The following is a 144179-nucleotide window of genomic DNA, read 5'->3' as shown; positions in this document are numbered from 1 at the left end:
CAGCAGAACCATGTGGCTGAGAACAGCCTGTGATTACAGACCTGCTTCCAGAAAGAGGGTGTTTTAATGTTTCAAGTGGAACCAGGGACATAAGTGATGACAGGGGACATAGTAGATCCATGAAATGATGCTTTATAACCATTGCCCAAAAGGAAATTGGAAAACAAGTGTGCATGAATCACTTCAATCTTGTAAATACATTTACTACACAAACAGGGTAAGAAATATCAGAGCAGTCTGCAATAAGTTTTGAGGACTAAGGCCCATGCAAAGGAATTTGTTTATTTTTATTTTTAAGCAGGCTTCAAGTCCCTCTTTGAACATTACAAAGTAAACATTTGTGTCAAGCCATGTTTGTAAAATGGCGTATGGAAAGGGTTGTGCCAAGAATGGTATTTTAAACAAATTCAGACTTCTCGAGTCACTTAGAAATAATTTTAAAAACTTCAGAGCCTATTATAATAACTGACAGAAAAGCAGGATCCATGTCTAATTGTCTAAGCAAATTATCTGCATATATGAGGCTTCTGTTTACTTTTTCTTTAAAAAGAAATGTCCAGCGAAACTAAGAAAGTTACGTAGGTAGAATCATTTCAGGTAGGGTCAAGAACCCCGAGGATGCCATTGTGTAAAGGATATTTGCAATTTTGACCAAGTCAGAAAAAAAGTGAGTTAAATCATATACACACAGGAAGGTGTCATAAATTTTAGAAAGAGTTCCATGCAGAATGATTAAAAATGTTATTTCCCAAAACATTAGCAAGAAGCCAATAAATGTGGATTGAATGAAGAACAATTATTTACATCAGTAAAACATTAGAAGACTAAGATACTAACATATAAATGGTTATCTTTCACCTACAACAGTAATATATTCAAATGGTCCATTTGTAGATTGGCTCTTGGAAATTTGGAGCTCATTTTCCTAATTAAATAATGCTACAAACATCAGCTATGCTCTCACAAAAGCTTAGCTAAAACATAATGTAGATAAAATGCTATGTAACTCCAGTGAAAAAATAATAGAAAACATTATTGCAATTCTAGCATCTAAGTACAAAAAGAAAACAATAAAATTGGGCTAGAAACACGATTTCATTCATTTTGAATGCCAATATTTGAGGATTAGAGGACTAATGAAAGAGATTGCTTCTGTGGAGGTTTGGAGTGAGGCATCTGGGCTTTCAAACGATTGAGGTGCTGGTGGCATCCATGTAATTTTACTTTGATATTTATGGTCTTCCCTTTTCTTGATACACTTATACCTCTGGATTATTGTTGGTCAAATCAGCCATGATTATTGTGGTTTTAAAATTCACAAATGGAATGAAGAGGTGACAGAAAACCAGTATATTTTCTAAGGTAAAAAGCAAGTGATGAAAGATAGGGGCTATTGCAGAGAGACATTTTGGGCCTGATGGTGTAACTGAATGGTAAGCAGTGATGGGCAGGAAAAGGTGGCAATGAGTACATGGTTTCCCTGGGGTGGTGAGGAAGATATCCTAGATCAGACGTGTCCTTGCAGCTTAACTCTTGGTTGCTGGTCAGAGCCTTCAGGGGTGGTGGACTGTGGGGGAGAGGGGGGTTGGGGGAGAGGAGAGAGAGGGGCAGGTTGCAACTGGATCCTGTACTTACAGAATATTCATAAATTGGGCACTTGTAATTTGAAGACTACCTCTATTGCCTATATTTCAATCTCGTCCACCCCACATTTATCCTCACATGCATTCCCAAGTTCTAACTGTGCCCCTCTGTATAAAAGCAAAAATTATTATCTATCATACCTTTTCCTGAGAAATTAGGAAAAGTGTAGCTGGAGGGCTTATAGAAAAACCAGAAGAAAACAATGCCCAGATGGTCTGTTTAGCTAGAATATGTTTCTAGAATGTGAATTAGTTCATATACACTGGTGAACAGGGGGATTACATTAGTATATAGTGAAGTCATGTTGTTTCATATATAAGTCTTCTCAGCATGTTCATGTTTTGTGCTGCTAAGCAATAGCACCTGAAAGCAAAGCACACCAACCAAGCTGAACTCAGCAAGCTGTGGGGCAGCCTGGTACAGCACACATCCCATCTCTCCTCCTCTTGGTTAAGTGGTCATGTGCTTTATTTTGGAAAGCCTTATTGGATAGTTGCCTTCAATTTTTGTGTATTTACCATGTCTCCCTAACTCAATAGCCTCAACCATTCCTCACAGCCCTCCCATCAAGCTACCATTCTCTTTATTTAAAAATTTTTTTCCAGTTTTATTGATATAATTGACATAAAACATTTTATTAGTTTTAAGGGTACAATGTAATGATAATATATATATAGTAATGATAATACATATAACATATAATATATATTACATATTGCAAAATGACAATAAGTTTAGCTAACATCCATCACCTCACAGTTACAAATGTTTTTATGATGAGAATTTTCAAGATCAATTCTTTTAGCAACTTTCATATTAAACTACGGTATTGTTAACTATAGTTACCATGCTATACATCATATCCCCAGGACTTATTTATGTTATAACTGGAAGTATAAACTTTTGAATATCTTCACCTATTTCACCCACCTCCCATTCCTCACCTCTGGCAACCACCAATGTTTTCTGTTTCTGAGTTTAATTTTTTTTTAGATTCCACATACAAGTGAGACCATACAGTGTCTATCTTTTTCTGTCTATTTCACTTAGCATAATGTCTTCAAAGACCATCCATGTTGTCGCAAATGGCAGGCTTGCTTTCTTGTGGCCGAATAATACTCATATGTATATCACATCTTCTTTCTCCATTCATCTGTGGATGGACACTTAGATTGTTTCTTGTGAATAATGCTGCAATGCTGCAACAACATGGGGTGCAGATATCTTTTTGATACAGTGTTTTCATTTCCTTCAGAATACACCCAGAAATGGAATTGAAGGATCGTATGGCAGTTTTATTTTCTCAGGACCCTCCATATTGTTTCCCATAGTGGCTGCACCAATTTATATTCCTGTCTACAGAGCATGAGGGTTCCCTTCTGTCCACATCCTCACCAGCATCTGTTATCTCTTGTTTTTTTGATGACAGCCATTCTAACAGATGTGAGGTGATACTTCATTGTGGTTTTTATTTGCATTTCCCTGATGATTAGGGATGTTGAGTATCCTTCATGTACCTGTTGGCCATCAGCATGTCTACCCTTTTATTTTTTAGTGTAAATTCCTGTGTACAGTACTTATTAGTAATACTGTTTGTGCCAACATTTAAATTAAGAATATTATTTCCTTGATGTTCTTGTTACAAAAGTACATAGTTTTGAATAGTCTGCTCCAACTCTATTAGCCTTGGTCTAATTTTGAGTGATTTTTTTAGAACATTAAATTTTTAGGAATGCATATAACATGATACTGCACAAATGTCTGTATATAAGCTTGAAGAGGAAAAAGAATACACTTGATTTAAAGCCTGAAAAGTAAAGAAATTAAAGCAGAAAGTACTCAAAGAAGAGACAAACCTTAAAAAGCAGAATAGAAACAGAATCTAAAATGAAACTGACAAAGGCAAGAAGGAAATAGTGAAAGTAGCAAAAGAGGTTTGTGCAAAGAAAAATGAAGACAATAAAAAAAGTTTCAGACACCTGTGATGATACATGAAAAAACGTGGAGTGACACTACTTGAAATCAAGTGCAGAAAGGAACACATGAGGACTTAGTACTACCAGCCACACACATTTAGGAGGGTGCTTTATACATATGACCTCATTCATTTCTCCCTATTAAATAAGTACTATTATTAACCCTCCTTTAGAAATAACGAGACAAGGAAACTGAAGGTCAGAAACGTTAAGAAAGTCATCCAAGATCACATAGCCTGTAAGTGACATTCAGATCTCTTTGCTATACTGTTTCTAGAAAACAAACCCAGTTTGTTTGTTTTTTTAGTGTTTTTTTTTTTAAGGGCAATAGTTCAAAGAATGAAACATTTGTGTTGGTTGATGTCTCTCAGGAATAAACTGGATCTCCAAAGTTTTGGAGATGCTTTCAGTCTCAAAAACTGATGATCATAAATGTATGTTTGTTTGTTTACTGCACCCCCGTTCTGATTTTAATTAAACTCCTAATTTCACTTTAAAAAAGGGGGTGGGGCCCTCCCCGGCTTGGCTTAGTGGTTAGAGCATGGGCCCTGGGACTGAAGGGTTCACAGTTGGATTCCCGCTTGGCCAGTACCTCTCCGTTGCAGGCTCAGTCCCCGGGAGGGACACAACCAATAGATATGTCTCTTGGTGAGGATTAAAAAAAAGGGGGACGAGGCCTTGGCAGGTGTGGCTCAGTTGGTTGGAGCGTCCTCCTGGCCACCAAAACGTGGCTGGTTCCATTCCCGGTCAGGGCACGTATCCATGCTGTGGGTGGGTTCTATCCCTGCGTCCTGCCGAGTGGGGCTCCACAGCGCAGAATAAACATTTATCAGAATGGTGTTGAAATGTTTATCACTCTCCTTCCAGTTCTCCCCACCTTCCCTTTGTGCTTTTGATCCAGCTCTATCTAGAATGTTCTTGGCTGGAAGAGTGTTTCCACAGGTCCAACTCCGCCCCCTCCCGCGAACATCATCCACGCCGCAGTCTTCTCCCTGGCTGTCACCGCAGCTGGTAACCTGTATGGCTCCACCTTCCTCTCGCTCAGCTCCCTCCAGAGCAACATGGGGCGGTTCCGCTCCTAGCGTGCCCGCCCGCGGGAAAGGCAGGACCCCGTCTGAATTCCCACTTGCCCTACACCTAGCCCAACGCTCGGGCGGTTATGTTGAAGAATGAAAACGGAAAGCCGAGGGATCCAGACTACTTTTTTTACTTTAACAATATGGACCTTCCCACAAGGTCTTTTCAAAAGTTATTTCCATGGACGCAGCACGGATTTGAGAGGGAGCGAGGTCGGCAGCAGGCTGGCTCCAAGGAGGCCCCAACCTCCCCGTAGTCTTTGGAAGTTCCCCACTCCCCGCCGGCTTCGGGTACCAACGGAGGGCGAGATCAAAAATGGTGGGCAGGAGGAAGGAAGCAACGACCGCAGCGGTCCTTCTCGGACCCCCGAGGCCCGGCGCTGCGGGTCTGGAAACGCAGTCGTCCGGATCCCGCCAGAGCCAGGCTCACCGCGCACCCCAGCGGCCGAGCGCGGAGCACGGCCGCCGCTCGTCCCCGCCGACACACAAAGGCCGGAAGTGCGCCCGCGTGCGCCTGGCGAGGCGCCCGCTCTAGGGCTCTGGAGGACTCACCTCTCGGTGGTTCCCCCAGGCTCGAAGGACCCCCGGGACCGGACGGCGCAAGAACCAGATTCTCAGTGCGTGTGCCTCACTCCAGCGGCAGCAAAATGAGGTTAAAAAATAAAAAATTAAAAAAAAGACATCCGGTCCAGCAACATATGTGTAAGAGAAACTCCACTTAAAATGTATGCAGGCCTATTCAGCTAAGGGGCTGGAACATGGCGGTTCTCAAGCTGACTGCCCTTACAGAGGACGAGGAGTCTGACTGGAGAAAGTTCTTGCCTGCTTCGGGTCTCCCAGTGACATCGTTGTGTCAGAACCCAGGACTAGTGCCATGCCTGCCTTTCCACTGCCAGGGACAGCCTCTTAGCATAAATGAGCACTATTAAAATGAAAGCTTAAGGTTTCAAAGTGGCAGGAAACATAACATGAATGTGCAAGAATTCAGAGGAGACCATCACATAACCACTAGGACGGCTACTGTCAAAGAAGCTAAATATCAAGTGTTTGCAAGGAGAAATTGGAACCCTGTGCATTGCTGGCAGGAATGCGAAGTGGTGCAGCCATTGTAGAAAAGAGTACGGCAGCGCCTTAAAAAATATAAAACAAAATTATCATAATTCAGCAATTCCAATTCTGGGTATATACCCGAAGAATTAAAAGCAGGGACTTGAAGAGATATTGTACACCCATGTTCATAACAGCATTATTCATTAATAGCCAGAAGGTGAAAGCAACCTAAGTGTTCATAGATGATGAACGGATCAACAACATATGGCATGTCCACGCAATGGAGTCTTATTCAGCCTTAAAACATAAGGAAATTGTGACACTTGCTACAAGATGCATGAACCTTGAAATTATGCTAAGTGAAATAAACCAGCCACTAAGGGGCAAATGCTATACGATTCCTTTCATATGAGGTACCTGGAGTGGTCAAATTCACAGAGCTGGAAAGTAGAATGGTGGTTGCCAGGGGTTAGGGGAGGGGAAAATAGGGAGTTATTGTGTAATGTGCATAACTTTTTAAATTTACAAGACAAAAGTGTTCTGGAAACGAATGGTGGTGATGGTTGCACAACAATGTGAATGTACTTCAAAGCCACTTGAACTGTATATTTAGAAATGGGTGTAAATTTTATGTTATGTGCATTTTACCACACATGCAAAAAAGGGCTCAGAGAATACACAATCCCATGTAAAAAGCATTAGATGTGTGCTAGAAAAATAGATTTCTGAAATAGTAAACAGGCTTGGCGGTAGAATATAAATAAATATTTGTAGATAATGATGTTAACCAATATTTCATGAATGAGTATGGCAATACCACCCCAATCTCAGGTTTTTCACGGCATTGGAACAAAAACTGAAACTCTATGCCAGGTACCAGGAAGGTTCTGGAAGACTTTCAGAAAAGCTTATTATAATAGCTTAGAGCAAATTACTTGATATTTATAGAAAATTAGTACCAGGGAGAGCATTAGAAAAGTCCTACCACTATCAGAAGAAAAATGATGGAATATTTTTCACTCTGCATATCATTCCTAATCTCCTGCATTTTACGTAGCTTTGGGAACTAGGAAAAGACAACATTATTAGAAAATAATTCCAAAGAATAATAAAAATACACAAAACCCGGCAGCATCAGATAAATGAATTAGTAAGAGAATGTATAAAGAGAAAGTAGGGAATATTCACAGGACACCTGGTGTGTGGGTTTGTAAGCTCAAAACCCACTTTCCCAGAGCAGGATTAAATCCAGGCAAAACAGGGGTGACCTTCCTATTCACACCTCCCTTTCTGCTCACTGTCCCCCTCCTGCAGCAGTTTCCTTAGATGCCCTAAGCTCTATATTTGGAATATATAGAAGGTAGGAATATTTGAAAGTTCTATAAATCGCTTTATTTTCCAAAATTAATCATCTTTCCTTCCCAAGTATAAGTGTCCATAGTTGGAAAGCACCAAAGCAAAATGTAAAGCTCAACCTACCAAGTCTGACATATGAAGACCAATAGTAAGTAAGGAGATTGAACCAGTACTCAAAAACCTCCCAACAGAGAAAAGCCCAGGACAAGATGGTTTTCCTGGTGAATTCTATCAAACATTTTAAGAAGAATTAATGTCCATCCTTCTCAAACTCTTCCAAAAAATTGAAGAGATGAGAAAACTCTCAAACCCATTTTACGAGGCTAGCATCACCCTGACATCAAAGCCAGATGAGGACACTACAAGAAAACAAAGCTACAGGGCCAATATCTTTGATAAATATACAGGGTGGGGCAAAAGTAGGTTTACAGTTGTGAGTACTTGAAATACAGAGTTTATTCTTGAATTATTATTTATTATTGTGTTATTTTACATACAAACAACTGTAAGCCCACTTTTGCCACACTCTGTAGATGCGAAACTTCTCAACAAAATATTATCAAACCAAGCTCAAAAATACACAAAAAGGGTCATACAACAAGATCAAGTGGGATTTATGTCTGGGATGCAAGGATGGTTCAATATACACAAGTTGAAAAAAATGTGATACACCAGAAAACAGAATGACAGATAAAAATCATATATCACCATCATTGCAGAGTAGCCACATTGGAACTGGAAGACCCAAGAGCAGCCCTGGGGCTAATTCTAGACTTAGTTTATCCTCTTAGCCACTATATTAAGATACCTCAGACAAATTTTCAGTAACCAAAGATACAAAACTTTGTTTGAAAACTGGAATGCCAGCTTTATTACTTCTTAGGTAAAGCTATTCCCAGCTACAGAATGGAGATAGAGAACTTTTCTTTCTTTAGTAGAAAAGTCTACTTGAGAAAACTAAATTCAACCCAGAAATTTTGCTTAGTTAAAAGTGGAAATTAGAGACTGGGAAAATAGCTAATTAAAGGTTTATTATAAAATAGTGTATGTTAGAAGTTGACCTCTCAGTCCCACCATTTCCCATGTGTTGGGACTTTTGTCTCAAAAGCCAGGTCTATTGATAAAAGTATGTGGGTCCAACAGCCAGTTTTGGATTAATCCAAGTTTTGCTCTCTCTTAGCATATGTCCTCAAGGTTCATCCATGTTGGAGCATGTGGCAGAATTTTCTTCCTTTTTAAGGCTGATTAATATTTCATTGTATGGATAGACCACAGTTTATCCATTTACCCTTCGATGGACATTTGGGTTGTTTCCACCTTATCTTAACATTTAAAGAGGGAAACGATGTGATCTTACCTTAGTTATCAGAGTATTGAGGCTGATTGGAAGGGAGGGAGACTTGGGAGGGGCTCCAAAATACCTGTTTGAGGCACAGTGAGAGAGGTGCAGTCTGGATGGAGAAAGGGGCCAGAGTTAAAGCATAATTTGGCTTTGGTCACATCTTGGCTGAATGGGAAGAAAGGGAGGGGACAGGAACCAATGGTCTTAGTTTGAGAATAAAGATGCACTTAACTGAGACAGAGAAGCCGGGTGGAGAGGGAGGGTGAGGTGGAGGTGGAGGGCAGGAGAGAGGACGGCGGAGTTGTTTTTGTTTTCTTTGGGGATGAGGTGGAGTGGAGAAAACCATGCTGGAACTTGGACTTGTGATACTGAAGTGTCTTCATGACGTCCATGTGGAAGTGTTGGGGACAGGTGTGAAAACAGACTGAGACGACGCCATAAATATAAAAGAGACCAACAAATATTCTTAAAGAGAAACGTTCTCCTCTCCCCTCCTCAGCAGGTGCTCCCCACTAGCCTTTCAGGTTCTTAGAGCGACTGGAAGAACCTCTTCGAAACCTTAGCAGGGTACATAGTGTCCTCTCGTGGCGATAATATGCAACTGCAACTGCGCCTGCAACCTAGGGCAGAAATGTCTTTCCTGAGTCCTGAAGGCCACAGTTTCCCCCCCATTAGCTTAAGAAGGAAATCTGATGCAGACAGACCCGCACAATGTGTTTTAAAATCCTGCACGTGGTTCATTTAGTGATGAAGTTTTTCTTGGTGATTACTCATATGGCCTCAAGAAGTATCTTTCAAATGCTTCTGAATTCCTGTCTGAAGAGTCTGTATGACTTTGAACTTGGGGGGCGCAGGTGCAGTGAATATAGCACTGACCTTGTAATCAGAAGTTTTGTATGTAAAATAATACAGTAATAAATAATAATATGAGAATGAACTCCCCCTCCCTGATGCAGAAATGGCCTTCAGTTCCCAAAGTGCCTAGGTTCTCTTTGCCTAGCTAACTTCTATCCCCCCTCTTTCCCTGACGTTAAACTCTGGGAGCTCTCCCTGCTGTAGGCTCTCACAATCTCCTGTATTTCCCTTATCAAGTGATTTATAGTTTACAGAATTTTATGGCAATTTCTTCTTTATTTGTTTGTGTCCCCTCTACAGTATTTTTTTGATTCCCTAGATGCCTCTCTTTCTATCTTCTAGAGAATTACTCTCTTTCTATTGTTATGAGGGGGGTTTAGTGGGACTGTCAGCCAATTCACCAGCCACGGAGTGAGAACACAGCCCAAACAAGGCTGATTGATCAGTCTCTCCCCCAGGACTCTGAATTTTGAGCTGAGTGACAAATGAACCTGGCTGGGGCTGATTTATCTGAGTGCCATTGAGATATGGTATGTGGCAAAACTGTAACCAGTAAGGGCTACAAGAACTGTCAAGAAGACAGTAAGACCAACCCCAGTGGATTTATGGCTTAGAACAGGCAGAAGACCAGCTTGATCCAACATGGTGACTAATTCCACCTTGTGGTAACATTTAGCCTCATTATACGCTCATTATAATATATTTGTGTGCTAAACACACACCCTCCGCCAACAGGATTGAAAACAGAAAGCCCGTATAAGGGCACAAAATGACCTAAGGTGCTCTCCCGAAAAGGCTCCATCCCTTTCCCAGAAAATTCCTGAGTATTCTTCCCCTTGTTGAGTGCCCTACCTCTCCATGAAACAAGCCTCAGCAAAAGAAGTAAATCCCACTAGCCAAGGGCTGCTCTGTTTGTGAAGAAGCCCACTCTGCGTCTCACTAATAAACTCTCTTTCACTTTAAACTCTATGCTGGCTGGCATTTGAATTCTTTCCTGAGCGAAGGCCAAAACCCACAGTGGGCCTCGGGCCTTTGGGCCCCGGGCCTCTGGACCGCCCGCACCACCATTGCGGTGAGAAGATCACCAGCTACCTCCTGCTGGTGGAATCCCTAGTGTTGGCCCCCCGAGAGACCGGTTCCTCAGCTGTTCCTTTGAATCCGCGAGCTACTTAAAATTTTACCAGTGAAGTTCTTTGTGTGTGTGGAGGGCCTGTAGTTCTGGGGTAAGGTGAGCCAGCTAGTGTCTGTTGCTTGTCATCAAACACAGTTGGTGGCCACAGTTCTGCAAGATTGCAGGTGCTGCATAGATAGCATTGTGCCCTAAGCGTCATGCCTCACCACACGTGGTAAGTTTGAAGTAACAAAAAAATGTGGTAAATAGAACACAGAGGATGAGATGAAAGCAATTTACTTAATTGGGTCAATAATAGCAATATATTTAAGCAGGTTAATTTCCAATATTAAAATCCAGATGTTCAGGACTTAATTCTTCACTCTGTGGGATGCTTAAGAAGACACACTCTTACCCCAAAAGGCCTTTACCGTTTTGCAATGTGTAGAAAAAGTACCAGCCCAGAGCCAGGAAAGCTCTTAGGAAGAGTAGCAGGAGCTTACAATATAAGAGCAACGTTATGGGCTGAATTGTGCCCCCCCCTCCAATTTATATGTTGAAGCCCTAACCCCCAGTACCTCAGAATGTGATCTCTCAAAATTAAAGACTCTCAGCATAGAGGTTTCATAACTCACGGCAGAGAGAGTGAGAGACGGGTAGTAAATGTCTATCACCACAGCTGCTGAGGCTGCTCACCTCACTCATTTGCCTGGTGGTGAGAGAACCCACCAGAAGCTGGTGTGTGGAACAAAGGCTGATCTATAAACAGCCAAGGGTCTGCAACGTGAGGATGTGTAAAAATTGGGAAAATAACTGCATAAAGAAAAACTAGCTGGGTCTTGAGTTGTCTGAGGCTGATCATATGGTGTGTACTTCCTAGTTGTGATGAACTTAATCCCCATACCTGGAGGGAGGAAAATAAAATGCAATACAATGCAGTAAAGTAAAAATGATAAGAAGGAGCAGCATATTTGGGGGAGGAGGCGTCTGGTGAGGCTGTCTAGGAGTCTTCCCCCTTCTGCATTTTGGGCAGCCAGGGGCAGGAGGGGCAGGAGGGACCATTTGCCATACCGGCTTCAGGGAAAAGTTCAGTTTAGGCCACCTGGGTTCTTTCCAATCTCTGCAGGCTTTTAGCCTGCAACTTTGCTTTTATTATTTTTTAATTTAATTTAATTTAATTTAATTATTTAATTTAATTTAATTTAATTTTTAATATGTTTTCTTGATTTCAGAGAGAGGGAGAGAGGGATAGAAACATAAGTGATGAGAGTCATTGATCAGCTACCTCCTGCGCTCCCCCTACTGGGGATCGAGCCCGCAACCCTGGCGTGTGCCCTGACTGGGAATGGAACTGTGACCTACTGGTTCATGGGTCAATGTTCAACCACTAAACTGCACTGACTGGGCTGCACCTCTTCTTTTAGACCATGAGGGGCGCCTTTCTGCAGCTACTTTCTCTGTTCATCCTCTAATCCACTGTACTCATTAGTATCTGGTCATGATCATAATTCTGATTGTGTCATCCTACTGTCAGAAAATCTTCAACTGTTAAACTCAAAAGAAATATCAGGACCTTAGCACATTATTCAAAACTCTCCCCAGCTTGACCCCAAAACACCTTTGTGACTTTATCACTGTGTGGAATGATATATTCTGGTTCATTTCTTTATTACCTAAACATCTATCTCAGTGTCTTATAACTGAGAGACATTCAATAAACATTTATTGAATAAACAAATGGGTGGATGTATTCACCAAAACTTTAATAGTGAGCAATGGAAAAAAGTCTGAATTGGGATCCAGAAATTGGCAAATTTGATTTCTGGGTCTTTCCTATCTTTTTCCACCCACCTCTACCCAGCTTTAATTTCTTCAGTTTTATTTACCTTCCCTTTCATTTGAGAAGGAACAAAAGAGTGGATCTGTTATGGGTGGTCTTGGATTGCTTGAGACATCCTTAGAGAGTATAGGGATTGACTTTATTTAAATTTCTTTCTTGAAATTTTCCTTGATATTTTTTTCTGAAAGAAGTCTCAGCATGAAAAGAGTACATATTGGAATTGGTGATCATGGCAGTGGTCATGGGAGGAGAAGATGAGATTTGAGCTGGACCTTGACAATGGGATATTGTTTCAATAAGCAGAACTGAGGTAAATTCCATTCAGGAAGGGGGTGTACCTACCTTATTTTACTGGATCTCCAGTGCTTATTGGTGTACCAAGCATAAAACAGATACTCAATATACAATTCTTCAAGGAGTCCATCAATAATTGAGCAAAGGAAATAGAAACACTATATATGTCTCATGAACAGTAAGGTTTATTGAGCTTAAACAGCAAGTTCTAGCAGGAAACAAGGTAAATTTTAAAAAATTTATTGATTTGAGAGAGAAACATTGGTTTATTGTTCCACTTATTTATGCATTCATTGGTTGATTCTTGTATGTGCCCTGGCCAGGTACTTAAACCTGTGCATTGTAGTAGGTGGCTCAGTTAAAAACAAAACACGACTCAGTTAAAAAAACAAAACAAAATAAAATAAAATGAATTTGGTAGGAGTCCAAGAACATTAGGCTGAGTCTTGCTTCCCTGGGAGTGAATTCTGGAGGGATGAAGCCTCTCAAATAACATATAGTTGCGTGTGGGCCCCAAGGGTAGCTGGAGTGGAGGGCAGTCTCACAAGGGGCAAGGAAATGCTGGGGAAACTGCGGTAACAGATTGTATTAAAGAGGTTGCAGAGTTCTATGACCGTACAACCGGAGGGAATATCAGCAGTGGGCACCTGAACAATGCTCAAGGTACCTGGTGGTCATGCCACACTACACTGGGGGTCCCAGGTCAAGATGTCCAGTAAACATTGCTTCCAGCAAATACCAAGAATTTCAGATGATTCAAATGATTGGGGGCAGGATGAATGATAACGTTTGCTGACATCTCTACAGTATTTGACCGTTTAATAATCTGGTTTATTTTGTGTATTGGCTAGTTAATTAATGTGATTAGATTTCACAGATTAGATACCAGGTTCTGAGGGGAAATGTAGCAGTGAGTCAGTTCAGTGCCCAGCATTCAAGTCCTGTGTCTCCAAATTCACCACCTGTCTACCCCCTTCACTGCTTCTCTGGGCCTCACTGATGGCGATGACAGTCATTCTAGAGCTTATCTCTCTCATGTCCTGATCAAAGGGTGCCTATTGGTCTCTAGACCTTGAGGAGCCTTTAGCCCCCAATTACTGACTGTCATTCCATGTGACATTGAGTGGCTGGGCCAGGCTGCTGTGCTGCACATGGCAGGAGTAAGGGCCTCTGTCCAAAAAGAGGGTTTTAACTATCACCCAGGACTGGTAAGTGCCATTTTCACTGAGAGGACTCTCTCCCCATGACTCAGTCTCCACTGCTTTGCCTGCTTGAGTCCAGTACATACTGATTGGTCGTGGGTAGAAGTTGTAGGCCACGCACTTGAGGATCCTGATGAGTCCTAGGTTCCTGTGGGTGGTGATTGACACAGAGGGAGGATCTGGAAAGAGAGACAGCATGGAGGGTGAGGGTCTGAAAGAGACATTTCCCTGATCACGTCTCAGGGATAAGCAGACCTCTCAGCTTTCTCCCTGACTCCTTAGGGGAACCTCTAGAAGATTAGGGAAGCTGAGGCTTTCCATGAGCCTTCCCTATTGGATAATGGAATGTCCATGGCTACTTTCTTGCCTCCCAGCACCCCCTGCTCACCCACTGTATATTGACTTCTAATAGCAAGAAACGTGAATGCCCCATGCATTGTTTTGTTTTTTCCAAAACCTCTCAGTGGGCTTTGTGGCTCCTGCCTCCCTGAGTCTGAGCCCCATCCCTTAGTTCTGCCTGCTGCTCTGTCATTGAGACCTTTCCCTCTTCCTTCCCACAAGAACTTCTTTCTGATTCATTCTTAAACCAAGGTCTCAGCTTATGTCAATCAATCCTGCTCACACTTACTCATCTTCATCCTTCCTGGGCAGACATTTTACACACCTGCCTTCTCCCCACAGCCAAGCCAGGAGGCATATCAGAGAGAGAAATGACTAGAGGATTTGCCTGAAATGTTGCTCTGAGGTCCCAGGCTGGGGTCACCTTGGTCTTTCTCAGCTCAGTGCGGGGTAGCAGGACATAGGGAGCAGTGGGTACCTTGGCGGTCCAGGAATGGCCTGCTGTATTGCAGGTAGTGCTGTAGCATCTCGGGGCACTGGTTTTCCAGGTAGTCTTTGGCTGCTTGCACAGAGCCTTCTGTCTCCCACTTCACCTTAGTGTTCACAGCTTCTGGTTGCAGGGGGATCCAGGCTGGGATTTCTGTGTTGAACTTGATGTAGTCCCGTCTATCATAGGCATACCTCCAGAATGCTCCACAGTAGCTGTTATTCCGAAGCTCACAACCGAATCTTCCCTTAAAGGTGTGATTTCCTGCATCCACCCGAAGCCCCAGAAATCAGTCAGCCTAGTGTCAACTTCATCTTAATAACTCTTATTCCTACATAGTTTGCAACCCAATAGGAAGAAAGGGGTTTTTGTTTTGTTTTAAATGTGTACTATAGCAATACACATACTTAAAAAAAAAGTTTTTCTTGATTTCAGAGAGAGGAAGGGAGAGGGAGAGAGAGATAGAAACATTAATGATGAAACTCATTGATCAGCTGTCTCCTGCACTCCCCCTACTGGGGGTTCGAGCCCACAACTGGGGCATGTGCCCTGACAGGGAATCCAATGGTGACCCCCTGGTTCATAGATCGATGCTCAATCACTGAGCAACACTTGCTGGGCAAGGGTTTTGAAATCTAAACATGTAACCCCTTCTATCTTGGCAAATGGCTTATTAGCCAGATATAGAGCAGACAGAAAATGGAAAACTTAGTATGTTTTGGTGTTTTAGGCCAGTCTGAGGTGAGATGCATTCTTCCCAGCCAGGGGATTTCACAGAGCTACAGACTGTGGATGGATCTTCTAGCCCCTTGCAGCACCTCTTTAAACTTTGGATATATTGTGAGGGTTAGGAACTGGACACAAGCACACAGAAGTGCATTGACAAGTTAAACAGAAATTATTTATAGTTTAAAATAGATTATGCAATTTGTCCTTTTTTCCAGTTATATGCAAAGTTGATGTCTTCAGTTGGGTCAGTATGATTTTATCAGTTCTCTCTTTTCAGGTTTTTGATATCTTCAGACAAACCTTTAATGCCCACCTTCCTTCCCAATTAGCAACAACTCTTGGAAAATGGCATTTGCAGGAAGGGAGTTACAACCTCTTCATTTAGCAAGTATTACTGGCTCTCCTAGGTGATGGGACTCTAGGGAAGATCAAGACAGTCTGTGTTCTATCTTTCATGGAATTCACCTAGGTAAGTCCTACCTCATGAAGGCAGGACTCAATGATCCATTTTTTGCAGGTTCAGACCAGTTAATTAAGAACACTGACTGTGAAACAGCTAGTGACTGGCAGAGCCAGCACCTGAACCCTGGTCAGAATGACCCAAGGTTAACTCACTCCCCACCCAACATCCCTGGGTGGGGGTGAGCCTGACACCTTCTGAAGTGGGACTCAGCTCAGATGGATGGGAGATGTGCAACTGAGAGGTCAGATGTGCCTTGATAAGGGCTGACACTGACATCACTTCCCGGGAGAGTTGAGGCCTGAAAGTAAGGATATGGGAAGTGGTGGGAAAGGAAGAAAAGCAGCTGTGATGTGGGGGAAGGGGGTGCAGAAATATCTGTATAATTGCATTTGTTCTTCCACTCTATTTAGGTAAAAAGTATTTCCATTTTGCAGAACCCTTTCCACTCTCAAATGCAGGCTGCCTCTTGTGCGAAGACCCTCCACCCCAGCAATCCATAGCCCACTGACCTCTGTCCCTGTAATAGTGCATGACGTCTTTTAGGGTCTCCATGAAGGTGTCCTCTCTGGCCTGCTGCAGTTGACTTTCACTCTCCCAGTCCACCATCCCATCCACCTGTTCCCACAGGCCGAGGGGCTCAGCCATTCTGCTTTCACTATCGTAGTGGAAAAAGGCCTGGTCATTGAGGTAGCCAGTGGCCTGAAAACTAGGGATGCCCTCCTTGGGTCTGGACACTCCAGTATAGACGAAGGTCAGAGAGTAAGGTCCTGCAAAAAAAGAGAAAATATTGAGCTGTGGGGTCCACACAGGGGAGTCCTAATGTGGGACAGGAGGACCAGGAAGGGAGACCTGGTCACTGGGCTTCTTCCTCTCGAGCTATCTCCACCCGCTGTCAGCCAGGTACTACTGGAAACTCACTTGAGAGTACAGGCTCTACTTCTATTCTGGGGATAATATTCAGAAACCATTTTACGTTTTCACTACATTGTTTCCTCTCTAGGTACATCAAAAGATATTTCTCAGCCTTCTTGTAGGTATATTGGGCCCATGACAGAGTTCTGTTAAAAGAGAATGTGAAGGAAAGTGATTTCTTTCTTTTGGTTGTAGACCCTGCAAACCAATTAGAAACCTCTGTCTCTCTTCTATTTAGGTGATGACTGTGGAGGCCACATGATGAAACAGAAGAGACCTAAGGTGCAAACCGCTTGAATCCCATTGAGGACAGAAAAGTTACCTGATCTGTATTCTTTTTACATGAGCAAGAAATAAACATTTGCTAGGTTAAACCACTAAAAACTGTCTTTGTTACTGGAGCACAGCCTAGTTGAACCTGACAAACACATACAGTTAGAAAGTGTAGGAAGGAGAATTGACTAGAAACCTCAGAAGATGACCCAGAATGGATCAGCATAAGGTAAGAACAGGATGGAGCTCAGAAATGCAAGGCCATCCCTGTATTTTGGTATGAGGCAGGGACTGGGAGAGGGGCAGGACATTTTTATAATTAATTTGATAATGAATTCATAATATAATTCATGAATTAGTAACACTCTCAAGGGTGTTACTAATGTTGGAGTCATATGGCAGATTCTTCATTCCAGGACTGAAGTTTTTCTCACTAATTAGTTTCTAAATGTGATTACCATTTTACTCAGAGATGTCGAATAAAGAATACCCCACATAATGTGGGTGGGCCTCCTCTAATCAGTTGAAGGTCACAAGAGAAGAGACTTAGGTCTCCAAAGGAGAAAGGAACTCTGCCTCCAGATTGCCGCTGGATCCAAGACTGCAACATCATCTCTTCTCTGGGTCTCCAGTGTGCTCACCAACTTTGCAGATTTCAGACTTCCCAGTCCCCACAATGGAGTAAGCCACACCCTTAAAATAAATCTCTCTTTCTGTGATATGCATGCCATTCATTCTGTTTCTCTTGAGAGCCCTGACAAAACTGGATTATGGTGTAGGATGTGATTAACAATCTCAATATGACCAATTGTTATAAAACACATATTCTGACAGTTTGTAAATGTAACAAATTCTAAATTTACACAGCTTAGCTTACATTTCTTCATCCTGAAATTCTGTATGCCAAAAAACCCCTTATTACTCTGTTGTAAAATGGACTCTGGTTCTGCCCAACCTCTAGCTGGCTTCTTTCCCCGTCACTAGCTTTCCAGGCTCACTGTCGGAGTGTCTCACTGTGGAGTGAGGAAATGGGCCCTTCTAGAAGCATCCCCCACTTAATATGCGTTTACAAGTGCTCTTTGGAGTTTCTGCCTTTCTCCCTGAGAGTCAGACAGGTACATGCCATTATTGGAAGGAGAGAGGAACAAAAAGTCCCCCCGTGTGGCCCCTGCTCTGTCCTGGCTATCTGACCCGGGACAGGGCACTTCACTTGTCTGGGTCTTAGTTTTGTTCATTTGCCTACTAAGAATTTTAGATTCTAATTATTTAAGGTCTTACTTAGCATGAGTCCAGAGGCTCCCTAAATGCCTCTGGAAGTGTGTGAGCTGAGTTAGCTGAGCCTTGAACACCCATTCCTACTGTACAGTAGGAACCCCGGCTTTACCTGGGGCCCTCCCCAGCCCATCTCTCTCATTCATTACCTCCCCTCCACTCTTCTTCATACCCAGCCCTTGGTTCCCAACTCACCACCTTGAGTCTCCTGGGGGACTGCAGGACCCAGAACAAGCATTAGGGACAGCAGGACAGGCACCATTGCGCTCATTGTGTCTGAGTGGAAGGTCCTGGACTTCCCGAGGTCCTGGTGCAGACTACTTGGAGAGACAACCAGTTATAATTTTAGGAATGGCTGGGATTTGAGCCCTGCCCAGTTGAGGCGAATGCACAGGCCAATGAGAGTGCCGGGCTGGGCTCCTCACTGCCTGTAAGGAAACAGGACACACAGGCCAGGCTGGGCGGATGTTTTCCTCAGGGAGTCCACAGATGGCCTGCCAATGGAGAAGTGAGACAGATGATCTGAGACTGGGACTTTTCATGGGCCCATACTGTGGCATCTGTTTCCCTGTGGGCAGCAGCATGTGATTATAGGACTAGTTCCGCGGTGTGATTTGCCTGTGCTTCTCCTGCCTAATTCTGATCTGGGTATTTCAGTCTCTCCACTGGTTCTAGAACAAACCAGTAAATAAATGTATTTTCTGCTTAAAGTCAGAATAGGAATGTTTCAGCAACTAATGATGTGACTGCTACCAGAATTGGAAAAGGATTCTTTTTAAGCAAGTCATTCATGGAAATGGAGGAAGGGCAACCAATCTTGGTTGTGGGGCCAACTGAGGCCGAAGGCAGTGAAAATACAGATATCTTGGGCATGTTTTTGCATGCCCTGATAAGCAGTGGAGGGTCAAACAGTTGACTGAGTCATCTCTTTTGGTCAACTAGAATAAAATGCTCAGCGAAGGCAAAATATTAGGTGCCAAGTAGCTTGAGAAATTCAAAGACAAAATCTGATGATTGAGTCCATAGGGCTGGAAAGCTTAAAGAAAAAGAGAATTAACTCAGAAGCAGAAAGTATTGATTCAAAGCACAATCTGAAAATCAGGTGATTTCTATGATAGTGCAGAAAAAATTCTTTTTGGCTTTTCTAGTTTTAAGGATGAAACAGATAAAAACCTAATAGTGCCTAATGATTTAAACCTAAGAACAAAAAATAAGTTTTCATAACTTAATTACAAAAGCCTAAAAAATCTAATAGCCAAGTGTGATCAAGACATTGCTACAAATCTTGTATGGTTGCTAGTAACAGTGGGTGACAAGAGCTCCATGAGAGAAGGAAGTCGAGTGTGGCATGGCGTCAGGAAAGGCTTCACGAGAGACGTGGTTGAGCAGGATATCGCACAGGGATAGAGTTTCTGCTGGCAGCAGGGGCAAATTTTATAAGGACATGATGGTGTTGGTCATGTTCACTTGTCTAAGTACAAGTGACTTTAAAATATCATTGTACTTAGCCCAGTGCCTGGCAGAAAGGAGACAATTAGTAAACACTTATAAAAGTAGATGAATGGATAAATGAGCAAAGAAGAAAAAGAGACAATACCAGACCTACCTGAGGGCCACTGAGGACAATTTGGTGGAAACAGAGGTTAGGAAGAAGGTTGAGAAGTAGGCAAGGTGGAATGATAAAATAAAAAACAAGGTTGGGGGTAGAATCTGCAGGTCCCTCATTAAGCAAGCATCCAGTGCCTTCCAATGAATAGGACACATCTCAGTATTGTGCCTTCTCTGTACACACCATCCTTCTAGGTCAATAGTTTTTAGTCTTTTGTGCATCTACTCCCTTGACAGTTATTCTCAAGATAAATTTTATTTAAAAAATTTTGGAAATTATTTATTCATTTATTTTCTTTCAAGATGATTTTAAATGCATAAATTAAAACATGCAGGATACAGAGAAAGCATGTTACATGGAAATGCAAGTGTTTTTCACACACCCTTGTGGGCCAAAGGCTGTTGGCAGCCCCGCTCCCCCCCCCCCAAACAGAGCAACATGCTATTTTAAAGTCACTGTGGAATTGTTAAGAAGGAGACAACTTGTGGCTATGAGGCCCTCCTGGGGTGGGGAATCGGAAATTGTAGTTGTAGTTGGTCCTGCCTGCAGAGGAATATGTTGGTGGTTTTAGTTGGGCAGGCAGAAGGTGACTGCGAATGGATGCACATTTCTGGACCTCTGCATCTGCCCTGATGTGACCAGTCAGTTGATGATTATGACCTGATTCCAAATTTAGGTTGCTTCCCTGCCAGGGCCTTGTGACCCTCCACTCTCAGCTGCCTCACACCCTCCTGGTCAGCAATAATCTTTCCACCTCTTCTTAAGCTTTCTGAGCCTTTCATTCCTCTGAAATCCAAATTCCTCAAGAAGTTTCTCTGGGTGTGTGAGTGCCTCTGCTCTCTTCCTTTCCCCCACATCTGGCCAGGACTCAGAATTTCTGAGGTTTCCTCCCTCTCGTCCAGTAGGGCCCCATCACTCCTGACACAGATGGGGTGCGAACTCACATTCCAATCTGCCTTGGTCCTGTCCTGTTAGGTGGACACTGGGTTTTCTCATGGATCTGAGATTTTTCTCCTGCCACGTGTTTTATTTTTTCAATGTGTCATAATGTTTTTAATATCAATTGCTACGTTGTTACTTCTTGACTATTTAAATTTCGCTCCTGGTCCTCCTGAAGTTAAGCTGGGACATTATTTTGAGCCAGAGGAGGGGAATGTGGATTTCACATAAACTAAAGAAGCTATTTCTGAGCTTTGATTTTGAAATCAGATTGAAGTATCAAAATAAAAAAGTATAGTACTTAAATTTAGGCTTTCAAGAAAGGTAAGAGTCAGCTCAGCATCCTGAAGAATGGGAATGATTTTCTTTAGAAGCTCAGCTTGTAGGGTTGAATTTGGAGTAATCTAGAGCAGGATGTGATTAATGTCCTAAATGTGATCAATGGGTATAAAAGTAACATAAAACACATATTCTAACAGTTTGTAAATGTGACCAATTCTAAACTTGTGCAGTTTAGCTTACATTTACTCACACTGAAATTTTGTGTAGAGAATAAAAGCTTCATTCCCAGCCATAGAATTGACCCTGGTTCTTCCCCAGCCCCCCATGGGCTACTTTCCCAGTCACTTGCCATCCAGGCCCACTGTTGTATTCAATGGAGAGAAGGGGTTTCCTTCCGGAATCATCCCTCCAGTTCACCTGCCTTCACATCTGCCCCTTGGGGTTGCTGTCTCTCTCCCTGAGAGTCAGACAGGTACATCCAGCCATTAGAAGGGGGGAAGGAGCAAAATGTTCCACCTGTGTGGCTCCAGCTCTGCCCCTTTGCAGCTCTGGGCCATGATTTTGTTCACGTGTATACTAAGATTTTTAAAATAATGATTCTTTAAGGTCTGATTTTGCATGAGTCCAGAGGCTCCCTGAATGCTTCTTGAAGAATGTGAGTTGAGTTAGTTGAAAGCCTCGAACAAACACCCATTCCTACTGTGCCCTGAATTCCAGCTTCACCAGGGGCCCTTCTCCCATTCATCATTCTTCTCCATGCCCAACACTCGCTTCCACACTTGGTGGCGTGGGTCTCCAGGGGCCTTCAGGCCTCAGAAGGAGCAGCAGGGACAGCAGGACAGGCACCACTGTGCTCATGGTTCCTGGCTGGAAGGCTCTGGACTTCCTTAAGCCCAGGAGCTTAGAGCAGGCTACTTGGGGATAGAGCCAGGTGTCATTTTGGGAATGGCTGGGCTCTGAGCCCAGGCCAGGTGAGGCAAATGCACAGGCCAGGGAGAGTGCCAGATGGGCTCCTCTCCTGACAGTGAGAAACCAGGATATGCAAGGCAGCCTGGGCAGATGTTGTGTTCAATGAGTCTGCAGAAGGCCTGCCAGGGGAGAGCCGAGCCAGGCGATCTGGGGACTGGGACCTTGTCATTGCTCCACGCTGTGGCATTCCTTGCTTCTGTTGGCAGCAGCATGTGAATACGGGACTAGTTCCAGGGTGTGATTTTCCTCTTCTCCTGCCTAATTCTGATCTGGGTTTTCCAGTCTCTCCACTGATTCTAGAATTAAGTCAATTTGTTTTCTGCTTAAAGTCAGAATAGGAATCTGTTTCAGCAGCAGATTTAGTGATGTGACTGCTACCAAAGTTGGGAAATAATTGTTTTTAAGCAATAGTGGCTCAGGAAAATGTAAGGATGGGCACCAGGCTGGGATATGGGGCCATATTGGGGCTGAAGGCAGTGAACATACAGATATCTTAAGAGGTGTTTACAGGCCTTGATATGGTATGGAGGGTCAAACAGCTGAATTACTTATGTCTTTTTGTCAACTAAAACATAATGCTTGTTGAAGGCAGAATTTCAATTCCCAAGAGGCTGCTAACATAGGAGGGTGTGAAGGACTTAAGAATTCAAGGACCACATCTGGGATGGTTGAGTCTATAAATGCTGGAAAGATTAAAGAAAAAGACAATAAACTCAAAAGCAGAAATTATTGATTCAAAGCACAGTCTGAAAACAAGGCAATTTTTATGAAAGTGCAGAAAGAATATTTTGTCTCTTCCAGTTGCAAAGACAAAACTGATGAAACTTAACAATGCCTAATAATTACAAACTAAGAACAAAAAATGTTTCATAAGTTAATCACAAAAGGCTAAACAGCTTAATAACCAAGTGCAATCAAGACCTTTCTATAAATCTTGTAATTAGTATTAAAGGTGGGTGTCAACAGGAGCTTCGTTAGAGAAGGAAGTCCAGTGTGAAGTGGCGCTGGGAAAGGCTTCAGGAGAGATGTGGTTGACCAGGATATTGAACAGGGATAGAATTTCTGTTGTCACCTAGGGGCAAATTTTATAAGAACAGGAATGATGTGTGTTATGTTCATTTCTCTGTCCTTAATACTCATCCCAGTTACTGGCAGAAAAAAGACAATGAATAAACACCAAAATGGATCTATGGCCCTGGCCTGTGCGGCTCAGTTGGCTGGAGGTCAACCCCAGCACTGATGGGTTTCTGGCTTGATTCCTGGTCACAGCACATTCTCTGGTTTGATCCCTGGTGGGGGTGCATAGGGTAGTCAACTAATTTATGTTTCTCTTTCACATCGATGTTTCTCTTTTTCTCTTTTCCTCTCCCTTCCTCTCTCTCAAATCAATAAGAACGTATAAATAAAAACTAGTTCAATGGATAAACGAGCAAAGACCAAAAGGCACTGCGCCAGACCTATCTGAGAACCACTGAGATCAATTTAGTGGAAACAGAGTTCAGGAAAAAGATTGAGGGGTTGGCAGGTGCAGTGATATTCAAAAGGGATATTGAAGAGAAATTTTTTTTTAAAAAATATATCTTTGTTGATTTCAAAGAGACGAAAGGAGAGGGAGAGGGAGAGACATAAACATCAAAGATGAGAGTCATTGATCGGCTGCCTAGCCCACAACCCGGGCATGTGCCCTGACCGGGAATCGAGCCCCGATCACCTGGATCCTAGGTCAACACTCAACCACCGAGCCACACCCGGCTGGATGAAGGGAAATTCTTGAGGCTTCTTTACCCAATGAACATCAAATGTCTTCCAATGAAAAAGGCACATTTCACTATCGTGCCTTCTTCTTGACAGCCTGTGTTCTCTGCATATCCTATCTATCTAGTTCAGCAGTCCTTAGCCTTTGATGCCATCTACTCTCTTGCCAAGAGAAAATTTTTATTTATTCTTAGTTTTTAGAAATTGTTTGTTCATTTACTTCTTTCAAGATAATTTTTCATGCGTTATATAAAACATTGAATTATGAAAAAGTCATTTATATGAAAACAGGTCTTTCCATACACCCTAGGGGCTAATGTGCTATTTGTAGAGGGTTCCTCTGATACAGAGCCACATGCTCTACCCTAAATTGATTGAAGAATTGTTAAGAAGGAGATAGTTTGTGGCAAGGGGGCCCTTCTGGTGTAGGCATCCTGAAATTTCACTTGAAATTAGTCCTGCCTGCAGAGGAAGCTGTTGGTGATCTTTGTTGGATGGGCAGGGCATGACCTTGGAAGGACACCTTTATCTTCCCTGATGTGACCAGTTTATGCCTGTAGCCAAGCCCCACCCTCAGGTCATCTGCATTCTGTGACTCTCGTTTCTCAGCTCTCTCACACCCTCCTGGTCAGGAGCAATTTTTCTACCTCTTCTTGCCAAGCTCTCCGAGCCTCTCACTCCTCCTTTGAAATCTGAATCGCTCCAGGAAGTTTCTCTGGGGTTGTGCCTCTTTGCCCTTTCCTTTTCTCTGACCTCTGGAGTGGACTCAGGTTTTTTGAGGTATCTTGCCTTTCAACCACTTGGGCCCCATCACTCCTGTCACAGGTGTGGTAGGATCTCATGTTCCAATCTGCCTTGGCCCTGGCATGTTCATATGGACTTTGGGTTTCCTCACTGATCTGAGATTTTTCTCATGTCACGTGTTTAAAAAATTTCCCCCCCAAAGTGTCATACTTTTTAATTTATTTATCACCACATTTCTCCCTCTAGAGTATTTGTATTTTGTTCCTTGCAGTCTTCCTAATGTTCAAACAGGACATTATTTTGCCCCAGGGGAGGGGAATGTGGATTTCACATAAACTTAAGAATCAGCTCAGAATTTTGAAGACTGGGAATGATTTCCTTAAGTAGCTGTGTTTAGAGGGGGCTCTGGAATGGTATGGAATGTGAGGGTTAGGATGAAAGGTGTAGGAATGTCTTGTCACATAGGAAGGAAAAATTGTCATAGGCTATTAAGGGTTAATAAAAAGTCAGATGTGAGAGTTCTGCTCTGTTTTGAGAGTAAACCTGTGAGAAAAAAAAAGTTATGTGAAAAGTATCCTCACAGGGTGAGCTGAGCTGATCATAAATTCCTGAGTGGGAATGATAGGTAGTCATGCCCCGTTTCTTAGTTATAGGTGTTTTTAAAAAATGTTCTTAAAAATTTTTTTTTAAAAATATATTTATTTCAGAGAGAGGAAGGGAGAGGGAGAAACATCAATGAGTCATTGATCAGCTGCCTCCTGCAAGCCCCCTGCTGGGGATCGAGCCCGTAACCCGGGCATGTGCCCTCATGGGGAATCAAACCTCAATCTCCTGGATCATAGGCCGATGCTCAACCACTAAGCCACACCGGCTGGGCTTAGTTATAGGTTTTAAGCCAGCCTTTAATTGTTCTTGTGCATCCAGGTGAACACACCTTTGAAATATCAGAAGTAATACCTCTCAAAAGGGGGAATGAACCCTCAAGAGAGGTTAACACATAAACTTGTTAACCATTTTGTAATCCTGTTACTGAACGGGAACTGGGCCTGAAGCAGGTCTGCCTTGGGCTGGCTGGTAACATGTGGGTTCTTGACTTCGTGCAGGACAGACTTCACAACATAAGTCCAGGTGATTTTGAGAGTATGTTTATTAAAGCTGGGGACAGTAAAACAAAGGAAAGGCTTAAGATAAAAGAAGCAACAGGAGAGAGCCTAGGTGGAGCTGCTTTGGCTCACTGAGAAATAGAAGTCACAGTAAAAGAGGTGAGCCAAGGCAGGGCTGCCGTTAGCTTACTGGAAAGTCAGAGAGAAAGGGGGACTTGGAGACAGGTTCAAGCGCTAAGCCCAGGATGAGCTGCTGCTGCCTGCTGCTTCTCTGGCTTCAAGTCTCATGGGAACCTTTAGAGTTTAGGAGAAAAAGAATAGAGATACAAGGTGTGGGCATGCTCTGGCGAGAGAGTGCCATGGGTCCTTTGTCTTGAGGCTTCTTACCTTTCTTTGGCTGGTGGGGATCCTAGGGGAGGTCTTAGAGAAAGGTCTTAACAGAATATTCATTAGTTTTCCAGGCATGTCCTTCAATATGCTGATTCATCAAAATGTATGTATAGAGGGGTCAGGGTTATTTTCTGGTTAGTTTTATTTTCAAAGAGCGTCATTGAAGAGGGACTGGGACTGAGGCCGGTCTGTTCCGGGATGATCTGGAATATGTAAATCATTTGCTCCTAAGTGTCCTTGGTTTGGGAAGATAAAACCTTGTGATTCATTAGCTGGCTGTAAATTGCTCAAATTGTTTGGCCTTAATTACTTTGTCTCAATTTCCTTTATTCCACTTGTCAATGAATTTTCCTAGCTTCTTACTATCCCGCCTCAATCCAATCCTTGCCTTGCTCTCTCTCCCTCATGTAATAATGTTCCTTACCTTTCCTCCTTAATTTCAAATGCATAAAAGAAGCTGCAAAACTGTTATTTTGGGGAGCTTTTGAGGTCTTGCTTCTTGGCATATGTCCTCAGATTGGCTCAAATAAACTTGCCTAAGAATTCTCTACAAGTTTGGCCGTTTCTTATGTTGTCATTTACTTGCCATAGTCAGCAGGATTGTGAAGCAGCCCACGCAGGTCCACCTTGTGGACCTGGACCCTGTGCTAAGTACAGAGCAAGGGAACATTGTGTCCCACCAGCTTCCCAATTTGCATTGGAGGAACTTGAGGTTTTTTTCAAAATTCTGGGCCTCCTCTGAGGTCCCTGGCAGCCCGAGTCCAAAACTCCCGTCTAGGTATGAGCAGTGGCAGAAGCAGGAACTTGGCAACCCACAAGGGGCAGGAACGCAGAAACTTGGCAACCGACCAAGCACAAAGCACCGGTGTACCTGGCTCCGGGAACAGCAGAAAGAACACGGAAAGCACAAACAAGACCGAACTCCTCCCCCAGCCCCCCCCCCAAGCCCTATGAAAAACAGTCTCTTCCTCCTCCCCCGCGGCGACTGCCCCGGAGCCTCACCCCACCTGCACCCAGGTGGTTTTCAATAAACTTGTTTTTAACTCTCCGCAAGCCTCGTACGTCTCTCCCTCAGCAAGTCCCCCCCTAACATTTTGGTGCCGAAACCTGGGAGATACCAGGAGGCCAGATCCCCCACTTAGTGGGCTGTGACCCCCTGTGGGGTCTCCCGAACCAGCCAGGGGAGAACATGGGGCTGGGCCTCGCTCCCCTTCCTCGCTGGGCCCCGCACCGCCCTCCTTTCCAGCCCCCTCCCTGCCTCCGAAGGGGGGGCCTCCTTCCAACTCCCTCGCGTCTCCCGCACCCGCGATTCACCTGGTCTGGAGCCGAGGGGACCCGCCGTGGCGGGCGGGAGGACCCTGGGACACGACGTGAGGCGGAGTGTCCTGTCCACGCCGCCCGTCCTCTCCCCGACGTCTCCTTTTCCACCGGGGGACGCCGGGGACAGTGGAAGAAGCTCCCCGCTCGCGGGGACAGCGGCGCCCCCGCTCCCCGCGCCCCGCGCGCCGGGCACGTCCCGGCCTCCGCTCCCAGAGCCGCGCCTCCCGGCGGCCTCCCCGCGACCCCGGCCGCCCGGGCCTCTCGCGAGACGCTCGGCCGGCGCTGCGGGGCCGCGACCCGAGGTACCCCGTGACTCACGCGGGCCCCCAAACGGGACGTTGGGTTTCGGCAGCCTCCGCGGTCTGACACTTTGGTCGCCGCCGCGGAAAAGGCCCGGGGTTCCCACGTCCAGGTGCTCCCCCGCCTCCGTTCCCGCCGCTCTCTCCGCCTCCGCTGCGTCGGCCCCGCTCCTCCTTCTCCCCTCGGGTCCCACCCTCCCGAGGCTGCTTCCCCGAATCCCTCCGACCTCGCCCCACCTCCGTGTGGACCCCCCTCGGCAGGCACCCTCAGCACCGGCTCCGGGTCCTCTTTCCGCCCGGGACTCAGCCCCCCCCCGTTTTCCCAGCCCCCTCACCCCCGTGGCCCCCCCCCCCCCCCGTTGCCCACTGGAGTTCGGGTCTCTACCCTGGGCGCGAGGCGGCGGGAGCCAGGGCACCACTCGCGCCCACGTTCCCGACTCCCTTCCTCACCTCTCTCAACTCGAAAAGCGCCTCTGCGCGCCCCCTGTGAGTCCGCCACCCGCACCCGGGGGCCCCAGCGTCGCGCTCAGCCCGGCGGCCTCCCCGCGTGGCCTCTGCACGTTCTGCCCTCTGCCCTTTCTCGGAGGACAGGGAGCGGGTGCGCCCTAACGCTCGGGCCCACAGACCCCCCCCCCCCGGACTCACCCTGGCCTTCAAGGTCCTTCACAATCGCGGCGAGGAACCGAGACCCCGAAAAGAGAGACGGCATCGGGCTAAACATCAAAGGCTTGCCGCCGCCACGCACAAGCCGCGGGGAGCTCAGGGGCCCTGCAGGGGGCGCAGAGCACTGGGCAAGGGGCGCAGCCTCGGCTCTCCAGGGGAGACTTCCCCCCTTCCCGCGGGGAGGCTGCACCCGACTCTCCCCCTCCAAGCATCCTTGGCCGGGCCGCTGGAGACTAGGGGTGCCCAGGCCCGACAGCCCCACGCCCATCACATCATCGGAGCCCCGGGCAACTTTGTCAGTGGCAGGTAAGCGCATTTCTTTTATTACTGACGCGGGAGCGGACGCGCTCTGCGGCTCCCGGATCTCACCGACCCGCCCGCGCCTCCCGGGTCTGGGTGGGTGGAGTCCCCGGCCTCGGCTCCACCCCCTTAGCGCCCCCTCTGACCTGCTGTGTGGACTAGACAGCTTTTGCACACCCCTTCCCCGCCCTCCCTCGCTGCCCAGCCCGTGTTAGGAAGAGCCATTCTATGGAAATTACACGCCCCGCTTCAAATCCCACCGCCAACAGGCCTCAGACTGCCCGCCACCCCCTCCCCTCCTTACAGACCCCCCTCCCTCTCGCTGCCTCGCTAGTGAACCCCGGCGTCTGGGACACTTCAACTCCCTCCATCGCCGCGCAGCACAGTCCCGTCCGCACCCTAAGTTTCCCTGCCGAGCCCAGTCCCCAATTCCACCAGGGGGACCACGGGGTTCAAAACCTACTGTAACCCGCTCACTTTCGCAAGGTCCCCTCCGACCTACTGACTCCCCCTATAACTCTCCCATTCTCCCCTCAGGAAGCCTCACGGCTCCTTTCGTCCAGCCCAGGATCTGAGACTCGTTAGCCGGGCAGTTCTTCCTGTTCACCCCGCGGTCCCCCAAATCCACACACCCTCCTTTCCCTCACCCACCCTCCACCACACACTTCACGCTCTCGGTCTCAGGGAGCCTTCTTCGGGATCCCCTTACACCCTGACTCGCAAGATCTGTTCGCCTTCGCCTGGACAGACCCTGATTCCCCAGCCTCCCAACAGCTAACCTGGACGGCCCCCCCTGCAGGGCTTAGGGGTAGTCCTCATTTCTTCCGCCAGGCCCTGGCCCACGACTTAGCTGATCTAGAGGTATCCCTCTCCCCTCTTCTCCAATATGTAGATGACCCCCTACTGTGCAGCCCCCCCCCCCATCTCTCACCTCCACACAGTCAAAGCTCCTCGACTACTTGGCAGAAAAGGGCTACCGAGGATCCCCAAGAAAAGCCCAAATATCCCAATCCCAAGTCAGTTACTGGGACTAACTCTCCCCACAAAAAAGAGAAAACTCTTATCGCCTCCCTCACCTCCCTCCATCCCAAGAGAGAGCTTCTCTCTTTCTTAGGACTGGTTGGATACTTCCACATATGGCTCCCCAACTTCGGCATCCTTGCTCGCCTCCTATACCAGGCTGCAAAAGAGGAACTCACCGAGCCCTTAGACCCAACAATAAACATCCAACACCACTTTAGGGCCTTACAACAGGGTCTCCTCTCTGCTCCTGCATTTACCCTCCCAGACCTCAACTGCCCCTTCAAATTATACGCTGATGAAAGACAGGGTGTAGCGGTAGGACTGTTAGTGCAGGACTGTGGACCCAACATCCAAGCCTACCTCACCTGTCAAAACAACCTGATAACACGGCCAAGGGGTGGTCCACCTATCTCAGAACCCTAGCTGCAGCAGCCCTTACTCACCAGAGAAAGCCAAAAATTAACTTTTGGGCAGCCCATCAGTCTACTCTCCCCACATCCTATCTGAGCTCCTCTCCTACAGAGCTCTACAAACTCTCTGCTTCCCAAACCCAGGAATTTCATTTACTCTTTATTGAATCTCCACATACCTCACTAGCAAGGAGCCCTCCCTTAAGTCCTGCCACCCTTCTACCTGTTCCCCAGGCCCAAGTGACTCACACATGCTATGAGATTCTTGACTTCAGAGTACCCTAGTTCCCAAATATCTCACAATACCCTATTCCAGACACCACACACACTTGGTTCATAGGTGGAAGCTCCTTCGCCCATGAGGGGAGGAACAGAGCTGGGTGCTCAGTCCTCTGGTGTATCCAGGTCATCGAGTCAGGCCCGCTCCCCAGAGGAACTTCTTCCCAAAAGGCAGAGCTCATAGCTCTAACCTGAGACCTGACCCTAGCTTCTGGACTCTGAGCAAACATCTACACTGACTTCAAATATGCATTTCACATCATCCACTCGCATGCTGCGATTTGGGAAGAAAGAGGGTACCTCACCACAAAGGGCTCTCAAATCACAACGGGACCCTAATCTTAAAACTCCTCCAGGCTGCCCAGTTACCTAAAGTGGCGGCAGTTACTCACTGCAAGGGACACCAGACAAACAACCATGGAATCACTCAGGGCAGTAACCTGGTAGACCAGGAGGCCAAGAGAGCTGCCCTGAGGGAAGCTCCTGCCACCCAGATGTTAATAATCCCCAATACTTCCATCTCATACTCCCCTGAGGAGAAGCAATCCTTACTAGCAGCGGGGGCTGTATTGGAGGACCCCTGGCTTTCCCTCCAGGGCAGATATGTACTCCCATGAAAACAAGAACGCTTCATGCGAGAAACCATCCACAATTCGCTACACCTAGGCTACAGACCCCTTCTACAACTCCTAAAGTCCCTAATCTCTTGTCCCAACCTCTCTTCTATTCTTCAAGACATGACTTGCAAGTGCTCCATCTGCTACTCAGTCTCTCCTCAGAGAAAGGTTAAACCACCCCCCTTCCCTATCCACCAGGCCAGGGGATATCTCCCAGGCCAGGATTGGGAAATTGACTTTACACACATGCCCCCAGTTTAGAAAACCAAATATGTTCTCACAGTAATAGACACCTTTTTGGGTTGTGTAGAGGCATTCCTGACAACATCTGAAAAATCTTCAGAGGTCACACCATGCCTAGGGCACATAATACCCTGCTTCGGAACCCCCAGCTCAATACAGTGGGCCAGTATTTATATCACAAATTACCCAAAAAATTACTCAGTCCCTCGGCATTCACTGGAACCTTCACATACCCTTCCACTCTCAATCATCCGGAAAGGTAGAAAAAATGAACTCCATTTTCAAAACACATCTAACAAAACTTTCTCTTGAGGTAAAAGAACCCTGGACTAATTTACTCCCAATTGCCCTCATGTGCATTCGGGCAACCCCCAGGCCCTGACCTTCCTCAGTCCGTTTGAACTCATGTATGGACGACCACTCACTTTAGCCCCCTTTCTGGCCTCAGAACCTACAGCCCCAGGGGGCTACATACCAACCTTAGCCCCAGTCAAAGTTACTACGAGATTACACAAATGACACCTCACCCCAACTCCAGAAGTCGGTTCCAACTGAGTGCATACTGAGACCTGGAGACTGGGTTTTATTAAAATACTTAAACCTGGAGCCCCTCAAACCTAGATGGAAAGGACCATATCTCATCCTTCTCACTGCCCCCATCATGGCAAAGCTGCAAGGAATCCCCTCCTGGGTCCGTCTCTTTCACCTAAAGCCCTCAAATGGGCAGGAGCCTACTTCCACTATTCTCCCCTACAGGTCCATCCTAACAGGACCCACGACCATCCCGCTGTCTCAGATAGTAGAAAGCCCCGAGCCGTCTCCAGAAAGAGATGAGTAACCCACACCCCGACCTCCTCACATACAGACCCAACTCCTCTTCCTGTCAACATCCAGATTCTCCAGGCCCTACCAACAGCACCGACCCCTCAAAAGCCATAGCGCTCTTCATCTCTTTGATTGCTTCCTACAGGGGGACTCGGACTACCCCTGGGAATACATCCAGTGGGTCCTAGGTTTCCAGGGGCAAATTCTTTTCCCTTTAGGGGAATCAGATAATACTAACTTATGAACAACCCTGAAATACTCAGGCAGCCCTTATACTGATATTCGAGTAGCTTACACTCATCATCTCCTGTGCCCTTAGTGATAACTGCACTCTACCAAAGGGCTGGAACCATGTCGGGAAATGTACTTATAATGACACCTCCCCATTACCATAACCTCCTATTCTACCTGTTCTTAGTTCTCCACATGCCTTCCTATACCACACCTTTGGCCACCTCAGAATTACTCCAGCCCACGGCTAAGAAGCACAATCTCACTAACTGTTTTCTATGCACTGCACCTACCCTAACAGGCCAGGCCATCCCTGCGGCATCACTTAAATTTCACATTTACCTCCACCATACACTGACACGGCTCCTTTCAAGGAGGGAGTATCCCCCAAACACAGGCCCTCAATCAGTTCTCTCAGTCTCTACAACCCCAGAAGCCTACCACCGATCTCCAGGGCATAATCCTGGATACCACCCTTTCTCCCCCTGCTTTTCTCTGTATTGAGAGCTTCTCCCAGAAACCAGGCCCATACCTACGCAACATCTCTCAAACTCTCTGCACTTATACTGTTACCATTCAACACTGTTCCTCCAGGGAGACTCAATCCACCCTCCCTCCAAATCCACTAATTTTCAATGATAACAAAAGGTACTACCTTTTCGACCAACTTCCCCCTGCCAGGGGATTTCCCCACTGCACCACAACGATGTACTGCCAAGGCCGACCATCCAGCCTCCCAACGCTCCACTCTTTCCGTGCTTCGGGAAACCAACATCCCCCACACAATGCCCTTTTTTATACAACCCCCTCAATGGCTCAGAGAAACTTCACTTTCCCCCTGCTGCGTCTGACCTTCTACTTGAACCCCATCTAGATAGACCTACTTCTCTCCTTAGAGCCATGACTATCACAACTCAACTATTCCCCATAAAGGCCTATCTAGGTAACTCACCCCCCATGGGCGCACTTTATGAGCTAGCTCTCTGGAGCAAAAGCCCTATAAATCCCAATACTCCTTATCACCTAGGAACAATTGCCATTCACCTCTCAATAAACCCAGGGTAGGGACTCTTCTTCCTCTGTAATACCCAAAGCACCCCTCCTCATGCCAATATTTTGAAACTGGATAAAATCTCTCTACAGCTCTCTCCCCCACAGGAACAGCTATACAGCGCAGCCCCGGCTCAGCAAGAAGTAGCTAGAGAGAAAGACTCGCCACCCTTAACACCCCCCTTTTCTATTATAACAAGGAGTTGGGAATATAAGGTCCCTGACAACCTTAGTCCCTGGCAACCCAAGTCCCAAACTCCCATTTTGGTAAGAGCAGTCACAGAAGCAGGAACTTAGCAACTGACACAGACAAACCACAAAGTGACCACAAGCCCCTGCCAAACCACAAATGATCCGGTGAGAACACCTGTACCTGACTCAAGGAATGATAGTCCTGAACAGAACACAGAAAGAACAAACAAGATTGAACTCTTTATCTAGCTCCCCACTCCCTCTCCCATCCGTCTAAGCCCTATAAAAAACAGTCTCTACCTCTTTGGGGGTGGTGACTGCCCATTGAGCTTCACCCCCCCCCCCCCAGGTGGTTTTCAGTAAACTTGTTTTTAACTCTCAACAAGCCTTGTGCATCTCTCCCTCGGCAAATCCCCTTAACACCTCCTTGCCTTAAGTAGCAAGCCACAACTTTATCTGAGCAGTTCTTAGAGAAACCTCGAGTGGAGAAGGGTTGCAATAACACAGGGAAAGGAAAAAAGAATGTGTTGTTTTCATTTTGGCTTTTTAATTGGATTGCTTGCTGAGGGTGTCCTGGGGTGACCCGTGACAGACGACCTCCAGAGTTTGTGTTTGAGTTTTGGAGCCTTTATTAGCTGGCCAGCGGCTACAGTTGCGGCGTCTCACCCATGTAAGAGCTGAACTGCAGCCCTGACCCTCAGTTCTTCTCTCACTTTGTGCTCGGTAACCACAAAGGCACTGCAGTAAAGGGGTTTCCAATAATTTGTCAGGCTGTCAGCTTTTGGTACAGGAAACAAGGGCGGATCTTTAGCAACACAAAAGGAACGATTTAAACACAATGTCTTACAATGAGTAATGGGGTTATGCTTGGCGGGAGTGTGACTGGTTTGTTCTTTCTGGCGGTAATTATTGGGCTAGCTTGTTGGGCCTTGTCCTGTACAGTAGGGATCTTGTTCTACCTTTACTGTTAGTTCCTTATTCTTCTCGCCATGGTGGCCAGAACAAGGGTCTGAACAAAATCTTTGCTGGGTAAATGAGAGCCTAAACCCTCTTTAGCTTCAAAAGAGAAAGGACACTTGCATTTCCACCCCGAACATCCAATGGGGTCACTATAGTTGTTCAGACCCCCGAATCTGGAATAGAAGAGATGGGTACCAGGAGTTGTTCAGGATTGTAACAGAGAAGATCCTGGAAAAGGGGTGGGAGCCCAGGGAAGAAGGGCAGGGCACCCTGGAATGGGTGCACCTTGAAAGAGGGGCCCATGCATTGGAAAGTGTTGAGGTTTGGGTGGCATCTGGCAAGCTCCCCCTGGCCCTTGTGTATTCTTAAGTGCTTGAGGAAAAATTTCCTCTAGGGCATAAATCAGCCCTATATGGATAGCCTCTGCATTTGGCTCATCTGGAGATGTGCATGTAAGGTCTGTTGTCCCTAAAAGTGTGTTCAGACTCTGCAGATCTCAAAATAAACATGAGAAATGTTCCCTCCCAGGCCAACAAGACCGTCCACAGTCAGCCTCCCATTTATAACTGTAGTAAGGCAGTTAATCGAGAGCAGAGTAGGAACATAGGCCAAGTGTGAAGGGTCACCCAGGTGCCTAGCAACTGGCAAAACTAGAAGCCCTTTGCACAGCCACTCCCTTAAGCATTAATCCTTGGAGATGACATCTAGGCCTCAGCTGTGTTTCAGCTCCAGGCCCAGACCATGACTGTGAGAATTCACGCTGGGAAAGCTGATGACTCTATTGAGATCCTCTCCTGAGACTTCGATAAAAGCCCTCAGTACAGAGGACCCAGCTGTGGCTCTCTCTATCGAGCAAGCATCGCCTTTCCCCACCCCAACCTCCCAGGCACATTTTTCTTGCCTCTCTCTTTTTCCTAGGCTCCAAGGGCCCTTCTTTTGCCTCTGTAACTTGTTTCCTGAGCCCATTGCTTCTACAGCTCACTTCTTTCACCTCTGAGACTTTCTAAATAAATTTTCTCTTATAGTTTGAGTCTTGGCTCTGAATTCTCTCTTAGCCAGGACTCAAGTACTGAGGTTGCTGAACCAAGGTCTGGTCTGACTCCACTTGTCGATAATGCCTTAGTTATGTTAGCAACCGTTTTTCTGCTGCTAACATAACTAAGATGGCTAAGATGAGGATCCTTTGATACTTCTAAATTAATCTTTTGCATGCACAATTAGAAAAAGTTGGTTATAAAATTAGGCAGAATGAAAAGCATATTTAATTGGCCTCTCAAAACTTCAAAAAGAAGATTTAGATAAATAGATCCACCTATGATATCATGTAGGTGTCAATCCAGTTCTTTGAAGTATTAAAAAATGGCTGTTCTTATTTTGAAAGGGGGAAGGTCATTTGGAATTTGACTTGTCAAGGAGAAATATAAATTGTAAATGCCTCAGGGCAAAAGTTGGATCTAATTGTTTTTTTATAAACTAGTGAGCTCTTCTCATGACTAAAAGGTCTCTGTGTCTCTCTGTATGTGTGTCTATATATATGTATACTGTAAATGTGAGATATCTTTCTGTCAACAGATGGTTTGTTAAAATTAATTTAAAGGCAAATGTTTGCTAGTAAGAAATGGATATTCTAAAATTCTTGTTAATATGAAAACTAGCCTAAATATTTTTTCAAGTTCTTGTGATCTAAGATTAAAAATAAGGCTAGCTTAAGTTTGTTGGTTTAAGTAAAATAGACATGTCTTTATTTTGCCTGGGTTTTACAAAAGTAAGTTTATGTTAATAATTGACTTATGTTTCTGGAAAATGTTTCTAGAGGTTATAAAATGTCCAAGCAAAAGTATGCTATTTGACTTCTTGGTTTTCATTAGACATTGAGGTTTTAAGGGCTAAAATCTTAATATATGTAAGAATAACTTTGTAGTGTTTCAGAAGCTCCCTGGAACACCTCAAAAGATTTGAAACTTCGTGGGAAACATTGTAAAATAAGTGATGAAAACTTCTAAGGTATATTGTGTGGATAAACAATGGTTGTAAATTAAATGAATAGTCAGGGCTGTGGAAACCCAGGCACTTGGTTCATCCTTGGTCCCTGGCTCCCCATTTTTCGGTTTTTGCATTCCTTCACACATCACAGTGCATTTGAGCTGGACTTAAATGACGAACATTATGATCCAGCATTATTGAAAGCAGGCGTCTTACACTAATGCCAAGGTTTGATGGAGTCACTTCAAGGAAATGCCAAGTTGGTAGTCACTTTCTTTCACGATCAGCTCTCAGGGGACAAAGACATTAAAAATCATTTGGCTGCCACCTGGAGATTTTATTTATTGGAAAGGATATCAAATAAGACACTCTTATTGGAAGGGACCTTATCAGGTACCTAAGAGACTGCTGGAGGATGGAAGCTGCCGACACCAGGGGTAGACAGCTATCCCGAGACATTGACAAGGCTTGTATACCTACTATCTCATATTGAATTCAGAATCTATTTTGTTTAATTATCTCTGCCTGTCTGACATTAGTTATTGTAATAGTTATATTTGTCGTTGGGTTTTTCTATATAGTCTAGCTATTTATGATTACTGAACATGTATAATATAACTATTAATACTTTTTCCATGGCTTATGTAACTAGATGCCAAATACAGAAAAATGAGACAGAAGGCAAAATTCAGATCATGATAATTCAGAATAGAAATGATCCAGAGTGTTTTATTTGTAATGAAGGCCATAAGACCCAACTACTTTCCACCTACCTGCCCTTCCTTTTTGGAAAAAATTCAACCTCAACTCAGATTCCATGATTATAGTATAGCCCCATGCCCAGTGGTCAACAAGACAATGTTGATACTGAAATTTCCTAGCCGTGAGCTTGCCTAGCGCTGTGAGACCACACTATGCAATCCAAAGGTTGGCCATCAATGCATTCTTTGGATTGATTTATCTCCAAAAGTGGGAGCTGTGGATGAAAAAAAGAGGTTCTATAGAAAGCAATTTCACAGGGTGATGTGTTGATAAATTCCTAACTGGGCAGGTCACAGTGAGTAGTCATGCCACATACCTTTAGTGAAAAGTTTTAATCCAGCCCTGTCCTTTGCTCTTAAGCATCTAGGTTAACACACCTTTGAAATACCAGAAGTAGTAACTCTCAAAGGGGGTATTAACTCTCAAGAGAGCACATATCTTTTTTAAAATTTTTATTTTATTTTTCTATTACCATTTATCCCCTCTATGCCCTCTCCCACTTCCACGTACCCTTCCTCCACCCCATCATTACCACACTGTTGTCCATGTTCATGAGTTCTCTCTCCTTTTTTTTCTTTTTTGCTCAATCCCTCCAACCCCACTACCCCCCCCCCCCTCGCCCAACACCAGAGCTGTCTGCCTTCTCTCTCTGAGTCTGTTGTGGAATTTAATAGGCAAACTGAGCTACCAAGCAAAAGAGAGCACATAATTTTGTTAAATACCCTGCAATCTAATACCCGCCTTGCTTTCTCCCACATCCTTACATTCCCTTCTTAATTTCAAATGCAAAAAGGAAGATGCAAAACTGTTATTCTCCAGTGCATATGTCATCAGTTTGGCTCAAATAAACTGTTATAAAAATTCTCTACACGTCTGAATACTTTTTTACATGGACAAACCTGTGAATGGAGGTGAGAGACTCAATTAAAAAAACCCCACTGAAATCAATTTGGGTGAGTCCAAGAATGTCGGGGTGATTCTTGCTTCCCTGGGAGGGCATCCTGAAGGGATGAAGCCTCTTAAATAAGCTACTGTTGTGTGTGACTGTAACAGTGGGGAATTGTAACCCACCCCACTATTCTTTTGACATTGCTTCTGTAAATGCTAACTCTGACTAATATGTAGTTGTAGATAAACAGCATGTTTGTATAGGAGTCCTAGGAAATAACTTCAGAAGATGCAGACTCCGACCTTCAGTCATCCCAGTTTTGGGAGATTTGCTGAGCTTCAACCATAGAACCAGGATGACAAAGACCAGGATGATGCACACTGGACCATCACTAAACCAGTTTCAAGATCCCTATTGAAATGCATTGTGCTGGTCTGTACGTAGAGAACTTTTCAACTTCTTCTCCTTGATTTCCTTTTCTGCTTTCCCTCTCCTTCCTTATAAAAACCTCTGCCTGCAATGAGATGTTGAAATGGGCTTTGTAACAAGAGCCCCCCATCTTCTCAGGTGTCTAGCACTTGAATAAACCACTTTCCTTTTTCACCAGTATCTGTCTCATGAGTTTGGATTTCATAGTAGCAGGCAGCTGAATCTGGGTTCTGGTTACATGGCCCTAAGGCCAACATGATATGGGAGAGACAGAGTAGCTGGAGTGGAGTTCAGTGTCTCAAGGGGGCAAGTAAGTGCAGGGGTAACTGAGATACAAAAGAGGCTTCCGATTGAATTAAAGAAGTTGCAGAGTTCTATGACCTCATGACCAGAGGGGACATAAACAGTGGGCACTTGAACATTGCTCAGGGTACCAGGTGGTCATACCATGCTACAGTGGGGACCCCAGGCCAAGACAGCCAATATAGCCCTGGATGGTGTTGCTGAGTAGTTAGACCATAGGTCATTGCATTGAAGAGTTTTGGGTTCAACTTCTGGTCAAGGGCACATGCCTGGGATGCAGTTTCAATTATCGTCCCTAGTCTGGGCTCATGCAGGAGGCAACCAGTTGATCTGTCTCTCTCACATCCATGTCTCTCTCTCTCTCCCCTCCTCTCCTTCCCTTCCTTCCCCGCTCTCTCAAAATCAATGGAAAAAATATCCTTGGGTGAGGATTAACAACAACAACAAAAAGAGGACCAGTACATATTGCTTTCAGTGGGTACCGAGAATTTCAGATGATACAAATGCTTGGGGGCAGGATGAGTAATAACCTCTGCTGACATCTCTACAGTATTTGACCGTTTAATAATCTGGTTTATTTTGTGTATTGGCTAGTTGATTAGATTTCACAGAATAGATAGTGGGTTTTGAGAAGGAATGTAGCAGTGAGTCACCTCAGTGCCCAGCATTCAAGTCTTGTGTCTCCAAATTCACCACCTCTCTGTCTCCTCACTGCTTCTCTGGGCCTCACTGATGGTGATGACAGTCATTCTAGAGCTCATCTCTCTCATGTCCTGCTTAATGCTTTCCAGACACCAAGGTGTCCTCAGCCCATGATTACTGCCTGTCATTCCATGGAACAGTGAGTGGCTGGGCCAGGCTGCTGTGCTGCACATGGCAGGAGTAGGGGTCTCTGTCTGAAGAGGGGATTTTCACCACCACCCAGGACTCATAAGTGCCATTTTCACTGAGAGGACCTTCTCCCCATGACTCACTCTCTACTGCCCTGTCTGCCTGAGTCCAGTACATACTGACTGGTCGTGGGTAGAAGTTGTAAGCCAGGCACTTGAGGATCCTGATGTTTCCTGGGTCCACATGGCTGGTGATTGACACAGAGGGGGTATCTGTAGAGAGATACAGCGTGTAGGTTGAGGGCCTGAAAGGGACGTTTCCCTGCTCATGTCTCTCCCACCCCTGGAGTCAGGGATGAGCTGAGCTCACAACTTTCTACCTGCCTCTTTAGGGAAACTTCCAGAAGATCAGGGAAGCAGAGGGTTTCCCTGTTGGATAATGAAATGTCCATGGCTACTTTCTTGCCTCCCAGCACCCTCTGCTCACCCACTGTATATTGACTTCTGATGGCAAAAAATGTGAATGCCTCATGCATTGTTCTGTGTTTTTAATCCAAAACCTCTCAGTGGGCTTTGTGGCTCCTGCCTCCCTGAGTCTGAGCCCCATCCCTTAGTTCTGCCTGATGCTCTGTCATTGAGACCTTTCCCTCCTCCCTCCCACAAGAACTTCTTTCTGATTAATTCTTAAACCAAGGTCTCAGCTTATGTCAATCAATCCTGCTCACACTTACTCATCTTCATCCTTCCTGGGCAGACATTTCACACACCTGCCTTCTCCCCACAGCCAAGCCAGGAGGCATATCAGAGAGAGAAATGACTAGAGGATTTGCCTGAAATGTTGCTCTGAGGTCCCAGGCTGGGGTCACCTTGGTCTTTCTCAGCTCAGTGCGGGGTAGCAGGACATAGGGAGCAGTGGGTACCTTGGCGGTCCAGGAATGGCCTGCTGTATTGCAGGTATTTTTGCAGCTTCTGGGTGCATTCTTCCTCCAGGGAGGCCTTGGCCCGCTGCACAGAGCCTTCTGTCTCCCACTTCACCTTAGTGTTCACAGCTTCTGGTTGCAGGGGGATCCAGGCTGGGATTTCTGTGTTGAACTTGATGTAGTCTCGTCCATCATAGGCAACCGTCCAGAATGCCCCACAGTAGTTGTTATTGCAGAGTTTGCAACCATACTTTTCCTGCATGGTGTGATTCCCTGCATGTAACCCGACCCCCAGGAAATCAGCCTGGCATCAACTCCGTCTTAATAACTTACTCCTGCACAGTTTGCAACCAATTAGGAAGGAAGGGTTTTGAAATCTAAACATGCAACCCCTTTATCTTGGCAAATGGGTTTGTAGCCAGACAGAGCAGACAGAGGGAGGGAAACTTAGTATGCTTTGGTGTTTTAGGCCCGTCTGAGGTGAGATACATTCTTCCCAGCCAGGGGGTTTCAGAGAGCTACAGACTGTGGACAGATCTTCTAGCCCCTTGCAGCACCTCTTTAAATGAACTTTGAATATACTGTGAGGTCTTAGGAACCAGACACAAGCATACAGAAGTGCATCGACATGTTAAATAGAAATTATTTGTAGTTTAAATAGATTGTGTAATCTGTCCTTTCCCCCCGTTCTACTTGGAATTTGATGTCTCCAATTGAGTCCACATATATTGATCAGTTCTTCCCTCTTTTCTGGTATCTGATATTTTCATTACAGATCTTTAACCTGGCCTCCTTACCCAATTAGCAACACCTCTAGGAAATTAGCCTTCTTAGGAAAAGGGGACTGGACCACTTTAATTCTTTTACGAAGGTAGGTGTTTATCCAATACTGATTAGTGCTATTGGCACAGGCCCTGATCTCAAGCTATCTGGGCTCAAATCCCAGACCTATCTCTACCCTCACCTGTCTTGTTGCGTAAATTTCAGCCAATAACCTGTTTTCTAAGAAGGCAATAGCACTATGTTAGAGGGTTGTTGTGATCACTGCATGTGTCAATACATGTGCCTAGCACATGTGGCTCAATAAATGTTAGGTCTTTTTATTTTCTAATACCCTGTTTTCATCTCCCTATCCTGTTTACTCATGATTGCTCCATCAACATCTCTATTCCAGTCAATCAAACTTTGTTTTAGTGTCCTTCCCAGGCACCTGTCCCTTACCCTCTCCTATTGCTGAGTGCAGCTCAGGCTGTTTTTTCACAAGGACTTCCAATCCACATCCTTCAGATTTTAGTAACTTTTGCCTCCTTTTGGAAACTCAGATTTCATGTAGCTTTTTGGGCATTTTCATACTCAGAAACCCATCATTTGACACCTATCCTATAATAATTAAAAATCACCAGTTCATCAAGCCCGTGACTGGTTGGCTTGTGGGGTAGGCAGTGTGGTTCAGGGGAAAGAGTGCTGGGTTGGGAGATACGAGAACTAGTCTCTGCTCTGCTCTGCACTGGCTTCTCATACCACAATTCCTGATGACCTCTCCTGCCCAAGTCTCCTCCCTATGGAAGGAGGGTTTTAAATTCTAACAGTTTGTGATTTTGAATTCGATCCCCCCTGAGCTACTAGTATGAGCCATGGTTTATACCAGGTGCTTTCTCTCAATCATTCAGCATCTTCATTGTCTGTTTTAGGTTATAGGGCTCCAAGGGAGATCAAGACAGGCTATGTTCTAGCTTTCATAAAATTTACCTAGGTAAGTTTTTCAGAATCTCTTGGAGGTCATACAGATGCTCCAATTTTTTTCAGATTCAGATCAGATAATAAAGAACACATTTACTGTGAAACAGCTAGTGACTGGCAGAGCTAGCCCCTGAACCCTGGTCAGAATGACCCAAGGTTAGCTCAGTCCCCAACCAACATCCCTGGGTGGGAGTGAGTCTGATGCTTTCTGAAGTGGGATCCACCTCAGACGGGTTGGGGTGTGTGCAGCTGAGAGGTCAAATGTGCCTGGATAAAGGCTGACCTTGACAACACTTGGTGCAAGAGGCGAGGCCTGGGAGTGAGGGTGGAGGAAGTGATTGGGAAGGAGAAAAAGCAGCTGTGATGTGGAGGAGGGGGGTGAAGAAATAGCTATGAATCTTTAAATATGCTGCTGGCTCCTCCGGCATAGAGAGTATTTCTAGCCTGCAGACCTCTTTCCACTCACAATTACAGGACTGCCTCTTGAGCTAAGACCTTCTACTCCAGCAGTCCATAGTCCACTGACCTGTGTCCTTGTAATAGCCCATGATGTCTTTCAGGTTCTTCAGGAAGAAGTCTCCTCTGGCCTTCTGAAATTTACTGAGTTGCTCCCAGTCCTCTATTTCTTTTACCTGTTTCCATGGGCCCAGTGGCTCAGCCTTTTCACTTTCACTGTCGTAGTGGAAGAAGGCCTGATCATTGAGGTAGCCAGTGGCCTGAAAACTGGGGAAGCCCTCCTTGGGCATGGATATCCCACTGGAGCTGTAGGTCAGAGAGTAAGGCCCTGCAAAAGAAGAGAAAAGATTGAGCTCTGGGATTCACGCAGGGGAGTCCCTTCATGGGACAGCAGAGGGCCAGGAAGGGAGACCTGACCACTAGGCTTCTTCCTCCCCAGCACTCTCCACCCCGCTGCCAGCCTTGCACTATTGGATGCTTGCTTGAGAGAGTGGGCTGTACTTCTATTCTGGGTATAATACTTCAGAGACCATTTTGTGTTTTACTACATTGTTTCCTCTCTAGGCACATGAAAAGATATTTCTCAGCCTTCTTGTAGGTATATTGGGACCATGACTAGGTTCTATCAAAAGGGAATGTGAATGGAAGTGATTTCTTTCTTCTGGTCTGAGGCCCTGCAAGCTGGTTTGAACCCTCTGTCTCTCTTTTATTTAGGTGATGACCATGGAGGCCACAGGATGAAACAAAAGAGTCCCAACATGCAAACTACCTGCATCCTTGAGTCATTCATGGAGGACAGAAAAGTTGCCTGATCTGTATTCATTTTTACATAAGCAAGAAATAAACATTTGTTGACTTATGCTTCTAAAAACAATCTTTGTTACTGGAGCATAGCCTAGTTGAACCTGACAAATACATATAGTTAGGAAGTGTAGGAAGGAGAATAGACTAAAAACCTCAGGAGATGACCCAGAATGGATCAGCATAAGGTAAGAACAGAATGGAGCTCAGAAATACAAGGGCTGTCCCTGCATTTTTGTGTGAGTCAGGGAGTGGTAGAGGGTTGGGATATTTTGATAATTAATTTCAATATAGATTCCTCATATAACTCTATGGGTGTTACTAATGTTAGAGGTCATATTCCAGATTTCTAGTTTCAGTACTGAAGTTTTTCTCACTAATTAGTTTCTAAATGTGATTACCATTTTACTTAGAGACGTCGAGTGAAGAAAACACCACATAATATGGGTGGGCCTCCTCTAATCAGTTGAAGGCCACAAGAGAAGAGACTTAGGTCTCCAAAGGAGAAAGGAACTCTGCCTCCAGATTGCCTCTGGATCCAAGAGTGCAACATCATCTCTTCTCTGGGTCTCCAGTGTGCTCACCAACTTTGCAGATTTCAGACTTCCCAGTCCCCACAATGGAGTAAGCCACACCCTTAAATAAATCTCTCTTTCTGTGATATGCATGCCATTCATTCTGTTTCTCTTGAGAGCCCTGACAAAACTGGATTATGGTGTAGGATGTGATTAACAATCTCAATATGACCAATTGTTATAAAACACATATTCTGACAGTTTGTAAATGTAACAAATTCTAAATTTACACAGCTTAGCTTACATTTCTTCATCCTGAAATTCTGTATGCCAAAAAACCCCTTATTACTCTGTTGTAAAATGGACTCTGGTTCTGCCCAACCTCTAGCTGGCTTCTTTCCCCGTCACTAGCTTTCCAGGCTCACTGTCGGAGTGTCTCACTGTGGAGTGAGGAAATGGGCCCTTCTAGAAGCATCCCCCACTTAATATGCGTTTACAAGTGCTCTTTGGAGTTTCTGCCTTTCTCCCTGAGAGTCAGACAGGTACATGCCATTATTGGAAGGAGAGAGGAACAAAAAGTCCCCCCGTGTGGCCCCTGCTCTGTCCTGGCTATCTGACCCGGGACAGGGCACTTCACTTGTCTGGGTCTTAGTTTTGTTCATTTGCCTACTAAGAATTTTAGATTCTAATTATTTAAGGTCTTACTTAGCATGAGTCCAGAGGCTCCCTAAATGCCTCTGGAAGTGTGTGAGCTGAGTTAGCTGAGCCTTGAACACCCATTCCTACTGTACAGTAGGAACCCCGGCTTTACCTGGGGCCCTCCCCAGCCCATCTCTCTCATCATTACCTCCCCTCCACTCTTCTTCATACCCAGCCCTTGGTTCCCAACTCACCACCTTGAGTCTCCTGGGGGACTGCAGGACCCAGAACAAGCATTAGGGACAGCAGGACAGGCACCATTGCGCTCATTGTGTCTGAGTGGAAGGTCCTGGACTTCCCGAGGTCCTGGTGCAGACTACTTGGAGAGACAACCAGTTATAATTTTAGGAATGGCTGGGATTTGAGCCCTGCCCAGTTGAGGCGAATGCACAGGCCAATGAGAGTGTCCGGCTGGGCTCCTCACTGCCTGTAAGGAAACAGGACACACAGGCCAGGCTGGGCGGGTGTTTTCCTCAGGGAGTCCACAGATGGCCTGCCAATGGAGAGCCAAGGCAGCCGTTTAGGTAAGGACTTGGTCATGGGTTCATGCTGTGGCGTTTGTTGTCCTGTTGGCAGCAGCATGTGTTTATAGTATTAGTTCCATGGTGTGATTTGCCTGTGCTTCTCCTGCCTAATTCTGAGTTTGTCCATTGATTTTGAGAACTAACTGGTAAATAAATGTATTTTCTGCTTAAAGTCAGAATAGGAATCTGTTTCAGTAATTAATAATGTGACTGTTACTGTAACTGCACAGGATGTGTTCAGGCAACAGTCACTCAGGGAAATGGAGGGAGAGGAACCAGACTGCGGCTAAAGGCAGTTAAAAAACTGATGTTGGGCGTGGTCTTGCAGGCTGTGATAAGCAGTGGAGGGTCAAACAGCCAAGTGTGTCATCTCTTTTGGTCAACTAGAATAAAATGCTCAGCGAAGGCAAAATATTAGGTGCCAAATAGCTTGAGAAATTCAAAGACAAAGTCTGATGATTGAGTCCATGGGGCTGGAAAGCTTAAAGAAAAAGAGAATTAACTCAGAAGCAGAAAGTATTGATTCAAAGCACAATCTGAAAATCAGGTGATTTCTATGATAGTGCAGAAAAAATTCTTTTTGGCTTTTCTAGTTTTAAGGATGAAACAGACAAAAACCCAATAGTGCCTAATGATTTAAACCTAAGAACAAAAAATAAGTTTTCATAACAATTACAAAAGCCTAAAAAGTCCAATAGCCAAGTGTGATCAAGACATTGCTACAAATCTTGTATGGTTGCTAGTAACAGTGGGTGACAAGAGCTCCATGAGAGAAGGAAGTCGAGTGTGGCATGGCGTCAGGAAAGGCTTCACGAGAGACGTGGTTGAGCAGGATATCGCACAGGGATAGAGTTTCTGCTGGCAGCAGGGGCAAATTTTATAAGGACAGAGATTTGTTATCCCTGGCCCTAGTGCTTAGCCCAGTTCCTGGCAGAAAGAAGACAATGAATAAACACTTAGAAAATATATCAATGGATAAATGAGCAGTGACCAACAGGGGCAGCACCAGATCTATCTGAGAGTCACTGAGGACAATTTGGTAGAAATGGAGTTCAGGAGGAAGATTGAGGGTATGTCAGGTGGGGTAATATATTCGAAAGGGAAGTTGGAGGGCCCCCATCCAAAGAACATCCAATGTCTTCCAATGAACGAGGCACATTTTACTCTTGTGTATTTTCCCTCACAGCCTGTGTTTTCTGCATACCCCAACCCTCTAGATCACCAGTTCTTAGCCTTTTGTGCCATCTACTCACTTGCTGAGACAAATTTTATTTTTTCTTAATTTTTAGAATGTATTTATTGATTTATTCCTTTCAAGATATTTTTAAATTCATTATACATAAAACGTAGAATAAAGAGGAAACCAGTTACATGGAAATGCAGATCTTTCCATGCATCTTTGTGGCCTAATGCATTCTTTGAGAGGGGTCCCCCAGATACAGAGCAACCTGCTATCCTAAAGTGAATGAGCAATGGTTAAGGAGATAATTTGTGGCAAGGAGGCTTTCCTGAGGCGAGGCTTCCTGAAATTGCACTTGAAGTTGATCCCGCCTGTAGAGGAAGTTGTTGGCGTTCTTTGTTGAGTCAGAAAAAGGTGATCTTGGAAAGACCCACATTTGGTTCTCTGGACCCCTTTATGCTCTCTGGTGTGACGAGTTGATCCCCATGACCAGGTCCCAAATTCAGGTTGCATCCCTGTCAGGACCTTGTGACCCTCCCTTCTCAGCTGTCTCATACCTTTCTGATGAGCAACAATCTTTCTACATGTTCTTGGCAAGGTATGTTAGGTTTCCATACCTCCTCTGAGATCTCAGTCCTTCCAGGAAGTTCCTGTGGGGGTGAGAGTGGCTCTGTGCCCTCTCCTTCTCCCCCACAACCTGCCAGGACTCTAGTCTTTTGAGGTTTCCTTCTTCTAGTCCAAGTCCCCCCCACTTCTCCTCTCATAAGTGGGGTGAGGTCTCACATTGTAATCTGCCTAGCCTTGGGATGTTCATGTGGGTTTCTGGTTTCCTCATTGATCTAAAAATGTTTCTCCTGTGACATGCTTTTCTTTATTTGTTCAAAGGGCTCAAAGGTTTCTGTGTGTGTGTGTGTGTGTGTGTGTGTGTGTGTGTGTGTTTTAAATACCATTGGCTGGTTTATTTCCTTCTGAGTTATTTGGCTTTTCCCCCCATTACTAAACATCAAAGACAACATTTCCTCATACTTCCCACCCAATACAGTGTAATTGAAAATACTAATGTGAGAAAGAATTAAAGGACCGAGTGCCTTACCCAGGCGACTTTCTCCCTGGAGAGCTCAGGACAAGAACAGACATTAAACTTCGGTCCCTTTCTTGAGGCTCAGGATTGGGCTGACAATACCCCTCTCTGTCTCCATTTTTGTCCTGAACCCCCTGGAGCTTTGAGAGTAGTTTTAGTGGGTTAAGTGGGATTCTGAGATATACCATTCCTCTAAACCCTCCTGTTTCTCTTCCACTAGGTCATCTACCTGCTTATATCCCCTCTCCTCAAGGTTCATTGGCCTTTCTCTTGCTCAGTGCTGGTGAGTAGAACATAAGAAGCTGTGAGCACTTAGGCCAGGTAGTAGGTGATTCTTCTGAGCATCTCAGGGCACTCCTCCTCCAGACAGGCCCCAGCCACTTCATTGAGATGCTCTCTGCTTCTCACTTCTGATTGGTGTTCAGAGCCGCTGGGTCCAAGGGGACTCAGGCTAGGATTTCTTTGTTGAATTTGGTGAATTTGTCCATTGTAGGAATACCTCCAGAACGCTATCCTGCTGTGTATGTGTGTGTGTGTGAGTGTGTGTGTGTGTCATTCAAAAGCTCTCAACCCAACAGTCCCTGGAAGATGTGAGACTGTGAGACCATGAAGGTACAGCCTCCCAGACCCCATTCACAGTAAGTTGGTCTGGCTTCATTTTCTGCCTTTTTCATGGTATTGTTTCCATCTCTGTTCTTTTTTTATTTTAATGTTTTGTTTTTAGTATTTATTTTATCCTATAAAGCTATAAAAGCAGTTGAGCCTTCAATCAATTTGTTTTGTTTGTTTTAGACAAACTTCCATATTGTTACTTCCAATTACATACATAACCTTTTTGCAGTTCCTCCCTTTTCTGTGAATCCTTTCCCACTGAAAATTCTTTGCTTAAGACAGTAAGTTTTCCCCCCCAATATCTGATTTATGCAAAGTAATGTGGTTTCCAAACCATTTTTTCTTTATTTTTCACATCTTTTAGGTAGTTATTTTGGAGCTATTTGCCTCCATGTCTCTAAATAAAATGCTTTCTTGATGTTTCAATGCTAGGCATTATCAAGCTAATATTCTGGAAGATGATTTACCGTCTTTCCTTTTCCAACCTCCACCACACATGCCCATTTTCCCTTATCCATCCCCCTAATATAAACATTATATATGAGAAATTAGATCATTGTTTTCATTATTATGACTATGTAATACTTTTACTCTGCTATGTAGTAAACTATAATTATTTTACTTTTACACATAACTTTTTGTTTTTTAAAAAATTTATCTTTATTGTTGAAAGTATTTTAGATATCCCCCTTTTCCTCATTGATCCCCTCCAACCCACATTCCTCTACCTGGGCCTTCACCACACTACTGTCTGTGTCCATGGGTTATGCATATATGCATGTAAGTTCTTTGATTAATCTCTCCCCACCCACTCCCTCACCCCCGCCTTCCCACTGAGATTCATCAGTCTGTTCCATGCTTCTATGTCTCTGGATCTATTTTGTTTTTTAGTCTATTTTGTTTATTAGATTCCACGTATGAGAGAGATTATGTAAAACTGAATCAGGAAGAATCAGAAAACCTGAATATATTAAGAACAACTGATGAAATCGAAGCAGCAATTAAAAAACTCCCAGCAAACAAAAGCCCTGGTCTGTACAGCTTCACAGGGGAGTTTTCTAATTCTTTAAGTTGTGGGGTTAGATAGTTTACTAAAAATTTTTCTTGCCTTTTGACATAGGCCTGTAGTGCTATGAACTTCCCTCTTAGGACTGCTTTCACTGTGTCCCATAGATTTTGAGTTGTTGTGTGTTCATTTTCATTTGTTTCCAGGAAGTTTTTGATTTCTTTCTTGATCTTATTGGTAACTCATTCATTGTTTAATAATATGCTATTTAGCCTCCATGTGTTTAATGTTTTTCAGTGTTTTTACTGTAGTTGATTTCTAATTTCATGCCATTGTGATCTGAGATGCTTGATATGATTTCAGTCTTCTTGAACTTGTAGACTTGTTTTGTGTCCTAACATGTGGTTTCTCTTTGAGAATGATCCATGTGCACTTGAGAGAAATGTATATTCTGCAGCTTTGGGGTGAAGTGTTCTGTAAATATCAATTAAATCCATCTGATCTAGTGTGTCATTTAGAGTCACTGTTTCCGTGCTGACTTTTTGTCTGGAAGATCTATCCAGTGAAGTCAGTGGGGTGTTAAAGTCCATGACTATGACTGTATTGCTGTTGATATCTCCCTTAAAGTCCTTAAGGGTATTATTATTATTGTTATTATTATTTTAATATATTTTTATTGCTTTCAGAGAGAGGAAGGGAGAGGGGGAGATAGAAAGAACCATCAGTGACGAGAGAGTCATTGATCGGCTGCCTCCTGCACGCTCCCTACTGGGGATCAAGCCTGCAGCCCGGGCATGTGCCCTGACTGGGAATTGAACCGCGATCTCCTAGATAATAGGTGGATGCTCAACTGCTGAGCCACAACGCTAGATTCTCCTCACACAGCTCCAGGCCACTCTGCCCTCCCTCTGCTGCAGCCCAAGGTGAGTGGCTGCACATGAAACTGTGAGTTGGCCCTTTTATAGGGTGCCTGCATTTCCAGTCCTCTCTCCCTGGCACACAGAAACCCAGCTGCTTTTCACAGCCAGATGTTATGTGGGCACCTTTCTCAGTTCTGGTGCTCTTGGCTAGGAAGCCCAGCCTGGGGTTTAGTCCCCAGAGTCCTCAGTGGGACCCCCCACAGCTGAGATCTCCCTCTGGACCTTCAGCTGCTGCCTGCGGGAGCCCAGCCAGCCCTCTCGTGTCCACACTTCCTACCAGCCTGTGTGCGGTCTCCGCTTTTCCCCCTTGGTTGTGAGGGTTCTCTCCAGCTCATCTTCAGTTGCAGTTGTTTATTCAGGATGGTTTTTCTCTATTTTAATTGCAGTTTGGTCCTGGGAGAGTGTCCGTGTAGCTTCCACTCAGTCTGCCGCCATCTTTAACCTCAACTTTGTGTTTTCAATTACTTTTTTATGTTCTTATTCAACTGCAGACTCCTCACCAATCAAGTTAATCTTATAAAAAACATTCAGAAATCTTTGGATTTAGACAGGTTGCTCTGCACACCTGGGATCTCCTTTTATTATCATCATCCTGGGAATTCCATCTCTTAGCTGTGCAGTATCTTTCATTTCCTACATCGTATTATTTATATGTGTGTGTGTGTGTATATGTATTTATAGATATAATCTTCCTCTCTTAGCTTATTTTTATTTTGCTAGAACACATGAAGAAATTTCTGGAGGTAAAATTTTTGAGTGCTTGTATACTGGAAATGTGTTTATTATACCCTCACACTTGGTTGACAGTTTCACTAAGTATAGAATTTTAGGTGAGAAATCATTTTCTTCAGAGTTTGAAGGCATCTCTCTGTTGTCTTCTAGCTTTCATGGGTACATTTGAAATGCCTAGAGCCATTCTGGCTTCTGATTCTTTTGTGAGTGATCTGTTTTGTTTTTTCTGTTCCATCCAGAAGCTTGTTAAATTTGTATTTTTTTCTCTAGCTTTTTGAAATTTCATCACAATATGCTTTGGTATGAGCCTATCCCTTTTCAATTCTTTCTTTATGGAACTTCTATTGTATAACTGTTGAACCTCCTGGACATTAATTTTCTCATGTGTTCTCTCCTGCCATCTCTTTTTCTATACTGTAATTTCAGGGAGAGTTCCTCAACTAAGGAACCCCTCCTTGGCTGAGGGGCTCCACAAACAGAATGACCCATCCCTCTACTCCCTTAACTAATGAATAACCTGGAGCTTTCCAAGACCAGGGAGAGGGGCTGGAGGGGGACGCCCAGTGACAGGAGAACTCTCCCTTCCCCTGGCAGAGAGGACCACCCACAAGAGACGGAGGGAACCTGGGGAAGAGGGAGACCTGAGCTACACCCCCACCAACTGCTCATGGCTGAGGAGGAGGAAGGCCAATGGAGGGAAGCAAGAAGGGCAGTCAATCCCCCAGTGACTTTTGCCCTGCCGGGAGAGCACTCAGTTATGGCATTAATCACTGCAAGTGAGGGTGTTCCTCTGCCTGATCCCTTTGGAAAGCCCAGATAGGAAGATAGGCACTCTCCCCTTCCTCCATGATTGATCTGAGAACCACAATGGGCATCCTGGGTGATGGTTATGAGGGCACCAGGGGGTGAAAAACACTGGCTGCCACCCTACTGCCCTTGGGTGCTGTAGATCAGATTCTCCCCACACCTCCAAGCACACACAGAGGGGTAGGGCAGTGGGCTGTTGTAGCCCAGAATCCTGAATCTTTCCTGTGTCCCACGTTCATGAGAGTCACCAACAATCAGTCTGTTAGCACCATTCTGAGGCAATCCTGCCTCATCAGTAGGAGCAATCAACTTGTGAGTAAGGGAACAACTTGGTTGATCAAGAAGAGGTGGGGGTGGGGGAAGAAGTTGGGGAGGGTGCTTTTGGGAAGGGCAGTTAGCCATCAGCCTTGAGGTTCCTGCAAATTCATACTGGGCATGTCATGTATGCAAAACCCTGTGTGATCTTTTCCCAGCCCATTTCTCAGCATAGTGTTTGCAGGGGGCATCCACAAGGGATGAGGCACTGGATCTCCTTTGGAAAAAGATCAGACTTGTGACAGCGGACTCTGAAAGCGTGCATTGCTCAAGCTCAGTGTTCCCTGGCTGCACTGCAAGTCTACTGCCTGTATAGCACCCACCTGGGTCCTTTGGAGTTACTGTCCGATGTTAGGGGCCCAGGACAACCCAAGAAGCTGCTCATGCTTCTTGCTGTGCCATGAGCACCAGTCCTTTGCCTCTATCCCAAAGGTCTCGTGTGTTCTGTCAGCATCCACGAAACAGTAACAGACTAATTTATTGGGTTGAAAGTAGGGTTAATTTCCAAACTTTGACAAGTATCTGAGTCTCCTCTATCTACATTTGGATCCTGGCTCGCAAAGGAAACTTCATGTGCTAAGCTGATCAACCAGCCATGGGGGGAAAGAGGTTGAGCAATGAAGGCCCCTCTTATATAGATGTGCTGGTGCAATTTTGGGAAATCTGATCAACCACTGCAGGGAAAACAGGATGATTCAGCTCTTGCGGACAGCCTTTTGAAACTCTGCAGCAGACACCCTACACCTAATATCCTCTCTTCCGTAAGGTCCAAACTATACATTTACATTTGTGTTGGTGTGTCTTGAGCCTAAGTGGCAATAACTTGTTTTGCCACAAGAGGGAGCCTATCAGTGGGCTGGGAGAGGAAAATCAGATCTGCTGACTCTCCCGAATCAGTTGAATAGTTTATTTCTTTGGATATCTTACGAATACAGAGGAAATAGACGCAACAACATTCATAGCAATTCCAAAAACAAATAAAAATTATTTTAAATATTTATATTATTTGCAACTTTTCTTTCCATCCAACTTAAAAATTCAACTGCCTAGTTGAGTGACTGTAGAGTGATTGCGTCTGCTCCTTTATCTTGCTCTAATTATCCCCATCCCAGATTCCTGACGTCCCATCTCCCTCACTCATTTTCCATAATTCCCCATTGTTTCCCCCTCCTGAAGACCCACTTTCTGGCATCAGCGTAATCCCTATATAGGGCTTGGACCTTTTTCTCCCTCCCCTCCCCTCCCCTCCCCTCCCCTCCCCTCCCCTCCCCTCCCCTCCCCTCCCCTCCCCTCCCCTCCCCTCCCCTCCCCTCCCCTCCCCTCCCCTCCCCTCCCCTCCCCTCCCCTCCCCTCCCCTCCCCTCCCCTCCCCTCCCTTCTTCCTTCCACCTCCCCCTTCCCCCCCCTCCTCTGCCTTCTCCCTTTCTCCCTCCCCTTCTCCTCATCATTTGAAACAGTAACTCCTAACTAGGGTTTTACCCAATATAGTGAGTGTTATGGTTAATGATCTAGGTTTTATAGACCTTGAACAAATTACTAATTCCTCTGTTCTTCAATTCCCTCATTGCTAAACGGGATATTAGAATAAGAACTTTATCACAGTTTTTAGTGTGAGAATTAAATGAGATAACACATACCTGTTACATAGTACTTGCTTGATAAATACCAGCTACTATGATTACCTACTGTATTTTCCTGATCTTTCCTCTTGGAGAGTCCAGATTCTCAGCAGCTTTGGGGGTATTTTGTTCTCTAATCTCACTCTTTGCCCTTATTCTGTGCCTTGTATCAATAGTTCACCAGGTCTGAGGAACTGGCCGCTTGTCTTGTCCTGCCTGTTGCAGCCTGTATGACCCCTATAAATTACTTGAGTCTGTTTTCTTGTGTGCAAAATGGCCTGGAAGATCCTTAGGGCCTCATGTAGCTGTAAGTCTATGGAAAGAAGAACATTTAGTGAGCACCTGGCATAGACTGTGAACTATGGACTGCATTTCCTGAGCAAGTTCTAAATGTTGAGCAATGTCCTTGGCAATGAGGGTACAGGGCAGATCAAGAGGCACACTGCCCCCACCCTCATGACGCTTGCATGGACTAGTTTGTAAAAACTGAACTCTCACGACGGCCATGAGAGGACTCACTGATGCAATGTAACCTAGATGATTAAGTCACTTGATCAAGTACCTGTGAAACAGCTAGTGACTGGTGGAGACACCATGTGAGCCCAGATTTGACTGACCCCAAGGTTGGCTCACTTTCCCCCAACATCCCTGGGCAAGGGTGAGTCTGATACTTTCTTAAGTAGGATCAGCCTCAGACAAGTGCAGTTGTGAAGCTGAGAGTTCAGATATGCCTGGTTAAGAGCTGACTCTGACATTATTTCCCGTGAGAATTGAGGCCTGGGACAGAGAAAGCAGTTGTATTGTGTCTGTGTATTTCTATTTGTGTCTTTTGTTCATCTTTTAGGGATCTGATATTTCCTTCCCTAATTCCTCTTTTCATGCCTGTTTGGGACTGCCCCTTGATCTTGCGAAAACAGCACATACAGGGGGACAAAAGTAGGTTTATAGTCATGAGCGTGCAAAACAGAGTTTATTCTTGTATTATTATTTATTCTTGTGTTATATATTTTTCCATATGAACAACTGTAAACCTACTTTTGTCCACCCCTGTATGTAACTCCCACCACACTCAGTCCACTGGATTTCTCTGTCTTTGCAATAGTCCACATGTCTTTCAAGGTCATTATGAAGATGTCCTCCCTGGTCTTCTGCACTTGGCTTTCCTCCTATCCTCTATTCCCATCACCAGGCTCTAGGGTCCCAGGGATTTACTGTTTTCACAATCATAGATAAAAAAGGCTTGATTGTTGGTGTAGGCAGTGGCCTAAAACATAGGGAAGACTTCACTGGGCATGGAAAATCTGGTATAAAGAAAGTCACAGAGCAAGGACCTGCAAAAGTGGAGAGGACTTTGAGGAGTGGGTTGTGAGTCCCTCTGCGGGGCGGTAGTGGGTCAAAAAGGAAGACTTAGTCATTGGGATTAGTAGGTGCTTCACAGCATTGTATGCTCACATGGGCAGAAGGACTTGCCTTTATTTGGTAGAAAGTGCAGGAAGGAGAAATTTTCTAGAAATTCAGATAATGAACAAGATAGGATCAGCATGGAATAAAACCAGGATGCTGTCTCTCTATCAACAGTTCTTTGAGTTGCCATACTGGTGAGAAATGCATTTGCTGACTATTTGTAAATGTTACGGATTTTAAACCCACACAGTCTTAAGTTATTAGCTTATATTTTTGTTTCCTCCAGATTTTCATGTGATGATGGGCCCAGGATTAGCTTAGATCTCTTCTCTCCAGGTCATGTGGTATCCCAGGCCCAGTACCATTACATCCAATTTTCTGGGGTGATGTTTTCCTTCTTGCTCTGATACTTTCTTTTTGCTGACCCCTCCTCAACCTTTGTTCCTGGTGGTATCTCAGTCTCCCCCAAACTTTTCCATTTGTGGAAAAGAGGGAGGGAGAGAGAAGAAAGATCTCTCTCCTGATCATTGTGGGGTATAGAGATGCCAGGCCTCTGTACTTCTTTCTGCTCCCTAACCTTGGGTGATCCTTGCACCCTAGGCATCCTGCTGCTCCAGGTCTTGGCACATGTTGTCAACATATGGTTGTGGGAGGAGGCTGGTCTCATCTGGTGGGAAGAAGAGGGACAAAGAGGGTATTGTCTAGTGGACTAAAGAAGTGGGATGAGAGTTCTCTTTATCCTTGGCGGCTTCTTTCCTGGCACCAGTCCTCAGAAATTTATTGTGAAAGAGAAGTTTGTTTTGGTGTTTTAGGGTCCTGACAGAAGCTTAGAAGTAATTAAGCAGAAACCCCCTCCCCCCAGCACCAACCTTGGCTTCCTCCCCTGATACCCACACTGACTTGGGCACTGTGGACATTTATAAATGGGGCCATTGAAGAATCAGGAGAAATTTGTGCAACTTTGAAAAGTATCCCTATTCCTTGGGCTCTGTGCATCTCCCCACTTTCCACCCCCACTTCAGACATTTAGACAAGGACTTCGGGAACTCCAGCTGGACCATCTGTACAGCCCTGAATGGCGGGGTCAGAGCTCTTAGTTTCCAAAGAGAATTGTTAGTTTTAAGTAAGTTAGACCGAGAACCTATCAATTAAAAGGTTGGATCTCCACCTGGAAGTACCCGGCAACACCATGTGAAGTGCATGCAGTAGTGATTCCCCAAGTTCTTCCCCAAAGTAACCTACAGTCATTCACTCGAATAGCCATACAATGGGGAAGGGGAATATTGAGACCTTTTGAGGTTGCACACATGATTTGAGCTGGCACTGAGGATCTTGAGGATCCAAAGCTCCATCATAGTGCGTGTGGATGTTTGGTCATAAATGGGGCCTTGTCCCAGCTCCCTCTCACAGTTATAGCTTACATTCACTGCCTCTACAGACCCATCTGGTGTTCATTTCCCATGCTCTAGAATGTACAGTCAGAATAGACAAACTTAGCAGATGTCTGAATCCCACATAGACTCTTTGACCACTGAAGTAAAGTTATTACATAGCAAAGGGCAAGTGAGCTCTCCCCCAACACCCCCTAGGCCAAGAGAATAAATAGAAAACTATAATGAATCCCAGGAAAAATGGCAGAAATCAATGTCATCTTCAAATAATTAAGGAATGCATGGTGATAGTCTCCATCATATCCCCATTTAATTCACCAGTCTGGGCCCTGCAAAACAGAATGGATCATGGCACATGGATTACTGAAGAATTAACTAAGAGTCCCAATGTTTATCCATTGGTCCAGATGTAGTATATTTAGTAGAGCAAAATAACACAGCTTTTGTTATATGGTAAGTAGCTATTGATCTGATTGATGTATATATTGATTCATTGTTAGAACAATGTGTAAGATCATTATTATTCATTTGTATTTCAAAAAGTTTAAATTTCAACATTAGTTCTCATTGTCTGTCCAGCTAGTTCACAAATAAGTTCTTTTCCTTGGATCTTCAAATTTACTTTGTTCATCTATAGTGTGTTATTAGTGAGGAACTGTAAATGACACTGCAAATTTTGGGACCTTTGATTACTGAGCACTTGGTAAGCATTTCTTTTATTTCAAGAAAATCTTGCATTGGAGTTATCAGTACAGTAAATCTTAGCCAAACTCTTCCACAACTTGACCGACAAGCGTTGGTGAAGAACACAAGATCATTAATTGTTTTCTATTTTTTCAGCAGTTTCACAAACTGGTGATGACTTATAGTATTTGCAAATATATACTCAATGATTTTATCAACTGTATTTGTAACAATTTTCTTAGAGTCTGCTGGCACTTGCATAAAGGATTGTAAATCAGGCTGATAAACCCACCAGATAGTAGAAGGCAATTAAATATTTTTAAAGTCAGGAGGGAAAATGACTAGAGTTCTGTGCTCAATTAAATAACAGTTCAAGATTGAGGATAAAATGAAAGCTTTTTAAGACCAAAAAGGATCAAGGGTTTACCCCTAACACTTCCCTATTAGAGGAACTACTGAAGGTGGTATTCCAAGAAGAAAAATTAGCATACCCATGCAAAGAGCAGCATTTTCCACAATATCCAAGAGGTGAAAGCAACCTATATGTCCATCAGTGGGTGAATGGATAAACAACACATGGTACATGCGCACATGTATACATACAATAGTATATTATTTGACCTTAAAAAGAAGTAAAATTCTGGAAGATGCTACAACATGGTTCATGGATGAACCTTGAAGATATTATGCTAAGTAAAATAAGCCAGCCACAAAAGAACAAATCCTGTATGATTCCACTGGTATGAAGTATCTAAATTGTCAACTTCATAGAAACAGAAATAGAATGGTGGTTTCCAGGGGTTAAGGGGAAGGAGAAGTGGGTATGAAGTTTAGTTTTGCAAGATGAAAGACTTGTGGAGATCTGCTGCATAACAGTGTGAATATACTTAATACTGCTGAACATATAAAAAAGTGGTCGATGGTTAAAAACATAAAAAAGAAGAAAATTTAATCCAGAAGGAAGGTATGGGATTCGAGAAGCAGCACTAAGCAAAGAAACTGGTAAATGTGCTGGTAAATCTAAATAAGAATTGACTTAAATATTCTTTCTGAAATGCAGAGAATAAATTAGAGGTGGGCAAACCTAGAAGCAGAGACACTAGGATGACGTTTCATTAATTCAGTCTTGAACTAAGGCGCCTTCTAAATTCAAGGGAGAGTATCTGTACCACTAGCAGATTGATAAGATGTGGTCGTTGAAGGAGATGCCAGTGATGACAACCAGGTGTTTTGGTTGGGACCCGGGGGGGATAATGGAGTTAGTCATTATAATGTTGAACATGTAAGCAGAGAATTTTTATTTTCTTGAGGGTATAAAATTCCAATGAGTTTATAATCAAAAGCTCTTTAAAGGCTGGTAATTTGGATAATGGGGAAGCTAACAGTATAGTAGTGTTTAGGGTTTGCCATCTGCAGTCAGATTGCTTCTTCACATCCCAATTTCTCCACTCACTAGACGGTTGACTGTTCCGAGTTTCTCTTCCTTTGTAATAGTACTTACACCAAAAGGTTGTTATGAGGGATAAATGAATTAATAGCTACAGAGCACTTACCATAGCCCTCATTTATTAAGCACTGAATAAATGTTAGTGTAACAAAATATTAAATTGGAATTAAAAAAAAATTATCTTTATTGTTGAAAGTATTACAGACGTGCCCCCCTCCCCCCGTGGTCCTCTTCCCCCTACCTCCCCCTGCCCCCGCCTTGCAATGTTTTAAGAATAGATAACACATATGACATTCTAAAGCGATTTGTTAGTCTGAGATTCACTACCTCAAAGGAAAAACAAATAAATAAGTTATGTCACTCGTAAACTCTACACCCACATCAAAGTTGTATAAAATGGCAGAGTTGTTGGAAATAAGAGGGCAAGAGGATTAGCTTGGGAGAGAGGATAGCTTTGGAAAGAAATGTGCTGTTAGTTCTCCCCAAGAGACAAAGGAATAAGGGTGCTGCCTCCTGCATGTCAAGCCTAGTGAGAGGAGCTCCAACGTGCTACTGACTTCTGCTTGATAAATCCAAACAGCAAAAGATAGGATACCGAGCAAATGAACAGAAGGAGAGGCGGCTGCATTGGGATAAGTCTGCATGCTCGAAGTTTGTTGGCCCTAAGGATGCATAACTATTCCTTGTGGCCCAGATGTGAACATGCCCAGGAGGGAGCCAGTGTGACGTTATTTTATGTTGTGCTTAATAGAATCCCCTGAAGAAATGAACAGGCTTCAAAGATTAAAAAAAAAAAAAGAATCCATTTGACAAATTGTCAAAGAGATCAAATCACTTAAATGGTGAAGACTATCCAGCTGGACTTAGATTTCTCCATGACAGTATTAAATGCTAGAAAATAGTGGAATGATACCCCCAAATATCCATAGGGGCAGAATCTGGAATGAGGTCCCCTCCAACTCCCCTCCTTGAAGAGTGCAATGTCGACTCTGGGAGCTGCAACAGAGTAAACAGGCCCCTCACTCTGCACTCAGGAGCTACTCTCCCACCCACCCACCCACCTGCTCTCCCAGCCTTGCCCCTTCCCATTCTTTGGAAGGGCATCCTGGCTCTAGAAATGGGGGCAGGAATGGGTATGGGGGCAGGTGTCACAGTTCTCATTGGGCCCGGTGGAGAGAAGCTGGGCTCCAGGTTTGCTGAGGGGACATGGAGCAGATGGCCGTTGTGCTGTGAGGGGAGACCTGTGCTCTTTGTCCCAGCCAAGAGGAGACGACATTCTGAGATAATCTTAAGGAAATTCTACCTGTTGTTGCCGGCAAGCCTGCAGGTTGGAAACATGCTGAAGTCATTGCTCCCTTTCCGACGATTCGAAAATCCCTGTTTCAGTTCATTTAGGACACATGCTCTCACCCTCAACAGCAGCGGGTTATTTTCCACAGCCTATTCTTTAACAGTAGGGCTGCCTGCTCCTCCAGCTGCAATTCTTTTACCCTTCACTGAGGCTGCCAGGAATGAAAAGGGGAGGGGGAGAAGTGGGCGGTGGCAAAAGGCAGGCCTGGGGGAGAGCTGGGACCCTGTGGGCTCCAGCCTGAGGCCGCTTCTCGCTGTCTCCTCCTGGTGCTTCGGCTCAAGGCTGCCAGGTGAGTGCTCATGCTGGGGCAGGGGGCGGCTGGGTTGGCACAGGGCTGGGGGGCAGAGGTGGTGGGGGCTGCTTGGGGCTCTACACTGCCTCCTCCCACTTAACCAATGACCTGGGGATACTATTAAAATTCTGATTTGATTTGCTCAGCTGGGAATGTAGCCTGAGATTCTGTATACCTGGTGATACCAGTTAAAGAATCTATAACGTTTTCCAGGCCAGGTGGGGTGAGATGGGAACAGTGAGCCAGGCCAGCACTGTCCTCAGTGGACATCCTTCACTCACACCTTAACTGTCTGAGATGGGTTCTGCCACCAATGGAATCCTGATATTTTTCTCCAAAAGAATAGAGATGCTTAGAAAAATTCATACCAAAATTGTGATAGTATTAAAAAAATCTATTTACATATTGGAAAATCTCCTCAAACTCTGGGCTTTCCTCCCTCTCCCAACTATTGAGCTCACAGGTGTTGCTCCACCAACTAAAATCTCAACAGGGCTCACCTACTACCAATTCTCTCCCAAATAGATTTAGCTGCAAACTGTTTCTCCAGTCCTAGAAACAGAGCAGTGTCCTTCAAGCAGAGTTTGGTCAGCAATGCTGAGCCCTCAGCTCCCTAGGTCCTGAAGTTCAGCTTGGGGACTCTGGTCCCTGTGGGCAAAGCTGCAGACATGCTTATAGGAGGAGGGTGTGGGTCTCAGCAAATGAGACAGCTGGGCTGGGGATGGCTGGACAGGTGAGGAAGGCCACAGAGTCCCGGGAAGGCAGGCGAGGAGGGAGGACTGTGTTTAGGCTCTGGCCTGTAGGAAATCCCCTTTGGTCTGCAGACTTTGGGAGCTGGAGCACAAGTTTGTCTGAACACGAGGCCCCAGAATGTGTGTGGAATAAGTGTTGTTTTGGTGATAATAGTCATGGGGCAAAGGACAGAAAGGGAACTCAGAATTAGATGCAGGGGCTCTAAAGCAAGGGGTTCTCAGGCAAGTCCTCTTGTCCTTTATCTGCTTTCCCTTCCAAACCCCTGAAGCGTTGTGGTGAGCTCTGGAGACCACAGTTCAGTTCCTAGAGTCTCTCAGAGGACATTTGGATGTCTGACTACGGGTCTGGTGCCGGCACAGGACAGAGAGAGAAGAACCAGAGACAGGGCCTCTGGAAACCACTCAAATTTCCAACACTTAAAGTATGCCAGGCCTGCTCTGTGTTAAACTGCAGTTCTGCTGGGAATGTGCCAGAAGTCCTTAGACGGTGCTGGGCCTGCACTTTGAAATGAGGAGGCTGAGAGCAAGACTTCAGAATTTACCAAATTAATATTCAGTCTGATAGCTCTCCAGGAGAGCCAGGGCAGAAACCCTCAAAGCCCGGGGCTGCCTCCCCAGGGCAGGGGTCCCCTAGACTTATGAGGCAGGGAGGGGCTGCAGGCTTCCTAACAGATGAGACTGGTTAAGGGAGGGTTTACAACCAGCCTGGAAATGGGTAGATTGCCATGTTCCCGCCCAAATAAAAGCCTTCTGAGATGTTCTAATGGAGACATCTTGCTTTACAGGGCTGGCAACAGAAGCCAGGAAAGGAGAGGAGATGGACCAGTGTTGCCCTAAAGCAGTGGTTCTCCACCATAGTGACTTTGACCCCAGGGGACAGTTAGCAATACTGGGAGACATTTGTGGGTGGGAGGGAAGTGTGCTACTGGCATCTAGTGGATAGAGGCCAGGAATGCTGCTGAACATCTTACAACACAGGACAGCATCCCCTGGGCCCCCAAACAAGAATGATCAGGCTCCAACTGTGGACAGTGCCAAGGCTGAGAAACCCAGACCAGCATTGTTACTTGACCTTTCTTTTGGCCCTCTACGGAGCTCAGTATCTCTCCAAATAAAATTTAATTAAACATTGATTGAGAAACTGTTCCCCTCCCACCCTACTTCACTAAGTGCTATTTTCATCCAATAAGTAAGCTAGTGATTTTGTCATCTTGATTTTCAAGTTAGAAAACAGAATTTTGTTTCCTTATATATTTACCTTTTGTTATTGTCAGTTATCCCCTTCTCCTGAATTCTGAAGAATCACGCAATGTGCTTTCAGGACTGCAATTTGATTTTCCTCCGAACCTGTCCTATTGCCATCAAAGTAGATTTTAGTTGTGCTACTGATGATCTTTCTCCTACTCTACTTGTAGTGGGCTTACACATTTAAAGATCCACTTACTCTCATTTTTGAGGAGTCTTGGGAATGAGAGGAGAGAAATCTCTATCTTCTATTTGCCATCTTTATTCATGAGGACAATTTTGCATCTTTCTGGAGATTGAAAATAGGTTTCTTCTAAAAATTTTCACCCAGTTTTATGGAAAAGAATTTTCAGTGACCTGATATACTTCTCAGTCTTCACAATCAATGATGGGGTTAGAAAGACAGGGGCTGAGGAGCAGGCAGAGGTTCAAACTCTTGATTCCAAGTTGCTCAAAATATGGTTTCTCACAGTTCGTGGATGCTGACATATTTGTCTGGTCAATTGAAACCTTTGGCAGCATCTTAATCCATCCCTTCCAGTTGCACAGAAGTGACCATTCTGCCCAAGTTTTGGCATATGGCCTATTCTTATCTATAGCTTATGACATTAATGCCCATTTAAAATTGTTTTGTGCATCTTTGTGGGTATTATAATTGGGAAGCTGATATGAGACAAATTAAGCATGTTTCATTGGCTGCCGTATGAACTTAGAAATCCAGGTTATTATTATTAGAGTTAAAAGGGAGAAACCTAAGCAAGTTCATAGTCAGAGAGAAAATAAGGGTGGTCTGAATTACAGGAAAGATAGTTTAGGGATCAGATCCTTGAAGAAGCCAGAAAGGAGAGACCCAAGGACACCTACTTGGAAGGGGGAGTAGCCTTGGACAAGTGTAGGGCCAGTTCTCTTTCTAAGGTACTATGGAAGGAAGTGACTGTGAAGGTAAGAGAAGTAGTAGCTTCAAGGTTTCACATTAAAGAGTCTGTATTTTCTCTGTAGAATAAAAGGTTTGCATGGTCTTCTAAGAGTGAAGGGAACAAGGTCTGTAAGAGTTTGGCTTAATGGTGATGGTTAGAAATAGTGACGGCATTGAGGAAGGCTGCTAATTGGGACAAAGATAAAGATGACAAACTGGGCTGGTAACACAAGGATATTTTGTCCAGAGAATTGAGAAATTGCTAAAATCTGTTCCTGACCATAGTCACCTCCTCACTGTGAGGGAGATATGAGCTCAAGGAACAATAGCAAAGGAGAGTCAAATTTTAAATTTTTTCCAGTTAGTTCTGGCTTTGATTCCAAACCCCTTTACACTTAACTAGTAGATTCTGCTGTGTTTTCTTAAAAAAAAAAATTCTCCTTTTTCTGCGTCTAAAGAACATTAGACTAAAGCAAGCCTTGACACTCACTCTCCTCATTTGATCCCCATGAAGCCCCCTAACCTACCCACATCTCAGTTTTACTTTGTGATGGGAGCAGAGGCCAGCCCAACACACCTGTGAGCACTTGAGGGCATGGAGGCAGAGAAAGGCAGAGACTAGCAAGAGAATGCACGCTCCCCCAAGGTCAGCACTGATTTTGTTCAGATGATGCTGACAGCAGTTCCAGAGCTGGCTGCCATCACCTGGGGACATATCAGTTTTCAGAGGACACAGGTCTTTTGCTGTTTAGCCTATTTAGGGTGAGAAGGAAGGAGAGAGAGAGAAAGACAGACCCTGGTCTCTACCGAAGGCTGAGAGTTCCTCTCCACTACAGTGGGGGACAGAGGAGAGAGCCACACCCACACTTACTATTATTATTTTACATAGATGATTCCATGAACGATATAAATAGGTCAATCAGAGTCTCAGCATCTGATCAGCCAGAGCCTTGGAGAGGAGCAAGAGGCTTGCCTTCACCCATCTTTGGATTAGGAGTGAAGAGGTGGCCTATAGCTCCTCCTAAGGACAGTGAGCAACACACCTACACTCATCATTGTCTTCCGCTCAATAACAGGATGTGCGGCAGGTTCCTGAGGCGGCTGCTGGCCGAGGAAAGCGGGCACTCCACCCCTGCAGGGCGCCTCCTTCTTCCAGTGCTCCTGGGATTCCGCCTCCTGCTGCTGGCTGCCAGCGGGACCGGGGTCTATGGTGACGAGCAGAGCGAATTTGTGTGTCACACTCAGCAGCCAGGCTGCAAGGCTGCCTGCTACGATGCCTTCCACCCCCTCTCACCACTGCGCTTCTGGGCCTTCCAGGTCATCTTGGTGGCTGTGCCCAGTGCCCTCTACATGGGTTTCACCATGTATCATGGCCTCTGGCATTGGGAAGACTCAGGAAAAGTGAAGGAGGAGGAGGAGACCCAGATCCGACAAGGGCCAGGCAGCACAGATGCCCCAGGGGCTGAAAGCGCCAGGCTGCTCTGGGCCTATGTGGCACAGCTGGGGGTGCGACTGGTCATTGAAGGGGCAGCCTTGGGAGGGCAGTACCATCTGTATGGGTTCAAGGTGCCTAGCTCCTTTGCATGTCGTCGAGAGCCTTGCCTTGGTAGTATAACCTGTCATCTGTCCCGCCCCTCTGAGAAGACCATCTTCCTAAAGACCATGTTTGGAGTCAGTGGGCTCTGTCTCTTCGGTACTCTTTTGGAGCTTGTGCTCCTGGGCCTGGGGAGATGGTGGCGGACCTGGAAGCAAAAATCTTCCTCTTCCAACTACTTCACAACTTCAGAGAGCACCAGGAAACACAAGGAACCAAACGATAACTTCCCAGTGGTGGAATCAAAAGAGCAGTTCCGAGTAGCAGGTGAGAAGGGCACTGAGGTCCCTCTTTCTTCTTTGCCTGATGTCTCTGCCCTGATGATCCTCTCTTGGTAGGTCCTTACACTCTGGGAAGTACAACTTCCACATGTTACAAAGTAGTAAAAGGTGAAGAGATTAAGCAAAAACAAAACAAAACAAAAAACACCTCAGACACAACAGTATGGTGATTTCCAGAGGAAAAGGAGAGTGGGTGGAGGTAGAAGAGGGTAAAGGGGGGATTAGTGATGACGGAAGGAGACTTGACTTGGGGTGGTGAACATACAATACATACACCGATGATAGTATAGAACTATGGATCTGAAACCTATATAATTTTATTAACCAATGTCACTCCAACACATTCCATTTATAAAAAAGTAGAAAACCAGGCTCTAGGTAGATGTTGTGACCACTGCTCCCAACCCAACCCCCATCCCCATCAATCTGGTGACTCCTTACAATGAACCAGGACCAGAGTGCTCAGTCAGTTGTACCTCCTTGGCCTTCATTAATGTCTCTTCCCATTTAGAAATAGTCTCAGCTGCTGCTTGATTCTCTATTTTGCAGAGTTATAAGGACACCTGGCTCAACTCTGAAGGAAACCTATGACTAGCTCTTCTCTCCAACATCCAGTGAGTGGAGATTTACCGCCGTGACAAGTGAAAGGTTGTTGAAGCATCTCTAAGGGCCATGTTGGGCCATGTTGCCTAAAACATTTCCTTGAAGGAGTCCTGCTTGTGCCTTCTCCCCAGAATTCTCTGGTGTCAGCACCACAATTTTCATGGGCTATGTTCCAGAGTCAGCCAGCAGAAACCTCCACGAAACCATCCCTGACCTTTGTCCTGTGCAATAAAGATTGACTACTGTTGGTGGCATTCTTGTTGCTAAGGACAATCCTCCTTCCTGTCTCAATGACTCTACTTATCTCTCTTCTGTTGTTCCACATTCTCTGTTCCCCCAATTTCAAAGTCCTGTAACCCTGAATGCCCCCAGCCTTGCAGTATAAGTCATATCCAGAAACTCTGGCTTTCCAAGCATATATAATCCAGTGCCCTTTAAAATATAGATTAGATTTATTCAAACACCTGGCCACACCCATAAGACTGTTAATTCAGAGGCTTATGTCCCCTGGACCACAGACAGCTCTGATTTCTGCTCAATTCTCGTTCTCTTCGTGGTTCACGGCAGCTGCTCCACTGGATCCAGCACATAGCACCTTAAACATGAAGCCAAGTCCCTACTTTTTAAACTCATACCCCTCAACACCACACAGAAAAGACAGAGTTCTACTGCTGATTCAGGGTAACAGCAAGGGGCGTTTACATCATAGTGTGATTCAGGAAATGATTTAAAGCTGAATGGCAGGTTTCTTTTTCCTGAGTCTCTCAGTTGTTTCTTTCCAAGAGCATTCTAGCCTCCCACTTTTTTGCAGAAACGTCTTGCCCTCAAATTCTCAAGAGCAGTGAACTAGTTTTGTTTTCTCCTCTGAATCCCAAATTATCCCCAAGTAAATTAAGAAGGCTCATCCCTAAGGAAAGATATTTGGTTCCTTAAGAGACACTTTGGCAACAACTAGTAAAATAATAATTTTTCTTTCTGCTACACAAGTGTTTCATAAAGAATCCCTTATTTGCTATAGCCAGAGCTCAGCTAAATGACCAAGGATGGAAAAAAGCAAATGTCATTATTCAGAATTCCTCCTTGATAGCATCCTTTTTAAAACAGCTTTATTAATATCTATATATAGCTATATACCATGTGCCATATAATTCACTCACTTAAAGTATACAATTCAATGTCTTTTCATACAGTCACAGAGTTGTGTATCCATTAACACAAACAATTTTAGAACATTTTCATCAACTCAAAAGGAAACCCTATAACCCTCAGCTATTACCCCCAAACCCCCATAACTCCTGAACATTGCTTTGGCACCCTTGTTGTATGATATTTTTTCTGGACTCTGTTTCATTTGTGGAGGAGACTGTTCCATGACGTGATGGCTGTGGATCCTTAACCTAGATCCAGTTAGATCCAGGCCAGAGCAGAGATTGCTTCCCATAAATCCCCTCAGAGAATGTCTGATCAACCTCTACCCTATGTCCCAGGCATGCTGGTTCCTGGAACAGGCCTTTGCCCTGCGCTGGGAAAGCATGTAAGACATTTTCCCCTTATTTGGGGCTGGTCACACCCCAATACCACTATCCATCCTACCCTGTGCCTTTAGTACCTGCCATGTGGCATGGAGGCTATCCATGTCTTGCTGTTGCCCAAGATATGTCTCGTATGTAAGTTCCCTTAATAAACTCTTGATGTAAAGCTGGAGTTGTCAGCCTCTTTCTCCAGTCTCTCAGACCAAGGAAATTTTCCTAACAGTATTCCATTGATGTATATGTCTATCTTTATGCCAGTATCATGGTTTGATTACCGTAGCTTTGTAACAGGTTTGAAATTGGGAAGTGTGAGTCCTCCTGCTTTCTTTTTCAAGATTGTTTGGCTATTTGTGGTCACCTGAAATTCCAGATGAATAAAATTGTGAATTTAGAAGGCCTCAATGTTTTCAGTAAAGGACATTCATTTTAGGAATATGGCGGGATTGAAGACATAAGGACCTTAATGAGACACAGGGCCTCATTTCTGTCACTCAATACAGACATACGTTCACACCACAAACACTCATGGCAAACATCAGTAACTGATAAGAGCACTTCTTCCTCCTTGGTCCATATTAAGACCCAGGGTCCTTCTCAATATAGTATCCCAATTTACAAAGAAATGCATTTCTAAATTGCAAATTTACACATTTTATTTATTTATTAATTTTGAGAGAGAGAGAACATCGATTTGTTGTTCCACTTATTTACACATTTATTGGTTGCTTCTTGTACGTGCCCGGACCGGGGATCAAACCTGCAGCTTTGGCACACTGGGATTACGCTCTAACCAACTGAGCTACCTGGCCAGGGTTATAATTTAAACATTTTAAAACTAGATACCTTGTGGTACTTTTATAAAAAAACCCCAAACAAATTGCAGAAACCACCTTTCTAAATCATTTAATCATATGTTCAGTAAATACTCACTAAGCATATTATGGGAAAGGCAGTGTGAGATATTGAGACACAAGAAGAATTAAAACTGCATATGTAAAGGAATAAAGTAGGAGGAATACAAAACAAAGCCCCTCAGAAACACAAGATCAAAAATTGATTGAAGAGATGTTCCTTGGGACAGCAAAAATGGTTGCTGTCTTCAAGGTGGGTACCAAAAGGCAATGTATCTGTGCTTCTGAGTCTTAACCACTCCCACTTAAAAAACTTCATATCCTTTCCACCCACTCTCCTGGTCTTTCACAATGTCCTCACAACTACAGCTTCAGCTCCACTCTCCAAGCACTGCTCTCACGCCCTGGTGCTGACCTCCTCAGGTAGGAGGCTCAGAAACCAGCAGCTACAGGGCATCTGAGATGACAGGCACTCATAGCAGATCACCCAGAGTTGGCTTAGAACATCTCATAGCACGATGACCTCCCGTGTCAGGAACCAGCCTGAAAGACAAACAAACCTGAGTTGGAGCGGTGGAAATGAAAGAGACAAAGTTAGGGGATCAGGAGAGCTGCCCTCTAATGAGGAGCAGCACCAAATGGCTTCAATGCCTTTATTATATAGTAACAAACAAGTGATAAGGAGGTGAGGGTGATACAAACTAGTTCCTTCAAAGCTGCATAAACACTCTTTCAGAGTAAACATCCTGCCTCCTGCATGAGCCCAGACCTTGGTAATTATCTTTATCTCGGCTCCTTATGGGAACTTGTGGGGAGGGTTGAGTCCTTGGCTCCAGGCCCTCAGGCTACGTGGACCATGTCCAAACACCCAGCGGGCTCCCAACAACAAGGGTAATTGTGGGGAGGGTCTAGTCCTTGACTCCAGACCCTCAGGTGACGTGGACCACGTCCAGACACGTCACTGGCTCCCAAGACTCCTGGGAGTAGATCTATGGAAAACACTGATGGGACGTCAAACCTGGGGAAGACCAGCTAACCCTAGATTCCTTCCCTTAATTACCAGAAGCCCCATGCCCTGAGAATGGGTTTCCTCTACCTGGAGTCTGTTTCCTATGCTTGGGAAGAAAGGGAGGGAAATCAGGGCGACAGGACGATCAGATGGCTCCCCACTAGCTCCTGGGGCTAAACACTCCCTTTCCCGTTCGCCTCACAGAAAGCTGGCTCTCAGCGGGTGGGCTTGATGGGCTTTGGTGGGGAGTAGGATATCCTGCTTCTCTAGGAATTCAACTAGACCTTGGGGCTGGAGGCTGAGCACGGGTTCCTTTCCCTGGGGAACGAGGCTGAAAAACAAGGGACTTCAGGGAGAGCGAGCCTAACGGGCCCGGCGCCTCCTCAGCCCCACGCAGGGCCCAGCTCCACAGACCCCTCGAGTCCTCTCCGGGCGCCACAGCGCCCTCCTAGGGGCAGCTTGCCTAGGACTCCAGCGCTCAAATCGCCCGAGCAGCCAGTGGCTCTTAACCTTGCCTCTCAAACCTGGTGGACAAGCCAAGTTCGTTAGCGCCTCGGGCTGAGCGCCACCCGCTGCAGCCGCACCGGCGGAGTCGCCGCCCTCGGGCGCCCTCCCAAACCGAAACTTGCCTCGCTTCCGCTCTAGGCTTCCCCCGGCACTTCCGCATCTCTGTGGTTGGCCCGAGGAGCCGCTCACGCCCCGTCAGGCCGGGTGTCCAGCCCTCGGTAGCTCCGCAGCTCGCCCGCTGCTGCCCCGCCACACCCGCGCGGGGAACGGCCGCCTCCGGGCCAGCAGGGCGCGGCGGAGACCCCAGCCCCGGGAGTGAGGCTGCGCTTTCCCGCCGTGGGTTCCCGCCGCCGCCGGCTCGCCCGCCCGTCCGCAGCCTGCGGGCCGCTCCCCGCGCCTCTCGTCGGGCCCGGGCTCTGGGGAAGAGAAGCGTCATGGAAGCCGAGGACCTCCAGGAGGAGCTGACCTGCCCCATTTGTCTGGACTTGTTCAATGACCCGGTGTCCATCGAGTGTGGTCACAACTTCTGCCGCCGCTGCCTGCGCCGCAGCAGGGCACCCGGCGACGGCCAGTTCCTCTGCCCCGTGTGCCGGCAGCTGTCGTCGCCCGCAGCCCTGCGGCCCAACTGGGCCCTGGCCCGGCTGACGGAGAAGGCGCGGCGCCGGCGCGAGGGCCCCGTGCCCCCCGGCCTGTGCAGCCGCCACTGGGAGCCGCTGCGGCTCTTCTGCGAGAACGACCAGCGGCCCGTGTGCCTGGTGTGCAGGGAGTCCCAGGAGCACCAGGACCACTCCATGGCGCCCGTCGACGAGGCCTTCGAGAGCTACCGGGTGAGCTCGCCGTTAGGGGGCTGCGGGTATCGCCCGGGAATGTTTACCGGTTACTTAACTTTAATAAAAGACGCACCTGGTGGCTGCCCGTTCCATTGGAGGCATGAAAACCCCCTTGAGGCTCAAAGAAGTTATGCTCCATGGATCTTAGAGCTGAAGTTAAAACTGGGAGTGGGGAGGGCGGTGCAGAGCTCATCATCACTGCAGAATTTTCAAGGAACTGGCCCTGGGGAGCTTCTAGTTTAAGACAAACACACTGAGGGGGTGTTTGTATACCAGTGCTGTCCAATACATACATAAGGCAAACCACATTTTTAATAATATATTTTATTTAACCTAGTTATCCAAAATACTGTTTAACATTGTTATGAAGAATTATCAGTGAGATATTTTACATTGTTTGTCAAAGTAGGTCTTTAAAAATCTGTGTGTACCTCATTTATAGCACATAACGATTCGAACTATCTACATTTCAGGTGCTCAGTGGATAAGGGATGTTGTATTGTACAGTGCAGGTCTATCCTATGGATGTTATAGATGACTGATGATTTGGGAAATGCATGGTTTGGAGTGATGGGGCTGGATTTTGTTACTAGCTTCCTTAATCAGTTGGGAAAATCACTTAATGTTTGAATCGTAGATTATTTGTCCTATCTCATACATTAGTTAAGATGCTTCAGTTGAATAAATTAGTTTATCCTACCCTGCTCCAGCCACACTGGCCTGCCTGCTTTTGTTTCAAAGCTGTTCTCTTTCTCTACCCACACCTTCCATTCTTTAGATCTTACTTGCTTTTAGCTTGAAGACCTTCCTTGATCATCTTTTCCAGAGTAGCCCTCCCCCTTCCATTACTGATGGTGTAACTCCAGTGGTCTCCAACAGAATTGGTATCTAGTAAGTACTGGTTGGATGCACTAATTTAATGATACAAGTTAAAGTGTTTTGTAAACTATAAAATGCTGTACAGTTTAATCAGCTGACTACAAACAGGAAACATGTAAAGCTGGACAATGAAGTATATATACAGTAATTTCTTAATTCAGTAACATTTACTGATGCTTACTGTATGCCAGGCATTGTTCTAGAATCTGGACATAAACCAATAAGAAAGACATAGGCCATGTCCTGTAGGGTACATAAACATGTACACCAACAGTTTCACTGTGTGAGAATTATCAAGGTTTGTACCAAGGATATAGAAAGTCTGAGGTCAGAGTGCTCAGTGAGGAGTGAGGCATTAAACATGAGTTCAGTCTTGAAGGGTGAGTACAGCAGGGGATATTCAAGCCAAGGGAACAGCATATTCAGTGTGGCGGTGTGGAACGGCATGTGATATAAGAGGACTGGAGGTTGCTTGGTACTTCTAGAGTGTAGAACATGGGAGGAATGATGATGGGAGTTGAGGTTGAAGGCAGAGTTAAGGGCCATGTCATGAAGGATCTTGTTCACAGCTTTCTCTTTGAGGCAATGGGAAGTCATTGAAGGATTTAAAGGCAGGGAATGACACCATCAGTTTTTTGTTTTAGAAAGATCACTTTGCTATCTATGTGGATGGAGAAGACCAGTTAGATTGCTGTTGCACCATTTCAAGCAGGAGGCAATAAGGGGCCTGAATTAGTGCAGGCAGGAATGTTGGAGAAGAGGGGATGGATTCATTATGAGCACTGGAGTTGAATGACTTGATGACTAATGGGACTTGGTGGTGAGGGAGAGAGAGAGAGGAGTCTAGGATGGCAGTCCAAGTTTCTAGTGCTCATTTTGGGACATGTTGAATGAAAGTAACTGTGACAGGAAGTCCAAGGAAGAGGGACAGGAGGCAGAAGGTGTCAGAGGCTTGAAACACTATTTTTGAATTGTCAGGCTGTTCTTAAAGTCATAGAAGTAAGCAGATGAGATTCCCCCAGGGGAACCACATAGACAGTAAGAAAAAGGGGCATAAAGAGAAGCTTGGGATATACCAGTGCTTAGTAGCCAGCAAAAGAGAATGAAAGGACCCATCAGATAAATGGAAGGGAAAATACATTTGTGGGTGAGGGCTGAGGCAAATAAAGTGGATGGGTATGAAAGGGGAACATGGTCCTTAAATCTTAAATCTTCTGCAATAATAATAATAGTAACTATCAGTTATTGATTATGTACCACCCATGGTTCTAAACATTTTCCATACAGTAATTCTTTAATCCTCATAGCAACTCTCTTAGGTGGATTTTTATTATCCCCATTTTGCAGATGAGCAACTGAGACACAGAGATGTAAGGTCACTTGCCCCAGGTCACAGAGCTAGGAAGTAGGAAAGTTTAAAGTGAGGTCCTCTATCTCCTAGTCCATTGTACTTTTCACTAGCCAAGAAGACTTCTTGGAAGAGGTGGGATTTCAGGATTAAGTAATATGTCCAACAGGTGGGGAATGAGTAGGTAAGAGTAACATTGGGATGATTGAATAGCATAAGGTTGACTGGGTGGGTGTTCAGAAGTCATGTCATTACTCAGAATTCTCTGGTATCTGTCCTACTCTGCACCCTCTGCTTACTCCCTGCTCCATTTAGCCATCTACAACTCCATCCCTACCCCCAGTTAGTTAGAAAAACATGAAGTTCCTCTTGGGTGGAGCTACCCTGTTTCCAAGCATACCATTTCCAGCACATACTCAGATGGGTGGACTGTGTCTTAAAAGTTGGGAGTTCCCTAATCCATGGAAAATATCCCCCATCCTGTGCCTACACCTGAGCCCCACGAACAGTTTGTCAGATGCTTCCTCTCAGGATCTGAGCTCCTGAGCACTGCATCCAGAAAACGGGCTTTGATGAATTTCTTAGTCCACTCTTCTTGCTCTCTTGGGCCACACCAGTGGCTCAGGATACACATTAGGATGACTTGGGAGCATTTAAAAAAATACCCAAGCCAGGCTTCCCCTCACTTTCTCCAGGCATTTTGATTCACGTGGTGCGGCCCTTGGCATCAGCATTGTTTAAAAATTCTCTAGGTGATTCTAATTTACATATAGGGTAGAGAACCATGGACCTACATCTTCTTAATACTTTCACAGAGGGAAATCTCAAAAAGTCTTTTAGAACACAAGTTGGTGGTGGTGGAGGAGAAAAAGAAAGAACAGAGAAAGAGAAATGGCTTCATAAACTTGAGGGAGCAGATTATTTGCACAGAAAAGGCTTCCAAGCCACTGATCTTACCCTCATGCCAGTCTGATGATTCTCGGAGCTAATCCCTTCATTGCTATTAATTAATTTAACAAATATTTCTTGAACACATAGCACTGGGAATAGAGTGGTGAACAAGACAGGTAAAGACTTTTCATGGAGTGCATAAGTCTAGTTGGGTTGGGGGGTGGAAGGTAGACAATAGACAAATAAATGAAGTAATCACAGATTGTGATATGCTGTGAAAGAAATAATGTACCATGCCAGAGAAGTAACAGGGTAGCTTTCTCTGAGGAGATGGCATTTCAGTTGAGACTTGATGGATGAGAAGGATCCAACCATCTAAGGAATGGTGGGAAGAACATTCCAGGCATTGGACAGAAAGTGCGAAGACCCTGAGGCTGGGAAGAGCTGGACATATTTATGGAACCGAAAGAAGGTCTAGGCTCCGGGAGCATCATGAGTGAAAGAAAAAGCATAAGATGAGTTGGGAGATGTAGGCAAGGGTGGGATCATATGGGGCCGTAATAAAGGTGTTTGAATTTTCCTGGTGAGGAAAGCCAATGAAGAATCTTAGGCAGGGTAGTGAGGTGATCTGATTGGTTTTTAGAAAGGTTATTCTGGCTGCTTCATGTATATTGGATGAGAGAAGGACAAGATTGGAAGTAGGAAACGAGTTATGGGGTTATTATAGATGTCCAGACAAGAGATGATGGTGACTTGAACTAGAGGGTGGCAGCGGGGATGGTAAATGGGCTGAGTTGATGTCTGTTTTGGAGGTACATCTACCTGCTTTGATTGAATGCAGAGGTTACAGTGACTGAAATGCACAGAACCTAAGAGCTGGGATGGTATTTTAAGAGACCATTTAATCCAGTTGTCTTCAGCTATGGCTCAGGAAATGTGTGAGGCTGACTTCCTCTGATACATAACTAGTTTCTGAAGGTCTAGATTGAAACTCCTATCTGATTTGAAATTTAATGTTAATTTAACTACATGATCACAAGCAGCAAATATCTTCATTCAGTAAGTGTATGCATTTTTATTATACTTATGGTCTTATATACATAACATTTTCTGATGTTAAATGAAAAGAAAATGATTTTTAAGAAAACATTAGCCAGCTTTGAAATGCTTAGTATTGCCCTCCTGCCACCTCTTAGCAGTTTCTGTTATTGCAGGGAAGGAGTTTTCTAATCTCCTCAGAGGGTTCCCAAGTTTACTCAGGGACCCTATTTAAATCCCAAGATTAGAAAGATTTAGTTAGAATCTTGGATAATAGAACCAGCTATGTAGGATAATTCATGCCTACTAGAATTGTTAAAGGTTTTTAAAAATTGAAAACTTCAATTAAATTATTTAATTTTTTTCACTATCAAATAAAGGTGAAAACTTAAAAAAGATCTTGGTCAAAATACAAAGGAGCTGTTTATCTCATTACAAGCCTCATATATACATCAAATTTGACAGTGATCACAAAGTGGCCGTTATATAATTGAATAAAGGAATAAAATTATTTGAGATAATTACTTAGCTTACTGAGTAGCAGGATTATATAACTATCTGAGTGAACAACTAGGGGTAATAAATAGCTTTTGTAATGCTAGAAAACAGTATATTAGACAATAGCGTAAGTGATTTTGTGATGTATAACAACCACTATATGAATTCCTTTATAACCTAATGTTATTTTCCCCCAACATTTTACTATGCAGTTTTGAAGCATACATCAAAGTTGGAAGCATATTATAATAATACCAGTATACTTAAATCTAGGTTCTGCCATTAACATTTTATTCTATTTGTTTATCACCTACCTATTCATCTGTCTATGTCTTCTCTGCATCCATCAATTCTTATTTCCTTTTGAAGCATTTTAAAGTTAATTGCAAACAGTGCACTTCCTCCTATACTTTAGCGTGGCTGTCATTAACTAGAGTTAACATTTGTTTATGGTACTTTTTGAGGTAAAATTTAATGCAATTAAATACACACATCTTAAGTGTGCATTTTGCTGACCTTTGACAAATGCATGCCCCCACGCCCTTCTCAAGATAAAGAACATTACCATCACCCCAGAAATCTCCTTCATGCTCTTTCCCAGTTAGTTCCTGCTCCCTCCCCCTACCCAATGCAACCACTGTTCTATTTTTTTCCTCCACCACGGATTAGTTTTGCCTGTTCCAGAACTTCATATAAATGGAATCATATTGTCTGTACTCTTCTATATAGGCTCCTTTTGCTCAGCATATTGATTTTGAAATTCATCCATTTGTGTGTATCAGTAATCTGTTACTTTTTGCTGCTGAGTAGTATTCCTCAGATGACCATATCTCAGTTTGTTTATCCATCTTCCTGTTAATGGATACCTGGGCTGTTTCTAGTTTTGGCTCTTTTGAATGAAGGTGCTATGAATATTCTCATACAGGTCTTTTTGTAGACATGTTTTGATTGAGATATCTCAAGCTCAGTTTATTCAAGTAGAATTTATTTTCTTCCCTTCTATTTACATACTGCTCCTTCCTATATTTTCTAATTTGGTACCTAACCTACAATCCACCTAGTTACTCAAGCCAGAACCCAGGGGTTAAATCTGGACTCCTTCTTCGTGCAACCTGGGATAAGGAGTAGAATTGCTGGCCTCTAGGGTTAATGTATGTTTAGTTTTATGCTAGACCTTTTTCTGAAGTAGTTGTACCATTTCACACACCCACCAACATTGTATTAGAGTTCTGGTTGTTCCACATCCTTGTTAACTTTGGTGTTGTGTTTTTAAATGATCTAACTTTAAGCAGTGTCATTTATAAATGATTGGAAGAAAAGTGATACCTATTAGTTTTAATTATTTTCCTAGGGAAGAATTAAAAATTAATTATACTGCTTATTTCATTGTTCTATTCATTTCTTTTTTTTTCTTTTAAGCTCTTTACTTTGACATACATGAAGACTTACAGAAAGCTGCCATAGGCCACTCTTCAGCATTTCACACTTTTCACCAGTTTTTAATTTAAATATTCTTTTCCTTTGTGTATAAGAAATCATTATTTCATAGTTTTTCACCAGTCACTCATTACAGCTTCTCTGCATGATTTTCACTCTCTGCAGACTCCTTGCAGTTGCTTCCAGTTTTAGCCTTGGTGCTTTTTTTACTCTAGAATTCTACTGGGTGATTTAACTCACACCTGTGGCTTCAGCTGCTACCTGTGCTCTAATCCCTAAATCTGCTTCTTTAGCTCAGATCTTTTTGACTCTTAACTGCTAACTGTATCCACTTGGATGTTGCACAGATATCTCAAGCTCAATTTATTCAAGTTGAATTTCTTTTCTTCCCTTCCATTTACGTACTGCTCCTTCCTATATTTTCTAATTTGGTACTTAACCTACAATCCACCTAGTTACTGAAGCCAGAACCCAGGGGCTAAAGCTGGACTCCTCCTCCGAGCAGCCATTTGGCCATCAGCTCCTGTTGACTTGCCTCTTGTGTGTGTCTAATCTGCCTGCTTCTGTCTCTAAGGCGTGGCTGACGTTCTGCTATCAGGCACTTTCCCTCTGTAGCCCACTTTGTTAATGCCGACTGACTTGTTTTATTTTTCAATCACTTATTTGTGTTTTTAAGTTACAAAAATGATATACCCCTCCTATAGAAATTCAAACAAAAATTTATAAAATCTATAGTCTCCCCTCCTCCCAACTTTCAAGGCATTTTTATCCCCCAGGAAAACCAGTGGTAGTAATATTTTGAGGTCTGTCCTCCAGCACGCTCCTTATACTCAAGCGCACACCAACACACACACTTTGCAAAACACAACTATACAATGCTGGTGTTTTACAGCTTCGTTTTAACGTAGTGTAACATGTCAGTACATAGACAGCTATGTGAAATTGATGTAGAGGATCAATATACCATAATTTATTTAATCATTTCCCATTGATGGATAATGAATAATGCTGCAGTGAACATTCTTATACATTGATTATTTTAGTAGTGTTTTGTTGCATAGATTATTAGAAGTAAGATTATGCACATTTTAAATTTTGTTAAATCTTGCCAGTGCCCTTCAAAAAGATGGCAACTTTATACTTTCCTACTATTATGGTGCCAGAGGCTTTTTCTGCTTTGCCAGTACTAGGTATTTATTAATCACCTAACAATGTTCAGTTTTTGCCAACTTAATAGGCAAACTCTATATAGTGTTGTGATGATTTAAGACCAGAATATTTCTTATTCTGAAGATGGCCTGTGACTGTCTTCAACATTTTCAAAATATCATTGCCTGTTTGGATTAGGTGTCTTTTACCTCTTGAATAAGGAAGTTGTTTGGAGAGATGATTTCTGTCTAATATGTGTTTGTGCTGGCAGGAAAAACTTAAACAGACTCAATGTAGCCTAGCAATCAAGATGGAGAAAGCCATGAAGTTACAGGACATGGAAATGAAGAGTGCTGCAGAGTGGAAGGTAACAGCAGAATTGGTTAGACATTTCTTGCTTCTGAGGACCTTTCAGTCTGTGGCTGCTTATGTAGTTTCGCTGGGATGAACTTATAAATGACATCAGTTGTCAGTCCCCTTGCAGATAAAGTGATAGAACAGAAAGTATGCATCTGTCCCTACTGACCTGTGAGTTCCATATACTTCATCCCCTCCTCTACTTTAAGGTCCCACTTTTTGCTAAGGTTGGAATTGGTTTGGGTCTATGGCATTGTAGTAAGTAAATGGACTGTGCTTTCAGAGATGCTAATCTAGTTGGGAGGCATGATGTGTGGGCACACACACATGTCTAAAGATTTAACAAAACTGAACAGTAGGCATTCTGAGGGCTAAACTAAATAGATGTGCAAGTGCATTTTAGTTTAAAAAGTATACAAACAAGGCATTGCTAGCAATAGTAGAGACTCAGATGTTACAAAGAATGAATGAATACTGTAAAGACTAGTATAAAGATATCAAGTAAGTGTAAATAGAGAAGTAGTGGAAATTTGTGGGGAGTGGGCAGGGGCTTTTCTGGAGGAGGTGATTAAAATGGAAGGACCATGGATTACTGGGGAGTCATGTGCAAGGAGTTTAGGAGTAAGGACTGGGCAGAAACAAGGACTAAACAGATCTCATGTGGCTCTAGGACAAGATGAAGAATCAGAAATTGAGATTAAGGGCAGAGTTTACAAAGCTGCACGACTTCCTGGCTGAAGAAGAGCAACTGTTTCTTCAGAGACTGAGCAAAGAAGAAGAAGAGACTGAGAAGAAACGGACTGAGAACACATTAAAGCTCCATCAAATAATCACTTCCTTGAAGAAGCTCATCTTAGAGGTCAAGGAGAAGAGCCAGAGCTCCATCCTGGAGTTGCTTCAGGTGAGACAGGCAGGGGAGGGGTTAGTTAACATCACTAATTGAATCCTCTTGTGTTTAGAGCTGAATGTCTTTCTTAGTGAGTGGATTTAATAGAAGAAATGTTTTCTCTCTGTTGATGATTGTATTACTACTATCATTATACAATTAAAGAATCAAAGATTTACTATTCAAAGGAAATTAATGTAAAATGTAGGTATGATTCACTTGGTCCAATAGTTTATTTAGGATCTGAAGCATATCTAAGACTTTTCTATTTGTCTTATTTATACATTTGTACAGGGTGGGGCAAAAGTAGGTTTACAGTTGTTCATATAGAAAAAGTAACGATAAGAGCAGATAATGATTTCACTGAAGCATTACTTGTGGTAATGGTGTTGGGAACAACCTGGGTATCCATTACTGAAAGAGGGAACTGGCAAAAAGTGGACACATGGATTAAATGTATACATAGCATCAGGAATGGATCTTAAAAACATAATGCCTAAGGAAAGCAAGAAACAGAATGCAACAAGAACTCATTGCATAAATTAAAAATACATAAACCTAAGTAATATTATGTATTTTGCAAGAAAGCATTAAAAAAATTAAGCACAACAAAACGGTTTTTATTTTCAATGTTTTTGTGTTTCTAAGAAGAATGAAAGTGAGTTATGAGCTAAAAGTGAAAGAATAAATGAAAGATATAAAAGGATGGAGGTGTGAGTATCAGTAAAATAAGTTCTCTGAGGCTCTGAGATTCTATGATCCAGTTCCATCTTTAAATATTTGCCTAATCTCGCACTTATGCTGGCTGATACATTTTTTTGTAAGCACTCTGCTGGCTCATGTGTATCTTTGAAGTTTTAGACTCTAACTAGACATTAAACCGACATTTAAAAAAGTGTTTAAATGTGTTATTTCAAAGGTTCTGCTAGAGTATATTTTTGGATATGTAATTGGAACTTCATTGCCCATGCAAGTTGTAAATATTATAGACAGTTCTTGGAGATCATTACATTTAGATACCATACATGTATTTAAGCTATGCTTTCATCTTTAAGTATTGCTTAACTGTGTCCACAAATTTTGACAATATTATTTTTATTATAGTAAAATAAACATGTTTAAAAACATTTTAAGTATAAAATCCAGATGAAAATATATAAATCACAAGCTTGACAAATTATCACCAAGTGACCCACCCATGTAACCACCACCTAAGTCAAGAAGTAGAACATACCCTAGCCTGTTTTGCTCAGTGGTTAGAGCATCAGCCTGTGGATTGAAGGGGCCTGGGTTCAATTCCGGGTAAGGTCACATACCTCGTTTGCAGGCTTGATCCCTGGCCCTGGTTTGGGTTCATGTGGGAGGCAACCAATTGATGTGTCATTTTCACATTGATATTTCTCTCTCTCTCTCCCTCTCCCTCCCTCCCTCTCTGTCTCTCTCTCTCTTTCTCTCTTTCTCTCCCTTCCACTCCCTCTGAAAAGCAATGGGAAAAAAAAATCCTCAAGTGAGGATTAAAAAAAAAATGAGGGAACACAAGTAGCATTCCAGAAGCCCTCCTTCATGCCCCCAATCAGTATCCTTTACCACCTCCTCAGAGCTAGTCTCCTTTCAGACTTCTCACACTGTTTTGTTTTCCCTGTTTTTGAATAAGATTCTTTTAGTATGCACTCTTTTTTTTTTTTTATCCTTACCCAGGGAGTGAGGATATTTTTTCCATTGATCTCCAGAGAGAGCAGAAGTGAGGGAGAGAAAAGAAAGGGAGAGAAACATTGATGTGAGACACATTGACTGGTTGCCTCCCACACGAGCCCCAGTGGGGGGCTGGGCATCAAACCTGCAACCCAGGTATGTGCCCTTGACTGGGAATCAAACTGGAGACCCTCCAGTGCGCAGGCCAACACTCCTAACCACTGAGCCACGCCAGCCAGGGCTCAGTATGCACTCTTTTGTGTCTGGCTTATTTTACTCAATACTACATTTGTGAGATTAATTCACGTTGTTGTAGGTAGCAGTAGATCATTTGTTTTCATCACTGCATAGCAGTAACTCTCAACCAGGAGCAATTTTGCTCTCCCAGCAAGCAATGTCTAGAGACATTTTTGGTTGTCACAACTCAAAGGTAGTTAATACTAGCGTCTAGTGTGTAGAGGCCATGGGTGCTGCTAAACATCCTATAATGCACAGAACACTCCTCCCCTTCAGCTCCTAGCAAAGACTCATCCAGCCCAAAGTGCTGAAGTTGAAAATCCTCTGTGTAGTATGTTATCGCTTGGTATCAGCCCCCTCCATCCCCAAAGATACCAAAATCTATGGATGCTCAAGTCCCTATTATAAAATGGCATAGTATTTGTATATAACCTATGCATATCCTCCTGTATACTTTAAATCATCTCTGGATTACTTATATATCTAATACAATGTAAATAGTTGTTATACTATATTTTTTAGGGCATGACCAAAAAAATGTAAGTGTTTAGTAACATGGTAGGCCTAACTACATAGTCAGCAACAATGTAACACATTTTTTAATCTTTTCTATCTGCAATTGGTTGAATCCATAGATGCAGAACCTTGGATACGAGGGTTGACAGTATTCCATTGTATTAATATAGGAAAAGATATTATTCATTTTACTGTTAGCAAAATTTGGGTTGTTTCTAGTGTTTACAGTTACCAAAAAGCAGTTTAGAACATCTTTTTTGGTGCACTTATGTGTACACTTTCTGACAGTTATGTACCACTGAGAGCAATTTCTGATCACAGCAGTTGTACCAGTTTACACCATTGCTAGCAATGTGTGAGAGATCCAGTTGCTTTATATCCTCATCAATACTTAGAATTGTCAGTTCTTTAATTTTAGCCATCCTAAATGATGTATGATGTTATCTCATACCCTTAATCAGCAACTCTTCCGAAAAAGGTAGATGGCATTTGATGACTAATGAGGGTACTTTTCAAATGGTAATTAACCATTTTGATATATTCCCTTTTTTAAAAAATATGTCTTTATTGATTTCAGAGAGAGGAAGGGAGAGGGAGAGAGAGATAGAAACAACAATGAAGTTTGATTGAGCCCGGAACCTGAACATGTGCCCTGACCAGGAATCAAACTGTGACCTCCTGGTTCATAGGTTGATGCTCAACCACTGAGCATGCTGGCCAGGCAATATATATTCTGTTTTTAAAAAATAAACAAAATAGCTTTCTTGATATGAAATTCACCTATTTTAAGTGTACAGTTGAGCGATATTTATAATTTTATCAAGTTGTACAATCCTTACCACAATCCAGCTTTAGAGTATTTCCATAAGATCTGTTTGTGTTTGTTTACAGTTAATCTCTATTCTTACCCCCAGCCTCATACAACCTACTTTATGACTTTGTAGATTTTACTTTATTGAGTATATCACACAGTCATATAATATGTGGTCTTTTGTGTACATAGTCTTTCATCTAGTATGTTTTTGAGCTTCATTTATGTTGTAGCATATATTATTATTGCATTTGCATTCCTTTTTAAATTCCTGAATAGTATTCCATTGTAGAATATACCACATTTTGTTTATCTTTTTACCAGTTGATGGGCATTTGGGTTGTTTCCACCTTTGGGCTATTATGAATAATGCTGCTGTGAACATTTGTCTGCTATTGTTCGTGTGAACATATGTTTTGATTTCTCTTGGGTAGATAGTAGGAGCAGAATTGCTGGGCAGTATGGTATATTTATATTTAACTTTTTAAGAAACTGCCAAACTGTTTTCCAGAGTAGCTGAACCATTTTATGTTCCCATCACATCCTCGCCAACATTTGTTATTGCCTCTGATTGAAGAGAATAGATGCAGAGTTAATGTCATAGTTCTAAAAGAGAAAGAATAGGGCTTCAAGAAAGGAATTGATTGACGTTGTCAAACAGTACAGAGGGGACACATGAGAAAAAAACTATATTGTGTCAATGCACTGGCTTTGGCAGCATGAGATCATATGTGACATAAACAAAAGCAACTGACAGAAAATACCCACTTACAAAGTTGAGTATCAGATCTCAAGAGGACGATATGTAACTTACTTATTTCTTTTCTCTCCTCTTCACAGAATCCAAAAGATCTTTTGGCCAGGTATGAACTCCTTCTTTCCTATAGGAGCCTGAGTGTACAGCTTGAGCAGAGGGGAAATAAGGCTGAGCTCTGTAGATCAATCTGGGCATACCTGGAGGGGTCTGTGGAGGAGGAATGTTGATTACTTTTGCAAGAAGGAATAGAAAAGAAGTTGTCTAAGCTTTGGGCTTGGAACCTTCACATGGGAGTTGGGGGTCTTAGCTGCCCTAGTTGTCTCCTAAGAAGAGCAGTCTTCTGTACTTTTTTTTTTAGGAGTGAGAACCAGGATGTAAACTATTCCCTCGAATTCCTAGAGGTGAAGACTGTGTGCCATATACCAGTGATGAAAGAAATGCTGAAGCGATTCCAAGGTGAGCAGAATTTCTAGGAGTTGGAGCTCCCTGTAAGTCTTTTAAGAGAATAAAATTCCTGATTTTTAAAAAAGAAGACAAACTAGAGAGATGGAAAGTGGGAGGGAAGAGAATTTGGAGGCAGGGAGGCCAGGGAGAATGTTACAGAGTTGAAGTGAGAGATGCTGAAGGTCTAAGTAAAGACAGTGGCAGTGGGTATGGAGAGGAAGAAAAGCACCTGACATGTATTTCAGAGGTGGATTGATATGACTTGGTGACTAATTAGTTACTGAGGGTCAGAGGGAAAGAAGAGTCAAATAACCTCAAGATTCCGAAGTGTGAATGTTTGGGTGGCGGTAATAATCTTATACCTTAGAGAACATAGAAGACAGTGATATCCGCATTTGTGGGGATTAGTCCCAAGTGGGTAGAAGGGGACTTAGGATAATGAGTTCCTTTTTGAGCTATCAGTTGGGGACCTGTGGAGGTGCCCAGTGAACAACTGGAACCAGTCAAGAGAAACCTTGTTAATGATGACATCCATGTATACATGTACAAAGGACCAGCCAGTCAACAGCCTTGGTCTAATTCTGATTCAACAAGTCAGAATTTGTTAATGTTTCTCCAAATTTTATGCTGATTGTGAAGACTTAGGGCCATGATCTAATGAGCTCCCCATCTTTTAGGTTTTAGTTTTTTGGAGCAGAAGGGAAATGAGATTTCAGGTTGCTACAGGCCGTACTATGGACCGCTAGGCCTGCCTGAGGAATAGTTGAGAGGTAATGAAGAGTCTCATCCCTGACAGTACTTGTTAGGAGGAGAGGATAGAACTGAAGATGGAAAAGATGGGCGTTTCTGGAGGAGGACTGGTGGTAAGCTCTTACATTATTTATCTCAGCTCTCATTTTCTCTGCAGTGACTGTCAATGCAGCTGAAGAAACAGCTCATCCCCACCTTGTCTTCGCCCAGGAAGGGAGGTACGTGAAAAACAGAACACCAGCTGGTACTATGTCATTTTCTACAGCATGGAACTACTTTACTGGATGGAGGAATGCTCAGCAGTCCAAACCCTTTGTGGAGAGATTTCAACACTTACCCTGTGTTTTGGGAAAAAACATTTTCACTTCAGGGAAACATTACTGGGAAGTTGAGAACCGAGATAACCTGGAGATTGCTGTGGGGGTGTGTCTGGAGGAAATCATGGGGATTGTTAATAATTCAGAAATGGCTCCTCATTTGGGCATCTGGGCTATTTGTTGGAGTTCTGCCGGCTATTGGCCCTTAACAGGCTCCCCTGTAAGTCCCACCAGGCTACAGCCAGCTCTTCACCGGGTAGGAGTTTTCCTAGATTGTGGCACTGGGGATATCTCATTCTACAATGCTGTCGATGGAGTGCACCTACACACTTTTTCTTTTTCTTTTGTCTCGTGTCTCCGGCCGTTCTTTTGGTTGAGCCCATTAGCATCTTTATTCATCCCACCAGTGACTGGTGGGAAATGAGGCTATTCTTTCTCTGCCCAAGAATCCCTACCTGTATCTCAGCCCCAGGGTCATCCATTTCTTGGCCTTCTTTCACTTTATATTGATCCTTGGTAGCACATCAGCACTATTCATTCAGACTCAAATTTCATGTTTTGTTCAAATTCCTGTATGTCCTGTGCATAGACAGATATGGCAGATCCTGTTAGTTGCCTTTCTAGTAGCCACTTGCCTCACTTCTCAGCTTCTCTTCTGGTTCTTTCTAATTGAACTGTTTGGTGTGTGCCCTCCATGTGCTTCAGGAGAAGCAGTCCCTTGTGAGGTAATTCTGGCCAATGAGATAGGTTGGGAAATTTTCCTAGGTGGGGAAAAGTTCTGGGGAATGTTTTTGTAGCTTCTAAAAGGAGGTATTTGGGAAGACATAGCCCTTTTCTGATGTTAGCAGCCATATTGGAACTGCATACGGAGAGTACGGTCGCAGTGGAAAGGAAGAAGAAACATGGCCTTTGCTGGCATCATCAAACTGTTGGAATTTCCCTAATCCCAAACTCCTTGTTACTTGAGATTATTGCTCCCTTTTTATATAAGGCAACTTTAGTTGCATTTTGGTTACTTGCCGTCTAAAGTATCCTAACTGGTGCTATAGGCACGTAGCATAGATATCCTACAATTTAGGCTTATCTCACTTTTCCTGAAACTTGACAAATGTATGGAATCCAAATTCACTTCAGTTGTATAATTCCTCTTTCTAGTAAGTACTGATATCCCTCATTTTTCTGGATCAGAAAACTGAAGCAGTCTTCCCTTACCCTGCCCATGCTATTACTCTCTTCACCTGACCAGGTCTTGGCCTTCAGGTGTTCATTATGCTATCTGCTTGTCAAATTCATATATTGTATATACACGTTTATTAATATAGTGAAAATGTTGAAAAACATTTAAGTATTTACACTTTGCTAGCTTCTTTACATAATGCTTTCATATGACTCTTGTAGCAGCTCAGTGAGATGGAGAGTAAACCCTATTTTTACAAGTGAGAAAACAAACCGTTAGAGTAACTCACACATTATTGCTTAGCTGGAAAATGGGAGTGTTGGGATTAAATTCAGATCTGTTTGAGACGAAAGCCTGCACTTTTTTTCTACTCTACATTTATTTGTAAGTATTTGTTGAATGTAGATTGTGGGTCAGCATCATCTTTGTTTCTTATTTTCTTATATGTTTTTATCCTATATATGTATTTTTTCACTTTACTTTTCTACTCTCAATTGTAAGCACTCAAGAGGATTATGAAAGTTACTGGATAGTTATTTTTAAAGTAATGATTGTTTCTGATACAACGTGGCAGTGATGCCAGCTAGACAGGCAGGTGCCGCGGCGGCAGTGGCAGGCCCTCGCGCTCGGCAAGGCGGCCTAGCTGCGGCCTCCCTCCGGTTCCCAGGAAGCGGGCCGGCGGCCAGCGCGGGAGCAGCGGCAGAGGCGAAGGCTGCAGCCGCCTCTCTCCTTCGCGGCGGCCTGAGCCAGGGGCGGCCAGGCAGACTGGGTGGCTAGAGGGAGTTCTGCTGCCCCGGAACGGGAATTCTCTTCACCAGGATATGGAGACTGTTCAGTCGCCAGGAGCACAAGGTTATCATCATTGGGCTGGATAATGCAGGGAAAGCTACCATCCTTTACCAGTTTTCTATGAATGAAGTTGTACATACATCCCTACAACAGGAAGTAATGTAGAAGGAACTGATTAATAATACACGATTTCTAATGTGGGATATTGGTGGCCAAGAATCTCTTCGTTCTTCCTGGAACACTTACTATACTAACACAGAGTTTGTAATAGCTGTGTGGACAGCACAGACAGAGAAAGAATTTCTATAACTAGAGAAGAACTCTAAAATGTTAGCCCATGAGATTATGCCAAGGACTTGAATGGATGATGTCACGATTTAAGATTAGATGATCTCTTCTGACCTTCTCATAAACTTTATAAATGAAGTGCTGGACTTTACCTGAAAGCTGCAAAAATTAATGATTCAGATATATTTATAGTAAACTGATTTAAACTTTTTCTATAAGAAGAAAAATTAAGACCACTTATTTGAAAATGAAGATGAAGCCTCACCTTCCAATTGCTTTCTCATTAGTTTCTTCCAAAGCAAGGTCTAAAGCTGCAATTGACTTTTTTCTCATAACGAATCCTCTCAGGACATTGTGTAGTCTGTGGTAAGTACAAAGGGAGAGGAAGACATTTTTTTAAAACTTTAATATTATCAGTATAACCCTTCTTTGTTGAATGTTCTCTTTTTGTTCCATTAAGTCAAAATACAAATCAGCACAGATATTCAGTTTCCAATATTTTAAAATGTAATGTTACTTATGAAAAGTATTTTGCATAAGGTTGTGTATGTATTGTGTATATACCTCAACTTCAAGTTAATGGTTTTGATTTATGTTCTAAAGAAAAGTGAGTAACAGAAATTAATAACATTCTTAATTATAATGATAATGAGATGAATACTGGCATTGGTTTAAGGGCCAATTTGTACTTTTCCCCTATGTTCTCTGTATTGTACTAACCAATCCCCAAATCATTGAGCTGCTCTTCAAAAAAAAAAAAAAAAGAAAAATGTTTGGAAAAAAATAAAAGTAAAATAATAATTGTTTCTCTCATAAAAATTGTACACTTCTTGTAGAAAATTTGGAATGTACAAAGGGTGTAAAGAAAAACCTATCAATGGTCCTACCATTACTAATGTGTTAATGTGTTTTCTCCCAGACTTTCAATAGGTTTTCTGGCAGTAATTTAACAAGGCTTCTTTCAAAACTCCCAGCACCCTCCCTACCCCTTCTTCCCCTTCCTGTGTCCCAGCCCATTATGGCTTATCTTCCTATTGAGCCAGAGCAACCCCCTCATTAAGTGATTTCTGTTGAGTTGTCCTTAACTCCTTAAGATAACTTGCTGTTAAGAGTTGAATGTGTCCTCCAAAAAGATATGTTGAAGTCCTACCTGTAAATGTGACCTTACTGGGAAATTAAGATGAGGTCACCATGTGAAAACATGGAAGATGGCTATGGGAGAGATTGGAAGTATGCTGTCACAAGGCAAGGAATGCCTGGGGCTGCTAGAAGCCAGGAAAGGTAAGGTAGAATCCTCCCCTAGAAGCTTCCGAGAGAGTATGGCCCTGCCAACACCTTAATTTTGGACTTCTGGCCTCCAGAACTATGAGACTAAATTTCTGTGGCGTTCAGCCAACCAGTGTGTGCTACTTTTTGATGGCAACCCTAGGAAATTAATAGGTCCCATCAGGACTTCTTCTGGTACCTGCCTTGTTAAATTCCAGTCCTTGGGAAACTTCTCAGTACCTTCGCTCTACTCGTCCTTCTGGGCAGGTTGGTTGGGTCTGCTCCAAAGTCTTGCTCTGACTTCAAGAGGGCTTTTTGAGCTGCTTTGTAAATGAATTTCAGTTTTCATCCCTTGACTTCCTTTTACATCTCTGGTGGCAGTGATTTCAAGCTTTTACCTCTTTTCTCAAGCTTTCATGAGCTGCCTTTCATACTATAGCAGAGTTAAAACTTTACCTCTGAAAACCTTAGGTTTTCAGATAGGATTCTAACAAAAACATGAGAGAAAAAGTTTGTTAACACATGCAGCACACATCACGCAGGAAAAACTTAAAATGAGTAGTATCTCAAATTGGTGGCTTCGCATTCTGGCTTACCCAGTATCTTCAACAAAGAACAATAAATTTGTGGGGAAATGACAGGACAAAAGAAAGCTCTAGCCTTCCAAGGGTGGCAGATTGCAGGAAGGTAAATATGTGTGAGGAAACTAATGGAGTAGTTTGTTTGCAGATTCCTCTGGGGCTGTGTCTGGGCTAAGATTGTCTGCCTCCAGTAAAAGAATTTATATCCTGCCTTTAGGCAGAAAAGGGAGACCTTCCCTGGATTTCCTGCTTCTTAATTGCCTTCAGCTCAACGTAACTTTTATGTCAGGCACATTTGGAGTAACATATTGGGTTCCTTTACTAACTATTGCAAAGAACTTGCATCTTTTACTGAGGAAAAAAATTTTTTTTTCTGGTAATGTAACCATCTTATTAACAATTCTTTGTCTTTTTTTTTTTTTGAGTCTTGATATTGGCCTCTCTCATATCCTTAGGTATGGGCTGGGACCCATGTGTCGTATTTACTAAAAATCAAATAAGCTCTATTGATGTACAAACAGGATTGGGAATAAACTTGTAATAGCTTCCAATTTTACTTGGGGGTTTCTCTGAGTCTACTGTATTAATATGTTATCTGACTCCTTAAAAGGGATATTATACAGCCTTTCTCAAGCTTATTTCACCATAGAAACTTTAGCTCTGGGAAAAGCAGTGAACACTTCTCACAAGACAGTTTGACAATGACTGTTTATCCTACATTTTCTACAGGTGATCTTCACCACCTCAGATTTCAACTTAGACCTGTGCTGCACAGCCCTCAAACTTGGTGATACATGCATTGGTGCTGTAAGCTACCCATGCTGTGTGATCCTGGATAGGGCCCTGTTAAAGTCTTTTTCCCCTGGATACTAGGCTTTTTTGTTATGGAAAACACTAGGCACATTTTCCAGTGGTTTCTGTTCCTCTTCCCCCTGCCAGAGCCATGAGGGGATCTTTTTCAATTTTTCTCTGAGAATTTGATGGGGTTCCTGGAGGTAAAAGCCATGAATATGTGCCCCCCCCTTCAATATTGCAGCTCCAAGTCTCCCATTCAAGGTAGTCCACACTCAACCTCCAGCAATTCATCAAATCTGCCAAAACGTTTCTACCAGTTTGTGCTTTGGTGGGTTTTGCTTCTGGTAAGCAGATTTGAGCTTCAACTCTGGATCTGTCCAGATTTTGGGGGGGCAATTTGCCATGCAGTTCTCTTTTGGGTCCAAGAAAAGCCATTGATTTTCAGTTTTCTCATCTTTTTCTTTTAATGATATGAGTTATAACTTCCAAATTCTTTACATGTTGGAGCTGAAACTGGAAGTCTACTATCATAATATTAAAGTAGGTTTCTTGTAGACCTCTGTAAATGTTAATTTTGAGTGTCAACTTGACTGGGCTAATGGATATCCAGCTAGCTGTAAAATGTTATTTCTTGGTGTGTCTGTGAGGGTGTTTCCAGAAGAAATTAACATTTGAATCAGTAGACTAAATAAAGAAGATTGCTCTCACCAATGTGGGTAGATATTATCCATCCAATCATTTGAGAGCTTGAATAGAACAAAAAGGGAAAGGGAAGGCAAATTTGTTTTCTGCTTGAGCTGGGACGTCCATCTTTTCCTGCCATTGGATATTGGTGCTCCTGGTTCTTAACCTTCAGACTTGGACTGACATGTATACTATTGGCCTCCTGATTCTTTGACCTTTGGAACCCAGCTAGAACTTACACCATTAGTCCCGTGGTTCTCAAGACTTTGGATTCCAACTGAATTATACCACCATCTTTACTGGTTCTCCAGCTTGCAGACAGAAGATTGTGGAACTTAGTCTTCATGATCATGTGAGCCAATGCCCAATGATCCATCCTATTGCTTCTGTTTCTCTGGAGAACCCTGACCAATACAATCTCATATAGTTGGGTCTTACTTTTTTGTTGTTGTTGTTAAATCCAGTCTGTCAGTTCTTAACTGTTATTCTTAAATGATTCACCTTTACATTTATTGTTTGTATAGTTGTATTAAAATACGCTATCTTGCTAGCTGTTTTCTATGAATTTCTTCTGTTTATTTTTCTTTTTTCTGCCTTCTCTAGTTTTATTGAGCATTTAAAAAAAATCATTTTATCATTTGTGTTTACTTATTTAAACTTATTTTAAAAACATTGCCATAGGGTTTATAATATACATTTTGAAAAATATGAACCACCTTCAAATAATGTAACTTCATGTGTGGTGAAAGACTTTATAACAATATGATCTTAATTCCCAGTCCTTGTTCAGTTGTCATACATTTCACTTCTACATATGCAATAAATATCAACACATTGTTACTAATAATACTTTAAACACTTATTTGCTTTAAACATCTTCTGGTATGTTTAAAAGTGTAAAGGGATATGAAATGACAATGTGGAGAAAAGACACAAAGAAGAAACCCAGGTAGCTGAAGATGTATAAGAGATTGTGGAGAGATACTTGTCATAGAATACCCATGCTGATAAATTAGAAGCTATTGACTACATTTAGGCAGCAAAGAGAGACTCACAGGAAAGTGGAGAAAATCACAGCTCTTCTGGAATCTGGATGCTTAGTACAGCCTTCAATTCTTGGTGACCTGGGCTCCAAGAGTGTAGGAAATAGGTAATTCTGAAGTGGAAATTATTTTCAGAGTCAAAAGGATTAAGTTCCTCCAATAAAATGGAAAGCACAGCTTATTTGCTCTTCCTCACAGTTTTACCGTCATTGGTGTCATGGTGTAGACCTATAGAATGCTGCTTGACAGATCATCCTGGTTTTTTTTTTTTTCATTTAGCATGACACACACACACACACACACACACTTTTAGGTCTTCCTTCATCCATTGTAAAAATTTCTGGCTTTTAATTGAACTGTCCGATCTATTTATACTTAATGATAAAATTGGTATAGTTTAGTTTAAATCTATCAACTTTTTAAAATTTGTGCTTTCTGATGCAAGATTGGTTCAGATATGCCAATCAGTTAACATGATACATAAACAAAATGAAGGATAAAAATCACATGACCAGTCCTAGCTAGTTTGGCTCAGTGGTTAGAATGTTGGCCTGTGGACTGAAGGGTCCCAGGTTCGATTCCAGACAAGGCCACGTACCTCAGTTGCAGGCTCCTTCCCCAGCCCTGGTCAGGGAGTGTGCAAGAGGCAACCAAGCGATATGTCTCTCACATGGATGTTTCTATCTCTTCCTTTCACTCTCTCTGAAAAGCAATGGAAAAAATATCCTCAGGTGAGGATTAAAAAAAAAAATTACATGCAGCTAATTAATGCAGCTAATTAATAGCTGCATAAAAAGCATTTGACAAAATCCAGCACTCATGATGAAAACTCTCAGCAAAGTGGAAATAGAGGGAACATACCTCAACATAATAAAGGCTATATATGACAAACCCAGAGCTAACATCACACTCAACCAGAGTAAACTAAAAACATTTCTCTTAAGATCAGGAACAACACAAGAATATCTACTTTCACCACTCTTATTCAATGTAGTACTGGAAGTCCTAGCCACAGCAGTCAAACAAGAAAAAATAAAAGGCATCTGCATTGGAAAAGCAGAAGTAAAACTCATTATTTGCAGATGACATGATACTGTATATAGAGAAGTCAAAATTTCTACCCAAATACTACTAGAACTGATAAATTTAGTAAATTAGCAGGATGCAAAATAAATATTCAGAAATCAGTTGCATCTTTTTTTTACACACCAATAATGAATTATCAGACAGGGAAACTAAGAAAACAATTCCATATATAGTTGCACCAAGAAAGATAAAATACCTAGAAATAAATTTAACCAGGGAGGTAAAAAACCTGTAGTCAGAAAATTATAAGACACTGAAGAAAAAAGTTGAAAAAGATACAAATCAATGGAAGCATATGCTGTGCTCATGCAAAGAAGGAATTAACGTCATTAAAATGTCCATACTACCCAAAGAAATCTATAGATTCAACACAATTCCAATAAAAACACCAATGGTATTTTTTTTAAGCTAGAACAAATAATTCAAAAACTTATATGGAACCTTAAAAGACCCAGAATAACCATGACAATCTTGAGAAAGGAGAACAAAGTTGGAGATACCACACTACCTGATACCAAACTATACTACATGGCTGTAGTAATCAGAATAGCATGGTTTGGCTGGCTGGTGTGGCTCAGCAGTTGAGCAACAACCTATGATCCAGGAGATGGAGGTTTGATTCCTGGTCAGGGCACATCCCCAAGTTTTGGGCTTGATTCCCAGTAGGGGGCATGCAGGAGGCAGCTGATCAATGACTCTCATCATTGATGTTTCTATCGTGCTCTTTCCCTCTCCCTTCCTCTCTCTGAAATCAAGAAAAACATATTTAAAACAAACAAAACCACAGCATGATACTGGAGTAAAAACAAACACATAGATTGATGGAACACAATAGAGAGCCTAGAAATAAACCCACACCTATATGGGCAATTAAAATTTCACAAAGGAGGCAAGAACATACAATGGGGTAAATACAGTCTATTCAATAAACTGCTGGGAAAATTGGACAGATACATGGAAAAATAAAACTAGACCACCTTCTTACACCATATGCAAGAATAAAAAAATGGATTGAAGACTTAAAACGTAAGACTCAAAATCATAAAACTAGAGGAAAAAATAGGCAGTAAAATCTATGGCATCTCTTAGCAATATTTTTCTGATATATCTTCTTGGTCAAGGAAAATAGAAGAAAAAATGAACAAATGGGACTACATCAAACTAAAAAGTTTTTGCACAACAAAGGAAACCATTAACAACAAAAACCCTACCGAATGGGAGAAGATATTTGCCAATAATACATCCGATAAGGGGTAATATCCCAAATTTATAAAGAACTCATACAACTCAACAACAAAATCCAATTAAAAAGTGGGCAGAGGACCTGAATAGACACTTCTCCAAAGAGGACTTACAGATGGCCAATAGGCATGAAAGGATGCTTAATGTCATTAATCATTATAGAATTGCAAATTAAAACCACAATGAGATATAATCTCACTCCTGTCAGATTTGCTATCATCAATAAATCAACAGACAAATGTTGGTGACGATGTGGAGAAAACGGAGCCCTCGTGCACTGTTGGTGGAAATGCAGATTGGTGCAGCCACTATGGAAAATAGTATGGAGGGTCCACAAAAAATTAAAGATGGAGCTTCCTTATAACTCAATGATTCTACTTCTAAATATATATCTGAAGAAAGCCAAAACATTAATTTGAAAGAATATATGCTCACCTATGTTTACTGCAGCATTATTTACAATAGCCAAGATATGGAAGCAACCCAAGTGTCCATCAATGGACAAATTGATAAAAAGTAGTGGTACATATATACAATGGGTTATTACTTGCCATATAAAGGAATGAAATTTTATCATTTCGAATTGCTTGCATGCTTTATAATGTATTTTCTGTAGTTCATGTAAATCATAAAGTATTTAGAATATTATAATGAATATAATTTTCAAAACATAATTTTAAGTTTGTAAACATCCAACAGTATATTAATTGGAGTAATTAACACTAAGTGCTGTAAGCCATCCTCCAAAATCTCAACAAAAGTTGAGTTATCTTTTGAATCTAATGTAGTTAATGGGGGTACTCTCCTCCAAATGGTGACGGAATGAGGCAGTTACCATTTTCAGTGTCATCGTGGTATCACGCAGCTAGCAATAGAAAAGGAACACACAGGGAGGTCAAATCAGATCCTTAACCTATCAGCCTGGAAGTGACATACATTGGTTAGGCTCACATTCCATTGGCCAGAACTAGTTACATGGTCCTACCTAGCCACAAAGGGGCTGACAAGTATAGTCTTCCTAGTGATCAGGAGGAAAGTGAAACGATTTGTTTAACATGTAACACTGTCTCTGCCTCAAAAAGATATCGAACCTCATAGTTTATTGAGGAAGGAGGAAGAAAAGACAGAATGGAGCATTCACTGATTTGGGGCACTAGGTTTAATGCTAAGAACTTTACACACACTGTGTTTATTTCTTTCGAAGTTGAAGCATTAAAAAGTACTTTATGGGCATTTATTTATTTATGTATTTTTATTAAACTTATTGGGGTGACACTGGTTAATAGGATCATAGGTTTCAAATGTACATTTCTATGATACATGCTGTTTACTGCATTATGTGTCCACTACCCAAAGTCACACCATCTTGTTTGGTGGTTGTCATTGTTTTGTTAACTGAGGATATTTTTTCCATTGATTTTTAGAGGGATTGGAAGGGAGGTAGGGAGGGGGGAGAGAGAAAGAAACACCCATGTGAGAGAGACACATTGATCAGTTGCCTTGCACACGCATCCCAACTGGGGATGGGGGTGGAACCTGCAACCCAGGTACCTGCCCTTGACCAGAAATTGAACCTAAGACACTTCGGTGTGCAGGCCAACACTCTAACCAATGTGCCACACTGGCCAGGGACCAAAGGCACACCATCTTTCATAACCATATATTTGGCCCCCTTAACCCGCACACCACCCGCCCCTTCCCTCTGGTAACCACAATGCTGTCTGTGTATATGAGTTTCAGTTCTATATCCCACATCTGAGTGAAATCATATGGCTCTTAGCTTTTTCTCAAGTTCCATATATGTTATCTCAAATGACAGGACTTCATCTTTTCTTATGGCTGAGTAGTATTCCAATGTATATCTGTACCACATTGTTATTTTTTTTTAGTTTCTTTATCTTTATTGTTGAGAATATTACAGATGCCCCCTTTTTACCCCCATTGATCCCCTCCACCCCACATCCCCATACCAATGTCTGCGTCCATGGGTTATGCTTATAAACATATAGGTTCTTTGATTAATCTCTCCCCACCCACTGCCCCTCCCCACCTTCCTTCTGAGATCCCTCAGTCTGTTCCATGCTTCTATGTCTCTGGATCCACTTTGTTCACCAGTTTATTTTGTTTATTATATTCCACATATAAGTGAGGTCATGTTGTACTTGTCTTTCTCTGACTGGCTTATTTCACTTAGCATAATACTTTCTAGTTCCCTCCATGCTGTGCCAAAGGATAAAAGATCTCTTTTTATATCTGCATAGTATTCCGTGGTGTAAATGTGCCACAGCTCTTTCATCCACTCATCTACTGATGGGCACTTTGGCTGTTTCCAGATCTTAACTATTGTGAATTGAACTGCTATTGAACTGCATAAGTTCTTTGTGATTGGTGTTTCGGGTTCCTTAGGATATATTCCTAGAAGTGGGGTCACTGGGTCAAAAGGCAGCTCCATATTTAATTTTTTGAGGAACCTCCATACTGTTTTCCATAGTGGCTGCACCAGTCTGCATTCCCACCAGTAGTGTACCAGGGTTCCCCTTTCTCTACGCTTTCACCAGTACTTGTAGTTCATTGATTTGTTGATGGCAGCCATTCTGACAGGTGTTGTGTTGTTGTTTTTTAATTAATTTTATTTTTGTTTAAAATATTACAGATGTCCCTTTTTCTCCCCAATGACCCATTCTACCCTGTCCCATCCCCCTCCCGAGACCCTCTCCCCACCATTGTAAGATGTGATACCACATCTTTATCCAGTCCTCTATCACAGGACACTTTGGTTGTCTCCAGGTCTTGGCCACTGTGAATAATGCTGCAGTGAACACAGAGGTGCATATATCTTTAAGAATAAGTGTTTTCACCTTGGCTGGTTTGTCTCAGTGGTTAGACCGTTGGCCTCTGAAGGGTCCCGAGTTCAATCCCTGTCCCCTGTCCGGGCGAGTGTGGGAGGCAGCAAATCTCTCTCTCTCTTTCTGCCTCCCTCCCTCTCTCTTTTTCCAAAAGCAATGAAAAAAAATTTTGGGGGTGAGGATTAAAAAACCAATAAATGTTTTTCAGGTATATGCCCAGGAGAGAAGTTGCTGGGTCACATGGTAGTTCTAGTCTTAATTTTTTTTTAAATACTATGATTTTATTAAACTGAAGATATAATGAAATACAATTTTATTGCAAGAGTACAAACATATTACACATATCATGAGGATAAACATCATCTTTTTTTTAATTGTTTAAAATATTACAGATGTCCCTTTTTCTCCCCAATGACCCTTTCCACCCCGTCCCATCCCTCTCCCCAACCCCTCTCCCCACCATTGTCTGTGTCCTTGGGCTGTGCATATATGCATATAAATTCTTTGGTTAATCTCTCCCCCTCCACCCACCCACCCTCCTCCATCCCTCTGACATTCGTCAGTCTGACCCATGCTTCCATGTCATTGAATCTATTCTGTTCATCAGTTTATTAAGTTCTTTAGATTCCACATATAAGTGAGATCATGTGATGTTTGTCTTTCTCTGCCTGGCTTATTTCACTTAGCATAATTTTCTCCAGGTCCATCCATACTGTCCCAAAGGGTACCAGATCCTTCTTCTTTACAGCTTCATAGTATTCCATGGTGTAAATGTCCCACAGCTTTTTTTATCCACTCATCTACTGATGGGCACTTGGGGTGTTTCCAGATCTTAGCTATTGTAAACTGTGCTGCTATGAATATAGGGGTGCATATATTCTTTCTGATGAATGTTTCAGGATTCTTAGGATACATTCCTAGGAGTGGAATCACTGGGTCAAAAGGCAGCTCCATTTCTAATTTTTTGAGGAACCTCCACACTGTTTTCCATAGTGGCTGCACCAGTCTGCATTCCTGCCAGCAGTGTACAGGGTTCCCCTTTCTCCACACCCTCGCCAGCACATGTTGTTTGTTGATTTGTTGATGGTGCCATTCTGACAGGTGTGAAGTGATACCTCATAGTGGTTTTAATTTGTATCTCTCTGATGATTAGCGACGTCGAGCATTTTCTCATGTATCTCTTGGCCATCTGTATGTCCTCTTTCGAGAAGTGTCTATTCAGGTCCTTTGCCCATTTCTTAATTGGGTTGTTTGTCTTTCTTTTGCTGAGTAATATGAGTTCTTTGTACACTTTGGAAATTAGCCCCTTATCAGATACATCCTTGGCAAATATGTTTTCGCAGAGTGTGGGGTTCATTTGTATTTCGAGGCTGTTTTCTTTTGCTGTGCAGAAGCTTTTTAGTTTGACGTAGTCCCATGTGTTTATTTTTTCTTTTGTTTCTCTTGCCCTAGGAGATGTATCAGTGAAAAGTCCACTATGTGGGATGTCTGTGACTTTACTGCCTATGTTTTCTTCCAGGATTTCTATGGTTTTGTGACTTACATTTAAGTCTTTTATCCATTTTGAGTTTATTTTTGTGTATGATGAAAGTCGGTGGTCTAGTTTCATTTTTTTGCATGTATCTGTCCAATTTTCCCAGCACCACTTATTGAAGAGACTGTCTTTACTCCATTGGATACTCTTGCCTCCTTTCTCAAATATTAACTGACCATAATGGGTGGGTCTATTTCTGGGGTCTCTGTTCTGTTCCATTGATCTATATGCCTGTTGTTGTACCAATACCAGGCCGTTTTGATTACAGTGTCTTTGTAGTACAGTTTGAAGTCCGGTAATGTGATCCCTCCCACTCTGTTCTTTTTTCTCAAGATGGCTGCAGCTATTCGGGGTCTTTTTGGTTCCATATAAATTTTTGAAGTGTTTGTTCTAGATCTGTGAAATATGCTGTTGGTATTTTAATAGGAATTGCATTGAATTTATAAATTGCTTTGGGTAGTATGGACATTTTAATGGTATTGATTCTTCCAATCCATGAGCATGGTATATTCTTCCACTTGTTTAAATCTTCCTCTATTTCTTTTTTCAGTGTTATGTATTTTTCCGAGTACAGGTCTTTTACATCCTTGGTTAAGTTTATTACTAGGTATCTTATTTTTTTAGTTGCAATGGTAAATGGTATTGCTTTTTTAGTTTCTCTCTCTGAAAGTTCATTGTTGGCGTATAAGAATGCCATTGATTTCCAGATGTTGATTTTGTATCCAGCTACCTTGCCAAATTCATTTATCAAATCTAGTAGTACTTTGATGGAGTCTTTAGGGTTTTCTATGTACAATATCATGTCATCTGCAAATAATGACAGTTTTACTTCCTCCTTTCCAATTTGGATACCTTTTATGTTTTCCTCCTGTCTGATGGCTATGGCGAGGACTTCCAGTACTGTGTTGAATAAGAGTGGCGAAAGTGGACATCCCTGTCTTGTTCCTGTTTTTAATGAAAATGGTTTTAGTTTTTGCCCGTTGAGTATGATGTTGGCTGTAGGTCTGTCGTATATGGCCTTTATTATGTTGAGGTATGATCCCTCTATTGCCACTTTGCTAAGAGTTTTTATCAGAAATGGGTGCTGGATTTTGTCAAATGCTTTTTCTGCGTCTATTGATGTGATCATATGATTTTTGTCCTTAATTTTGTTTATGTGATGTATCCCATTTATTGATTTGTGGATGTTGTACCATCCTTGCATCCCCAGAATAAATCCCACTTGGTCATGATATATGATCTTTTTAATGTATTGCTGGATCCGGTTTGCTAGTATTTTATTGAGGATTTTAGCATCTATGTTCATCAGGGATATTGGCCTGTAATTTTCTTTCTTTGTAGCATCTTTATCTGGCTTTGGGATTAGGGTGATGCTGGCCTCATAAAAAGAGTTTGGAAGTTTTCCCTCCTCTTGAATTTTCTGGAATAGTTTGAATAGAATAGGTGTTAATTCTTCTTTGAATGTTTGGTAAAATTCGCCTTAAATCCATCTGGGCCAGGACTTTTGTTTGCTGGGAGTTTTTTTTATTACTGCTTTAATTTCATTCGTTGTTATTGGCCTATTCAGGTTTTCTACCTCTTCTTGATTCAGCTTTGGGCTCTATTCTTAATTTTTTGTGGAACCAACAGACTGCTTTCCATAGTGGCTGTACCAGTCTACATTCCCACCAGCAGTGAATAAGGGCTTGTGTTTCTCCACAATCTCGCTAACACTTGTTATTAGTTATTTTGTTGATAACAGCCATTCTAACAGGTGTGAGGTGGTATCTCATTGTGGTTTTGATTTGCATTTCCCTAATAGTGAAGATGAACATCTTTTTGTCTATCTGTTGGCCATTTGTATGTCTTCTTCTTTTTTTTTTTTTTTTACTATATCTTTTATTGATTTCAGAGAGAGGAAAGGAGAGGGAGAGAGAGAGATAGAAACATCAATGACGAGAGAGTCATTGATCGAGCCCATAACCCGGGCATGTGCCCTGACCGGGAATTGAACCCCGATCTCCTGGATCCTAGGTCGACGCTCAACCGCTGAGCCACGCCCGGCTGGGCTGTATGTCTTCTTGAGAGAAGTGTCTGTTCAGGTCCCCTGCCCATTTTTTAATTGGATTGTCTGTTTGGTGTTTAGTTGTATGAGTTTTTTATACTATATTTTGGATATTAACTCCTTGTCTGAGCTGTTGTTTGCAAATATCTCTTCCCATTTGGTTGGTTGCTTTTTTATTTTGTTGTTGGTATCTTTTGCTGTGCAGAAGCTTTAAAGTTTGATAGTCTCATTCATATATTTTTGCCTTTCCTTTCCTTTCCTTTCCTTTCCTTTCCTTTCCTTTCCTTTCCTTTCCTTTCCTTTCCTTTCCTTTCCTTTCCTTTCCTTTCCTTTCCTTTCCTTTCCTGTCCTGTCCTGTCCTGTCCTGTCCTGTCCTGTCCTGTCCTGTCCTGTCCTGTCAAATTCATAAAATGTTCTCCATGACCAAGGTCCATAAGTTTAGTACCTATGTTTTCTTCTATGTTATTATTTCAGATCTTATATTTAGGTGTTTGATCCATTTTGAATTAAATTTTGTACATGGGGAAAACTGTAATCTAGTTTGAGTATGACAAACAGCTAGGATGGGATATACTAGTGGTAATTACTTGCCTCCATTCTTTGACTTCTTTTTTATGGATAAGGCACATGGGAAAACCCCCAAAAGTGTTGTGTGGGCATTCAAGACTAGATCTTCCCCAGACTGTCCCAAAGGGTTGGATGGAAAGGGGCTAGAGAAATGTGGGTTTCAAGATGAAAAATAAGCCAGGAGACCCTAGGGATTGTTTCTTTCCACAGCTAATTGGCCCTGGAAGATAATAATCCCATGTTTTCTTTAAAGCCACACTCCCCAAAATATCTCATTCCCCTGACCCCTGCAAACCAACTCTAAACAAAGCCCTTTGGGAATGCTTATCTCAATGCACACAGCACAGCCTAATTGGCATTTTGGGAAATGATTTCCAGAAGAGATTCAGGATGTGTCCTCTGGGTTGTAATCCCTGATGTCATATATGTAGTGTCCTCAGTTTTCCTCACCGGATATCTTAGGTTCTCAGGGTTAGGGTTAGAAATGTTCCTCACAGATGGTGCTCCTCTTCCTTCATGATTGCTCATGTTAGGCCAAACAAGTCCTCATTCTAATGTCTATCATTGCTGCTGAGGAAATATTTTGGAAGGGGGTTATTCTAAAAACACCAGTGCTAGAGCCAAATTCATATTTTATTAAGTAGGGAAGGAGGTGTAAAGCTGATTCCTCCCCTCTCTGCAGTGAGCTCCAAGCTGTGAGAGCCAGGCTGCATCTCTGACACCCTCTCAGCTCTTCTCCCTTCCCGTTTCCCCAGTTTTCTCCCATTTGCCCACCTTCAGATGTTTCAATGAGCAGATCTGTCAGACATGTTTATGCATTGAGCAGGGAATCCTTTGTGGAATTATAGTGGTTAAAATTGTTGAAACTTCAAGGGGAGAGACCAAGAGGACTTATCCTGCTACCAGGCCTCTGATATCACTCTATAAAGCATGGTTATTCTCAATAGAAGCAATTAAGCCTTTACAATATTGAAATATCTCTCCCTTCACTAACTGTGGATTGAAAGAGGTAGGAGCCAAATGAATGAGGTGTCCAGTAATTATCTTAAAAGGTGAGATTTTATGAGTTCCAAAGGGGGGATTTAAAAGGACCAACAGCAATGCTTATGGCCAAGGTACTTGGAAGATCTCTAAAATTTTGCCAGTTGAACCTTAATAATGTCATTAGTACATTTGACTAAACCTGAGAATTGAAGATAGTAAGCACAATGAAAATGTAAGATCAGCCAAATAGCAGACTTGTTGAAGTACCTGACTATTCAAATGTGTACCCTGGCCGGTGGTGCTCAGTGGTTAGAGCATCGGCACCCAAGGGTCATGGGTTTGATTCCCAGTCAAGGGCACATACCTGGGTTGCAGGTTCTATCCCCAGTCCAGTTGGGGCGTGTGTGGGAGGTAACCAATCAATGTGTGTCTCTTACATCGATGTTTCTTTCTCTCTCTCCCCTCACCCCCTCCCACTCTCTAAAATTCAATGGAAAAAATATCCTTGGGTGAGGATTCACAACAAAAACATTATTTTTTAAAAATGTGGGGTTTTTTTAATTGTTCAAAATATTACAGATGTCTCTTTTTCTCCCCATTGACCCATTCCATCCTGCCCCTCCCCAGTCCTTCTCCACACCATTGTCCGTGTCCTTGGGTTACGCATATATGTATGTAAGTTCTTTGGTAAATCTGTCCCCCTCCGCCCACCCGCCCCCCTCCTTCCCTGTGAGATTTGTCAGTCTGATCCATGCTTCTATGGCATTGAATCTATTCTGTTCATCAGTTTATTAAGTTCTTTAGATTCCACATATAAGTGAGATCATGTGATGTTTGTCTTTCTCTGCCTGGCTTATTTCGCTTAGCATAATATTCTCTAGGTCCATCTATACTGTCCCAAAGGGTACAGATCCTTCTTTACAGCTGCGTAGTATTCCATGGTGCAATCACTATGGAGTTTGAGAGATTATTTGAGAAATAATCTTTTCTAATAGGACTATAGCCACAGAAGAGGCAGTAGTTTGTCTGCAAGGGAAAGCTTCAGTCTACTGAGAAAACACATTTATGACTAAAATATATTTATATCCATGAGATGGGGGAAGCTGTATGAAATCTATTGCAGAGGTGAAGCTGAGTTGTTCTCACTGTGTCATGTGAGGTGATGTATGAGCAATTCATCTCATTCTTGATGATGCTCACCCTGATCACTTGATTAAGGGAGTATCTGCCAGTGTTCTCCACTTTGAAGCTACCCTGTCCACTTTGTAATTAATGGGTATTTTGAGCAGTAGTATTTGAAACTGTGTAAATATCCTCACCCAGTTGCAATTTATCCATTTATTTTTATGTCTGTATGTACTTATCTTTTCTTACTTTATCATTTATTCTTACCATCATTATTTATTAGGATGCTCAAATTGCCCCTGGTTTGGTCATTGAAAGCCCCTCAGCCTGGCTTCTATGTCCTTTTGACATAGTCCCCTCAGTGTTTAGCATTTTCTTGCTTTCTAGCACAAGATGTTCCAGGCTCATCCAGGACTTTCTCAACCCTTGCCCTCAAGTCAGCCATTTCTCTAAGGAGCCTGGGCCCCTTTAGGTGAAAAATGGTATCTATAAACTAAGATCTGGGCACAAAGTGTGGTCATTACTATAAAGTTTTTAAGCTCTGTCAGTAGAGAATGTGTATTTTCTATATACAACATACACGCAAATATCTATCATCTATATATCTATCATCTATTTATCATCTATCTCTATGTATCTATCTATGTAGCTATTTATCTATCATCTATCTATATAAAAAAGCATAAATTTACATAATACATTCAGTTCCAATCTCTGAGTCCACAGAGTTCATTCTGTTTTTCTCTCTTTCTGAATCAGTGACTCGCTTCTCTAGCAGTAAGAAACCTGGCTTTCATTATCTTTAATATGTTTACTTCTTTGATCAGTCCTCTTTTATGTAGTGAATACTTGCTCCATCCCTTTGCACTAATGGATGTCCTCCTCATCCTACTTGGGTTCTCCACACCCTATTTAGGCTCTGGATGCTTTCGCCAAATATGGACACATTTCTCACCTTGTTTGGGTTCCCACACCCATGCCAGGCTGCCCTCCATGTGGATGCCCTCCCACCCTTGAGGGTACTAAGTGGGGATAGATGGAGATAGTATTATAAGAACCCAATAAGCTGGGTCTACATATGTGGCACTTATTTAGTCACCTCCCTTATGTTATGCAATATATAATACTCTGTATAGACACTGAGAGAGCTAAATGAATGTACAGAATCCCTAGTCATTCATCAAATACAGTAGGTTAAGTTCATTTTCATTTCTGGGTTTTATTCACAAAGTACATGTAGTTGGGGATACAGCTCCCTTGAAGAACAAAGTGTAAGTCCTTGGGGAAAGTCAGGCTCCACTTACAGTCCCGTCTCTCAACTCCGGCATTAGAACAATGGGTTCTTTTGTTTTAATAGTTCCTTGAAAATCTAGTGTCACAGGGATCTGCAAATTTTAAACAGCATATGAGAACCAGTTAATGAAGCACTGTCAACCACAGAAGCAATGTAGATGAGATACATTGAGCAATAATGCTTTACAAACATATAAAAATTACTTTTAGCATAATATGTCTTTGCTTCTTCATACTTATTTAGTAAGCTGTCTCAAGACTGGTCAGTGAAAGCATTCATCAATACATTCATTCAAGAAAATATCAATACAACACCTACTCTGTACCAGGCCAGAGACAAAATCATGTTGGTCTGTGTTTGGTTTTGGTTTAAATTTCAAGCAAATGAATGAATGTTTAAAATTTAAACCAGATTCTTAGGCATTATGAAAAACTATTTAGAAAAGCCATACAGAATTAATTTTGTGCAAATTGGAACTTGCAAGGTAATCCTGAATACTTATAGATTTTAATTATTTGAATTATCCATGACTTCTAAGGAGACCAGTCACCTCTCCCTGTGGAAACCTTCCAGTTTTATGATGGGAAAAGGTCTTTGTGAAGCATTGTGCCTGTTTTCTAACATCTCCTGACTCCCGAGTGTAGTGTAAATAGTGAACTTCTGAAGACCTGTATAGTGTTTTGACAAATTTTTTAGCTCTGTTCTCACCCAGTCATTCCCTCAGTGTTGGGGGAGTCACCAACACAGTCACCTTCTGATTACAGCTGACTGAAGGGCAAGAAAATTGTCATGGAGGGTGAGAAGCACCAGCCATAGATGACTGGGAGCTTTCAGAAGGTGTCTTTCCCACCCCAGGTGTGCCAGAGACCCACTCCCTCTCAGGGCTGAGTCCTTCATTTGTACACACTTATAGGACTGCTACACAGCTGCCCAAAACCACAAACAAGATGGAAACCATCTCCATCACCCTCCTCTTCTCTGAGAAAGCCTACTTAAGGAAAGGAGCTGCAATAATAAGTGCATGAGTCCTAGAAATAAGCCCTACTGTAGGGCCTTGCTTGACATGAATCAATGGCAACTATTGTTTATAGTTGGAGAGATTCCAGATCTTCCTATTAATGTAAAACCTTTCTATTTTATAATTTCAAATGGCATATATATATTTCCCCAGTACACAGACAACACACATAGAAAATATAGATTGCAAATGTTATTTGTTAAATTTTCAAATTAAATCATTTAAAATTTAAATTCAAGATCTTCAATCAACTGCAAAAAACTCCAAGCATTTCCTGCATGACTGCAAGGCACCATTGGGAATTTATGAAAGGAATAAAATGAGGTGCTAGAGTTAAATATATTCTTAGATAGAAAGAAAACATAGAGAACCAAGCTGGGTGGTTTAATGATAAAGTTTTAGGTGAGGTGGTATGGCTCATGATACTAACCTGAAGTACTGATAACACAGCGGAGGAAAAAATGTGCTCTGGACTAGATGGGGCAGGCTCCTGGAGGGGCTTTGGGAGTGAATTAGGACTTGAAGGATGAGAACAGAATGGGGAGGAGAGCGAGGAGACTATCGTAGAGCTCTTACTAGGATGTAAAGGAACCCATCTTGAGTGCAGCATGGCTCACAGAAGCAGGTTTCAAGTAGCCAGGATGGCTATAGACTGTGGGAGTCTTTATATCAGACAGAAATGCTTTAATCCACTTTGGCCGCACATGAGACCCAAAGGGGGTGCTTTTAAAGCCACAAAAGATGAATTATTTTAGAATCTGAGATGACCTAGGCATAGGATTTTTAAAAGATCCCTGCTGATTTCTTTGTACAGCCAGGGGTTGAGAACCACTATCATAAGAGCTTCTGTAAGTTCTGGTGGAAAAGAACAGTGTTCAAAAAGTCATGGCCCTGTTGTTATCGTTGCACCTCAAGGCCGTGCACAGTGCTTCCCCTTCCTTCTAGTGGACTTGAAACCAGATCTGAACTTTTCTCAAAGGGCCCTGCATCATCACCTCACGCCAGCTACATCGCTTCTAGGTGGCCTTTACAGTTGGGTATTTATGAAGCCACAGGGGTGGCACTCCAGACTACCTGGGTCTTAAAGGTCACCTGTGACTCCAAATAGATTCTCTGGCCAACAGAGCAAATTATTAAACAATGGATGAGCACATTCATGCATATATACCTCAGTTTAAGAAAAACTCTTGATCAAGCATTATTTATGTAGAGTGATAACGTGGTAAGGGTCTGACCTGTGTCTCTTTGCAAGGTTTGAAGGAGAAGTTCTGCAGAACTCTGACGATAGCAACTTTCATGTTCATGGTAGCAAACCTCATGCCAATGCAGTTTCGGGGTCCACTTCCAAAGGGTGTATATATGTAAGGGTTTATGCTGTCCTTGTTCTCCTTACTGAACCTGGTTACACAACAGTAGATGAAAACAATTAATGAAAATCAACACCACAAGAGCTACATGTTGGGGATTCTTATTTAGGCACCTCAACCAGTAGTATACAGGATGCTCCTGTGGGCTAGTCAGTGAGATCCTACTATGGTTATTTTGCTGTGAGAATTGTAAGCTACAGATCCTTTCCATTCCCCTTACCCTATGGGAGCTTTCAATCTCATTGAAGAGATGACACGAATGCTGTTTAACGGAAAATTATCTGTAAACACTAAATTATATTCAGGGTGTTGAGACGTTCACACTCTGAAAGGCAAATAGGAAATGGGATTGATTGAAGGAAAAGTAGGTTCCTGCCTCCTTCAAACTCATGTTGGCCATCCTCATGGAGGAAGTAAGTAGAAATCCTATCTCCCATTAGTTAAATTGTTATTTTTTCCTTCCCTTCTCTTTTCTTCCTTTTTCCTCCTTCTTTTCCCTCCCTTCCTCTCCCCTCTTCTGTCCCTCTTTCTCCAATTGAATAGCTTAAATCAGGTGACTTACATGGGCATATGATGCTGCTCTACTCTAGTATAATCCCTAATTTCCTTGTCTATCTGTTCCACTAGGCTATAAATTCTTTGAATGTTAGACCTATGTTTTATTCAAATTTGATTCCTCAATATTTGATATTAAAGAAAAATGTATTATGCATTTTTAAAAAATGGTTATGTATTTTTTTAAGAGTTCCTATATTTTGGAGAACATTGGACTATCTAGAGATGGTGTGCCTTAGGATAATGTGGGAGTCAGGAGGATGGTAGTAGTGGCGTGTGAATGGGTCGGCAGATGTAGGCTGATGGCTGTAAGGCATGTGATGGGCACACATAGATGCATTAAAAGTATTCCTTAGACTTGTGTCTATAGAAAATGCTTTTGTATATGTCAAATACACATATATTTGTGTAAATGTCAAATTCTCCATAATAGGCATTTTTTGACGTTTGGATTTCTCACTGCCTTGCCCACTTCCTGACATGGTAAGCAGTTACTCTCTGTGGATGACTGAATATCAAAAAAGAAGTACAGTCAGTGGTCTCTGGTTTTATGTTCATGAAGCTATGGGGGGGTGGGGGGGTGAGAGTGGGTGGTGGAGAGTGGAACTGCTGAGGTTGGTGGAAACACAGAGGTCCCTTGGCCCAGAAAACAGAGGATTTGGTCATCTCTAATTTCTTCTTTCAACAAGAACTATGTGTAGACAATAGGCTGGAACTAAGAACACTATGGCATATGAGAGAAGATCTCTGCCAGTTAGGGTTCTTATAGTAGGGCTAATGAAAGTCTAGATCCCAGCAAGTGCCCTCAGTAGTTCATCCCAATTTTGCTCACCAATACAATAAATGGGAAACATCAGCTCTTTCTAGAGTTTGAGCTGTGCCCAAAGCTAGACCTTGGCTCTGAATTTCCATAGAACATGCTAAAGACCATCCTAGGGGGAGTGCCTCTGACATCTATAGAGCAGGTCACCAAACACTGAGAGTAGGAGGAAGCTGACACAGGACTGCAGCCAAAGACAGACTGGGGGACCTGTGTTCACCTCTGTCCTTGAGGGGCTGCTTAAACCGTCAGGGTGAGGACCTCTCAGGTACTCAGACTACATTCTCCCAATAATGATTAAGGCACAACAGCCAATGTGGAAAAACAAACAAACAGAATGTGGGGACATTGGCAGTAAATTCAGAGAGCTAAAGAGAACAACACAGAAAAACTTAAAGAAGTTAAAAAGCCTGTGTTCCTAAAATCAGATAACGGTAAAGTAATTTATGGCATATGCATACAGTCAAATACACATAAATATTTATATGTATGTATACCTATATATGATGGTTGTATATAATAGGACATTGCTTATAGTCTACTGTTAAATCAAGTAAGCAGCTAGAAATAAAAAATATATTAATTTTAAATATCTACATATGCTTAGAAAAATGTCAACAATGCAATACATCACATTATTAATGAGGCTTATATTAAGGCATTAGGACTACGGAGAGATACAGTTTTTCTTTTATCTAGTCTAGAGTTTGTAAAATTTTGTCAACAAACAATGATTATTCTTGTAATAAGAAAAAATAAACTTCTAAAAGCAAAAAAAATGTACATATAAATGACTGTACAACCACATGTTCATCATCTATAGCAACAGACATCAGAATATGCTCCAACCAGCCTGGATCAGGGTGGGTTCCCCTTCCCGGGGCCCAGTACCTTTCAGGACGGAACTCCTCAGGCTCTGACCAGTACTTTGGGTCTCGGTGAAGAATAAAGTGTGGAACCATCACCACTGTCCCTTTGGGAATGAACACCCCATTGATTTCCACATCCTTCTTACAGGCTCTCTCAAGTCTACCAGCAATTGGGAATAATCTGAGAGTCTCGTTCAACACCATGTCGAGATACTCCATCTGTATCAGGGCATCGTAGGTGGGAGGTGCCTGGGAAGAAAGAAACAGATTTTGATAAATTGAGATTTGAGATCAGCTTTCACCTCAGTCTATGTAGTTCTGTAGAAATGTTAGGAGCTCCAAAGAATAACTTCTTTTGGTGAAAGACCTTAGGATTTATAGACATTTTAATATCTATCATGTCCTTTGGCTTGCTTAATGGCCATGGAGATGTGTGGAGTAGTTATGACTATGGGGAGACCTTGGGGACAATTCTGTAAACAGGACCCCAAATCCCTCACATTATTATGTAGTGATTTTTTTTATCTCATGTGAACAAATGTGACTAATAGACTATGACCCATACTCTTAATTGAAATATGTCAACGTCACTGTTTCCTGTCAAAAGAGAGGCCACACTTCTGTACCAAGGAAAGAGAATGTGTAAAAGAGAAAAATCCCTACTTGACATAAAGTGTTTTAGTTGAAAAATCCTGCTTGCTAACCCTTTAGATTATCTATATAATTTGGAGGGAAACACTACACACACAGAAACTCTATAAATAACGTGGAGAGAAACAAGTTCCTTTCTAAACCAAATATGGCAAAAGAAGGGTGTGACTGGATGCTAGCTACCAGGGCACATGCTTTCATTCTAGCAAAGGTTATAAAGAGGGGTTCCACCTCTTTATAACCTTAATTGCCACTGAGGTTTAAAAAATTTTTTTTCACTTGACATTATTGTGATAACAGATAACTGACACAACAGGACCAACACTTTTTTCAAAGATCTTATATACCTGTGAATAGTAAACATTACCTATATTTCTTTGTTTGTTTTTGTCTGTTTACATCCTTCCTGAATAGCACAGGTAAAGGAACTGATGCTTATTCTCTTTGAAAAAATTCTTCTAGAAAGTGGTGAGGAGGCATTCTTGCTAAGGATTCACATTCTTCCTTCTCCTCCAGGTATCACCCACTCACCTTATTGGGAAGCGTTGCATCAATCTCCTTCTGCAGTTTCTGCTGCACATTGGGGTGAGTGGCCAGCAAATACATAACGAAGCAAAGGACAGTGCTAGTGGCCTCATAGCCAGCAAAAATAAAGATAATGGATTGGGCGATGAGCTCCAGATCAGACAGAGCTAAAAGGAGAAGAAATATACTTTATAAAGCAGGTCAATGTACAACATCGCAGTTTAGATGAGAAATCCAAATGAAACTCCCAAATCCCTATAGGAAAAATTGGGAAAGAAATTCAGCTTAAATTGGGAGTGTTTTGCACTCTGATGTGTATACTACAGAGCCAGAAAAAGTAAAAAATTATCTTAATCTAGTTTTTCCCAAGGTCTATACTATTCTTGACCATCTGCTTCTGGTTATGCCACCCTTTCCACAGCACAGCTGTATAATTTCAAGACATAACATTTTTGTGTTACATGCACAGTGTTATCAGTATGTCCCTTGGAGCATCCTACAAGTAATATGGGATAGGATTCTCCCCCAGGGAAAATTTAAATTATTCTAGATAAAATATATCTGGAAAATTGTTTGAGAGACATTGCACTAAAGCTTATGCAGGGGGAAATTAAAGGATCTTTCATTCAAAAATGTTTGCAGAAACTTAAGAGAATGATATTGGGCTACATGTAAAATATGGTTGCTATAAGTATTGTCCATGGACCAGCATCATCTGCAGTAACTGGAAGGTTATTAGAAATGTAGACTCTCAAACCCCATTCTACAACTACCGAAGCACAACATGAACTGTCAAGAGATGTGATGATTTGCAGAACTAGAACGATAAATCCAAAAATTTATATGAAACCACAAAAGACCTCAAATAGCTACAGCAATCTTGGGAAAGAACAAAGTTGGAGGTACCACACTAGCTAATAGCAAACTATACTACAAGACTACAGTAATCAAAGCAACATAGTACTGGCATAAAAACAGACACATAGATCAATGGAAGAGAATAGGGAGCCCAGAAATAAGCCCACACCTATATGGTCAATTAATCTATGACAAAGGAGGCAAGAACATACAGTGAAGTAAAAACAGTCTATTCAATAAATGGTGTTTGGAAAATTGGACAGATATGTGCAAAAAAAAAAAAAGGAACTAGACCATCTCTTTTCTTTCCCCTCACCTGAAGACATGCTTATGATTTGAGAGAGAGAGAGAGAGAGATATCAATGCTTGTCCACTAAGGAGATCTAGAAGAAAAAAAACCCTAGTAGGAATGAGCACTCCCAGATCACAGGTATTGGTTTCTAAATATCATTTCTCAATAAAATGAACCAGAGCTCCTTGAGAAATGACTGATTCAAGTCCTGATCAAGGGAAATAATGAGAAACCTAGGATTCTCTCATACCAGAAAGCAAGGAAGTGCCCCCCCCCCGAAATAGGTAGAAATGATACAGGATACATTGTATACTATAATGGTGGGTATATGTCATTATACATTTGTCACATCCCTAGAACGTACACCACCAAGAGTGAACCTTAATGTAAACTATGAACTTCGTGAGATAATCATGTGTTATTGCAGGTTCACTGATTTTAACAAATGATCCATACCGGTGAGGGATTTTGATAATCAAGGAATCTGTGTATATGGAGGGGGAGGTGGGATATTGGAAATCTCTGTACCTTCTGCTTAATTTTGCTGTGAACCTAAAACTGCCCTAAAAAATAAAGTCTATTGGAAAAATAAAAAATTAAAAAGAAAGAAGAAACCCAGAGCTCACTTAAAGGGACTCCAGTGGACAAACATGAGATAATTTGACCATAAAAAAAAAAGAATGACATAAATTTGTAATATATAAGATCATGTTGATATAAATAAACAAATAAATAAATGAGGGAAAATGGAAAGATCTTCCTTACAATGAAACATCAATTCATAAATGTAGAAGAAATGTTGCAATTAGAAAGTCATCACTTTGCAACCATCACAGTAATAATGATCAGTCAAAAACCATCCGTGGATAATAAAACTAGTAGGTGAAAATTTGAAGAGGAAATAGGATATTTACTTATTCTTAAAGACTTCCCCAAAAGTTGCTTATTAATTACAAATGAAAAATAAAGCTTTACAGTAGAGTAAGCTACTGAACACAATTTTAACCAAGTGTTCCAAGTTAAGGTCACCAACACTGGGGCAATGTGCTTCCCGATGTGATGAAGTCTTGATGCAAATTTCCGTGCAGCTGGATGAGGCCAGAGAAGAGACACTGGAAACAAGCTCCCCAGAGATTCTGATGTGGGTGATCCGCAGACCACTGACTGACCTCTGGGCATAAAATTCTTGTATATGGTACCCTTCAAGCTTGAACATAGCTGTGGCACATGCTTCTAGAAAGTGCCTCTGGCTACCACTCATATCTGAGCATATGTCTTCAATTTGGCAGAAACTCTTATCTGCCTGGAAAACGTCCTGCACATTTTCAGAACCACCGCTGCCTCTGAGCCCCCCACTGGCCCTCTGAAGCGTGCCTAGTGTACCTTTATGGGAGTCTGCTTCTTTGGCATTCTGGGAGTTAATCATCAGCTGAAGAAAGTCCACTCGGTGCTGGAAGCAGAAGGAGAAATTTCAGGGTTAGAAAGGAATAAATCAAGGGTGCAGCACTAAATTTCTTTCCTAATAAAATGGCCCCTTTAAGTCCAGAAGTGTGTCTAGTGTTGCTTGAGTCATCAGGGAATAAAAACATCCAGCTGCAAATTTGGAGAGCAGGATGTTTCCCTGAGAAAAATCTAGCCCTTATGTCCAGCTGCTTTTTGGTCCCCACTCGCTCTGATCTTCAGCTTCTCTCACTTTTGAACACAGCTTCCTGGCCAAAGAGTTGCCTGCCCCCTCTCCTGTCATATCTGCTTGCTCACAGAAATGTCCCGGATCGAAGCCTTCTTTCCCTCTCGCCTTAATTCTCAGTGAACGACCACATGGATTAACCTCCTGTTATCTGAAGTTCATTGGCAGTTTTTCTGTGAGCAGCTTCAGTGCCCACCGTCCTAGAACTGCCCACATGTTCGGTGCAACCCTGGGGCACCCAGCCCTAGCCCACGGCCTGCAGGCATCCTCGTGCCGGCCTCCAGGTCCGTGAAGGCGACGCTGGGTTAGGCAGCCTGCAGCCTCAACGCCAGGGAAGGCCGCGGCCCTGCCCGGTGTCTGAGCAGCTGCAGTTAACGCGGAGCAGCTCCACGGGTTCCGGGGGGACACCACTGCAGAATGTGTAAAATACGAGGCTTGGAACTGATGTGATTCTTGCAAATTTAAAATCTGGGGAATTGTGATACCAGGAAAATCATTTTTACACAGTAATTTTAATACTTTGACAATTTATTGAAGGAAAGTAGAAAACTTTTTCTCAATAACATCCATGCAGTGATATACTGACCCTTGTGCCTATTACTACATTTTAGACGTCTCTCTGACTCACTTGGTATTTCCTTTCCTATCCTCCACCTTGTTCATTCCACACAAAATGTTATAACTTTCCTCCTGTAAACCTACAGTTCTCTACTAACCTAAGAAAAGAGAAGTGCACAAATCATACGTACACAGCTCAATAAATTATCAAAGAGGAAACACACTCACACAACCACACCAGATTTTACCTTTTGGTTATCTTGGAGGCGACTTTCTTTCATCTTTTTTACAGATTTTTTGAAAAAATCAGTAACACTTTTTGGAAACAGAGTAATATTAAATGATTCAAAAACTGGGCCAAGGAATGGAAAGAGTGCTGTAAGAAAAAAAGAAAATACAAATGAAACACAATGAAATACAATGAAAATACAAACTGTACTTGGAGCAATTATAATTTTCCCTACCAGTCAGAAGAGTAAAAGACACCAGGCTTCTCAGCCAGGAGCCAGTACCTCTATGACCTTTGCTCAGACTTACAAGCCCATGGCTGAGCAAGGGCAAGTCCACGCACAGGGGCCATCACTATAGCAGTGGGATCAGTGGCCCCTTCCTCATCTTTTGGGTGACTAAAGGAACAGAATTACAACCCTCAACAGCTTTGCCTTTTATCTTTTAAACTAGATTATCTCTGAATAAACCAGACCAGAGTCTGAACTTTAATTAAATGTACTGTTCAAGAAATAGTCAGGTGCACATGCATTGACACAGTAGACCACTAGACACTAAAATGTCAACAATTATATGAGAGTTTAATTATAGGAGAGTCTTATTTCTTCTTTGTCTTTTAAAACAATTCTGACATTTTTAATAAGAAACGTGCATTGTATAATAATACAAATATTAACCAAAATATATTTTAAAAAAGAATTTGCAGTCAGGATAGAAATAATACAGTGCACATCTTTCAGCCATAAGGGAATAAAATTAGAAATCAATAACAAAGACAATTGGGAAACTCACTAATATGTGGAAATTAAAAAACACCCTTCTAAATAACCCATGGGTCCTACAAAAAATCAAAAGGGCAATTAGGAATTACTTTGAGATAAATAAAAATGAAGAGACAACATAACAAAATTTATCAATAGAGCAAAAGCAGTGCATAGAGACAAAATGTGGCTATAAGTGTCTACATTGAAAAGGAACAAAGATCTCAAATCAATAAACAAACTTTCCCCCTTAACACACTGGAACAAAAGAGCAAACAAAACCAAAAGCCAGCAGGAGAAAGCAGATAACATAGATGAGGAAAGAAACTAATAAAATAAAGAATAAAAACAATAGAGAAGATCGATGAAATCAAAAGATGATTCTTTGAAGACATTTAGATAAAATTGACCAAGAAAAAAGAAGATTCAAACTACTAGCATCAGAAATGAAAAACAGGAGGTTACTACTGACATTAAAAAATTAAAAAACTATAAGGGAATATTATGAACAACTGTATGCCAATAAATTAGATAACTTTGATGAAATGGACAAATTTCTAGAAAGACGCAACTATAGAAACTGACTCATAAAGAAACAGATAATCAGAATAGACCTGTAACAATGTTTTGTTGTTTTCTGACTATAAGCTTTGCTCTTCTTTTGTTAAATTTATTTCTAAGTATTCTCTTGATTCCAGTTATTGCAACTGGAACTGTTTTCTTCATTTCACTTTTGAATTGTTTATTGCAACTTATAAAATTACAACTCACCCTGTACATTGATCTTGTATCCTGAAACCCTACTGAATTTGTTTATGAATTCTAATAGGTTTTTGGTGGATATTTAAGGATTTTCTGTATACAAGGTTATGTTGTCTGATTCCAGGGGTAGTTTTTATTGTCCATTTCCTATGTCGATACCTTTTATTTCTTTTCTTTTTAAAGCTCCTTCCCCTGGCTAGAACCTCTAGCATAATGTTGAATAGAAGTGGTGAAAGAGGCGTTCTTGTCTTGTTCCTAAGCTTAGGGGAAAGCATTCAGGCTTCCACTCTGAAGTATGGTGTTAGCTATGGGTTTTCCATACATGGCCTTTACCAGGGTGAGGAAATTCCTCTCTATGCCTAGGTTGCCTAAATTAAAGTAGATTTAAGTAAATGGAAAAACATATATGTTCATAGATCAGAAAACTTCATCTTATTAAGATGGCAGTTCTACCCAAATTGATCTACAGATTTAATGCATTGTCTATCTGACTCCTAGCTTGTTTCTTTATAGAAAGTGACAAGCTAAATTTAAAATTTTTATAAAATTGTGAAGGACCCAGGATAGCCAAATCTGAAAAAAAAAGAATAAACTTACAGAACTCAAACTTCCTGATTTGTTCAAAACTTACCACAAAGCTATAATAATTGGGGCAATGTGATACTGGCATAAGGATAGACATATAGAATAGAATTTAGAGTCTAAAATTAACTCATGTGCCTAAGGTCAATTAAATTTTAAAAAATTAAATTTATTTTTAAGTTACAGTTGAGATACAATATTATATTAGTTTCAGGTCATCAATATAGTGATTAGACATTTATACACCTTATGAATGATCACCCTGGTAAGTGCATTACCCATCTGAAACCATACATACTTATCACAATATTATTGACTCTATTTACTATTCAGTATTCTACATCACCATGACTAATTTTTACCACTGGCAATTTGTACTTAGTTCCTTTTACTTTTTATACCCATACCCCCAACCTCCCTCCCATCTGGCAACCATCAATTTGTTTTCCGTATCTATGAGTTTGTTTCTGTTTTGTTTGTTTGCTTTAGATTCTGATAGAAATGGAATAATATGGTATTTGTCTTTCTCTGTCTGATTTATTTCACTTAGCATAATACCTTCTAGGTTCATCCATCCTGCCACAAATGTCAAGATTTCAATTTTTATGCCTGACTACCATTCCATTGTATATATGTACCACAACTTCTTTATTCATTTGTCTATTGATAGACACAGGTTGCTTCCATATCTTGGCTATTGTAAATAATATTGCAATGAACATATGGTGTGCATATATATCTTTTTGAATCAGTGTTTTGGATTTCTTTGCATAAATACCAAAGTGGAATTCCTGGGTCATACGGTAGTTCCATTTTTTATTTTTTGAGTAAACTCTATACTGTTTTCCATAGTGGCTGCACTAATTTACATTTCCACCAACAGTGCATGAGGGTCCCCTTTTCTCCACATCTTCACCAACACTTGTTTGTTGATTTATTGATGACAGCCATTCTGACAGGTGTGAGGTGATATCTCATTGTGGTTTTAATTTGATTTTTTCTGATGATTAGTGATGTTAAGCATCTTTTCATGTGTATTGGCCATTGGTGTGTTCTAATTGGAGAAATATCTATTCAGATTAAGGTCAACTGCATTTTGAGAAGGGGTTTAAATCCATTCAATGGGGGAAAACGGGCTTTTTAATAAATGGTGCTGGGACAACTGGATAGTCACATTCAAAAGAATGAAATTGGACTGCTACATTATACCATATACAAAAACAAGATAAAAATGGATCAAAGAACTAAAGTAAAAGCTGAAACTTTATACTCTTAGAAGAAAACCAAGGGGTAACTTTTTATGATATATTTGACAATGGATCTTAAACATGACACCAGAAGCATAGGCAATAAAAAAATACATAAATTGTAGATCATCAATTAAAAAATTTTGTGCTTCAAAGGACTCTATGAAGAAAAAGAGAAGATACCTAAAGAATGGAAGAAAATTTTTCAACTCATATATTTGATAAGGAATTTTTACCTAGAGTATGTAAAGTATTCTTACAACTCAACAACAAGACAAACAACCTAACTGAAGTGGGCAGAGGATTTGAATAGAAATTTTTCTAAAGAAGTTACAAAGATGGCCAACAAATATATACAAAGTTGCTCAATCATTAAAAGAATGCAAATGAAAACCACAATGCAATACCAATTTGTACCCCCCAGAATGGCCATAATCCAAAAGTGTCAACCAAGTGTTGGTGAGGATGTGAAGAAATTGGAACCTTCATACTTTACTTGGGGGGGGGGGGGGGAGAGGGATGTAAAATGGTGTCACTATTGTAGAATAAAGTTTAGCAGTTCCTTAATACGGTAAACACAGATTGATATAGGATATATCAATTCTACCCCTGAGTGGGAGAATTAAACCAAAAGAAACCCCCCAAAATGGAAACAGGTAATAAGAAAAGAACTTGTACAGAATATTTACAGCAGCACAATAGCCAAAAGGTAGAACAACCCAAATGTCCATCAACTGATGAGTGAATAAACATAATGCAGAATGTTCAAACACTGGAATATTATTTGGCCATAATAAAATATAAAGTACCGATACATGCTCCAACATGGGTGACTCTTGAAAACATTATGCTAAATTGTAAAAAGCCAGCCACAAAAACCCACATATGTGATTCTATTTATGTGAAGTGTCCAGCAAGGCAAATCTATAGAGGCAGAAAGATTAGAGGTTGTTTTGGGCTAAGGGGAGTGGGATGTTAAAGTTAAAAGTACCGTATATCTAAGTTGACAAAAATGTTATAATTAATATAATGATGGCTGCACATATCTGTGAATGTACTAAAAACCATTTTTTCCATTTCATTGAGTTATAATTGACATGAAGTACTGTGTAAGTTTAAGGCGTACAACATAATGACTTGACATAAATATACTGAAGAATAATTACCATAATAAGTTTAGTTAACATAAATTACCTTACAGAGTTCAAAAATTTTTTCTTTCCATATGATGAGAACTTTAAGAATCTACGTTCTTGTTTATCTTCTGAGAGTCTGTACCTTTTGAGCACCGTCATCTATTTCCCCCACCCTCAAACCCTGCCTCTGATAACCACAAATCATTTCTTGTTTTTCTATGAGTTTGGGTATTTTTCAGAGTCCACATATAAGTGAGATCATACAGTATTTGTCTTTCTCTGTCTTATTTCACTTAGCATAATACCCTCAAAGTTCACCCATGTTGTTGCAAATGGCAGGGTTTTCTTCCCTTTTGTGGCTGAATAATATCCATTCTATCTATTTATCTAGCTACCTGTCCATCTATTTATGTATGCACGTCACATTTTTTATCTGTGAACAGACACTAGGTTGTAAAAATGATAGAACTGTACATTTTAAATAGATGAATTATACAGTATGTGAATTATATCTCAAGTGAGGAGAGAGAGAGAGGAGATGGGAAAGGAGGAAGGAGATGAGGGAGAAATAAAAAAAATACAGTAGTCTACATACCCATTAGGAGAACGAATGGATCAAGGAAATTAAATTTCAAGAGCTGCTTAACATTTTCCACAAAGGGATCTTGTGGGTTGTTGAGGGAATCGATGTTCACTCCAAATGATGTGCTAGTAATCACATCCATGCTGTAGGCCCCAAAGATGCTGAGTAGAGAAAGAAAGACATAGAAAATTAAAATCAGCAACTCTCTACTATCCTTATGCAACAAAAACAAGAGGGGCATGTAAATTCATATACCCAGGCAAAGGCAGGTAAAGAGCCACACAACCATCAAAACCATCTGCTGGACCATCTAAAGAATCTGTGCTCCTGTCACACTCAGTCATGAGGTGCAGCTGGCCCTGTGCTGGGTCATGGGCACACTAAGGCAAGTTAGACCCACCTGTGAGCACACGAGATCAGTCAGAGGGATGGAGACACATAACCAGACAAATTACAGTAGTGTTTTGAGTCTGGACAATAGTACCAGCGCTGTGCCTGAGCAGGACAAAGGGTAGACAATGAACTCTTCCTAGTGGAATCAAGAAAGGTGACACTGATGTGGTTCTTGCCTCACGCAGTATCTGTGCTCAGAGCTGATTCTGCTCCAGCACATTACAGAACAGCAGCACTGGTCTGAGTTGCCAGGAACACCATCCCTCCTTCTCTGCACTCCTGCTAAAGCTCCTGAAAGACCCACTCTCCTCAACTCCAGTGATCCGAAGTTGCCTCGAGGGCAGGCTCATTTCTGTAAAATGTAAGAATTAAGAATGTTCCTGGCTTAAAAAATACTAATAATAAATCACTCCAAAATCGATTTGGGGGAATCCCAGAGGTGAGTGATCACATGTCCCCAGTTTTCCCAGATCAGTCCCACTTTACCTCTGTTGTTCCCCCATAGTTAGAAGAATCTTACTTTTTTAAGATTTTTAAAATATATTTTATTGATTTCAGAGAGAGGAAGGGAGAGGGAGAGAGAGAGCTGAAACATCCATGATGAGAGAGTCATTGATGGGCTGCCTCCTGCACGCCCCCGACAGCCTGCCCATGTGCCCTGACCAGGAATTGAACCATGATCTCCTGGATCAAAGGGCGATGCTCAACCATGAGCCACGTCCAGCCGGGCGGAAGTATCTTACTTTAGAAAATAAATGACATGCTCGCCCTACCCATAGTCTGTACAGGACCTTCTTTATTCTGAGACTAAGGAAAGGAGAAGTGATGGTAAGGTTTAATATTTAGTGTTTTGCTGGTATCCCCACCAAAATCATGAAGGGGTTTAAGTTGTTCCAAGTTCCACGTTGCAAATTCCCTGCGCCACCCACTGCCCACCAACACATAGCAGTGCCTTCCCTGCCCTATGTCACACTCTCTACACCAAAACTGCTTGTACAATCGTGTTTCTACTTTCTAAGCTGGGCATTTTTGTCTTCCAGAATATCCAAGGTGACAATTAAGCAGACAAATTAATCCTGGTGCATGTACACAGGAAAAGATCTTTCTCTCCTGGCTGCCCTGCCTTTCTGGGTGAGCCACGTCTTCTCGGGCAGCCCCCTGGAGTTCTAACACCACACACCTACTTCTGTTTGGTCACCAGAGGAACTCAACAGTGGGAATTTCGGCTGTCAGGCGGCTGGAGGCCTTGGGGCAGAGCTCAGAATCGCAGCAGCTGGACTCCTACTTACTCTTTCAAGGTGACGGGCTTGCCTTTATCTGCTTCCTTCCTCAGGTTCCTCACCAACACATCTCCATACTTGCCAATGATGGGGAACATCTAGACACAAAATACAGCACCACCCACAATTAAATGTGAAGACTCGTGTCCTAGAAAACCTAGCTTTCTCAAACATGGAGCAGTAAGCGATATTTTGTAATGAAGCTTATAATGCCACTTCTAGGACATAAAAATGAAAGACCATTTTTAGGAAGCTCAAATTCAGCAGGCTACCCTTGGAAAGAACTACCTTATTTTCTACCTGTTCCAGATGCATTCTTTAACTTTCAAATTAAATATCCTCTTATATCCTTACCTCCTTGAGCTTTCCACTGGTGAAGGTTGGAGACAGCAGCGTTCGTATTCTCTTCCAAGTCTCATCCTCAGCCATAGAGATGGAACTTTTCATAAACCCCATTGCAGCAAAAGGCTAGAGTAAAAGCAAAAGACATGTTGCTCTACATTAGTTCTGGAGGTCTCAACAGTTGTAGAAAATCTGTTAAACGGGCATCAATTATTCAACAAATATTTGGTGACTGCCTACTTAGTAGCAGGTCCTATGCTAGATACTCAATAAATACTTATCCCAAATGTCTAGCATCTCATGAAGGTGCAGGAGACTTCCAGACACCTGATGTGCTTTCCAGCCTTTATTCTAATCACCTTTTTCAATGCAAAGGACCCATGTGTCAGGGAAACTGCTTCTCCAAGGGAATAAATAGCAATACGTCTAGTACGTCATCCAGGGATGTGCGGAATAGAAAGAAATTCTTGACAGACAGACAGGTAGCTTTGGCAAACTGTATGCTGCCTCAGACCAGTTCTGTCTTTACTTGTATGTACAACATAAGCAGCTTGAAAAAAAGGATGTCTTAATGGTGATTTTTTAAAAGAAGTAGTTAATACTTAAAAGATTAGGAATCTACTTGCTATTATTAAAAAATAATAAAATTTCAAGGAAACCCTTTCCCCCTATATTTTTCCACCAGGGATAAAAGAAAAAAATGAAGATGTGATTCTATTTCTCAGGTTGGGACTGGCCAATCAAGCCAACCTACTTGAGACTTTCTTCCATCTTTTTCTTCCTACTTGTATTTTGTTTTAAATGTATATCTCCAATACGCATTCATGATAAAAACTTACCAACTAGGAAGAGAAGGAATCTTTCTCAACTTGATAGAGAGCATCTACAGAAAAGTTTACAGCTAACATCGAATTAACTAACGAAAGCCTGGAGTCACATCACTAAGATGGCAAAGTTAGAGACGCTAGCTTCTGTTGCCCCACAAAGAACACTTAGACAGCCATCCACAAACAAAAATAGGTCTAGAAGAGTTCAGTAGTTCACTCAGGAATCTTTAGCAACAGAGTGGAGGAAAACAAACACACCAAAACCCAAAACAACAGCAGCAACAAAACAACACCTGAGAATAACTACAAAATGGGCAGGGAGAACAGTCTCATTTTGCCTGCATCACCTCATTCCCCAGGCCGGCACTGCTCAGCGCCAGGAGGGCACTGCCCAGCCTGAGAGCCATCCCCTTGCTGAGGAAAGAACATCAGGGTGAGTGGCAATGTTCTCTAACCTTTTAGGGCACCATCCAAAAGGCCCGCTTTGGTTTCACTGTGCCCACTATACCAGCACAGATGATAAATCTAGTGACAGCAAAGAGCAAAGAAGAGTAGGAACTGTTAGTACAGTCATTTGTCAGAAGCTATCATGATTTTCCATGTCCTGCTCTGCGGAAAACCCCACCAGACCTGAACAGCTGCTGAGGAAACCAGTAGCCAGCGCAGCTACCGTGAACGCCCTGCTGATTTTGCTGATGATGATTCCACAGGTTTTCACACTTGCAGAATCTAGCGTTCTGAGTCCTGCCTTATCACCCTCCATAGCCACTAGAGCCGCCCCAAGTATGCCACCACCCAGAGTCGTGGGATTCACTCCAGCAGCCAGCCCTGGCATATGTGGCTGGCCATGTGCATAAAAGCAGCCCAGTTCCCCGAAGCTATTCTCTCTAAATGTCCCAACCAAGCCCATCTGGAGAGAACAAGACCCCACCTCCCTTCTAATCTGCTCTAACGAAGCCCCTCCTAAACAGGACCCGCCCTTGTTTCCAGCAGGTCCTGCAGTCCACCTCTTGCCAAGATTCATATTGCTAGGGGAGTTGGCAGGTCAGAGCCTGTCCCTCCTACCTGCCAGTACATGACACCAAGCTCAGACTACTATCTTTTTTTTGGCCAGTTCAAGCCTCCACCAGAAACATCAATTCTGTTTCACAGATAAGTGAGCCTCATAAACATATGAGGTATGTGCCCGAGGATCTTGGGGTCCAGGTGGGTGTGCATGTGCAGCTGCTTTAGGTCTAACTGTGTGGAGGTATGCACAGGTATAGTTGTTTAGGAAAACAATAGGAGGGTCCTTAGGAGAGGAGGCCCTGTATTGCTCTGCACGGTCTGATTCCTGTATCCTCCTTCCCTTGGGAGGAGTGGAGTGGAGGGTGGGTGGAGGAAGGGTAGCCTTTTCACAAATGGTGCTTCAGCAATTAGACATCCACAGGGAAAAAAAGAACCTTGACCTATAGTTCACACCTTATACAAAAATTAGAATTAAATGGATCATATACTTAAATGTAAAACATAAACCTATACAATTTTTAGAGAAACAGAAGAAAATCTTTGGAACCTAGGACTATGTGAAGAGTTTTTGTACTTGGCACAAAAAGCCCAACCCATAAAAGAAAAAAAATTGATAAACTATCTTCATCAGTTAAAAAAAATGTTTGTACTGCTAAGGACCCTGATAAAGGAAAAGACAAGCTGCACACTGTAACTATAAAAGAACAGTAAGAGAGAAACTTATGGTGGTGGAACAGTTCTGTATCTTCATTGTGGTGGTAGTTACACAAATCTACATACATGATCAATTTTAATACGCAGCACACACACACAAATTAGCGCACATAAAACTGATGAAATCTGAACAAGCTCTGTGGATAGTACCAATGTCAATTTCCTGTTCCGATATTGTACCATAGTTATACAAGACATTACTATTGGAGGAAACAGAATGAAGGATACATGACATGGTATCTACCTGGATATATTTTTTGGCAATTTCCTGTTAATCTATTATTATTTCAATATTAAAAATAAAAAATTAATGTTTAATTTAAAAAGGAATGGATGCCTACCCGCCGATTTGTGAAGACAGAATAACATTCTTTCACCAGGACTGCTTTGATCATGTCTGGATCAGTGATCGCCAATACAGGCTGTGAACCATCATAGAGCCTGTGTCAGGAAAACAGAGCTGATTAAATTGAATAAGCCAGTTTCTGTAGCTGGAGCCACTCCTGGAAGTCCAGATTTTCATTAAGATGCTACAGAATCTATATTTCTAGAGATTACTGTTAGAAATTACATTAGAACATTTAAATCCAGGTGGTGTGTACGTGGGAATTTCCTGTACCATTCTTTATAATTGTTTATATTTTTAAACTATTTCATTATCAAAAAGTTAAGTTAGTAAATAGGTAAAGGCCAATAAATTATCTGAGAACAGAAAAAAACAACAATGAGAGCCCACCCACTAAGTCACTTAAAAAATATGCTTTTGGCTGGACTCCCATCCTCTCACCAGCTCTTCCCAGGTGGTTGCCAGTGACCTGCCTGGGTGCAGGAAATGAAAAGCCAGAAGGGACAAGAAGAATTCAGTAAGCCATGGGGCTGTTTGGAAAAACCCAGAAGAAGCCACCCAAAGAGCTGAGAGGGAGGAATGGGTGGGGGTGAGGGGGAGAAGAGAGGGTGGAGAGAGACAGAGAGAGAAACATTGAAACATGGATGTGAGAGAAATACATCAATTGAGTGCCTCCCCTACATGCCCCAATCGGAATCAAACCTCAACCTAGATCAATGAATGGTCATTGAAGATAAGAAAGGAAATGAGAGTTGCTGAGAAGCAAATAAGAGATACTCAAAGAGAAAGAGAAAAAGTGAAATGATCTGTGAAAGATGCTGCCAACAAGGGTCAGAAAGATTTCTGTGTGGTCCTGGCCAAGGAGATGATCAGGTCAAGGAAGGCTATAAGCAAGCTCCATGCGTCCAAAGCTCACATGAACTCTGTGCTCATGGAGATGAAGAACCAGCTGTAGGTTTTGCAAGGGGCTGGTTCCCTGCAGAAGAGCACAGAAGTGATGAAGGACATGCAGAATCTTGTGAAGATCCCAGAAATCTAGGCCACCATGCAGGAACTGTCCAAAGAGATGATGAAGGCTGGCATCATAGAAGAGATGTTAGAGGGCAGTTTTGAAAGCATGGATGACCAGGAAGAAATGGAAGAAGCCGCAGAAATGGAAATTGACAAATTCTGTCTGAAATTATAGCAGGGGCCTTGGGCAAAGCACCTACCAAAGTGACTGACACCCTTCCAGAGCCTGAACCTCCAGGAGGCACAACTGCCTCAGAAGATGAGGAGGAGGTGGCCCTAGAGGCCATGCAGTCCCGGCTGGCCATGCTTCCCAGCTGGGGCCACCCAGCTGGGCCCTCCAACTCTTCTCATGGCTCGTCGGCCAGGGGTGCACACACTCCTCTGAAATGGCCCCATTTATGTATCTCTTGCACTACACTCTGTGTCAAGGCTTTGCATTCTAGAGAAGGTTTTCTTCACTCTCTGCAGAAATTTTGGGATCTGAAAGGATTGTTCTTGAGACGTGGTGTAATAAATGCATCATTTTCAGGAGTAGAAACAGAAATATCTTTTTGGAGGGAGGGCAAAGAATTTGGTATTCTCGTAAAACACTTCTGAGAATAGAGTTCATTGACTGAATGTTGAGGTTCTGTACATTTCTTGGCCTGTAAAACACTATATAAATGGATTTTAATCAATTTGTGTTTTAAAAAGTATACTTTTGCCCAGCCAGGTGTGGCTCAGTGGTTGAGTATCGACCTAGGATCCAGGAGATTGCAGTTTGATTCCCAGTCTGGGGCATGCAGGAGGCAGCTGATCAATGACTACTCTCTCATCATTGACGTTTCTATCTCTCTCTCTCCGTCTCCCTTCTTCTCTGAAATCAATAAAGATATATTTTCTTAAAAAGTATACTTTGAAGATGTATCAAGAACCTAAAAATTGCATATGACAAAATATTTGATGAAAAGTATAGACATACTGATCACAAAAATGTAAAAATGTGCCTGCAAATAAAAGAGGCTTGGAATGCTCAAAAAGATATAGTAGGAATATGAATTATTTCTTTGCCCTATTTTTAAAATTTTTTTTACTAGTTTACAATTGTTTAAAGGATATATTTTAACTATTAAAGAGAAGTCCTGGGTAGAGTCAAGTTTAGAAATATTTAAAACAAAGGACAAAGAGAATAAAAAAATACAAAAGAGCATGTACTAGTCATTTAAAAATATTTTCTTTTTTTGCCCGGCCAGGCGTGGCTCAGTGGTTGAGCGTCGACCTAGGATCCAGGCGATCAGGGTTCGATTCCCGGTCAGGGCACATGCCCGGGTTGCAGGCTGGAGCCGATCAACGACTCTCTCGCCGCTGATGTTTCTCTCTCTCTCTCTCCCTCTCCTTTCCTCTCTCTGAAATCAATAAAGATATATTTAAAATGTATATATTTTTTCATTACTTATATTTATTCTATATGTGGGTCCTAAGTGGGCCTTGCACTCCATGTAGGTGACATCAGTCAGCAGCAGGGCAAGCCCACTTTAACACACATACCACACAGAGCCGACTCCTTCTGTGTGATACATCCCAATTTGGCCTCATCTCCTGACTGGTTTACTATAAGTTGAATTTCATGAGGTTTACTATAACTTTGGTAACACTTTCCTCTGGCATTTTATCTTTTACTATAAATCATTTGCATTAGCTAGAGCAAAATGGAAGATTTTCCACAAGTCTTATCTATTCTTTCCTTGACTCTTCAGATGAATTTCAAGCAGTTTTGAATGAGAACCACTCCACTGAGTGCTGCCCATTTAAAAAAAATCTTCTGAAACTCAGAAGGTTTAAGTGGGTGTCAAGTACATTTAGTGTTGAAGCAGCGATCGAAGTAACTGTGGTGGCACTCAGGTTGGTCTGATTGATCATATTTCTTGGATGACTCCCCTCTCCCCATCGTGTTTTTCAAAAACACCTGGGTGGAGAGACACAAGGTTCTGGGTAACCCTTTACATGTAGGACCTCACACCAGCCTTAGCGTTTGTTACACTGCCAAGCAACACGCAGATTCTTGGGCCCCAGTCCAGATTCTCGTTTCAGTGTTGCTGAGGGCTAGGCCCCAACACCCTGTATTTTTAACAAGCTCTCCAAGGTGGTTCTTATACACACCCAAGCAAGAGAGCCGTTTTCTAAAGAAAGAAAGTGACTCCATCCAGAGCTCACAGGTGGTCCGTGTTGGAAGGGCAGCTGGACCTGGGCCAGTGGTGGCCCAGTGCCTGTGTTCTTTCTACTCCATCATGTAGCCTTTCTGGGCCCTGCCAACTCAGTAGACCCTTATGGTTTCTGAGGATTGGTAAGAGGGTGAAAAAGTACTGAGAGGTAAAGCCTTCTGCCACTTGCTTCTAGAACACAAGCACCGCGTCACACCTCTCCTGCTCTCACGCACCTCCAGCAGCTCTGAGTGGGAGCAGCCACTGCAACTGGCCGAGACCACTTTACAAAACCCTCAAGTCCATCAGCCCACCAGGAAGCAGTGTTGCTTAGAAACATCCTACATCTCTTCAAAGTCAGTAGGCTAGAGTGGGTAAAGCAAGACTTGTACAAACTGTACCTCTACTGATGTCTTGACATAAAAGTTTTTAAAAACCCAAACTCTCTACTTGTGGAGGAAGTGAAAACAAAGCTGAGTAGATATGGTTTCCCATTCTGTTTACCTAAACCACAGCCCTTTTTCAAAAGGATGGAACAAATCCAAATATAAAATTAAGGGTTTTGGCTTTTAATTAATAGTCAATTATGTAGGAAATGGGTTATGACAGGCATATACTAAATGGGTCTGAAATAATGCCTTTCATCTAATTAAAGGAGATTGAAGGAAGGAAAAATGGAGAAGAGAGAAATAATGAGACACTGGACAGAAAAGAGTGCCAGTCCCGCGGCCACTTTCTGTATGATAACCTGCAACTCCCCAGCTTGATTTAGAATGCAGACCTGGACACCTAGTGACAGCGGGGGTCCTGGTAGGACAAGCCTCCAAAAGCTTTACAATAGGCTCTGGGCTGAGACTATCTCCACACCACAGGGGCCCTCATCATAACAGCAAGTCTATCCAATGGGAGTTTCCTGAATACTCACCCCCATGTATTTCCATACTTTTTAAAACATTCCATGTCAAAATTCCCAAAACCCTGCAAAAAGAAACAAAATTAGATTATTAATTTAAATGTACTGAACTCTGCATCTAACTGTGACCAAAATTACTCGAATCCCTTAATTAGGCTTACTGGCAGATAGAGGGAAGCTCTTATTCTGAGGTGTCTTGGGGAACAGAGAGAAAACAGAGGAGATGTTTGAAATGGAGAATTTAAAATCACTCTTGAATTTTCTCCAAGTAGTGTTGATACTCAACTTACCTTTGTCTCTGGTACTAAGTACCTCCTTGTCTTTCTGGGAAGGGTTTTTGTTATGCATGTATCTGTAAGATCTCATAACCTCCGGAATTATTACCTCCATAGACACTCCAGAAATGAGCTGAGGGAGAGTAAGAGTGACCTGCACACTCTTTGATCTCCTCCTCAAGCATTCTTCTCATTTATCTCATGAGCCCTCTCCAGAATCCTAGCAGAATCAGGAAGTTTAAGACACCAGTGACTTCCTTTAGTCTAGAAGATTTAAACAAGTCTAAGGCATGTTGGTTGAGCGAGAAGTGAGTGAGTGAATGAATGAATGACAAAGTGACATGCTTTCCAGTTTTCCAGCTCAACACAGAAAAGAGGGGAGATGCCACCAATCTAGAAGGACAGACCAAATTAAAACACTTTCTCTGCATTTTCACTTCTGTAATAAAAAAATACATCTTCTTGTTGCTAAGTTTCAGCTGTGATATTTGATGCTTTAACTATGCAAAGGAAGTTCCATCTATGTGGGTCTTGGGGTCATCTATAAGGAGTTGATCTGGGAAAGGTAGAAAGGAAATTATTTCCTTTTCAGAGGCAAAAAGTATGGGAAGTTCCTAGACTAATAAAGGCATTGAGATCTTAGCTGGGAGAACTAGAATCTGAGAATGAAGCCTCTCCATTGCAGGAGAGAAAATCTGCAGCAGAGAGCAGTCTGCACAAGGCTCTCTCTGCTGGCCTAATAAATGTGAGCTTATAACTTTCCATCTACGGGTCAGGCCCTGGGGCAAGCATCAGCGCTGGATCAATCACAAGGGGTCTGTCAAAATTGACAGCCTGTGTGTCACCTACTACATTCCATTCAGGTAATTTAATTTTTAAGTAATTTTGTTAAATCATCTCCTTTCCAGTAATTTCGTATAAGTATCTGCTTTTGTTTTTTAAAAACCCCACACAATTCACTTAGAGGTTAAATATCTGAAGTCCATAGACAAACACCATCTTGTCTCAGTTATACCCACTCCCTCTCAGTCTCAGCCATAAGGTGCCTCCTTCGAGGGCAGGGAAGTAAAGCAGAAAGCTCTTGTTCCATCTCTCAAATCCCCCAAAAATGTCATGGGAAGAAAAGGGTGAGTTAGAGGCATGGAAATAACTGCATGGATTTAGCAGTTCTTGAGAGAATTCAAGTACATATGTGCAAATTACCCGATGGTGAATTCTTGGACTGCCTAATACACTGACGTTTTGAATCTATCCAGGAGGAAGAAAAAAAAAAGCTGCCCAGAGCATATCCTGTGAACAGGAAAGTCTGACTCTAGCACATACAACTTCATGAGGCACTGCCAGGCACCCCGTCATGCTTTTCTCCTAATCCTAAGTACGATTATGTCTTCCTGGAGTCTGCACCTAGCATGATGCTCACAAGTTGGAATAAGTTTTGTGCTGAATCAGCGAGAGAGCTCTGCTGCCCCACTGAGGCAAAACCTGAGGCTCCTAAGAGCTGACACAGAGCCCTGGGAAAACCTGGGAAGTGTGAAACCTCAGAACTTCCTCCTGAGCAGGGCCCTTGTACTGTGGAACTCAGCTGTGATTTGTAACCATAAGAAGCAAAAGACAGCACTCAAACAACACTCACCTTACGGTATCCCAGAATAGTTCCCACAAAAGGATAGGGTTTTGGCCCAGGAATTCCCAGCTTCTTAAAAAGTCCATGTTTATAGGTCCCATATCTTTAAAGTGAAAGAGAAAGACAGGTTATAGGAATTACGGAATAGGTGCTGGGGCTGGCCAGTCACCGACTTAGAACTGGAACAGTCAAGCTAGGGAATGAACATGTAGGCGATAAAAAACAACAGCAACTCCAATAGCAATAATTATACTCGCTCATCATCTCCTTTCCCACTTTCACTGTGAACCCCAGAAAAGGTCATAGTGATTAAATAAGAGCAGCTGAAATCTTCATGGACCCAATCCCAAAGTGATTACTTGATAAATGTTTCCAAATGGGAATGTTCCTGAGAGGTTCTGGCTAAAATATTTTCAGAAAATCCAGTCATATTTTTTAGTAAGTTGGAGATCCTAGTTCTATGCACAAAGCATTTCTGCTCCAATGATGACATTTTGCTTAACTTCATTCCCTCAATAACAGAGTTACTATGAGCCTACCAAGACATTGCTCTTACAGTTTGCTCAGTGACATTTATGCTTTTCCTTCCCTCTATGCCCTGACCCTGTGTTAGGTTCTGGTGCTTCTTAAATATATAATCCTAAAGAGGCCTTGGAATAGCCACAGTATACTTATTTCTATAGAATTAAAACTGTGTTCAGGGCTTCCACTGGCATCACAGAAATGTGAGTGCCTTTCAGCCACACCCAAGTCTCTGTTGTCGGGCAATCTGGTTGACTTGAGCTCTAGAGAAGGGTGATTGACCCATATGTTTCCTGATAGAAACTGTATAAAGGGACCAATGAGTAAAGGCTCCATTTCTAGACCATTCTTCCCCTGTGGCACCTGGTCCTCCAACCTGTGATGCTCACCTGCTAAGCACAGTGCAGGGCTCACTCATTTTATCAAGATGGCCACTCAGAAGGCAGTGAGTTTACTGCTTTTTCTGTGTATCAACCATCTCAAAATCCCAGTAAGGCCAGTGCTTCCTATGCTAGGCCTGCCTGCATTTGATCTTTCATGTGTCATGTGTGGAGTCACACAACTGGGGGTTCGGGATCCTTGCAAGCCTTCCACTCCATCTGAAAGATGGAAGAGCAGAGGACAAACAGAGGCTGCTGGCAATCATTTTAAGGATGAAGTTGCTAGGCCTCCTGGGCTCACCCCATAGAGGCAAATAAGAAAAGTTGGCTCTGTATAATGGTTCAACATGCCCTGGAAGCACTTGCCGCTAAAAGGGGTCCTTCCCAACTTCAGTACCTTCCTGTTGATAGCAAAAGATGCATTGCACAACATAAATGAGTATCCAGAAAATGTTCCAGAAAGTTAAAACCTTGTCTCCTCTTCTTTGGAGATTAGCCTGTAAGGCAGTACAGGTTCCAAATCTTTTGTACAACTCCAGCAAATCTTACAATATGTGATAAAATAAACCCAGAAAACTTGCGTGAAAGGACTTGTGCTGAAGGAAAACAGAGGCATCTTGGCCAGGCCCAGATGGGTGTTTGGATTCTTCCTCCAGAAATTTGGTACAATCGTGTGCAGTGACTGTCAAAACCTGGGTACCCTTGGTTAGTCCTACACCAGTTCCTTTCTTTGCCATGACAACTATGGCAAAGCAATTAAACCCATTTTGCTTCTGAACTTTCAACATGTTACTCTCAAGTTTGGTCAAGTAATTGAGTGACTATGTCAGCAACAGTGATCCCACTGAGTGATCTGATATAGTGTCTAAACTCATATGGTTCCATATCAAGGCAGAAGCGGGCTTGGTGAATTCCTTGGCTTCTTTCCAACTTCCCTCTTTTTGGTAGAGAAGTGCAGCTTTTGGTTCAAATGAAGGGACTAACATTAAATCCAATCATTTTTATATCATTTACATTTTGTTGCCATAAGAAGACATTGTCTACTATATAGCTACTGACTCAAGGCTCTACCAGTGTGTTCTAAGGCTACAGTGTTTTTATCCAGTGGTAACAGTATCTAGAGACAGACCCACTGCCACACACCACACAGTATGACTTAGACGGTATCCCTATCCCCAGGCTTCAAGGAGATGAGTTGTCTACCCTCCTGCCTAATGAGTGACCACCTGTAGGACCATGACCAGGGTATCTGGGAGAAATATTCTCCCACTCCATCCAGACTGCTACCTGGATGCCTGCCTTATCATCATAGGCTCACAATTTCACTTATGCACCTGCACCATGAGATTAAAATATGCACTGCGCAGGTATATTTAAAAACATATATACAATCTATGTCATAGAAGTATATATTTGTACAATGGACTCATGTTCCTGATTCTAGGAGTGTGAGGTTATTTACACACCTTTGTACCAAAAATTCTGAACCAACAGCCCTTCTTTTATCCTTCGTAAGAACATGCTAGAGTCTTATCTCACTAAAAAATCTAGTATTAAATAGAATGAAATTAAACCCTATCAATTAATTTTAAAATGCCACCAGACAGTAAATATGTTGCCACAGTACCCTGTATTTATAATATTTTTTCACAGAGTTGAAACAAAGTTTATATTTTCTATATTCATATCATCATGATTTCCTACTCTTTACGAAAGTGAAATTGAGACAGAGGTCAAATGGGACATGGAAGGGGCCTTCCCTACCCACATGTCCAAAATAACTCCTCTCCCAACCTGTTTCATGGTGCCAGGAATCTCACACTTGAAAGGAATTTCTCTGCTAGATGGTTTGATTCATCCTCCTGTACTGTAACTTAATGGAAAAATATTTTTTACATATTTTTTTATTGATTTCAGAGAGAGGAAGGGAGAGGGAGAGAGAGAGAGAGAGAGAGAGAGAGAGAGAGAAACATCAGTGTGAGAGAAAGTCACTGATTGGCTGCCTCCTGCATACCCCCTGCTGGGGATCGAGCCTGAAACCCCGGCATGTTCCCTGACCAGGAATCGAACCTTGATCTCCTGGATCCTAGGTCAAAGCTCAGCCACTGAGCCACGCTGGCTGGGCAATGGAAAAATATTAAAATCCAAATTGGCTTTCAGGGTTTTGCCTGCATAGGCAGTTAGCAGACTTCATTTTGGGGGAAAGTAAATCTCTTTAATGGTGCCAACCCTCCTCAAAGACTAGAGGGAAGAAGTGGAAGAAAGGAATACAATTTCAAGATTTCTGCTAAGTTTCTTCTGCTCTGAAGTTTTCTCATTTAGGGGTAATAGTTCTGCCACTTACACGGTGTGGGAACCGAGGAGGGGTGTATTGGGGAGAGAGAGAATAGAGGGAAGAGCTGGTGTGAAGAGAGGAGAGGGCAGACTCCAGCCCCAGTGAGGTCTGGGGTGCACCCTGTTACGTAAATTATGCCAGACAGTGGGAGAGAGGGGAGCAGGAACAAACCTAGTGACACAAAGGCCATTCCTTGCCCACATCTCTTGCAGCAGACACAGAACTAGAAAGGTGAAGATAACTCCACAAAACCCCAGGCCACTCCCTCGTGCCTCCAGGATCCCCAAAGATGAGAAAGGGCTAAGGACCCCACTGCACAGAAGCCAGTTGTTTTTAATCTGCCTCTGCTGAATTCTGGTTAATTAGTCTAGGTCTACCCAAACTGTCAGTCAATCAGAAAATCACCCCAGGAGCAAGTAATGTCACCAAACTCTCCAGGCTATAGAAATTGAGCATTGGAGGCAGATGGGGCATTACTCTTTCAACAGATCAGGGTAAGATCAATAATAACTCCTCTGGTGTTTGTGCACCCAACACTTAAACAACTACCTTTCTGTGAACTGTTGGATCTTGAAAATAGATAAGGGAAAGGAGGGCCTAATGAGTTCCCCAAGCCCAAGATTACGGAGGACATGAGCCTGGACAGTAACTCACAGATAGAGGAGCACCAGACTGGTAGCCAGGAGAACCCAGGTTTCCACTGAAAAGCTTGGGATCAGGTCCATGGCCACTTTCCTTCCAAGATTTTCTCCTCTGAGTTTTCCTTGTAGCAGCGTGTGCTGTTCTTAGCAGGCCTGTGCGTGGGGAGCTTCCCTTCCCAACCAGTGGATGTTCAGTGAGACTGGATGTTTATGTACTGGAGAGGGGGTGGCGCTTGATTTGTAGCCAGTCAGTCAGAGAGCCCTCTGTGCTTGAACTGGTATGACCTCTCCACCTTGATAGTTGGCAAAGCATCATGGACACTCCCACTTCAATCTCCCTTGTGTTCATATTCTGTGGGAAATAAACAACTCACTCAGTGTTATCAGTAAGCCCAAAGGTTACAGAAATTCAAGGAAAGTTGCTGGCGTTAAATCTTTCAATTGCCCTTGACTCCATGGCTGCCTGCACTAAAAATACTTGAAATCCTTCAAACAAGGTAGGTCTACAGATCTTTACCCATGCAGTCTTCTCTGCCAAGAAATGTCTCCTTGCCCCTAGAAGGCTCCTATTGATGCTTCAAAACTCAGCTCAGACAGAACCCCTTCTGTTGGAGTCTTTCCTAACTAACCTTCTAGAACAAATACAAAGGCTTCCTACTCTGGGCAACTTCTGTTCTCTGCAGACAATTTTATTATTGTCCTTGTAACCCACTCCACCATACTTTTAACATTGTTTCTGTAAATTATGACTTGTAAATTCACATGTAGCTGCAGATAAACAGCCTATTTGCTTAAAGGATTCTAGGAAGAAAGGAAACAGGCTACAGCCTTCAGGTATTTCAGCTCCAGGAGATTTGCTCACCTTCAACCCTAATACCAGGATAACAAACACCAGATAACCACTCCACTGACTCTGAGATGGTTATTGAGCAGACTGTGCTGACTCAGACACAGCACCCTCAAGAGAGAGCCCACAATCCCCCACTCCCTCCGGTTTCCTTTGTTCTGCCTTCCCCTTCCCTGCTCATAAAAACTCCTGCCTGCACTGAGATGTTAAGGTGGTCTTTACCGCATTGGTCTGTCATCTTCTCAGGCTGGTGGCTCTTGAATAAACAGACTTTCCTTGCGTGTGGACTTGCTTCTCAATTATTGGCTTTTGGGAGGCAGGCAGAGGAACCTAGTTTCAATATTAACCTCTCTACTGTCCAGCACCACCGTTGGTCTCTACACCAAGTTCCCTTATCAGATAAGAGCTTCTCAAGGGCACAATCTGGGCATTAGTCACCATTATGCCCCTAGTCCCTAGCAGAACACTTCATGCATAGTGGGCATTGAGAAAGGTTGGAGGAGTCGATTTGGTAGCAGTGATATTGCTGGTCCCCTGCATGTCCTTTCCCTGTGGCTCTTTGGTGAGCACTCCCATCTTCCTGGATTGTTAATACGACAAGAGGGCCTGGCTCTGCCTCAGTCATCATTGCTGCACATTCAGGCTGATCCATCAGGATTTTGTTGACAAAGTGGCCCCAAAAGGGAGGCAGGACATGGACGAGATGGTCATGGCTATACCAAACATATCAATTCATTCTACTTCCAGTGCCACCCCTCAGAGTGTCCTGCAATAGACAGGGAGTTAGACAGATTCATGACCAAAGAATGGCTCCCTCTCTCTGGAAAGACCACAAGTCCAAGACCAGTGGGTGTGAAGGAGAGAACAACAGCTGGATGCCCAAGTGAACCCTGAACACCTTAGCCACCACTGACATGACAAATGTCACTCCGGGCAGCAAGCATAGCACACATGACTCCAGAAGCATGACATGAGCTTTTTTCTGAGGCAAAGGGGGTTAGAGAATATGGTGTCCTTGTTTTTTGACTAGTGGGGGATTTTCTAATGGGTCCTGAGGAGCTGATAGGAGAAGGCCTGTAATACTAGTCTGTGTCGTCTGATGGGAGAGATACAAGTATGCGCATCTGTAAATTCCACCAGCTTATTGTCATCAGTCAGACCCATGTTCTGTGTCTGCTTGGCCTGAGATACCATGGGTTGTGCCAAAAACAAAGCCTTAAATGTTCTTAAAACTCAAAGAAACAGGAGACATTTAAACTGTTTGTGCACTTCCTTCTTTCTATCCTTTCTCATTTTTACCCCTTCTGCAGAAAATGATACTCACATGTTGTCAATTCTTTAGGTCCTTCTAGCCAGAAATTCTTCAGGGTTGTATGAAACTGGACTGAGTAGGTGCATGTCTCATCGGTAAAATGCAGAGAGTCCCAACTATCTCACCCACTTCCTTTTATATACTCGGAAGCTTGTCATGCAGCCTGAAATTTCTACCATCACAGTGTGTCATCTTTGGGTTAAGGTCTTTTCCAGGAGGCACCTGTTAAATTCCATAGCTGCCCCTGGAAAGTGTACTATATAAATACATTTACCTGTCTGTGCATTGATTCAAGGCCAAACGGGTAAATGTTATATGTAGTTACCTCACCAGGCTGTGGCCTACCAGCCATACCGTCCCATCCTTGAGAGCAACCTCCAGTGGAAGGAGAGAGACAAATAACTGTGCCCAGAATGCGGCACACTCCTGGAAGACCTGGGATAATGAAGCCCGACGGAGAGGTAAGAAGAAGGGGCTGCAAGCTCGAATACCAACAAAGGCATTCGAGAAGTGAGAAGGTGATTCACAGGAAAAGAAGACTAGAAAGTTCCAGGAACTCCAATGACTCTGCCCCCTTTTGCTGCCCACCCCTGGGCAATGCTAAATCCAGTCATGCTAGTATCCCCAGCTTGTAGAAGTAAAAACTGAGGCTCAGTAACTGCAAGTGGCTTCCCAAAAGCTATTGATCACAACAACATATTAGAAATAAGCTAATATGAATGGAAACTGAAAAGCCTGCTGCTGCTCCTAAAAGCCAATATTCAAATTTTTTTGTTCCCTAATAAGGGTCACTATGGGAAATAGTGAGACCCAAGGCTGCAATGGCAATTGGTTAAAATTCTGGTTCTCCATGGCAACCCCCGAAGCAGCACCCCCATGGGTCTTTCAGAAGAAAGGACTCCAACTCATCTCATCAGGAACAAAGACAGATGCAAGTCATGACTACTAAGGGTATTGTTGGTTAGTATCTCCCCTCTATGCTCCCAACCAGAGAGGTACACAGAATACATTCAAACAAGGAAAGAGTAGAGTTCACCTGATAACTATTAACTACTTAATTCAATCACCCAAACACAAAGCCTTTATTGTGCTTTTTGGAAACAAAACTTCTGTGGAAACTAATACGCTTTATTCTTTCTCTAAAGTCACACTTAGCTGCCTTGATTTCAAAACTAAGCCTAATATGACCACCCCCTGGCCCTATTCATCTTAAGGACTGGTCCAGCAGATTGGAATATATCCCAAGAGTCATAGACTAGCCATTCCTTAGGACTAAAATATAGCCAGCACTGTGTCCTAAACAATGCAAATGGCCTTGCTCCTCAAGGGGAAATAATAGAAGGCATAGTCTTTTTGTCCTTTCATCCTACAAAAGGAAACATCTAACAAGAAAAGGCTTACATACTAAGAGTTGTGTTAAAGTGTAAAAAAAATATATTGTGTGTTGGAAGAACCAATGTCTGCACAACCCATGTCTCTCATCTACACATTTGTGTACTTAAGAGCTTATCATCTACTTTCAGAACTCTGCTCTAAATGCTTAGAGAACAAATATGACTAAGACCCAGACATTATTCAGGTTGATACAGAGACAAATTAACAGATAATTTTAGTACAAGCAAGTTAAAGTAATTATACAGGTATGAGAAACATGATGTCCTCACCAACAGAGAATGGCTTATCTGCTTTCTTGGCCTCCTTAGCAAATGGTCAAAGTTGAATCTCAAATAACATTTATGAAAGCATTAGGCTCAGATATTAGTATAATATGACGGGTTGTCAGGGACTCGGTGATATGAAGAGCACTGTTACTCTGATACTCCTGTCCTTTTATAATGTTAGCCTAAGTGGCACCTCTTCTGGGAAGCCCGTCCTGACATCCACTGGCCAAGAGAATTGCTCACAGTATGAAGAGGCAGAGTTGTTCTGAAATGATTTGTGCATTAGATTCAAATTTCACAGGTCACAATCTTGAGTGTGCAAAAAATGAAAGATTATGTGTCTGTAACTCAACTCTCAAGCCCTCATTTTTCTCAGTAAGGTAAAACTTGATCTTATCAATTCCCAATAACTAGTTGGTATCTAAGTTTTGGTGGCTGGGCCTGTGGTTGGTGGAGAAGTGACAAAAAATGTGGAGGAGGTGGGCATGTTGATTGGGATCAGTTCATACTGATCGGGTTCTCTGCCTGCTGTGTTCAGTCCATGTGCCAAGACTGAATGTAAGAGTCAGAATCCTTGCCCTCATGAAGGGGAGAGGGGTGAAGACACTAAACAATTAACCACATAAATAAATATTGACTTATAAATCTGGACACATGCTATGAAGCTGCAGTATTTGGCACAGTGGAACTTCCTTTTTTCCCTTAAACTCTCTTCTCCTTTGAAAGATATGAAGATGACAGAATCAATGGGATGTGATGCATTGGAAGTGTGTGACCTTGGGCATGTCTGCACTTGTTTTCTCATCTGTCTGTAAGGGAAACTGACCAGATCTGACCTCAAAGGACTTTATCCCAAGCACTGCCTACTTCTCTCACGCTCTGTGTCCCTCTTGGATTTTCTAAACCCTCCCTCCTCCTCTTTTATTCTTTCTCCTGTCATTTAGGGTCCCTAGTCCCTCAGCCCAGTCAGGAACCAAGAGTACCTGAGAGCAAATTGGAGAGTAAAGATAAAGAGGATGGGCCTGGGAGTTGACAAATGCCTTTTTAAGTTCTGAGCTCTTAATTCTAGACTGTTTCACAGCTGGGACTGCAGAAAAAGGTACACCACACACACACACATGCACACACACACGCCCCCCCACATATGTACACACACACACACACACACACACACAGAGCAAGACCTAACCTTAGAAAACAATAGCTAATATTTATTGTTCTGAGTTCTTGGCTGCATTAACTGATTAAATTCACCCCAAAAGTCTATGACATAGGTATTGCTATGATCCCTATTTTATAGGTGAGCCCACTGTGGGACAGAAAGGTTAAGTGGCCCAGCCGCGCGTGGCTCAGCGGTTGAGCATCGGCCTAGGACCCAGGCGATCGTGGTTCGATTCCCGGTCAGGGCACATGCCCGGGTTGTGGGCTCCGTCCCCAGTTTGGGGCGTGCATGAGGCAGCCGATCAATGACTCTCTCATCATTGATGTTTTGTATCTCTCTCTTTCCCTCTCTCTTCCTCTCTCTGAAATCAATAAAGATGTTTAAAAAAAAAAGAAAAAAAAAGGTTAAGTGACCATGCTGGTTTCATCACTAATTACTAGCAGAACTGGGATTCAAATTTTAATTGTCTAGCTTTAGAGTGCAAGGTCTTAACTTTAACCAGGCTCAGCCTTGTCCAAGAATTAATGGGGCAACTAGCACGAGTCCAGGTCTTCTGAAAGGATTGTGACCAGTGCTCTAGCCCAACAGAGACAAGGTGAGGCACCCTAGCAAGCCCATCAAGAAGGGTAAGGTTGAGGCAGGGGTATGTTCTCTTTGACCCACACACATTGCACCATGCAGAAAGTCCCCCTGGCCCCAAAGTAGAAGCACTTCCATAGATTTTACAGCAAAGGGAAGAAGAGGCAGAGGACTCTTTATGGTTGCTCACTTTCTACTCCATCCCAGAGTGTCTTTCTCATTAACAAACCACTAACATCTCTACCTCAATATACAGTTTAAGAAGGTCTTTTGCCTGGCTGGGCATGGCTCAGCGGTTGAGCATCGACCTAGGATCCAGGCGATCGGGGTTCGATTCCTGGTCAGGGCACATGCCCTGGTTGCGGGCTCGATTCCCAGTTGGGGGCATGCAGGAGGCAGCCAATCAATGACAACTCTCTCATCATTGATGTTTCTATCTCTCTCTCCCCCTCTCTTTTCCTCTCTTTGAAATCAATAAAGATATATATATATATTTTAAAAGTTCTTTCATGTCTCTTTTAATTGATCTTCATGACAACCCTGTGAGATAAATTGTTGGGATTATTTTAATTTCCAATTTACAGATGTGGAAACAGAAGCTCAGAATGGAAAGAGTATTTTCCAAGAAATTAAATCCAGGGCATGGAGTCAGGTCTTGTGATTCCAAATTGTGCCAGCATCATACTTGCTTTGATTCCAAGGGGCCTCCTGAATTAACTTGGCAGATTGTCAACCTCACTTGGGATAAACCTTTCCTTCCACATCTCCCAACACACTTCCACTGTAGTTGAAAAACACTGTAGAGTTGATTGTTACCCCCAAACGACATACGCATCCTTCTATACATTACTAAATCATGTATTCACTGAATCGTGCGTCAGAGAAAGGGGATATTGCAAACAGTTCTAACATGCTGCATTCAGAATAATTAGGTTTCCAAGAAAACAAAGTAGAAGGTGATGAAACCAACAAGTGAAAGAGGAATCAGAGCATTGGTGGGTAAATTGCAGAAGACCACTTGGAAAGAAATGAATAAAACAGGAAGGGTAAGATGAAGGAAAAGATAAGCATCTCAGGGTATGTCATAAAAGAGGGACAGAGCCTTCGCTGTCCAACCTAATTGTTGATGTAACCTCCTAGTGTGTTTTGTCTGAACATAGCTGCTTTTATCCAGGGAATCCTCTATTGGGCCACCAGCAGAGCCTGGTAAAACACGAATCTTGTAATATTTCTCCATTTCTCAAATCCCCCCCAACAGCTCCCATCATCCACAGAATAAAATCTGAATGCCTCAGGGTACCAATGCAAGACCCTCGTTCATATGGCTATGGCTGGCTTCTTGTCTTCTCTCAGTCTACTTTCCATGGATACATGATGTTTTAAGAAAATAGTTAGATTTGCCACTCCCCAAGCTGTACAAATTAGACATGTTTGTATCTCCTTGTGTTCACACCGACTGCTCTTCTGCCTGGAATTGGCCCAATCCATTTTGCATCTGATGAATTCTTAGCCAACCGTCAGGAGAAAACCAGGGCATGATTCTACTGCTTCAGCAGGTAGGTAGTGGGAAGTGCCCCACTTCTGCACACTTACAGTTCCTGCAGTGGAACAAGTAGAAACTTTCAGCCCAGGATGCTCATTACAATCCATGTGCATGGGGGGAGCTTTTAAAAATATGAACACCTGGGCCCACCAAAGTATCTGAAAGGAGAAGAATGGATCAGTATTAAAAAACAAAATGACAACATCAAAATAAACACTTTCTCCTCCAAGACTCGCTAACATGCTGCCAGGGATGAGAATTGCTGATGGAGATGTGATACACAGAGCATGGGTTTTCTCCTTCAGAACAAGAACTTTGTCCTCTTGATTCCAAATCCCTGGCCCAGCACACTCCCTGGCACATCAAAGACACTTCGTAATGATTGTTGGAAGAATGGAAGACTGGCTGAATGAATCGAACAGTTGAAGGTTAATGAGTCAGGAAGATAGCAAGGGACAACCTGGAAATTGCAAATAAGAAAGAACAGCAAGTGAGATAGTGAGTATCTCCTAAGCTGGTAACCAGCCAGTAAGCTAGTAATCAGGGAGATAAATTTGGGCAGCAGTCAAGTAATGAGAACAATGACCAAGAAGGATCTGAATGATCACCTGAAGCAGCCATCCAAGTCATGTAAAATAATGCAAACACCATTTAGGGAAGTGGTTTATTTAAGGGGGGGGGGGTTGTTCTCGAGGTGGGAAAAACAAAACAATTTTCTATGTAAAATTAACTTGTCATCACTGTGATCTGAGAGTCTCTGGAGACCTCTGTTGGCATTGCTCTCCAGTGGACCAGACTCAAGCAGGTAGAGAACGTGGAGGGCATGGCTGGTTCCAACCTGGCCACACATCAGAGAAAAGCCAGAAGTTCTCAAGACTCATTAGGAGACAACTGCTTCTAGATGTCATGAGTCTATTTTCATGAAATATTGATATTCTTAATTCTATCGTACCAACTATGAGATATACTACACTAAGGAAAAAATTGTGATATATCACTTGGAATCTAAAATTACATCTACCAGTACTCATGTCTATAAGGAAAAGGGCCTAATTAGCCATTTCTCAGTTGTTCAATTAATATTCCCCCTGCTTGTGCATTCACTTGGTCAAATACAAGTACTTTCTAGCAGTTAACGAGTAGTACATACTGGTAATTTCTTTTTAAATTTTTGGATTGAAAACCTAAACTCAAGAAAATCATAATTGTTGTTAAGAATTGTGAAAAACATTACTTGAAATATTAGAAGCAATAGGCTAGTTCCTAGGGAAACATAATTTACCAAAACCAACCCAAGGAGAAATAGAAAGCTAAATAATCTAAAGAGTCCTAAAAATATTTAAGGAGAAGTCAAAAATCTTCCCACAAGGCAAAGATCATGTCCATAGACAGGTTTTTTTGTCTATTTTATTTTTTATTTTATTTTGTTCAAAATATTACAGATGTCCTTTTTTCTTCCCATTGACCCATTGCACCCCTCCTCACCATCCTTCCCAATCCCTCACCACACTATTGTTTGTGTCCTTGGGTTATGCACATATGCATATAAATTCTTTGGTTAATTTCTCCCCACCTACCTCCCCACCCCCTCCTTCCCTCTGAGATTCGTCAGTCTGATCCATATTTCCATGTCATTAAATTTATTCTGTTCATCAGTTTATTAAGTTTCTTTAGATTCCACATATAAGTGAGATCCTGCGATGTTTGTCTTTCTCTGCTTGGCTTATTTCACTTAGCATAATTTTCTCCAGGTCCATCCATACTGTCTCAAATGGTACGAGATCCTTCTTCTTTACTGCTGCGTAGTATTCCATGGTGTAAATGTGGCACAGCTTTTTTATCCGCTCATCTACTGATGGGCGTTTCAGCTGTTTCCAGATCTTAGCTATTGTAAATTGCGCTGCTATGAACATAGGGGTGCATGTATTCTTTCTGATTAGTGTTTCAGGATTCTTAGGATACATTCCTAGAAGTGGGATCACTGGGTCAAAAGGCAATTCAATTTTTAATTTTTTGAGGAACCTCCATACTGTTTTCTATAGTAGCTGCACCAGTCTGCATTCCCACCAGCAGTGTACTAAGGTTCCCCTTTCTCCACACCCTTGCCAGCACATGTCATTGGTTGATTTGTTGATGGAGCCATTCTCACAGGTATGAGGTGATACCTCATTGTGGTTTTAATTTGCATATCTCTGATGATTAGTGATGTTGAACATTTTTTCATATGTCTCTTGGCCATCTATCTGTATGTCCTTTTTGGAGAAGTGTCTATTCAGGTCCTTTGCCCATTTTTTAATTGGATTATTTGTCTTCCTCTTGTTGAGTTATATGAGTTCTTTGTACACTTTGGAAATTAGCCCCTCATCAGATACATCCTTGGCATATATGTTCTCCCAGACAGTGTGGTTCCTTTCTATTTTGAGGCTGATTTATTTTGCTTTGCAGAAGCTTTTTAGTTTGACGTAGTCCCATATGTTTATTTTTTCTTTTGTTTCTCTTGCCTTAGGAGATGTATCAGTGAAAATTCCACTATGTGGAATGTCTGTGACTTTACTGCCTATGTTTTCTTCCAGGGTTTATAAAGTTTTGCGACTTACATTAAAGTCTTTTATCCATTTTGAGTTTACTTTTGTGTATGGTTGAAAGTTGGTGGTCTCGTTAATTTTTTGCATGTATCTATCCAATTTTCCCAGCACCATTTGTTGAAGAAACTGTCTTTACTCTTGCCTCCTTTGTCAAATATTAACTGACCATAACTGTGTGGGTCTATTTCTAGGGTCTCTGTTCTGTTTCAGTGATCTATATGTCTGGTGTTGTACCAATACCAGGCTGTTTTGATTACAATGGCTTTGTAGTACAGTTTGATATCAAGTACAGTGATCCCTCCCACTCTGTTCTTCTTTCTCAAGATGGCTGCAACTATTTGGGGTCTTTTTTGGTTCCATATAAATTTTTGAAGTGTTTGTTCTAGATCTGTGAAATATGCTGTTGGTATTTTAATAGGAATTGCATTGAATGTATAAATTGCTTTGGGTAGTATGGACAATTTAATGGCATTAATTCTTCCAATCCATGAGCATGGTATATTCTTCCACTTGTTTATATCTTCCTCTATTTCTTTTTTCAGTATCCCGTAGTTTTCCGAGTACAGGTCTTTTACATCCTTGGTTAAGTTTATTCCTAGGTACCTTATTTTGTAATTGCAATGGTAAATGATATTGTTTTTTTAGTTTCTCTTTCTGAGACTTCATTGTTGGTGTACAAAAATGCCATCGATTTCCAGATGTTAATTTTGTATCCAGCTACCTTGCCAAATTCATTTATCAAATCTAGTAGTACTTTGATGGACTCTTTAGAGTTTTCTATGTACAATATCATGTCATCTGCAAACAGTGACAGTTTTACTTCCTCCTTTCCAATTTGGATACCTTTTATGCTTTCTTCCTGTCTGATGACTGTGGCCATGTCTTCCAGTACTGTGTTGAATAAGAGTGGCGAAAGTGGACATCCCTGTCTTGTTCCTGTTTTCAAGGGAAATGGTTTTCATTTTTGCCCATTGAGTATGATGTTGGCTGTAGGATTGTCACATATGGCCTTTATTATGTTGAGGTATGATCCCTCTATTTGCCACTTTGCTAAGAGTTTTTATCAGAAATGGGTGATGGATTTTGTCAAATGCTTTTTCTGCATCTACTGATATAATCATATGATTTTTGTCCTTCCATTTGTTTATGTGACGTATCACATTTATTAATTTGCAGATGCTATACCAGTCTTGCATCCCTGGAATAAATCCCACTTGCTTGTGGTGTATGATCTTTTTAATGTATTGTTCGTGCATCTATGTTCATCAGGGATATTGGCCTGTAATTTTCTTTCTTTGTAGTGTCTTTATCTGGTTTTTGGATTAGGATGATGCTGGCCTCATAAAAAGAGTATGGGAGTCTTCTCTCCTCTTGAATTTTCTGGAATAATTTGAGGAGAATAAGTGTTAATTATTCTTTGAATGTTTGGTAAAACTTGCCTGTAAATCCATCTGGTCCAGGACTTTTGTTTGCTGGGAGTTTTTTGATTACTGCTTCAGTTTCATTAGTTGTTATCAGCCTATTCAGGTTTTCTGCCTCTTCCTGATTCAGCTTTGGAAGATTGTATGCTCCTAGGAATTTGTCCATTTCACCCATGTTATCCAGTTTGTTGG

General features: G+C 42.5%; 5 protein-coding genes and 1 pseudogene across 8 annotated transcripts; 3 read left to right on the top strand and 3 right to left on the bottom strand.

Annotated features, from left to right (window-relative positions):
* Positions 1-12711: 12711 nt before the first annotated feature.
* On the bottom strand, positions 12712-20164 carry LOC107540870 (zinc-alpha-2-glycoprotein-like). Its single transcript, XM_016217729.2, has 4 exons — positions 18417-20164; positions 16274-16531; positions 14564-14836; positions 12712-13925 (listed from the first exon to the last, which is right to left on the bottom strand). Exons 1-4 carry the CDS (start codon positions 18490-18492, stop codon positions 13639-13641), a joined length of 894 nt encoding a protein of 297 aa, XP_016073215.2. The 5' UTR covers positions 18493-20164; the 3' UTR covers positions 12712-13638.
* A 7859-nt stretch (positions 20165-28023) lies between these two features.
* On the top strand, positions 28024-67420 carry GJC3 (gap junction protein gamma 3). Of its 3 annotated transcripts, XM_016217734.2 has the most exons (6): positions 28024-28600; positions 41316-41411; positions 43451-43725; positions 43951-44161; positions 64105-64889; positions 65453-67420. In XM_016217734.2, exons 4-6 carry the CDS (start codon positions 44157-44159, stop codon positions 65458-65460), a joined length of 798 nt encoding a protein of 265 aa, XP_016073220.2. In that variant the 5' UTR covers positions 28024-28600; positions 41316-41411; positions 43451-43725; positions 43951-44156; the 3' UTR covers positions 65461-67420. The 3 variants fall into 3 exon arrangements, 2 of the variants coding, with proteins under 2 accessions (XP_016073220.2, XP_087671678.1); XM_087815552.1 differs by lacking the exon at positions 65453-67420 and having other exon boundaries at positions 64105-64969; XR_001603559.2 differs by lacking the exons at positions 64105-64889; positions 65453-67420 and adding an exon at positions 47757-48162 and having other exon boundaries at positions 28030-28600.
* LOC107540876 (zinc-alpha-2-glycoprotein-like) lies at positions 39607-45145 on the bottom strand. The gene is made up of 4 exons (XM_016217738.2): positions 44946-45145; positions 42807-43064; positions 40541-40813; positions 39607-39893 (listed from the first exon to the last, which is right to left on the bottom strand). The coding sequence occupies exons 1-4, from the start codon at positions 45019-45021 to the stop codon at positions 39607-39609; spliced, it is 894 nt and encodes a 297-aa protein (XP_016073224.2). The 5' UTR covers positions 45022-45145.
* A 2353-nt stretch (positions 67421-69773) lies between the features above and the next one.
* On the top strand, positions 69774-107075 carry TRIM4 (tripartite motif containing 4). 2 transcript variants are annotated; one of them, XM_087815551.1, is made up of 7 exons: positions 69778-70232; positions 77747-77842; positions 78503-78733; positions 82815-82837; positions 83090-83187; positions 84083-84143; positions 106961-107075. In XM_087815551.1, the coding sequence occupies exons 1-7, from the start codon at positions 69840-69842 to the stop codon at positions 107004-107006; spliced, it is 948 nt and encodes a 315-aa protein (XP_087671677.1). In that variant the 5' UTR covers positions 69778-69839; the 3' UTR covers positions 107007-107075. The 2 variants fall into 2 exon arrangements, with proteins under 2 accessions (XP_016073176.2, XP_087671677.1); XM_016217690.2 differs by lacking the exon at positions 106961-107075 and having other exon boundaries at positions 69774-70232; positions 84083-87255.
* LOC107540873 (cytochrome P450 3A4-like) lies at positions 103583-123091 on the bottom strand. The gene is made up of 10 exons (XM_087815554.1): positions 122992-123091; positions 120114-120227; positions 119769-119857; positions 118099-118247; positions 113036-113163; positions 111926-111992; positions 109399-109559; positions 108239-108465; positions 105841-106003; positions 103583-103678 (listed from the first exon to the last, which is right to left on the bottom strand). Exons 1-10 carry the CDS (start codon positions 123043-123045, stop codon positions 103583-103585), a joined length of 1248 nt encoding a protein of 415 aa, XP_087671680.1. The 5' UTR covers positions 123046-123091.
* A 429-nt stretch (positions 123092-123520) lies between these two features.
* On the top strand, positions 123521-124726 carry LOC107540874 (charged multivesicular body protein 3-like; annotated as a pseudogene).
* The last annotated feature ends 19453 nt before the right edge of the window (positions 124727-144179 follow it).

The sequence above is a fragment of the Miniopterus natalensis genome, chromosome 3 (genome assembly GCF_054644295.1).
Source record: "Miniopterus natalensis isolate mMinNat1 chromosome 3, mMinNat1.hap1, whole genome shotgun sequence".
Classification (NCBI taxonomy): domain Eukaryota; kingdom Metazoa; phylum Chordata; class Mammalia; order Chiroptera; family Miniopteridae; genus Miniopterus; species Miniopterus natalensis.
Note: the sequence above shows the minus strand (reverse complement) of the source record. Positions and strands in the feature narration are given on the sequence as shown.

Bases quoted from the DNA above. Each gene is read 5' to 3' on its own strand.
- LOC107540870 (XM_016217729.2), bottom strand. From the start codon at position 18,492: ATGAGCGCAATGGTGCCTGTCCTGCTGTCCCTAATGCTTGTTCTGGGT. The intron at 16,532-18,416 runs GTGAGTTGGGAA...CTTTTTTTGCAG, and splicing joins CCCCCAGGAGACTCAAGGTG to GACCTTACTCTCTGACCTTC. The intron at 13,926-14,563 runs GTACCCACTGCT...CTCTCTTTCCAG, and splicing joins GCCATTCCTGGACCGCCAAG to ATCCTCCCTCTGTGTCAATC.
- LOC107540876 (XM_016217738.2), bottom strand. From the start codon at position 45,021: ATGAGCGCAATGGTGCCTGTCCTGCTGTCCCTAATGCTTGTTCTGGGT. The intron at 40,814-42,806 runs GTCAGTGGACTA...GGTTACATGCAG, and splicing joins GGGCTATTACAAGGACACAG to GGAATCACACCATGCAGGAA. The intron at 39,894-40,540 runs GTACCCACTGCT...ATCTCTCTACAG, and splicing joins GCCATTCCTGGACCGCCAAG to ATACCCCCTCTGTGTCAATC.
- TRIM4 (XM_016217690.2), top strand. From the start codon at position 69,840: ATGGAAGCCGAGGACCTCCAGGAGGAGCTGACCTGCCCCATTTGTCTG. The intron at 70,233-77,746 runs GTGAGCTCGCCG...TTGTGCTGGCAG, and splicing joins AGGCCTTCGAGAGCTACCGG to GAAAAACTTAAACAGACTCA. The intron at 82,838-83,089 runs GTATGAACTCCT...TTTTTTTTTTAG, and splicing joins CCAAAAGATCTTTTGGCCAG to GAGTGAGAACCAGGATGTAA.
- LOC107540873 (XM_087815554.1), bottom strand. From the start codon at position 123,045: ATGATCAAAGCAGTCCTGGTGAAAGAATGTTATTCTGTCTTCACAAAT. The intron at 120,228-122,991 runs GTAGGCATCCAT...CTTTTACTCTAG, and splicing joins CTGTCTTCACAAATCGGCGG to CCTTTTGCTGCAATGGGGTT. The intron at 108,466-109,398 runs GTGAGTGGGTGA...CTTTCTTCCCAG, and splicing joins ATGCAACGCTTCCCAATAAG to GCACCTCCCACCTACGATGC.